At 38.9% G+C, this 144,179-nt stretch overlaps 2 protein-coding genes across 5 annotated transcripts in view; both read right to left on the minus strand.

Annotated features, from left to right (window-relative positions):
• Window positions 1-3,696: 3,696 nt before the first annotated feature.
• On the minus strand, window positions 3,697-84,156 carry LPIN1 (lipin 1). Of its 4 annotated transcripts, XM_056487792.1 has the most exons (22): window positions 84,126-84,156; window positions 83,914-84,028; window positions 64,101-64,157; window positions 44,168-44,368; window positions 42,779-42,874; window positions 41,204-41,541; window positions 40,725-40,844; window positions 34,589-34,718; window positions 32,556-32,859; window positions 31,003-31,096; window positions 29,509-29,696; window positions 28,557-28,650; window positions 26,083-26,152; window positions 23,233-23,325; window positions 21,811-21,884; window positions 19,672-19,816; window positions 16,851-16,999; window positions 15,147-15,233; window positions 12,181-12,333; window positions 10,233-10,347; window positions 8,066-8,169; window positions 3,697-7,236 (listed from the first exon to the last, which is right to left on the minus strand). In XM_056487792.1, exons 2-22 carry the CDS (start codon window positions 83,968-83,970, stop codon window positions 7,077-7,079), a joined length of 2,829 nt encoding a protein of 942 aa, XP_056343767.1. In that variant the 5' UTR covers window positions 83,971-84,028; window positions 84,126-84,156; the 3' UTR covers window positions 3,697-7,076. The 4 variants fall into 4 exon arrangements, with proteins under 4 accessions (XP_056343767.1, XP_056343766.1, XP_056343769.1 ...); XM_056487791.1 differs by having other exon boundaries at window positions 83,914-84,127; XM_056487794.1 differs by lacking the exons at window positions 64,101-64,157; window positions 83,914-84,028; window positions 84,126-84,156 and adding an exon at window positions 53,925-54,029.
• A 6,869-nt stretch (window positions 84,157-91,025) lies between these two features.
• Window positions 91,026-144,179, minus strand: part of GREB1 (growth regulating estrogen receptor binding 1) — a 54,701-nt gene continuing 1,547 nt past the window's right edge. The window contains exons 2-32 of the mRNA XM_056488632.1: window positions 141,329-141,454; window positions 140,437-140,613; window positions 133,636-133,818; window positions 133,209-133,352; window positions 131,807-131,932; window positions 129,804-129,926; window positions 128,730-128,867; window positions 128,369-128,554; window positions 127,433-127,783; window positions 126,630-126,758; window positions 124,954-125,079; window positions 124,324-124,521; window positions 124,053-124,233; window positions 122,310-122,502; window positions 121,587-121,723; window positions 120,127-120,466; window positions 118,369-118,484; window positions 117,466-117,665; window positions 115,623-115,712; window positions 113,879-114,459; window positions 106,887-106,989; window positions 106,015-106,173; window positions 104,170-104,312; window positions 103,258-103,419; window positions 101,270-101,474; window positions 100,280-100,454; window positions 99,122-99,340; window positions 96,737-96,872; window positions 96,002-96,202; window positions 94,353-94,491; window positions 91,026-92,699 (exon numbers count right to left, since the gene is read on the minus strand). Coding sequence (XP_056344607.1) covers window positions 92,536-92,699; window positions 94,353-94,491; window positions 96,002-96,202; window positions 96,737-96,872; window positions 99,122-99,340; window positions 100,280-100,454; window positions 101,270-101,474; window positions 103,258-103,419; window positions 104,170-104,312; window positions 106,015-106,173; window positions 106,887-106,989; window positions 113,879-114,459; window positions 115,623-115,712; window positions 117,466-117,665; window positions 118,369-118,484; window positions 120,127-120,466; window positions 121,587-121,723; window positions 122,310-122,502; window positions 124,053-124,233; window positions 124,324-124,521; window positions 124,954-125,079; window positions 126,630-126,758; window positions 127,433-127,783; window positions 128,369-128,554; window positions 128,730-128,867; window positions 129,804-129,926; window positions 131,807-131,932; window positions 133,209-133,352; window positions 133,636-133,818; window positions 140,437-140,613; window positions 141,329-141,454 — 5,651 coding nt within the window. The 3' untranslated portion in view covers window positions 91,026-92,535. The remainder of the gene's footprint in view (window positions 92,700-94,352; window positions 94,492-96,001; window positions 96,203-96,736; window positions 96,873-99,121; window positions 99,341-100,279; window positions 100,455-101,269; window positions 101,475-103,257; window positions 103,420-104,169; window positions 104,313-106,014; window positions 106,174-106,886; window positions 106,990-113,878; window positions 114,460-115,622; window positions 115,713-117,465; window positions 117,666-118,368; window positions 118,485-120,126; window positions 120,467-121,586; window positions 121,724-122,309; window positions 122,503-124,052; window positions 124,234-124,323; window positions 124,522-124,953; window positions 125,080-126,629; window positions 126,759-127,432; window positions 127,784-128,368; window positions 128,555-128,729; window positions 128,868-129,803; window positions 129,927-131,806; window positions 131,933-133,208; window positions 133,353-133,635; window positions 133,819-140,436; window positions 140,614-141,328; window positions 141,455-144,179) is intronic.

Below are 144,179 nucleotides of genomic sequence, written 5' to 3' on the forward strand. Positions count from 1 at the left end.
CCATTGAATTTCTGCTTTCCCAATGTACTTATTTGCTCTAGGTGTGGTTTTTTGTTCATACTTTATTTTCCACACTTCATCTCTAAGAAGCTCATGCTACCAAAGCTTTCAGATTTTTCTGGCCTTGTTGCAGAACTGCAGCTTCTCTAACGTTGATATTGCACAGGCTCCCAGCAGACAGAGGTGAAAGCAGTTCAGGACACAGAATGCCTCCTCAAGACTGAGCTGAGCTACAGATGAACTGAAGCACCTCCTCAAGCCATAGCAAGAGCTCAGCTCATCTCAAAGCCTCTGGAAAGAGAGGTCCCAGTATCTCATGGCCAGTCAGCTGGGACCTGCATGGGGAAAGGAGCCACTGCCAGACCCAAGCCCTGCACCTGGCTCTTCCCAGGCACGGCACAGACATGTCAGCAGAGTCAGGGCATGAGCCCCAGCCCTGCACACAGTTGCCTGTCCAGGCTCCAGTGGCCCGAGCCAGGGCACCCAGCACTCAGCAGCAAGCTCTGGGCACAGTGTGAGGGTCAGCAGAGGCCAGCAGTGCCCCTGTGTGCAGGCAGGCAGCTGGACTCGGGCCAAGAGAGTGGTTGGTGCAGGCGCCTGAAACAATCCCTGCCCTTCACTGGGCAGCAATTTATCTGCACAGCCACAGCCACGAGCTGGAAATATAAATAGTTGTATCTAGCAATGGGGAATGGAAACTGTCCTGGTCATTGGTTTTGATGTATTTATGGCTGTTTTTAACGTAAATGTAAGTTTTCAGTGCTAACGGTCCAAGCCTGCTGAGGAGTCTCTCCTTCCGCCACCATATTTTGGCAAAAGTCAAAAACAAGTTCACATCTCCTACCTCCTTGCCTCCAATATTCTGAAGGGATGAAAGGGATGGTGAATTGGATGGAAATCTGTAGCACTCGCTATTCAACACTTCAGATTGCAATCATAGCTGTGCATATCTGAGCAGCCATCCAGATGCTGATGGAGCTGGTCCTGTGTCAGTAAGATTAGAGAAAGCTCTCCACTGTTTAACTTTTGGATATTTATTGCCTATAAATTGAAGGGCCAACACATATTGAGATACCAGGGGAAATATCTTTTATTGCCTGTGCTAATAGTAATGTTCTAAGATAAAGCTGTTATTTTAAAACATGTCTTATTTTCACTTTTCACTAGTGTTTTTAACTGTCCTGAAAAGAAGGATGTTTATACAATTTTGCAAAGAAACATGAACTGTTCTACTCCATTTACATTTCTTTGTTCCAAAATGTATTCCTCTTGTTGAGATTCCAGCAGACAAGGAAAGCAGACACAGCGGTTACTTTCCAATGTGAAACTTAAAACCACAATCTCCTGCTCAGAAAACACAGAATGAGTCACAGGAAGGGGCCACTTGCTTGCAAAACTCATTAAAAGCAAGGCAAGGCAAAATGGATTTCCTGTATCAATAAATAGATTGCTGGCAGTAGGCAGAACACCTGACAGTGCTGGAGGCTAAAAACCGGTCCAAGGGTAACCATTAGTAAAGCGAGATCAATTCTTCAGCTCAGAAACTGTATCACCCTGATGCAGAGTTTTCTTGGAATTAGCTGGCTTAATCCAGCAAAGTGTTTAAGAATATGCATAAGTTTGATCTTAGGGAGGGATGAGTTAAACAGTTGCTAAACTAGGCTGAAAAATGATGATGTATGTATTTATTCACTGAGGCAAGCTGTAGTAAGAGGATGCATGCGTGGTACAACTGAGGTGCAGATATTACAGGTGAAAACTTTGCTTCCCAAGTTCATGAAATAATAATAATAAAGAGAAGCCCTAGTCCTTGCATAAGCTTAAAATTTAGCTGCAATTGCAACTTTGTTTTGCTGTTAGCAGTACTCCTTGGACACTTGAGCATAGAATTCTTTTTGTACAATGCTATTCTCTTCTGTCTGGCAAATGAAGCCAAAATGGCTTTCTGATATCTTCTGTGCAGTGCAGACACACGGGATGTTAGGCTGCACTGCTTAGGAGGCACAGGGCAGAGCTCAGTGCCTGGCCCAGCACCACCCAGGGTCAGCACAGAGGTAGGAACAAAAAGTGCTTTTTGGCCACTTGTTCTGTTTTTGTTCCCTTCCTCTAGTCACCCCTAGGAAAAAAAAAAAAAAAAAAAAAATATATATATATATATATATATATATAATTTTACCTTTATTTTTCTCCCTCATTTCCCAATGGCTGGAAAGGTCTTGATGAAGGTCTCTTCCCAAAGCATCCAACAGCTGTATTCCTCAGCACCAACTATCTCTTGGCTCCCATTTACAAGCAGCCCTTTGACTGCGTATTTTCAAAATTCTACTGAACACAATGAGTGTTTACTACAAGCACAAGAGTGAGACTACCTAAGGTCATGGCATTGTGAGTGTACTCTCTTCACTACCATATTTTGCTGGACTTCTACGAAAACAAAAAAAAAAAAAAAAAACAAACAAAACAAAACAAAACAAAAAAAAAAAAAAAGAAAAATCCACTAAGAACAACCTTCTGACTTCACCTTTTCATGCATTCATAAAAGAGCTGAAAGTTATACTACTTACAGTTTTAGGCACTAGCTCTTAACATCAACCATCTTCTATCGCTTGCAATGAACTATCCTGAGGTACCTGATGGGATGTCAACACATATTGAATTAAGGCTATCTATTTATAAGGATGAAAATGTAGTATTCAGGAAATACTCACTACCTTCCCCATGGCATCAAAAGACTCCCCTCCCAACAACTTTATGGTCTTATCTCCTAAGGAGATTCCTCCCTCAGACTGCTGTATCTCTAGTGTCAATGGGATATTGACAGGATATTCCAGGAGCAATGAGGGTGTCTTTATAAAAACTGGTTCACTGATGCAAATGCACCATTTCTCTGACTCGTAATTAAAAGGGCACCTTCATTTCAAAGTTTGTCTCCAGAGCTCCAGAGTAAATGTTTATACAAGGCAGAGACATACAGAAAATAGAGAAGAGTGCAGAAGCAGTGGCTGCAGGCTGCCCAAATACAGCTGCTCTTGTATTTTTAACAGAGAACTTGAGATGCTGCAGAGCCTTATCAGCCCCAAACATCTTTGTTGTCGTACCAGCACGCATGAGCCTGGCAGTATCACTACACTGCAGTGAGACTGCTCAGCAAACCTGCCAGTGGGAGCAAAAGGCAGCACTGTATTCTCAGGGACAGGAGGAAAAAGAGATATTGGCTTCTCCCCAGCAGGATGGCCTATGTCAAAGTAGACAAAAACAGGCTATCTGGTCTCACTGCCACAGATGACAACATCCCCATTCAAAACAGATGGACAGCTTTTGCTTATGTCACACTAGGAATTAGACAAAAGGAAGATTCAAAAGATTCTGGGGTGGGGTAGGATTTCTGACTGCTCCAATCTGCTCCAGTTCCCGTTTGGTTGCTCCTGGCTCCAAGGTGATGTTCCCATGCCCCAAAACAGCCAGAGCCCAGATCCTGGCCCCGTCTCCTTCAGTAAACTCTTTCAGTTTTAAAAGGCTCTGGGTAAACCACTGCAGCTGAACAGCCAAAATAATCTAAGTTACACTGCATAGCCCCAGTAAGAAACAGGCAGTGGAGACTGGAGATACAAAAGCCATGCTTTACAGGTTCAGCAGTTCTGCTAAAGCACTTTGCCATTATCAAAGAACACCAAAAAAAAAATAGAAAAGTCAGGAAAAAATTATTTTTGCCTTTATTACAATATATATTTCTACCCTTGTTGCATTCAGAAGATCAAAATGAAGTGTTAAAACTATTTTCATCACTGCAGTAGCACATACATATACAGAATAAACACTGTATATAAATAAGCTTTCAAATAATAACAAACCATATCTACAAATAAAAAATACCCAATACCACTTTCTCCTCCTTCCCCAAATTACAGCAATAACATTTTATCTTCAGTGTAACTGATGTCACAAGCACGACTCTCTTTCCCTCCCATGACACAGCTAGAGTGGTGTGGTCATCAGCACCAAGAAAATAAACATTAGTCACTCCTCACTGCTGCATATTCTGGTTTCTGTGTATTTTATTAATAGAATATACTGTGATTTAATGTGTCTGCATACTTATGTTACCATATTCTTTCTGTAACAAAAACCAGCACTACACCACAAGCAACATTGATTTTTCTCTTTCACAGAAAGAGTAGCAATTTTTTAAACCATACCTTTTTCTTCTATATGAATTAACAAAGCAGTTTAAATATTATGCTAAAATTATTCAGCTACCCAATCAAAATGTCTTATAATTTCTGGAAAAGTATGGTGATGCTTCTAGCAGGTCAATCCCTTGATTTTCATATAAGTGTCTTTTTTGTCAGTAAATTTGATAAAAGTTACAGCAACACATTCCTGACACCGTTCAGCTATACTTCAATTTCAGATACAAAGGGGGATGCAGCAAGTCAGAAGTGAAGTGCTGAACGTCACAGAATCACAGAAAAGTTGGTCAGAAGGGACCCCTGGAGGTGATGCAGTCCAACTTCAGCCTTGAAGCAGATGGTTTCCAACACTAGATCAAGTCAGCCATAACCCTGTTTAACCAAGTCTTGAAAAACCCTGGGACAGATTCTGCAGCACCTCAGGGTTACCTGTACCAGCACTGCACTGTGGCCACAATCTGACAGAATTAAAACAGTTCCTCATTCACACTATAATTTGTTTTTAAATACTAAAGGCAACAAACAACCCTGGATTGCCTATTTTTAGAATTATAAATAAATATATCACAGGTTTTAATTGTGGAGAGCTTTCAGGGACCATCTTTTTTGGTGGGAGTTCTGTGTGCAGTATCTTCGGAAAATAGATTTTAACTACTGTTAAGGATAAAAACCACAAAACTGACAGCATCTCACTGAAGAGAAGGGTTGGTTTTATTTTATATATTTTACATAATAAATGGCTTGAAATAGGCCTTTACCAAAACTGAATTTAAATAGGATGCAGCTAGTACATTCACCCATTTATTCAATCATTAATGACAAGTATTAATTAAAGGAAAGTGTGGCTATATTTAGAGATGCAACCATCTCAGTTTGGCAACCTGCAATCCCCACTGACTGTCTTTCAGGAAATCCACCTCATATTTCTAACATCTTTAAGTAAAAAGATATTCACATTTTCTTTAAACTTTCAAGAGAACATAATCAGCTCTGGGTTGTCAAACACTCATTTCTTTCTCTTTGTGTCTAATCCTGGTATGTCCAAGGTGGACATTTACCTTGTCTGAAGTAGCAACATTCATGTGAAAGGAAGACTTAAGGAGGGCTCTCCACTGCACACTGCAGCTGTGTAAAGCATTGCACTTGTTTTCATTACTATTGAAGGCACAGAGAAATCATAAATTGGCCCACTAATATCCCAGATAAAGTCTTCAGTAGTAAGACTTAGAAAACCCCTACTAGAGAGTTACCATCCTATCTACATTGCTATCACTCTTGACATGCAAAACCAGAACTTGTTACAGAACAAATGTGACACAGATCAGCCATTTCCAAATTTCTGGGTGATAACCAACCATAATCACATCTTAAAATTTCTTCTGGACCGCTCTGCCTTCCTGGTATTAAACTTTTAAGTGAAAACACTACAAAGCAGCTGCAAAACATGTACCATAGCCTCAGATCACAAGCTGGTAGAGACCACAGCTCGTGAACCACCAGTGCAGTCATACTGAAATACAATGTACATAGAAGCCCAAGATGGCATCTTCAGCATTCAGAAAGCAATTAGACTTTTCAGTATATTTCAAAAGGAAAAATTAAGTTTCTTTCCAAACTACAACACATTTGAAGTCATTTGGCATGTGGGCACTTGGAGTCCATATTTTAAGTACCACAATGTGTAAAGGCAGACCATTTGGAAAATGTCATCAACTGATCCACAGTATTGCTTTTTGTGCACACAGTTCAGTCTTAAGGCTGTCAAAAGCAATATCTACAGCTTGTGTCTGGATAAATAAGGAAAAAAAAAGAAAAAGGAGGAGATTTCATTACCTTAAAGGAGAGTAAATTGCACTAAAAGTATCCATTCTTTATGATACAAAACAAAGCAAAAAAACCCCCATATAGTAAAAACCTGAGATGCATCATTCACCAGCATCAAAATTCACATTTTAACCAAAATAATATTTCAAACAAAACTATTCCATTTTAATAAAATCCTTACTATTTTTGGCTCAGTAAAAAATCTTCAACCTCAGCACACTGTGTGTGGGAAAGATGTGTTTACTGAAAATCACCCACTTCAGTAAGGTGGGCATTATCCACAGTGGCCTGTATCTTCCACTTGCACAGTTATCTTCATCCAAAAAGCTACTCTTGAAGCATGATAGTCCTCAAACCCAGAGAGACTGGAAGAATCTGGCAATCCTATTTAATTTACTTTCTATTTAGATCACACATAATTTATTTCCTCAGAAATGTCCCATGTCAAAACAGGCTGGAATAAATCAAACACAGCTCAACTGGTTTTGACAGCTACAGTGATTTACATCTGCTGAGAATCTAGACCAGTAATTAACTCTTAAACAGCTGTTGGTCAAACAAGGGGAGAGGGGAAGAATCATCTGCTCCTTCAGAGAGAAGAATTTTGATATACAGATTGCAATCTCTATCTGTGTCACCAGATAATGTCAGGAATGGTGAGCACCTTCAGCTCCCTTACAGGCAAGGGGTTCTGACAGGATGGAAGATGGCTTCAGTGATGCAGAACAGACATGGAATCACTTTATAACCTTATGGCATATTTAACTGCCAACAGCACTGCACTTTTAATTGACCTTATATAATGGAAGTGCATGGCAAAATTTGAGAAGCTAGGAGAGGACCTAGAAAAGCAACTCCTATTCCAGGCAAGACTCCTCTTGCCTGGAAATCTCACTAGTTATGAAAAAGCATTCCTAAGTTTGCTCACAACGGAAGAATACAATGCTCTCAACTTCACAACTTCAGATTCCAACTGAACTGTCAACAGCAAAAGCCAAGTGGTGCCCTTCCAACACAAGCCAACCCATTCTTTGAGGTGAGACCAACGATTTGGAGGTGGGGTTAAGATGAGGCTGGGTGTACATCCTGAGTTTCAAACGGTGGCAGAGGTTCTCTCCAGTAGGTGAACTGGCTGTAGGTGTCAGAACAAGGGAAGTCTGAAGAATGACTTCTTTTCAGCAAAGGGAAAATGTGGTCTACCACTTCACAGAGTCTGACATAGCTGGAAAATAAAAAATTAAAATAATGCTGAACCATTTCAGATCATTTACATTAAACTCTTTTTAAGTCCCCAACCACTAAGGCATGACTACATTTACAAACGGACAAGGTGGACAAGTCACCCTCCTCAAAGGAATAAAACTAAATTTAATTTTGGTGCACAGCTTCCAGACAGGATAAAAAATTTATTCTAATGCGTTCATTGTAACAAATGACACTCACCTAGTGAGAAACATGCCATTTTACACCCAGATCACCTGCTAAAAATATTCAGGCACCACATTCTGCTTCTCCATTTCTGTCCAGCCTGGCTCAAGCAGCTCCCTGCTCAACTGATTATTCATATTTTATACACATATGGCTCCCCTTCAATTAAGGACACCAACATTTAACATCACTAAAGCCATTCCACTATTAGGGGTTGCCAGTGCCTAAGGAACTTGCTGGAAGCACTTGACCCTCTCTTCAGATTTTGTTTTCTGGCTCTTCTGGATAGGAGACCCAGAAAAAGGAAATTTTGAAAAGGCCAGGAAGAAGCAGATGGTGTCAGCAAATCTGTGAGTCTCATTTTTACGCAGACTAAATCATTCACTTCTAAATCTTTTACGATTAAAGTAGATGGACTATATTACACTAAATGCTAAAAAATTTCTTTTTGTAACTTTAACTGAAGGGAAGTGGAAAATCCGTATTTTATTCTAAATCTTTTTTGTTTTCTTTGAAGTATTCCAAGGATCTTTATTTACTAAAATTGAATGGATCTTTGGGCAACTTGAGTCATAAGTTAGCACAGCAAACTAATTTAATGTTAGGGATAGGAGATTACTTACGATGAGATGTTTGTCTTTGCATGCTCTTGTATAAGTTCTCCTTTGGGATTAACTGTAAATATCCTGTTTAAAGAAACCCCCACTTGTTTGTATGAATAAACATCCTAAAAAGAATATAAAAGAAAAAAAAAAAAATCATGATTCTGCCTTTGCAAAATCATGTGTAATCCTGCTGTAATATATTACACAAAAGAACATATTTACACAGAACTGGTACTAAATTTACCTACTTATTGTTTGCCTGAAATTCTCCATTATGTTACAAATGAAGTCAATCTATTGAAATGTTCATGAAACAGACAATTTGCTGCTAGGTAAGAAGTTTGCCACTTCAGTTTAAACTATAATCAAAATCATGTTCATCTTTTCAGCAACTTCCTTGACACAACAATAACATTCAGTAAAGAACTAATGACATTTGATGTAAGAGCATTAGAACCTTCATTTTTTTTTCAGAGAATATTTAATGTCATGTGTGCATTGTACCAAGTATGTTACAACAGAGGTTAAACAGAGTATGTTACAGAGGTTAAAATGCAACTGACACATAAAACATTTATTTAAGGAATTATTTTTTAAGGACAAGGTCACAAAATTCACAACAAATATGTCTATACAAAAGCCATCACTTAGCCTCTGTGTTCAGATTTGTGGCATATTCATATTCTGTCAGAGCAAAGGGAAAAGAAGGAAAGCAAGAAATAGATGTCAAAACAGCAGCAGTGAGCCCCAGTAGGTAATGAAGATACAATTATGGGAAGTACAGTTAGAAGTCAAAATTAAGAATGTCTTCTAAGAAATTCAGATTGTTAAGGAAAACAGTAAGTTTTGATCTGTTCTAAACAAAAGCTTGACAAAATCAAAGCTGAAAATATCTCCCAGAAGATCAGGGCAAAACCAATTTCCATTTTGCTACTATAAATTATGGTTTTAAAAGCCAAAATGGTGAAAAACTGGAATGCTAATGAAGCCACAAAGCTTAGTTTTATATTGATATTGTAAAGATTGTTCAAAAAAAAAAAATTAAGTAACTGCACAAAAGTGAAGAGCAGCCACTTCAAGAATTCAGCATCGTGGCAGTCCACGCACTGTCCACACCTGTAACATCCATGTGTACAGAAAATATTTCCTCTTTTTTTTTTTTTTTTGGAAAAAACAAACCAAACAAAAAAAAAAAAAACAAACCACACAAACAAAAACAAAACCAATCCAACCAGAACAGAAAAACAACAGAAAACCCAGATTAGAAGACTGAGAAAGCTGTGATCCTGAGCTATACAAAGCCCATGGCACATCCCACACCTGAAGCCTGCACTCTGACAGCAAGCATGGGAGTGAGCTACCAGTAATTACTTTAGAAAGAGTAACTTACTTTTTTACTTAAACTTTTATTGAATAAAATCATTATTTTAATGCATGTTTCCCTGAGGTTCAAAAAACTGAACTAGAGGTAGTTATTATCCATAATACAACATCACAGAAGTTTTAAAAATGTTATTTCATAATTGTATGTTTAAAGGTGCCTTGATAATGGAAACTAACCTGCCTGTAATATAACAATTCAATACAGCAATGGGACAGTGAGGACCTCTGTTACCTCTGACATAATGCTTTTAAAGCAGGAACAATCACATGATAGCTCATAAGACAGTTTCCTTTCCTACATGCATAACAGCATTCTTTGCCCCAGGGCAGGAGCAGGAGCCATCTACAGCCCAAACAGCCAGTCTTCCAATGGGTGACAGAGATCTGACTTTCTTTTCTATGTCCAATTTATCACTTTCCATACAGAGTAGAACCTTTTGACTTCAATGGGATATTCTGAGTGTACTTAAGAGTTTGAAATGTCAGTCTCACCAATATTAATCTGAAATATTTTCTGTCTGCCTTCAGGTATCTCACTGATATTGTATCTGTGGGGATTAAAATGAGATCATTGTTTCTACATAAGCTTAACTGCTAATTTATGCAGATATAACACAGTTACTTTGTTACCCTTCCATCTCTGAATCCTAGTCATGGAAGAGCCTTAATATTTTCTTTTGTACAGGGCCTAATAAAATGTTCCTATTTCTCATTTAAAGCTTCTAACTTCTAATAAATCAAACCATGAAATAACAGCAAGTTTCTGTTCTCTGCAACAGAAATAAATTCAGCTACTACTTACAGCAGGTCTGTTTCCAAAAGCAGCATAAAAGGGCTCTGTGTTAGGATAAAACAAATTTTTGATGTCTGTCAAACACTGAACTTTAAATTTTTCTGGCTTCTTTTCTATGACCTCCCTGAAACAATAAAAAAGGGAAGCTGAATAAGTACAACACATGAAATACATCAGAAACCATTTAATCTTCTTTATTCAACGTTTTCACCTAGTTAGATACTGCTGCATGGCATACACCCTTCTCCAATAAATCTTTTAGAAGTCAGATTGCACATGAAGACAAAACAGTATTCCCAAATTTACATAATGGGTACAGTAAATAAATAAATGAAACAAACTTCTATTGAAACCTACATTACCATGATAGCTACTGAGCAAGGCTAGTGGATTACAGGGAGTAGCTGCTAAATCAATCCTTAAGAGGCATAAACTCTTATCAAGTAAACTGCCTCCTGAGAACTGCAGAATGATTTATAGATTACATTAGCCCTCACTGTTTATGGTGCTGTTTTTCAAATTTTATTTTTAAAAGGATTGCAATCACCATATGTGCTAGAAGCACCTCAGCCTGTTAAGACAGAATTACACTCAGGTTCTCCACTACTGCTAATTAGCAAAAGTTAAGGAATAAACAAATCTTCTATTTCTTTTCAGCTGCTCCTTATAGAATAGAGAACTCATTAATGAACAGAGGAGTTATCTCATCTCTGGGCAAAAGCCCTTTCACAACAGCTTCTCTTGGCAAGAGGACTGAACAGGTGGCAGAGTCTGGAGTTCCCATAACATAGGAAGATGCCAGCATGACACAGAGCACTTAAGAAGCTCAGAATCCAAGTTCCTAGCACCAACACATATGTCAAGGAAGATGTGAATAGTACAGAAGCTTCATAGGAGTAAAGCAGCCCTTTGGAACAGCAGATCCATGTATAAATGAATGTCTAAGAATGTGCAAAAAAATGAATTAAACCACCTTTCCTCAGTCACATACACCTGATCTCAAACCTACAAGGATTAAATCTATGGATAAGACAGTGAAGTCCATACACACATATTGCCCATACACCTCAGCAGTTACAATAGTGTACACTGAAAGACAGGCATTCCTTAAGTCTAAACAAGATACCAAAAAGGGGTATAATTTTAAATGTATTTCTAGATACAAGGAGATTAAGATAACAGTAACTACCTTCCACTGCATTTATTACTTAATCAGTCTGAGAAGTGCACTGTAATACCTCCATGGTTTCTTATATTTAGAACATGACTGGTAAGACAGCCTGTAGCACGTCACTCAATCAGGAGAACATCTGAACAACCTTCCATTAAAAATTCTAATGAAATATACCCTGTCACAGCAGCTTTTAACAGCTTAAAATATTTTCAGTAATCACTTGACATGCTTCACTGAATTAGACAGAAGGTACAATATTCATAATCTGGGCTGTTATTATTCACTCACCACAGTTCAACACCTAGAAAAGATAACACTGTCCTCAAAGAATCCCACAGTGCACTCAGGAATATAAAAAGTTCATTTCATTTTCACACTAATTTCTTCAAAACCCACCAAGAAATAACCTTCCACAAAAATACACTCATGCCAACTGGAACATCTTACAGGTGAAGACAAGAGTGATTGCAATGAAAACATATACATTTCTCCCATACCCAAATATGAACATGGGATGTTAAATACATGAAGTCACCAAGCAGTAGCTACTGGTAAACAGTGAACACAGCTGTGCCTTAATATACATCTAAGATATAAACTAGGCAAAAAACAGATACTGTATTTTGGTCTAACAAAATTTCTTCTTAATTAAATTTTGCACCAATATGTAAAGAAAAAAAAAACAAAAAAGAAATTGTTTCAAGCACTCCCACTTAAAAAAACCTGTTAATTCAGCCTCCACCAACCTCAGTTTCCTTCTCTGTAAAAGCAAAATTGCATTACCTGTGAAGAGCTGAGAAGAGGCTGCTTGGACTCAGCAAAACTGGCCCTTGAGGCAGCACAGTTCCTCTTTCATTGACCCAGTGCAAGTATCCTCTGGTCATGCCTGCCATTCCAATAGCTCGTGCTGAGCAGTACAAAAATTTATATCCATTTCTGTGAGCAGATATAAAAGAAGAAACTACTGTAAAAATAAAGCAGGTGTTTAGATATTAATAATTTTGAGAGTTTACTTTTACATAAATCAAATCATGGCTGTTAAAAAGTCTTATGTTTAACCCAAACTTAACTTAAAAGGAGTAAAAGCATTTATGTCAGAAAACTGGATAATTAAAACCCATGTAGCCCTGCTGCATTTATTAATTACACCTAAGAGACCTCATTTATCTCTTCTCCTCTTTATGATTTATGATTACTTAAGTTTGCCTTTCCACCCCTGTGTGATGGAACCACTCTCCTCAGAATTAACTGAAAAGAGGAAAACACTTGGCATAAGGCACACAATGGTATATTGGCCTTTGTTGTATTAACAGTGTTGCATTCCTGCCTCTGCAAAAAAAGATGTGCAGCACTAACGTATTTCCTCAAGCTGGAAGAACTTGAGCTTCAAAACACAGGATGAGAAGTAATCTTTAACTTTTTACTGAAATTAAAGTTTTGGCATAAGTCACAGCTTACCTTTGATTCTGTTCATGATAGAACAGAATCCTCTCTGATATTAGGTCAACTTAATAGCAACTTACTTTTCAATTTCTATTAAAAATTACTTTTCAGAAAACAAATAAATACTGCATTCAGTGCACGCGTGGTCATTAGATCTAACTATTAAGCATTTATATGGTGTTCAGCTGTAATATCTAACCACAACATGATTAACTCTCTAATTTGAAAACCAACATGACTCAAATCTATTTTTCCCCCTATGTTTATGATCATCAAAGCCCTAACAACTGATAATGCTGGCAGGCACAGAAATAACAACTGCAATTAAAAAAATTAATTAACATTTTTTCCAAATGTAATACAGAGGTTATGCACAGAACTCAGCATGTGAATTCCCAATCTGTCCTGTCTTTTTGTGAGCACGTATGTCTAATGTGCAGACAAGTGTCTCTGGCATAATTTAGATTCCACCATCCATAATGTATAATTCATCATCCATGTAAAACAAAAAGCAATAAACTAACCTTAGCATAACTCTAGTAGACAGAACAAATCAGATTAACTAAGAAGAGAGTTGTGATCTGTACCAGAGACTCTTCAAACATTTATGGTAATTTAAATATATAAGAAAAGCTGACATTCTTGCAATAAAAGCAAACAACAATCACTAATCCTCCTTGTAAAAATTAAAATCAGATATTTCATCTGAACCCATTGAAACATCAATTCATTGTTCCTCATTTCCTTTATTTCTCTCAATGGGTAATTACAAAAATTTCTTTGATCTTTCTGTGTACACAATGGCTTGACTATATTGCAAAATGTATCCAGGGAAACAACAGTACACCTGTACTTTTGCAGTAGCTCACCTATAGGCATTCCCACACATCAACACACATGGTACAGTGTGGTCATGGTACACATGGTACACTGGTACAGTCTAATTGTTTCTCTCCTGTTCATATTCAGAGGAAATATCCCCATTGTTTTGGAATAAATTGCTTTAGGTCATATCTGGATATGATGTTAACAACATTAACTGACCTAAAGCATAGCTGATTCTATTTCCAAATACTATAGCTGATACTGTTTCCTCAAGAGCTAATGGGAAAAAATATTTTTTTTCTAAACATGGCTAGACTCCAGGTATATTGAGCTACTTTTTGAAGATGCTCATCTTTCTCCAAGAATTACAAAGGATGTAAAAGCCACAAGTAAACGTGATGAATCCAAGTCCTTTACCTGCTCCAGTGGCATGGAAGGTACTTATTACCGTGGACCAGCAGATATAAGTGCAAGTCAGTTACTGGGCTATAATGCAGCAGCTAAAGCACTGATATTGCCAGGTTAAAGCCTTTCTTTAGGCCCTTTGCAGCATGGTCCTTACTGACTTTCAATAACTTGAAACTGCATTTTAAGCAACTTTTACTTATCACCTGCTCTCAAAATTAATCAATGGTTTTAATAACCAATTAAAACTGATCGTTCCCAACCTTGAAATTTAACATTGGATTAGCAACACTCACATAAAGAAATAAAATAAATTATATAACCAGCAGATTATCATCAATGTTTTTGAAGCTCGTTATTCATATAAAAATAAAATAACAATAATATTAGCAGTGAGTATCCATAACTGGGGGATTTCTAGTCAAGACTAAGACATTGTGCTGTGCTTTAAGGATGAGGTTTATCTTGCTTGACTAGAAGACCAATGTTTAGGCAGCTCAAATCAAAGCTGTTTCATTGAACTCCCTTTCTAGTCACTGGAAAGAAAGGGAACTGCCCCAAACAGACTCATTCTGTATGCTTTAAGTTCCATCCATGCACAACTCCAGGTAATCAAATTTGGCAAGATGAATTCCAACTACAGTGACTACCTGGGCCAGAGTCTTTATGCATTTCACAGTCTCCTCAACAAGGAATGAAAGGAAGGCGTATTAGCATCTTATGAATTAATATTGCTGCAATTCCCAGCTTACAAGGAAGTTCCACTTGCTGCAATTGCATAAGGCATTCAAATTAATGCAGTCTTGGGAACTGTCTGTATCTGTTTGGGATGGTTGGAAGAGCAATCATCAGTCACAAATAGGGGGGCTTCTTCTTTTGTTATCACAAAGCAGGTTTTGCTCTGGATATCACGCAGGAGATGTTTACACTGTGTAAGCATCACTGAAGCGACAAGATACTGATGAAACTGTCACCCTTATAGGTTAAGAAAAGCCTAGAGAAATTTAAATTTTTACACACAAATGAATAAACACAAAGAAGCCACAGATGCATGAAGAGATTTACTTAATACTCACTGGCTCACTTTATGGTACAACTTTGCAATCCCTTGGTGTGTCCAGTCTTTGCCAAGAGTTGGCAAAATATGACCCAAAGTATCTGACCTGAATAAAGGAAAACAATATAACTGAACTGAAAAAAACAAACCGAATAACAGTCAAGTCTAATAGAAATCTCACTAACTTACTTGGGTAGCTGCAAATGAAAATAAGGTATTCTGTAAGGGACTGATTGTCATCAGAGAAGAATTAGTTTATTCCGCTTTTTTTGAGATAGACTGACGTGCTCATCCTTGGCCATGTTGTTTAAATCACTTCTGTGCTCCAATATGGGTAAGCTTGTGCCCCAAAAGGTGACACAGAAGTCACAGCACACAGGCCATCAACCAGACTTCTAGGAGGCCACCAGTGCTAAGCACAATTTTGAGGTTCACGATAAATGTTTTCTAAATAAACCAAGCCTACCCATAATGGAAGTTTATGGGAAATTGAAAGTATGAGGTAAGTCACATTCTAGCTTACTTCCAACTAACTTCCCCACATGAAGCCAGGAGTTGGTCAGGTATAAACTACTTTGAAATGTTTATTCTGGCTTCGATGTATTTCCTGCTTTAGATGAGAGAAAATTATTTACGCTACAGTAACAAATAGTGCAAATGAACATCTTGCTTGACTAAGCATTGCACAGATACACAGCAAGAAGTCCACACCTCGAGTAACTTGCATCTTAGAGGAAGAAACAGTGGGCAGTGGCTCAGGATGGAATTGCATTGGCATTGAAAAGTGAAGTGGTTCAGTAACTCTGGGGAGATCAATAGCAGAGAAAATAGATCCCACTCACTTTATTGAAGCTTAAGAAAGCAAAGTGGGGAGAGATGTTAATTTACATTGACACCAAATGAGAAGTTTGACATAGAATGGATAAATCACAAGAAAGAAGAGAGTTTCAGTTTAAATCAAGTGTTTAAATTTCCCTCAGACTGCTCTCGAAAATTATTTTTCCTTGTTCTTTTTCCTAATTAGGTATAGCTAAGTTTGATTTTGAAAGAAATTGATTTCAAAACAAATTAAACGTCTCACTTCAAAAGACAATGCTTCTGGTTTTATTTTGTGCTTTTCCCATTCCACATACAATTGTTTTCCTCAGTGTTAAATATACTAATAAATACAAACCAGCAAGTCAGTCAATCATTTTGGTCACTTCAAAATTATGAGTTTTATCCAAAGTGCTAATCTGAAACTTTCTGAGATTATAGTTCTGACATTGATTTTGGAATCTAGTCTTCTAAGTAATAATGCCTATCACCCCAGGAATGCCATTTAAAACAAAATTCACATGTTTCTTCTTTTTAATTACACCTTCATATTTCAATTACTACTTAATTCATAAGTGTGATACAACAAAAAGGTTAGGACTTTGCAGAAGGTCCTCCAAAACTGCTGTGAAGACTAACATGAAACACCAACAGGTGACAAATAATGGGCACATATGGCATGTGTCTTAAATTAAGAATTCAGCTGAAGATTGTTGTATTGCTTGAAATCCAAATTTAAAAATAAGTTAAAAAAACCCAAAAAAACAAAAACAAGAAACAAAACCTCCCAAGACACTGGTATAAGAAGATTCTGTTATTAACATTCCCTTTTAATTATGTTTTCCTTTAAACTAAAGGGGAAACCCTTGCATATGAAGGGTTCATGCTGTCACGTTCATGAACTCACCGTGTGATTGTTCCATCAATATCAGAAATAACAACTTTATCATCCCAATTCCATAGGTAAATGGTGCCTTCACAGCGGCAAGTGCCTTGATACTGGGTTGTAACACTAAAGGTCACATCATTGGGGCCATTCTTGAGCTTTAAGCTTTTCTGCAAGACATTATCACCAAGATGATCAGCAAAATGAGCATGGACACAGTGTAAAAGCTGCATATGATCATTGCCTTGGTGTATTTGGCCGGGAAAGCTGGAGTGGATTTCTCCTCCCATAAAGGCAAACCCATTTGTAGGATTGTTACTGCCTAAAGACCAGAGTGTACTTGAGTAATGCAGAAGGATAGGGAGACCAAATTTATGCCTCAGGGAGATTTAACCTTGGGGGAAAAATCATGTGTGGTGCAAGTTGTCTGCTGCAGGAAGCAAAGCAGCAGGAATTACATGAACTGAAGAATTAATTACATTACATGACGAAGAATGAAACTTGCAAGGAGCAAGGGGAATGTAATGATGAGCTGGGCCAGTGTCAGTGCCCAACAATCAGGTATGCTGCTTTCCTGTCCTGACCACCCATCCTGAGTGCAATAGAGCCCAAGTCATGGATCTGGAGGGGTGGAGGAAGCCCATGAAATGGGAAAGTAATATGTATTTATGAAAGGATGGGATAGTAGTTAATAGAATGTATGTTTGACATAGAGATGGTTTAAGAATGTAGATGAGTTGTATCTGTGGATAAGGAAGGATTTCAGTAATGAAAAATAAATACAATGGAACAATTAGAAGACTTTGTGGGAACTGAGTATGATACAAAAGGGGTGGAATTTGTATTAGGTCTGGCTGAGCTGGAGTTCGTTTCCCCACAGCAACCCTCACAGTGCTGTGCTTTGCACTGGCAGCTGGAAAGGTGCTGGTAACACCCCTGTGATTCGGGTACTGCTGAGCAGCACTGGCACAGCACCAGCACTGCCTTTCCAAAATTCCTCTCCCATCAAGGGGCTAGGGGTGGGCAGGATCCTGGTGGGGGACACAACCAGGCCAGATGATCCCAATTAAGCAAACGGGTATTCCATACCATACCACATCAGCCTAGATATAAAAGTTCAGGAAAGGAGGAGGAACAGGGTACTTGTTATTTTACAATGTCTGCCTTCTGGAGCTGAAGCCCTGCTTGCTGGGAAGTGGTGGAGCATCCCTCACTGGTTGGAAGTAGAGAATATACTTGTTTTTCTCTTTGCTTATCCATTTGCTTATGCTCTCTCCCCCATCCCACTGAGAAGGGGAGTGACAGCATGGCTTGGCTGGGCACCTGGCATTCAACCAGTCAACCCAATTTGGTCACACTGAATTTTATTGCTTTCAGTAGAGGTATTCTAAATAACAACAGCAGAAGCTTACCCTGTATGGTGTATATTAGACATTTACAGAACAAAATAAAACAAAGAAACAAAAAAAATTCTGTTTCACAATCAGGTAAATTTAAAAAAAAAATAATCCCCAAATGTTCACATAAACAGTAACAAATGATGGAATAGGAACCATCTATGAGCGTTCCCCATTCTGAAAGACAGATCTATATGCAGAGAGAAATGTGAGTAACAAAACATTCCATAAATTAAGATCTTTTCTAGGGGGATTTGCATTCTACAGTATTACATCTCATCTGTACAATAATCAACCTCTCACACCACATGAACTATTATCCTTCAGCCTACACTAACTATCCTTAACTCTCCCACTTTGCTGCTTTTCAATGTCTCCTGTGCCACTTAGTGACATGTGGGGCACCTGATTTGATTCTATTTGCGAATCTAGCTGTTCATTTTTCCAAGACCTGTAGGAATTTAATACTCTTAGTATATCTTTTCCTTCATTATCTTTCATTGCAACTTTTCAATTAGTTAAAAAGTGAAAAGGGGATGAGAATACAGAACTCAAGGGTAACTGATGAATCTCAGCATTTCATCAAGAAACCAATTTAAGAGCAGCTTTAACTTCAGCTAATTTCTGCAAGGTTTCTGAAACTGAAAAGTCCCATTTTATTTGTGTAACCCCTGCTTTCTCTTTGCAACAGAAAATAACCAACACATCTCATCTGTCTCTTGTGAAAAACTCTGCACTTCTTACAAATTATCCAGGCAGTGAGTGATGGGCTGTTAAATGCTGTACATCTTGTGTGGGTTTCCTTCAGAAAATTAATTATCTGTACCTAAAATGACAAGAATATTTCCCTATAGTAGCCCATTTTTCCAAATCAAATTGAAATATACAGAACACGAAACTGCAACAGTTTTGTCATCATTAGCCAAAACACCTCTATGACAGAAGAAGAGAATTGGCTTCAAAGAAATTAATAAACTCCAAAGAAATCAATAGCCTGGCCTCATTATAAATTCACAAGCAGCTCTTTCCGAAGTTACTAAGAGAAAACTGTATTTAGGCAAAATGTAACTATCTGCCTACAAATGAGAGAAAAAGAAAAGAGGAAGGAAAAAGAAGAGAGGCCTGTTAACATATACATGTTTCACATACTACAAAAAAGGATGTGGTTCAAATACACTTATTCAGGTGACAAATACACATGCTGGAATTTAATTTTGATATTTTTCTAAATGAGATCCCATCTCCAAATCCCAGCACTTGCTGCAAGAACCAACATTCATTTTTAATACAGAAAAGAGAAGGGCAAAGGCTTTTTTGAAAACTATAACGATTGAGAATTAAATGCAAGATATAAGAGCTAATTAAGCTTTGAAGACTGAATAACAGTAAAGGCTCATGTTGTATTAGAAATGACATTTCAGGACAAGGATGCAAAATTAACTCACAAGCTGGTCAGAAGTGAGTCGAAGTGATTTTTTGTAACTGATTCCAGACAATGATGAGAGATGACTGGAGCTGGTTTGTAATGACCCGAGGTTTTGTTTGGCAGCTCTAGGGTCTTCATCGCTTGAAGAAGATTCATCTTTTATTCTGGAACATTGCACACAGAAAATGATGTGATCATGTCAGTAAATGCATCTCAGTATCCATTAAAAATGCATTAACAGTGAGTCACCAAATAAGTCATTGATTCTCTGCTACCAAGTACTGTCTCACAGGAGGTCATTCATATAATGAGTTTTAATATATCAATGAAGCACCAAACTTTCATTCACACATTCTCCATTATTCAAACTTGGATTGTTACAGGCAGGTGAATGGCTATAACAACAGTTTATATTACTTAAATGTAATGAATATAAATGAATGTACTATATTAACAAATAAATCTCATATGACAAAAAAATAAAACCCATTAGATACCATAACTACAAAAAATATCCTCTGTTCTCAAAAGAAGAAAGAGGCACTTGTTATGCTGGTTTTCTCTGTTACTCTTCTCTCCTTCCCCAAAGAATTTAAAAATTAATTTAAAAAAAATGCAGGTTATGGAAGTTTTATTATACAAAGTAACTCTTCCTTTTCTTTCAATGAGCAACTTCAGGTAACTGGATTATTCTTTTCCAGGATTTGCAGGATTACCCTTTTCAGAATAAAATGATGGAAAGTCATAAAACCTGAGCTTCCTCACAGTATTCTGTTTAAATGGAATGATTAGTTTTGTACAGCCATTTTTTAGAAACTTATTAAGGACATTCTTTCTCAGAAAGAAAGTTTTCCTACAGTAAAAAAAAAATCTGTCACTGTAGGTTCAAGTTAAAATTCTTTCAGATTCCACATATCTAATCTTTAAAACAAGCAGTATTTAGCCTTTTATTTCAATCACACCTGGATGTTGTTTGATGTTAGGAAGTCTTGACCCAATATCAAGGTACTGCATGTCATGACTAGCAACATTTAAAAGTCTATCTATTCCTTTGTGACATATGATCTCAAAAGCTTTACTCAATATCCCACTTGTCACATTTTGCTTGTGAACAATAAATTTTTAATGAGAGATTTCTAAGGCCAGTTAAAATTTAAACAAAGAACACCCATTTCAGAATCTAGTCTGCCTGAACTCTTATTCCCACTTTAAAGCTTGTCTTTAAACAACCATGTAAGAAGCAGACCTGTATGTCACTTGTTATCCTTAAAAAGAAAATCAGCCTTTCCAATTTACTGTGGTTCTCAATCTCAGAGAAGCAACAGAGACAACAGCTAATCTCCTACAGAATGAAGAATCCTCCTTCCAGCACATTTGGGTGTGGGACTGCAACTACTGACCACCAAAAAGAATGAGAGCTTTTTGTTTCAGAAGGGTGACCCCAAACCTCACTTAATGAACATAAAGCGTATTTGAATCTGGTCCTTTTCAGCTGTAACTGCAGCCAGCACAAACAAGATGCCTTTACATTAAGATCCATATGCACAGAGAAGGGACAAGGTAGGAGATGTGTCCCTGGCTAACTCATCCCTCCAAAGCAAGCTAAAATTCATGTTACAGAACCCTCCAAGGTGAGATTCTGGCTATACAGCATGATTCGTTAGGAGCACAAGAAGAAAGAGACTTCTGCAATCCTGGAAAGAAGTAACAGAAAACCATGACTACTGACTGTGAAAAACACTCTGGAAAGTCCCTTAACTTTCCAAAATCTGCAGTAACCAAGTAATTTGTCAGGCCATAAATTCAAATAAATAAAAAATTTTAAGCAACTGGGATCCGACAACAGCTTGGGTTCATCTATGATACTCCCTTAAAAACTCTAGAGAAATGCATGTAGCTTTGGAGAACTGCTCCAATTACAGTTTGTTTTTCAAGGGGCTGGAATGTGCGTCCCAGAGCTGCCAGCCAAACCACAGAAATGCCAGAGTGCACTCCCAAGGTCTGCAGCCCTGCCATGGGTAAGGGCCTCCCATTTGCATTTATGTGGTGCAATGAGTAAGAAATTAAAAGTATTTCACTGACACAGTATTTCCTTGTTTGCTTTCATTTTTAAATGGTAACCCTTGCTTGTTTCAGCTACAGATAATTTTAGGTGTACCTGTTTGCCCTGCTCATCTGTGAAGAGTCTTCTGTAAGTCCACCCTCACTCATACCTTGCTCTGGCTTTGTTTCCTGTAAAAAAACAAGTATGAGTAGCTGTGCATCTCCTATTGAGCAGAAAGTAGATGTTTTTAGAAAAATATTTGAAAATCAAATTCTGTCTTGTACAGACTTGGTAAAAATCAACAGCATGTTTGTCCCCTTGGCTTGTAGGCAAAATAAAACCCTTAAAGAATAAAGGCAGTACAAAGAACTAAAAACTGCAATTATAAAACTCAGAAGAATAATTAATAATTTGAATAATTTGCAGGGAAGAAGTAGAGGAATACCAGGTTTAACATCTAGTACTGTTGAAGTTCTGGGATCAACTCCATAGCTACTCAGTTCATACACCTCAAATAGCTAGATTTCACCTGAGGAAGGAAAGTATGACTTGGGAGGAGGAAAAAAAATCCCCACAAATTGCCTTTCATAGAATCATTAAGATCTTTAATCCAGTAAAACTTTCTAAACTGCTTTTATCTTGAGTAGATGCTGAACACTACCGAAGTCAGTACACAAGATTTTTAATTAGTGAATAGTTCTGCTTTATATAGCTCCATTTAAAGTTGCCACAGCTCAAGAGATAACCAAATACTTCCAGAGAAAATCCTAAAAACTTCAAACAACTATAAAACTAAAATCTCATGATCTGAACCCCATACTCTTAGATCAGTAAAATGGTTGTTTCATGCAAGGTTAAAGAAGTGCTTGACTGAGACACAACCATAAAATTGTATTAGGAGTAATTTTTTCCCCTCAAGTACTAATGCTTCAGCAGTATAAATTAACATGAAGAGGTTTTACTAGACAGCAACATTTAATTTACAGCTTTGGTTTATTCAGTTTTCTAATGTTCACCCATGACTTTAAGATTGTTATCACAAATTTCTAATGCTCTGAAAAGAAACCTGAAGACTTTCAAACCAACATATATAGTCAGTTTGCCATCTTAGATTTTGCTGAGTTTTAGGAGTAGCTCACACTACTCACAAATATGTCTGCTTTTTGACCATCAAAAGAAAGATGCAGAAAGGAAGGTAATCTGCATGAAAATTTTCAATTACTGGCACTACTCTTGGATTCTAGGTTTCCAAACACAGATTTAACACATTGGATACTACTGCCTCAGATCTCTGTAATGAAAATAAATGCACAACCAAAACTCTTCAGGCAAATGTTTCAGGTAGGGTCTGACCCAAAGCTTTCTGAAGTCAAAACAAACCAGACTTCAGACCATGTTTAATGTGTATATCCTCAGTCAAACTGAGTACCAAGCTATCCTCTGAAGTAAAGCTCTGAGGGATGAATATGCAGATACCCAGCCCTCCCACTGCAGCCAGCAGGAAAATCTGCTTGCTTCTTAATAAACTCTGCTTACCTCTTTGATGGTGCTGTTCCTCCCTCGCCATGAAAACCACCATCTTCCACCTTTCTTGGGCATCTTGTCCCTCATGATAGATTCCACAGTTGCCTGTGATAAATGGATGGTAACATAAAAAAGACCCAAAATAAAGGACAACCTGACATACATAAATGAAAAAGTGCCAAACACACAATTTTAACTGATAATAAATATAATAAAAGTAAACATACTGTCTGTGGACCATAAATTCTACTAAAGCAAAATCTAATGGTATCCAGAGCTGCTCTGAAGTAACTTAAGCATGAATACTTATGGTATTTTTAAAAGGAAAATGAAAAACAAATCAAATCAAAGAAGAAAAAAAGCATAAAGAGATATTAGTATAATGTCTAGAATGGAGAACCTGCTGTTTCTAAGTTATTTAGTACAAATTATACATTAAAAAGAAAATAATCACTTCCTAAAGGAGGCATCATGCAACACAATAATAAATTGACATGCAAGAGTTATTTACAGTTTGCATTTAATCATCAGTTTAGAAAAAAATCAAAGAAGTTACTAGCTTTTATGAGCTTATGAATTATGAATTTATGAATTATAACACTGAATTTGACTGAAAATGTTAGAATTATTTCTTTTATAAACTTTTTCTACTTTTTACTGGTTCTACGTACTAGACACCAGTAGAAAAGCTTCTTTCAATATCCATAATGGCTGGAACTTTATGCCCTGTAATAGGGGGAGCTGAATTCTTTCACTAAGAGAGAAGCAACAGATAGAATGAGAAAATATTATGGTGTAAGTGGCCACAGGGTTTGGTACACCCTGGAACAGCTTGGCCACTGTATTTCTGAGCTGATAGCTTCCATTGCAAGTCAGGTCACCAAAAGAAAGCTGTGATACTGATTAATGATCTAAAAAAAAAAAAAAAATGAAGAACTCTTAGCAATTAAGATGGGGCTGTGTTCAGGTAATGTGTGGCACAATGGATCCCTTTTTCCATATGTTTTCTTCACTATATTATCTAAAGTATATGAGAAGAAAAAAGAAATGACAGGAATAAAGCTGAGATTCTCAGACAAAATAAGGAAAACAGGGAGCAGATGGAGCTGTGGAGAATAGAGAGCAACCATTGAGAACAACAGTTACAAGGAGATTCTCAAACAACTTCAAGCAAATGTCCTACAGACTTTTAGTGAGGAAATTCACATGCTTATTATTAGATGTGCATTTAAGTGTATTTTACATAACATCAGTGATTATTTTTTGTAAAAACTTCCATTTTCAAACATTTCATAAACTCTGCTTATTAATAAAGTATCTTAGTATTTCAATTCCTTAGTTTCATTACTACAGCAAATTAAAACTCTAAGGAAAAAGTAATGAAGAAAACTAGTAGGATGACAGGTAACATAAATGAGTCATTGTAGTTTCAGAGATAAAGCAAACCAAGTAAACCTTTCCAATCATACAGATTATTCCAACTATAAATACTGGCTTCTCCACTAAATTAAAACTGTACTCTCTAGAAAGTTATCAGCATTCAGAGTATAAATTAACCATTAAAAAATCCCAAGCACATTGAATTACACCCTCCTAGAAGATTTTTCTCAACTGATAACCTATATGAATAACGACCTAAGTATAAAGCTATTGAAAGAATTGCTATCTCTGTAACATTATGGGAAAATAATTTATAATATTTTTTTCTATTTTCCCATCCTAAGCAAAACCCAAGACATCTGGCTCAGGTTTTGAAGTGTTTTATTTAAAATGCAGTTACCTTACATTATTTTTATTGCCACTGAAGACCCAATAGGCACCTATCAAGGTCTGAATCACACTGTGTGAGCACCCAACAAATACAGAGAAGGATAACTATGCACGTTTTGTGGGCATTTGAATCCCATGGAATTAAACCCACCTTTGATGACTACTAGAACATGTGCATCAATGCACAAAACAGCTGATTCTGTGACATCTTTGAAATTCAAGCCATGTTTACCAGATACTTGGGATTTTTAGGCTTAATTTATTTCATATTGGGATGTACCATGCAGCTGCACATGACTGCATATAGAGGTAATGTGGCACTAAGAAACAAGCACTGGCAGAGAGTATTCTGGGCCTTTAAGAAATTTTTATTCCACGTTGATGGCAACAGAGATAGCATTTGAATTCACACAATCCCAAATATATGGGAAGTACTGCAAATGGCAGGAGGAAAGTTTAGGTTCAAAAATTTATTAAATCCATGTCTAACCAGGACACCAGAGTGATAGTGGTGATAGTACTTCTTTATATACATTTACAGTATTTCTGTCATGAGCACCTATATGGAACCAGATCATGTGGCACTGAACTAACTTCTTCAGCACATTTATATAAGACAATACACACAGTTGTCCCAGAGTCATAGAGCCATCTGGCACTACCTACCTGGGATATGAACAACCAACTGAGAAACAAAAAGCTGCAGGCCTTCTTCATCTAGTACTTAAAGCTTATTCACTGAGGTTATTTCTCAGTATTTAATAATATATGTATACATACAAGGGAAAGCAAACACCAAGTATTCAGCTACAGCAAACACTAACATGGGTCAATATAATTTATGTTTACAATCCCTATTAATGAAGTAAAAAAGAAGCTTTCCTACTTCAAAATAGCTGTAATAACTTTAGCCTAGCAAACAAACACTATTCACAGACCAAACTTAGTCCTTATCTAGGCCATAACATAAGACAGACTTATGTGGCTTTACTGATGTACAGACTCTCTTGTACAACAACCCATTTCACCTCCCTTAATCAGTGGCATCATTTCAGAAGTCCTCCTCTTACCAGCCTTCAAGCTCAATCTCACCTTTGGCAAAGGTTTCTGGAATGCCTGCATTGCCAGCAGCAGGGGACCAGCTGTTGTCCAGTTGTAGTACCTGGGCATGCAAGGGAGACAATTACAGCATTTTGTAATCCCAAAGTCCCAATTCACAATATACTTGGTATTCACCACCTGGCAGCTTAAAGCCATGAAGCACAGGTCAAACTCCTGCCTGCACTAGTAATAACAGACCATCTTATTCCACAGAATGCTCACAGGTATCTACCATATTTATTTTTCAGGGTATGCAAGGGAAGCTAGACCTTGAGCAGAAAGGGTATTTGTCACACATTACTCAAGTCATCACAGAATTACAGAATGATTGGGTTGGAAGGGACCTTAAAGATGATCTAATTCCAACTCACCTACCTTGGGCAGGGACACCTTCCACTAGATCAGGTTGCTCAGGGCCCCATCCAACCTGCCCTTAAGCACTTTCAGGGATGGCATATCCACCACTTCTCTGGACAACCTGTTTCAATAACTCACTATCTTTATAGCAACAAGGAACTCCTCCTAATGTCTAATCTAGACCTCTTTTTTTTTTTTTTTTTTAATCAAAAACTGTTCTGCTGTATTTTATCACTATTTCCATATAAAAAGTTGCTCTCCCTCTTTTTTTTAAGTCCCCTTTAAGTACTAAAAAGCTGCAATGAAGTCTCTCCAGAGACTTCTTTTTTCCAGGCTGAACCCCAACTCTCTCAGCCTGTCTTTATAAGAGAGGCACTCCAGCCCTTGGGTCACCTTTATATCCCTCCTCTGGACTCACTCCAACTCACTCCACAACACTCCAACTCCATGTCCTTCCTATGCTGGGGACCCCAGAGCTGGATGCAGCACTGCAGGTGGGGTCTCACCAGAAAAGAGCAGAGGGGCAGAATCAGCTCCCTCAATCTGCCCATGTTGCTTTGGATGCAGCCCAGGACATGTTTACCTTTCTGGGCTGCAAACACACACTCTTGGCTCACATTCAGATTTTCATTCACCAGAACCCCCAAGTCCTTCTCTACAGGGCTGCTCTCAATGAGTTCATCTCCCAGCCTGTACTCACATCTGGAATTGCCGCAAACCAGCTGCAGCCTCTTCCATTTTAACTTGAATTTAATAAGTTTATTGTGGGCCCTTTTCTTAAGTTTGTCCAGGTCCCTCTGGATAGTATCACTTCCTTCTGTTGATTCCACAGCACCACTCAGCTTTGTGTCACCTGCAAATGTGCTGAGGGTGCACTCAGTCCCACTGTCTGTGTCATTGACAAAGATATTGAAGAGCACCAGGCCCAAGACAGAGCCCTCAGGGACACCACTCATTACCAGCTTCCATCTGGACAGAGCTGTTGACCACAACTCTCCAGCTGCATCTATCCAGCTACAGTCCTTATTATAGTGCTCTTTATCACAGCATAAGCCACATTTTTACAAGATTTTTCACTGTTTCTCCATCAATGAATTACATAAAACTTAGGGGCTGTAGTCTGCAGGATGCCAAGCTCCTGCTATTATACACTGAACATGGCTCAACTCTTGTTGCAGACAGCAGGACAACTACATTGTCCAGGGAAGATGAAGCTCACACGACATAGGATCCTCACTAAGGTCTCCTCTCTTCCCATACATTCATTAGGCAGACAAATACTAGAATCAGATCAGAGAACAGTGTTGGAAGCAGTAAGTGACTCGCCTTAGACCACAGAAAGGGTCAGGTATGAGGCTGCTGCATACACAGTATGAACTATCACCTGGTACATCAAGCTTTGCATGAGCCATGTCTGTCTAGGGGTAGCCAAACCTCTCCAAGCACAGCACAAAGCCACGATACCTCCTCTAACACTGTATGTAAGATGCAAAGAACTCTCAATTTAAAGAACCCCCCAAAAAGCTGCATCTTGCTTAGACCACAGCACTGCCCTGTTGCCAGCAACATAAACATACAAAATAATATCTTAGCCTTGCAGAAGTGGAAGCCTCATATTCAGTGTGTGAAGTTTGAGAAGTCTTAAAAAGCAATACCTCTACAGAGGCATATTAGCAAAATATTCAGTATCTATAAAACAAATGCTTGGTACTGAATGACTGCAAGGAGACCAACATATCCCTGTAAATATTAATTGTTCAAACTGGCTCAGGGCAAGCCTTAGCAAGTTCACATAATATTTCATTTTTGCTCTGTAAATTGAATGTGAATACTATTAGCATTTAATAACAGCTTCTTGAAATTCAAACTGTGTCAGTTAGCTGTAACAGGTCATCTGAAACTGCTCTTCATTTTCAATTCAAAGGAGGAAAGGTAACTAGAAGGACCTGAATTCTCTAGGGAGTTGGCTCTTTCTGGATGAATCCAAGCTACAAACATTCAAAACCTGGTTTTTTGCTACAGTTATACTGATGCAATGCACTGAAGTGACAAAGAAGTGTCTTTGTTACAACAGTAATTTTTTTTTTTTTTTTCTGAAATATACTTACTTATTTCCAATCTTAACCACAAGGTTAGGGTCATCAATGATAGCAGGATTGTCCACAAATTGCTGATATGTTACTGCATGTTCTAAGAATTCTTCTGTGGGGAAAGAAGTTACATTTGTAAAGCATGCATTTATAAATGCCTGGGATGGGCCAACCTAAACCTCTCAGACATTGGTTTCACCTTCATTACGAGGATGCTGAGATTTAACTGCAATATGGAAGCAAGCTGTTCAGAGACTCAGTCTCAGAACATGAGGGTTTCTTTGTTTCTAAGTGCCTTTCCTTTCAAAACACAACCTAAAGTGAAAGCTCAGGGATGGAACTGTGAGGAAGGAAAATCTCCTTTTAGAAAAATTATGTAATTTACAAGTGATTCAGATGACAGTATGACTCAAATCACAGTATATTTGAAACATTTTAATAAGTAGCTTGTGAGCAGCAGTAGGCTCATATGATTTTATGATGCCATATTACTGCAGAAAGTGCAAGTCTTAACACATTTATTTTCACATTATGCCACTGGAAGTTTAAGGCACAAAGTATTGTGATTTACCTAAAAGTTACACAAGAAACTGGAGGTAGGGTATGAATCAGGTTAAATTTTTCAACTCCTTCTCCTCATATTCCCATTTATTGACCACCTTTTTCACTCCTGACTCCAACAGCTGTGAATTTCCTAGCTGTATACTGCACTAGGTGGCAAAAGTATCATTAACACTACTATCATACAAAACATAGCACTATCAGGAAGGAAAAATACCAATAAAATACTTCCAAAAATTTTCATATACAGCAGATTTTTCAAATGTGTTAAAAATCATGAGGAGCTCCAAGAAGTTTATCATTCCACAGCTAGTATTTATCCTGTCAGCCCAGTGCTGAGCACAGCCACAGGAGGGCTCTGCAGCCTCAGGCTGCCAGCACGTGCCTGCCGTTCTCAGCCATGCCGTACCTTTGGTTATCTCTTTGTTGTCAGTGAGGCCTCCGCAGAGGGAAATGGCGATGGAGGGCAGGTCCCGAGCTCCATCCGAGGTGCTCTCAGCCCCGCTGTCCACGCCCGAGCTGCCGAGGGACTGCGGGGAGTGGCTGGCTGGCCGCGGCCCCGCGTCCGCCGCGCTCCTGCTCGGGGCGTTATCCCCACTGCAAAGGAAAGCCAGGAATTCAGTGCTCATTCCCAAACTCGCTCCCTTTAACAAGCACTGCGTATACCTGACACATGCTTAGGAAAAAAAAAAAACCTTCGTTTAAATTTTACAGCAAAACAAAACAAAGTAATATAGGCCTCATGTGCCCTCCAATACTAGATTGCTTCTACTTATTTGGTTAAACTAGGCATTTACAATTTTAGCTTCACTTATTTATAAGAGCTAGGAAAATAAGACAATAAACTGTATAATCTTAGTAGACAAAATAATGGCACAATAAGCAAAGTTTATACTATTCCCACACAGGAACATGAACAAGCATATACGTTTATTATTTAATTCCTATTAACTATATAAACTGATAACTAAACCTAAATAAATAATGTGTATGTTTGTGTATTTATGTGTCATGTAATATATAAAGAAAACACTCTACATGTAAACTACTAGGATTAAAATTTTCAGAAACAATAAATCATTATACCCACTTAAAATCTGATGAGATCATTATTACAAAGTGCAAGCTTATCAAACTCTTCTTTCCACTCCAGATTTATATAAATGCATTTGAGAAAGAAATTTTCAATCCAACCTTTTCCCCATATAACTAATCCTTTTCAGTTTTATTGAAATGCTAATATTACAGTAGCTAAGTTTAAGCAAGCAAAAACATAAAGTACACAAGCTACTTTAGTTGTTGCTCAGTGACTTTCATCAAATGACTAGAGTATATGTAGAAAGAGAACTGTAAGTGTTGCAAGAGGCTCCAATAAAGATCAGAACAAGTTGGAAATTGTATGTTCAGGGTGCGGTATTTTCATATGTAACTCTGTCATGCATCTTCCAAAATTATTTTCTCACATTTGTATTTATAAGTGAATCAACCACAGTAAAACAACATTAGAGCAATAATTTTCTGCTAATACTGTTAACAGTAAGATATGTTCTTTTTGGTAATAAGTCAGGACATGCAGATAAACATATCCCAAGGCAAACTGCTCTCTCAGGACATGTAACACCCACAAACATCAGTATTTATTACATAACCATCCACAATCAATATATGATGCTTAATTGACCAAAACAGAAAACCAGCTGCAAGCACTTTTCTCAGGCCCAAATGCAGCACCTTCCAAAAGTTCTAATATTCCTCTCTACAAAATTTCACTTTCCTTCTGCCTTCATCTCTGCTTGAACCCTGAAAAAGATGTCTTATCCAGTTGGCAGTGAAGAGCTTGATCTAAATATGGAAGGTGAAAAGAGTTCATCAAAAAGTAAAAATATAAGAAAAGGACTTTTACTTTTTGGGGAAATAAAGTGCAGCAACTTCTGGATCCATGTCAGTGAGGTCATCTAAATAAACACCATCAGCACCAAGATGCCGGCTCCGTTTGTCTGTAAGGGACAGAACAAATAAGCCTATTAATTAGTATTTTCTGAGTAACAATCCAGACACATTGTTACTGTTCAGCTACACATTTTAGAATTGAGAAACCAGAAAGTTTTAATAGTTTGTGAACTGTATTTGTACAAAATGATACTGCCAAAAATTTCAAAACAAGTAGTTTATATACATGAGTTAACAAAATGGGATAGCAGAGAACTAGTTTTGAGACATGCCAAAGACTCCCTATCCCAGACAAAACCACTGTGAATCAGAAGTCAGTGGCTACCAGAGGAAAGCAGCAAAAAGAAAATCTTCTAAGTATCTGCACAGGCCTATTATCACAGTATGGCAGTCAGAACACTTAATCTTTGAGAACTAATCTTCCATCCCTCCTTGAAAAAGGGAAATAACATAGTCACTAACACACTATAACTGGCTCTTTATGGAGACAACCCACTTTTAAGCACATACAGGTGATGTGCTGTGTGTGCACATGCCCACTGCAGGGGAAAGCACACCCCTTCTACGCCTGTCACTAGGACCAACACAGAGCCACCACTGCCCTGTTGCTGCCAGTACACCTAGATAAGGGACCACTGTAAGGCCAAAACCTAATTTGGAATTCATTCTCAAACCCACAACTTCTCACTATCCCAATTTCCAACACTAAGCATCACAAAAGCAATCAGAAAATCTATACAAGGACTGAATAGTAAGCAGAGAAATACGTCATTTTTTGTTTTCCAAGACAGTGGAATGCATGGGGAAGAGGCCAAGAAACTTGTATGTTTACTGATTAAAAAGCAGCTGCACAAACTAGGCTTATACAGAGCTTACATAATTATGGACTAATCAGTGGTCTAAAACAGAACATTTGTAAGCAAATAAATTTTATGTGAAGACTACAACACTTGTTCACTGGTTATAAAATACCATGGAAATAGAGCCCAGAAATTAGGATAGAAAAGCAGATGAAGTTATATTTCACATATTCAGGACAGGACATGTACCACACAGAACTGAAAAGTGTGTACAACAAAAGCAACTTATTTTATGGCGAATCTGTTCATTGTGTAAAAGACATACTAGACATACAACTTTGCACTAGAGCAGAGAGTTTCCACAATTATCAGCAACACATCACTCGGGTGAAATAGCAGACCTATGGTCAGTTTATAAATAAAAGTGAAATCTCTGAATCTGTCAAATGCAGCAAGTTTTGTAGTCTTGCTTATATGCATGGAGCTGCCAAAAACTTCAGAGCAAGAAGAATCTTCTAATACATATCTCATGTGAACAGCTTGACACACAAGTCAGGTTTTGAAGGCTCATTCCAAAGCTTATTCTTTTCCTGATCTGAAAGTGCCTTCAGGGCACGAATTAATTTATATGGCATTAAAATTCTTTATCACCATGAAATCTGAAGATAAAATCATGCATATAAAAGTGCAGGATCAACAGCTTTACCTTTCTTTCTGGAAGGGGAATCCATCTTGCCAGTTGGTTGGGCTGAGCAAGCTGCAGCTTGCTTTATTTCTTCATTTGCAGGCAATGGAGGTTCAGCTGCTCCTGGCAGCTCTGTCTCTGGCTTATTTGTCTCAGCTGGTAAGGGCTCACTTTCATCAGCAGTTGCTGCTTGTCCAAGGGTAGGTAGAGGAGACTCTGTGTTAAACTCCTCTACAGGAGAACTTTGGATGACCCTGAAGTGAGTGCTTTCAGAAGGATTTACATCTGCCATGCTGGGTTCCTTTGCTTTGAGTAGAGAACTGGCCTGTGAAAAAAATTAAACAGATTACTACAAAGAAAAGCTCTTAAAAAATACAACAGCCAGAGTTTAACTTGTTCTGCTCACTCCAATGAGATCAGACTGTCAAGATGTCAACTCCTCTCTCCCTGTGAAAATCCTGACTTTCTCTCAGGAGCCAAACCTGACAAACAAAAGAAGACGGTGCAGATTGCAGTCCTTGCACAATCAAGATGGTCTCAGGCAGCATAACACTGTCTAATCATCAGATTTAGAATTTAAATCATTTTATAGGAACAATTCCAGATCTCCTCTGAGTGTGGGACAGGAAGTGTTCTTACCAGAATAGAGCTAAACTACTGCAGCAGCTGCATAGCTGCTGTAACCTTTATGTCATAGCAAACAAACAACTCTTACATGAAGTTCAACACTAGTCAAAATATGACTCCCAGGTCAGGTATGGCAAGATCACAATAGCTTGGCTAAGGACATAGAGAGAAAAGCTTCTGGGAGTAAGATTTGCAATACACCCCAGGGTGTGTGACTGGGATAAAAAAGATATGCCCAAATTTCCTAGCAGGAAACCCTCCATTCTAGACTGCAAATGCCAATTTGTAACTCCTGCATGACCTGTGCACTTAAATCAGTTCTCTTTGAGCAGAAAATAGCTCCCAAATATCTTGTAATACACAGAGGGAGAAGAATAGCACAGAGATGATGAGACAGCTCACCACTGGCATATTAAAGAAGAGGCCAGAGTTCCTCTAAAGAAATTAAGAATTCTGGATTCCCACCTCTCCTTTTTTCACTAATTACGAACAGTGAATTAATTACAACAAATTACAATAGTGCCATTACATGTCTGGTGCCATCACCAGAACACAGAAGTCTTTCTGAGCAGGATGCCCATCCCCCTGGCCTGCAAAGCAGCAATCTTTCCTCTTTTATACTGTGTGTGAGCCCATGTCTCCTGCAGTTCTTTCTGCAGAGAAGCCAGCCTTCAGCAGGAGGTGCCAAACTCTGCCCTATCCCAGCCCCCATAGCTGCAGTATTCCACTGAAACCTGACTCCTACTCATGCCCTGGTGCAGGTGTAAGCCCTAATGCTTCCCTTTCCTGTGTGAATGCTGAGACCCCACAGGAGCTATCACAAGGAGCCAGCCAGCACCTGACCAGCCTGCAGTGTGGGCAGCTGCCCACAGCTCCTGTGCAGCACTGGAAACAACACTGCTGGCTGCAGATCCCACACCTAACCGGGACAAATGACTCCAGGAGGAGATGGGCACCAAGCCAGCCCTATCAGCCAAAAGAACAGCACGTCTGCACATCCACAGACACAGAACTGCAGGTGTCTCTGGATGCTTTTGTACTGAAGCAGCCCATTTTCATTTCTGAGAATCAAACCGCTAATACCAAGCACCTAATTTCCATTTAAGATAATGTATGAATTTCAGTGATTTACCAAAGGATGCTGGGTTTGATTTTTCCTGGTTTTTAAGCTTTTAACTTTTACAAGACTGGGTCTCAGGTACTTCTTCATTTTCTACTGTGTATCATCATTATTGAGAATATCCATGCTAAAAGGTACTTTCCTATTCCTCCTATGGAGTTAGATTTGATTCTCTTACATAAAATACTGTAATTTTATGTAAAATCAGGATCCATTTCCTCTTCAAAAGTCTGCAGTAGACCAAGCACATGTGCCCTAATAAAGCACAAGAGATGCTAGCAGGAATTAAAGAACTTATGTTGGATACCTTTGCAGCCTGGGGTAGCTCCCCCCATGCCCAGTGCATGTGGGGATTATCCTTCAGTCCACTTCTGTCTGTAGGTTTACTGACTAATTCTGAGTCACTTTGAGGAGTAGGAGGACGTGAATCTGATGCGCTAAAGAAAAACACAAAAAAAATGTTACAAAAGTAACCACAACAAACCTAGCCCTTCCCAAACTGATGTCCATCAATACAAGGAATTGAAGACTGAAATAATCAAGAGTCAACTGAAAGTATGAAAGCATAGAAAAATAGTTTAAAAAGTTCAGGATCCTCTTACACTGGCATTCAGAGGTCTCATCCCTTTTTCAGTAAGTGCTGTCAGAGAAGTAGTATTTGAGAAGCTGAAAGAGATAGAAGAACACTGGACTTGAACATTTTAGGAGGATTTTTGTTTTTCTGCTTGGAGAAAAGAATGGGGGTGGTACTAGGAGCAGCAGATGAACAGATGTTAGTATTGTTATAGTGCATGCAAAGTGCAGAAATCACTCACATCAACACTTTATCTTGACTAAGCAACACTTTAATCTAAGAAATCCAGTTGACTCCTTTCTAACTTGTTCTGTTCAACCATTAGATGGATGTTTATAAAGAAACAGCAGGAGAGCTACATAAAGTATTTGAGCCCTTTTAGTTGAAACATATTTAGCTGTTTGTTTTGATAATTACTTCATAATAAATATTTATAAATTAATTTGTAAATTATCATCTTAGAGCATATTTTTAATGTGGTGAAGTCAAGAATGTGATGTCAAGTCAGTCATTAACAAATAAGGAATCACTAATTTCAATGACAGAAGGAAAAATTTAGATTATCTGCTCTGCTTTTCTGCAGAACACAGGTAATAGAATTTCCCCCAGAACCTCCTGAACAAAGATTGCAGTTTTTTATCTGAGCTGCCAACATGTCTTGATACACTCATCCAATCCTGATTTAAATACTAAAAGCAACAAAAGAATCCACAACATTCCTAAATCAAAGGTCCAAACTGAGTTACTTCCATTCTCAAAAACAAAGGGCTTTCATCTCATGAACTGCCTAATGCAACAGCCAAGCGCAGGGTGAGTTAAGGCAACAGGGTGGGCAGAGAATGGACTGAGAGCAGCCCTAGGAAGAATTACTTGAGGATGTTTGTGGAAAAAAGCTGAGAAGATGGTGAAGAACTGGCACAGGTTGCCCAGAGAAGTTGTGAACTTCCCATCCCTGAAGAACAGACTGAATGGGGCTCTGAACAATCCAGCCTAGTGGAAGAGATCCCTGCCCATAGCAGGAGGGTTTCAACAAGAGAATCTTACAGGTCCCTTCCAACCTAAATCATGCTGTGATTCTACAGCTCTATGAAAGAACCGAACTTGTTTGGATATTCAGTTTATTCAGAAAAATATAAAGGAGAAATCAAACATGAAGAATTTATATAAAGGTAGAATTACAGAATGGTTTGGCTGGAAGGAATCATCTAGTCCAACCACCCTGCCATGAGACTCAAAGTCCCATAGGTCACTCAAAGTCCCATAGAGCCTGGCCTTGAACACTCCTAGGGATGGGGTATCCACAAATTTTCATGGCAACCTATTCCAATGCCTCAACACCTCCACAGTGAAGAATTTCTTGCCAGAAGTCCAAGCTTCAGTTCAAAGCCATTGCTCCTTGTCCTGTCACTTACATGCCCCTGTGAAAAGTCCCTCTCCCTTTTAGCTAATGGAAAGTGTTGTAAAGTTTCCCCTTTTCAATGTTCTGTAGAGCCAGCTCATAGGGAATCCACTGATCACAGCAAAATAATTACTTCACATTCACATCTGAAATAACAGCAACCTAATCATCTCCATTATTCACTGTTTTGATCTAAGCAGTAAAATACACTTTGAACATGCACAGATACTAGGACATTTTAGCTACAGATATTTATGTTACCTAATTAAATTAAATTTATAAGCCATCTTCTTAAGGCCTGAGAATTTCAAATTTTTTATCAGTCCTTAGGGTATAACCTATAATTTGACAGATGAAGCAATCAATACAGTGCAATTTTAAAAGTATTTTCAAGCTCTAAGGATTCAAGAAAGGCCTGGTGGGTTTTTCATCAACTTCTAAATCTTACACTGAAAAGTCTGTAGGATTTGCAGTATGTTACATACTTAGAGGCCATTGAAACCTTGGAAATCAGCAGTTTGAGCATTTCAGAAAATCTCAGTAGGCAATAATGCTGCTACTGCTGCTTTAAGCCTAAAATATCTAGACTTAAGGAAGCCTTGTCACTTCATGTCTTACTTATCCTGTGCACTACAGACATTTTAACCTCCAAGATATCTATTGTTTACTCAGAAAAATCTTCAACTTGTCTTTGCTCAGCCCAAGTTCACTTACTCAGACACCCTGAGAGAACAGAGGTATTGCTTCACTTGGGTAGAACCTCTGCATTTTGCAGTAAGAAAACATATTTGGGGTGGAGGGCAACCTGGAGTTCTCCATAATTTTCCCTGAAAATACAGGTCCCTTGTACACACAGCTGAGTGGAGAAGAGCCTGAGCTGTTACTCAGCACCAGGATTTATATTCTGAGACACACAATGAAAGTACCAGAAACATGGCACTCACATATGTGTGTATGCTAAAGCAGGCAGAGCTCTGCTCTGCGAAGGTTCTTGCTGCAACTGCTGCCCAATGATCTGGGTTTGCCTTGGGCTGAGCTGTGTCTTACAGTTCCTGTGTCCTCAAGTTATGCACTGACTCAGCCCAGCTGAAATTCCCTTGCCTTGCACAGATTGCTGAGACACTGCAGATCAAACCAGAGCCACCCATCCTGTCAACACTAGACAAGAAGGAAGGGAAACTTCAGGTATTTAGATTGGCATCTCTGACTCACATCCCACAGATGCTGAATATTTGTGTCACAGTCCTGTGTATTCCTTAACAGCTATGATTGCACTTAATCCAATCTAATGACAAAGAACAAGGAACTTGGCCTGTGGTTGGCAGCTCTGCAATAACAGACCACAATGACCTTTGCAGTGTTTTCCACTGAAAGCAAAGAGATCCCTGAAAAAGCAGCAATGGGACCCAAGAAAAAGTCCTGTCTTGTGTGACGAAAAATATGGGAGGATGTTTTGTAAGGACAGTGCTGAAGGCAATCTTCCCCAATGAATTACAGCTGTACTGATTAACAAGGAGTGAAAAGAGCTGTGCCTGCTCAAGGAGGATGGGGGTTATAAGAGATTGGGTTAGCTGGTTGAGAAGTAGATAGAGTCTGCTGGCTGTGAGGGGGAAGGAACGTGTGGTCATGCATGGGCCAGACAAGTTAAGATGCTATGTGAGGGACAGACAGGGTTAGGTGGCTGGGTAAAGGATGGGTTGGGATTAGCCAGTCATGAAAAAGGAAACCTTCTGAGAGAAGAAGGAAAGGAGTCAGTGCTGTGTACAGTTGCCTGAGAGAAGGCATGAAAAGCTTTTAATAAAGGACTGATGATGGTACTAGTTGTGTCTGTCTTGATAATTGCAACAGAAAAATACCTGGAATAAAAATGTTCAGAAGGAAAGAGGCCTACCTCATGCACATGTCATAGCAATGACTGAGAGCTTCTGAACCTCCTCTTAGGTGGCAATAATAGCATTCCTTATTTCCCACAGAGGGGAAAAAAAATTGCTGAAAGACCCACTGAGCATTTCTTATCTTAATGGCTGCAAACACAGAGCCTCATGCAGACAAGTTGCTGCAGCACTTTGAATGTCTACCAAGCCTGTAAGACAGGTGAACTCCAGAGCCAAGTTCATGGAGCCACCTAGGACACATCACTGCTCCATCCCAACCTGTGCTCCTGCCCTTCTTTGCCATGAGAACATGCTGAAAGTAAGTTTTGAATATCCCAGGACCTTACTTTGAGTTGGTGCCACAACATGGTTAGGTTAAAGAGGGCAGACCTAGAAGCTGGGAAAATCTCAAGATTATCAGTCTTGACATGGCTTTAGGCACCTAGTATGGCAACTATGTTGATATAAGCTATGAGTAATATAGCCTGATGTATTTTTCAAAGCTTTCCCAGATTAATGGAGACTTGTAGACGTTGTATTCTACTACATTAATGTTTTTAATGCTGCTGTGACCTCTCTCCATTGACTTGATAGAGTGAAAGAGCTTGACTGCAGAATCTTGAGACTTCTTGAATTTAAGATAACACAAAGTGTCTGTATACACTTTTAACTATGGAAAAGAGGAATCCTACACTATTGTGAAGGCTTAGTCTGTCTCCTGAACCTTAACCAAGATGTGTTATCTACTGTGTCATCTTTACTCTGCAAGGTTTTCCCCTTGCTGCAATCCAACATACAGAAAGTCTTTCCCCCCACCTCCCCAAACCATGAAACAAAGGAGAGCAGTCTTCTTTTAGCACTGGGCTCCTCCCATTACAAGATCTGCATCTTTTATTGCTCAACCTGTGGTTTTTGTTTTGCTTTTATTTTAGCAATCTATGCACAAGCAAACAACTCAGGAAAACCATGGGCTAAAAATGTCATTAAAATATATACTGATTGTAAAAAGCTATGTGGAAATGTCAGTCTTCAGAGGAATTAATTCACTAGCTAAGTTCTTCCTTTTTGGGGTTTTCATCATCTTAATGAACTTGATTTTTAACCCAGGCTTTCATTGGCATGATTTTATATCAGCCATCCTATTTTAATGGATGATTGATCAAGGTAACTTACCTCTACTCAATGCACACAAAGAAGCAAGCAGAGAAAGTGGTTTCCAATGTCACTTTCAAAGTGTCTGTGTTAGTAATAAGTACGCTTATAAATTCAACAGCAGTTAACACAGTCTTAATGTGTTAAAGGTGTATTAAAGTGTTAAAAGGATTAAAAAGCAGTCCATAAAAGAGGGAGGACAACTGTTCTACCTGTCTGGAAGAGAAAAGTGAGAAGATTGTTGAGGACAAGAGTTAGACAGGCCTCCATCTGCTGACACAGTGAGGAGAGTGGTTTGCCCTGTGCAATCTATAGCCTTACTGGGCAGCAGAGCATGTTGGGAGAAAGAAAGACAGGGTGTCATTATGTTCACAAGTTCTGATTAACATAAACTCTTTGTGCATTAGTTATACAAATGCTGAATTTACATTGAGAGTTTTCAAAATCCAGGATACTGCAATCAAGAAACAAACAGAATACACAGTTCCAAAAGCCATTGGAAGGGCAGGGTATTGACAAATGTTATCAGCAGCCTGGTGAAGTCAATCACATTAAGCTATACAGCCACTGGAGAACATTTCTTCCAGAATGCAATTCAAAACAGTTCAATTTCACCATGGCCCTGAAATAATCTCCTCACTCCCTTCCTCTGCCCCTCAACTACAGAGGCAGAATATTGAGATTAGAGTTCTTAGAACAAGGTCTGGTGACTATTGCTGCACTCCAGCAGTCTGCATGGGGGACATGAAGCACACGAGTGTGGGGCACACACACAGACTAACTGGCATTACACTGAAATGCATTTAGCAAAAAATTGTCCCTTTTTGACAGACACAAAAAGGGAGGTCCAAACAGCTCTGTTTTCACATGAAAGGTACACACATGCACACAGCTCTGCTCTCACATGAAAGGTACACACATGCACACAAGTACACATACAGGAAAAAGTCCTGTATGTGTTATTTTCACACAGTAAATATATTTATATTAAAAGCAACATGAACAGCTCTTATTTGTTTAAAAAAATCTTGTTTGTATATATTAACTCCTATCTGGGAAATTCTTAAAAGGATTACATTTAAAGTACTGAAGACTTATAAGCCTACATTCACCAAAGCCCTTACAGGGTGTGTGCATCAGGCAAATATTCAGATTTTACAAAACATTCATCTTCTCTACAGTATTTATATGCAAACACTGACATTAACAGCAGAATTTATGAACCTGCATTTGTATGTATGCACTTGCTGCATCAAAGATGAAGCCAAACTGATGCTGTGGTACATTATCTTATTGCAAATATAAAAGCATTTATCTTAATGATCAATGACCATGTTTGATATCAAAACCTTCATTAAGATTTCACATAGTACTTGCATAGAAGACACTGATGGAACAATTAAAATTAGGGTATTATCTAGAACTGTATTATCAGAAAAAGTACCTTTGAAGAGGTGACCATTCTCCATCTGAATGAGGATAAGGTGCAGACTGAGAAAGCACAGAAACTGCAGGAGCCTTTATGTCAGGTACATCATCAACAAACACATCTGGAACAGGGATCCTAAATAGAGGGAAAGAAGTGACATTTAAAAAAACCTACTTGCTTGCTGAATTTCCATATACCTCAGCTAACAAACCCTATCACAGAGAAGAATTAGTATAACCTGAACTAAAAGGAGATAAAGAAATGATATCTGATTCAAACCATCTAGTTCACACCACCACAGAGAATTCTTATGTTTTAATGTCATTTTCATTACTTTAAGTACTAACATTCCCAATAGCCTTCTAGCCTAAAGCTTTATTTTTAAAGTAACACCTACATCAGCCATATATTCTGACTTAGAAATTGCTGCTAGAAGGCATGGACTGGAACATTAACCTAGGTTTTCACTACATATCTCAATCCCACTATGATACCTTGAATTGTCCAACGGCTCTTTTTCTTCCTCTGAGCTAATCTCTATGGGAAACATGTCTTCATCTTCTGATGTGTCTCCATGTGTGTCTTCTCTTTTCAAGCTGTCTATTTTATGAGTTGACTTCCTCCTCTTCTTCCTCCTTTTTTTCACAGAGCTACAGACTGGAGATGTTTCATTAGAAGGCTGGGATCCATGGGCTTGGGGTGGGACTTGTGAGGATGCACTGGGATCCAGGTTTCGTATCCTGTCTATGGAATTCCTCTTCAGCTGGGATTCCATTAAGGCAGTCCCCTCAGACAGAATGGGAGATGTGGAGAGATGATAAGGAATTACCTCCTGAAAAAGAAAAAATTTAAACCATAAAACATGTTACCTCTTTCACCAGTCATAAAACTGGTTTTAAGACCTATGCACAAAATCTAAGTTACCAAAATCTAAGTATTTACTCCTCAGAAAAATAATAAGGATTAGACATCTGGATGCTCATTATGTTCCTATGGCATATGGAAATTTTTCCATAGCTGCATCTCCTTAGACAAACGAGGGACAATATTCTTAATACAGCATTCTGTGAGCATCTAATATTGGCCAGCTTGCACTGTAAGTCCACCTCATATACGATACAGAGCAGAAACAAAATCTCAGTTTAGAACCTGAACATTTTGTAAAGTACAATTCCTCTTCACAACACATGATGACAGATAGTAATCAGGTCAATGGTTTATAATTAGGTCACACAAACACTCTACTATTCAGTCATATATATACATCTCTAGACATTCATGGAATTACTTCCAGCAGTTTTCAGCCACCAAATAACTATTACCACACAAAAATTTTAAAAATAAAGGTACAGAGATGCACATTCAGAAAGCTTTCACCTGAAACTAGTAATATCATACTCAACACACACCTATTCTACTCTGGACAGTGACAAAAATTATTTGGGATATCTGAAGAGAAATGCCTGCAAAAATTTTCTTACATTACGTGTGGACTACTCAAAGTTACTGTGACTATAATTTATTTGGACCAGTATTTAATCACAGCTCAACAGAAGACATTCTCATTTAAACACAGCACCACATGAATAATAGTTGTGAGATCATGTTTATGAGGAGCACCAGAATTAATGTGTCCACAGATGTTTATGGAGCATGTGCACTTTTACTGGAAGTCTCGTGCATATGTTCAAATTAAAGATTTCTACAAAAAACATTAACCTCTTGCACACAACCTTGAAGCATGTGAACTTTGTAGTTGCCATTTCTGTTCACACACTGGTATGCACATGATTTATTTTTCATTTATGTAGTTATCCTCAGCTTTTTCAAACCTCAGTAATTAAAAAAAACCAACATAGTAACAGCAAGCATTAAATTTCCATAACAGAAAATTGTCCAGAAATTTTCAAAGCTATAAAATAAAAGTATATTTTTCAACAAGATTCCTAAACTCAAAACTGATTCAGAAAAGCAGGCATTTGATTTTAATTATTAATTAAATTTAAATTAAATAAATTAAATTAAAATTAAATAAAATTAATTAAATTAGAAGTAGTTTATAGTCTTACCTGATCATTATCCATCTCCTGCACAAAAAAGGCCTCCCCATTGTCTCCTAGTTTCATGTGCAAATCTACAGCCTCTCCATTGATTTCTATGTCAACCTGGAAGAAAATAAATATATTCTCATATGGAAAGAAAGTCCTGCTGCTGACATTGGACAAATGCTTCTCAGGAAAGCATTATAATGGAAACCTTATAATAAACTAAGAAATAGTGACCTACTCTGTTTCTTTCAGTATCCCTTCACAAAGCAATTGATTCACAATTGCAAAAATGTTTTTCTAACTTGTTCAGCTCATTGATAACCTTCTCCTCTACTCAGGAAGGTTTATAGACATCACATAAAGTTTTGAATCTTTTAAAATGTCATTCTGAATGCTTCACTTGCCAAACAAATCTATTTGCTCTTTTAATTCATAGCCTATTTTTAAATTGCGCTAGAATTCTTCCAAATGCAAATTCTTAATGTTGTCTTTGAATTCGTTAGAGACTTCTCTTTACACTATGAGAAGCACAAATGAGAAAAATAATTTTACATTCAACTCCTGTGTCTGTTCCTTCCACATACTTATCATATCACTGCATAGTCCTAACTATTTCCATTTCTTCTCAGCAGGATCTCCCTCTCTTTGACTATAACCATGCTTGCCACCAACTCCATTTTTACTTTAAATTTTTTGGAGACTTGCACAAATCTACATTTATGTTATATTTCAAGACACAATACACCACTGGCACAGTAACATTTTTTAACTTTTACCAATTCTAAATATTGGAATTTCCTTCTGATCAAAGTAAGAATTGAACAATGTCCATGCTGACTTTAGGATCTTCCTGCTGAGAATTCTAGCTACTTTAGAACCTAGACTATATGGAATTACAAATTACTTCCTAAAATAATCTGTCACACTGGTGACTTCACATGTTATACACTGCCAGGTTGCTCAGCCTAGTTACATTTATTTCAAGGTTCTCAATGTTTTTTCTAGCTTCAATTAACCTCAAGGTTATATTATCTGAAAATATTACTTCACTAATATCTCCATTTTTGGAACTATCATTGAACATGTCAAAGAAAGAGGTTTTAATAGTCACTAATGAAATTTAGTATAGATTCAAATTAGGACATTCGAAATTTTGCTTTATTGAACACAAATGTTACAAATTTCATGGCTAGTTTTGTTTTTTATTACAGTCAATATCTTACATATTATGCTGTGAACTGCAAGAGTCAGTAACAACCATTTTAACTGAAGCTTGTATTAATTCAGGCTCTTTTTATAAAGAGTATCTATAGAAAACCTCAACTAGCAGACCAAAGAACATTCAGTAACTTCCATGCTGTTATGGTTAACTCACAGACAGGACATATAAAAATTGTCACATTTTCTTACCACTTTCTCCCTGGAACGCAGAACTCCCATTTTCCCGAAGCGAACGTGGAAAGGGGAACACTGTAGATTTCCATCTGGCTGACGTACAACAATGATATCTATACATCCTGACAGTGTGGCTGGGTTTAGACCCTTATAGAGCTCCTTCACAGTTACAAACACTTGCCCTGCTAGCTGTCCTACGTAATTCATGGTTTGGACCTGAAAGACAAAAGGAGAAACAAATTGGATCTTGATCCCTGCTTTGTATTTTAGAGACATTTGAGAGATGGAGAATCCTGCAGTTGGGGTATTCTCCTGTTTCACAAATTAAAAATTTTGCACAAAATCATGATTTTTCATCAAATTTATTTGCAGCATGTTTGTAGAGAGCTATTAAAAGACAAAAGGGACCTCATAAGTCAGAAAATTGCAACAACTTCCAAAAGGTCATTACAATCAGTTGCATTCAAAACCACGGTCAGACTTTGAGACTCTGAAGCTCATAAATGTCTCCAATTAACTCTGAAGAGAAAAACATTACTTCCAGAAAACACCTCTTCCTATCATTTATTGTGCCCTCAACACAAGAAATACTTTTCTCATGTATTTCCACTTATTTCCAGGCTTTTGAGGGCAGGGCAAGTGAATAGTTTTAAGCATATCTAATTTTACACTACACTAAAGACAAAGACTATTTTCCCATCTTACAGTGATTTCTCCCATTAAAAGACTATCATAATGCATTCAGACAATAAATATGCATTAAGGATGGACAAGCAACCTTCAACCCATTCAAACATTGTTTTCTAATGCAACTTTGCTGTTCTTGTTACAGCCTTTTCAAACAGTATCTGCAGTTTTATTAAAAATTACAGTTATGTTGATGGTTGATTTGCTTTATTTCCCCTGCTCTTGCATTTATTTAGTATTTAACATTTAGCTTGCTGCTCCCACATTATTAATACCTGCCCTGTTTAATATATTTCACAACATATTTAGTCCCCCAGAAATTACTAACATGCATATGTAGACATGCTTAAAATATAAGAAAGCTTTTCAATGGCTTTCAAAATATAAGTGAATTTAAGCAGATACCTTCCTGAACACCATAGGTTTAAAAGATTTCTAGTGTATATTGGTTTCAGTGGTTTCATCAAAGTCCTGGTGCACGCAGGATAGAGCATAAGACTCACAAGTTCTTTGCTAGGCTGTACTACATCACTGGACACCAATAAAAGAGACAGTGGCAGGGTAGGCAATGCTGAAAATCCCATTGATGGTGATGAGAACAGAACTGAGCTCAGAGCCTGAGACAGTCAATGCACAGCAGCAGCAGCTGCTACAATAGAGACTCTTTCAGCTGTGTTCTTTCATAAACAACAAAAATATATATGAGACAGTGTAAAACGGCTCCAATTTTTAAGTGTGATTTACAGTTATAAACAAAAGACTATTTAAAGAATACCATGAAAGCACTAGAGTAAAAAAATCTGAAAGTAAGGAAATGCTGTAATTAAGGCAGTTTTTTTCCATGCACTGCTGTTCTAATTAACTAATGTTCACCTATGTTTGTTTTTTTCAAAAGTCCCTCCACATTGTGTGGACTGAGGCTTTGCCTTCTCTGTTTCTGTTGCAATACATGGGTCAGGACACAAACTGTGCTCTGAAGGAAGAATTATTTATAGTAGTCATCATTACATTGTCCCTGAAAAACAATCACGGTTTCCCCATCTGACAACTGGGGAGCAGAACCACAAAAAGATTAAGACTAAAACTCTAACTTTAAAAAAATTCTGTCTGATTTTCAAAGTATTCAGTGTTCAAGATGCTGTCATGGTTTAACCCCAGCCAGCAGTAAAGCACTGCACAGTCACTTGCCCACAGCCAATTCCCCATCCTAGCAGGATGGGTGAGGGAATCAGAAAAGTGAAAGTGATAAACTTCATGGGCTGAAATACAGTTCAATGAGACAGAAAGGGGAGAAAGTAATAATAACTACAACAGTAAATTATAATAATACAAATAAAATAATTTCAACATACAAAACAAGTGGTGCCCAATGCAATTGTTCACCACCCACCTACTAATTCCCAGCTATTCCACACGCAGCAGCCCATGGCCAGTTTCTCCCCCAGTTTATATTCTGGGGGTCTACAGTATGGAATATCACTTTGGTCATTTGGGATCAACTGCCCTGGCTGTTTGTCCTCACAACCTCTTATGCTCCTTCAGCCCTGTCACTGGCAGGGCATAAGCCACCAAAAAAATCCTTGACATAATGTAAGCACTGCTCAGGAACACCTAAACCAGCAGTGTGTTACCATTATTCTCATCTTAAATCCCAAACACAGCACTATACCAGCTATTAGGAAGAAACCTCTACCTCAGCCAAAACCAGGCCAGATGTTAACAAATGGAAGAATAATCCCTAAATAGTGTTTGGAGAAGCCTTTCTGCATAGCCCTCAATTCAGGCATCCAGAAAGTGCGACCCACTGAAAAACCAACACACAAAAACTTCACAGCAATTATATTCTTTTCTCCAGCACTGAACTGGTATCAGCACTTCTGGGCTCCTGTTACACACTAGAAACATCCCCTTCCTGAATGCAAATCTAGTGGCAAGCTGTTTCATAGGGAACAGCACTTGAAACTCATACCACACCCTACACTGTGTCACGAACAACAGGTTGGAACAGACCTCTAAAGGTCACCTGGTTCAAACATCTGCCCAAGGCTGCCCACCACCTTGGTCCTGCAGAGTTCTCAGTGTCCTCAGGATGGAGATTTCTCAGCCTTCCTGCTCTCCTGATCCTATCTATCCCTGACCTCAGAGATGAAATTTTCTTCACAATACCTGAGTTTCCCTTGTTGCAGCTTGTGCCACTGCCTCTTGTCCCACCACTGTGCACTTCTATTATCCCAGCTGTTTCCTCTACACCCCCCAAAAAGTAACTGAGTATTCTGAAGAACAAATAAAACTCATTTTCTTGGCCCCAGCTTTTAAGTCATAAGGTCTTGGCTCCCTAATTATCTTCGGGGCCACCATCTAAACTCTTAAAAAAGCTGGCATGACACAGGAACAAATCTAAGTTCAGAAGTCAGCCTCCAGGGCGGCAGATACAAGCAAGCTTTTAAAATTACCCTTTTGCTGTGGAAAAATACTTCAGTTTTTACTGGGGTTTTTTCCAGCCTAAAGCACAAAAACAAACAATTTCTTATTAAGCTAAATTAAATGCAATGGCATCTACAGTTAGGGTCAAAATTACACAGTATAGTTCACCCCAGTTAATGCTTGGTCTGCTGAAATAACAGAATTTCTAGGTGCAAAACAGCCGTGACTTCCTTGGTGGAGAAGGAGCTGCTGGGACAGTACATAAACCCCACTGTTTGGGAGAGTTCTGGACAGACAACCCAAATATGAGGACTCACACATACTCTTTACAAGTTACACCAGCTGGGCTCCTAAAATCCTAAATAGAGAATTTTGCAACTATTCTTGCTCACAACAAATCTTAGCTATTCTGCCTGCCCTGTCTTTGGACACTAAGATTATTTTCACACCCACAAATTTAAAAAGTTGGACACCATCCTCAAGCTCTGAGGCCAAACAGCTCAGCACAGCTTTATTTCATACAGTGGAAATCTCTTATCCCTTAAAAAGTGCCTTAAAAACTGTGAGCTGGTGATGGACACTCCTCTCAAGCTGGGCTGAACCTGGTACCTGCAACAAAGTCATTGTGGAATTAAAAGACAGACTGAGAGACTGATCATATAAATTCCACTTCCCTAAGAAACTAACAAAAATGGGCTTGTTTTTCAAATGTAGGCAACAAAAAATACTGTAGTTAAAATGGGGAAGAGTTCAGAAATTAGACTCTGATGTTTGTAGGCCCTCTATCCTACCTTTTATACATGCCAACCAAAGCTGAGATTGTCTGGAGTCTGAGGTTTGTTAAGTTTGTACTCTGAACCTAAAGTTGGTCCATGCCATGTCAGCACTCCAGGAAACCAACACTCCACAAACCCCAGAGGGACTGGATGTGGTTTTGGAGCAATACTTCACTCTGGCCACTCCAAGAAGTCTTTCACTTACTGACAGGCAGCAGCAACTTCAGCAGTAAACATCAGTTTACATCATGGGTAAAACCCCCAGGGCCTGCCTGTTCATTATACTCAGTTTAGTAAAACTCTTGTTCTCACACCATGCTGGTGGACACAGCACAGAATATTTTTTCGTGCTGGGAAAATTCAGAATCCTTTGATTAAGCTTGCAAGTGAGAACAGTCTGTACACTGCTTCTGTCAGGATTCTCAAATGGTTTGAGTTCTGTTCTTTGCCAGAAGACACTTCTCAGCTCTAGATTTTGCATGTATTATAAAATTAAAGGTATTGTCTAGGATTTACATTTTTAATGTAAATCTAATTAGCATCACCTTCCAGAAAGCCTAGAAAATTTCCAACTCTTTTGTTTGTTAAAGACAGCAGCCATTTTTTTAAATTAATCATCATGTGGAAAAATAAGTCAAAAAATAAATAGTTAGGTGATACCCCTTATTACTTAACTGATTTATTCATTTAGCAAACATTGACCTAACAAAATTAGTTCTTTAAAGTCCCACCCTTCTGGATGCCACAGTAAGATCAAACACACTGTCATCTAGATAATCCACTTCTTTCATACAGGTGCACCAGACTATGTCCTAATTCCACTGGAAAAACCAGTAATTGTACCCCTTGTGGCACAGTTTCAGTTGTTTGTTTTAATGGGGATTTTTTTACAGCTCAGCTCTTTCCCTTACCATTTCATCTTTCTTTATTGCATTTTTCAAAATAAAATACTGAAAATCATAGGAACCAAGGGCCTTTTTTCCTGCCTGTTGTTTCATCAGGTGCCACAACATTAATGAATAATAGATTAGATATCCACACATATTGAAATTACTAAGGGATGCAAGTGCTATTCAACATGCTTTAAAAACAGGTGACTTAGGTGGCTGTAAGGGTAATTAAAAAGTGAAACACATTTCCTCTGAAAGATTTGAAATTTCCAGTGCAGAACATTTTGTAAACAGGACAAACATTTGCTGGGATTGGTTTAAGAACAGGCAACTGCAACCTTTGGGAAAGACATTGCATTTACAAGGCACTAAGCCAACCCATGTCCCACCACAGACCTGACCATGACAGCCTGGACATCTCTACTGAATCTATTTAAATTTCAAAGTCTGCTTCTTTTAGGCACAGGCCAATAAGCACTCTCCCAACAATTCCAAGGCACAGCTAAGGAGATCTAAGATGGACTGGGCACTACTCCCATGGCCAGTTTGGATGGAGCCACCTTCTTTTAAAGCTTTATAGAGCTTTATAGAATAGATGGTGCTGGCTGGTCTGGTCACCAAGAATGAGCTTTGGCAACATTTAGGTGTCTTTCAGCCCCTTTTCTAAGGCTCTATGGATATGATTGTGCACTGGCTTTTTAGGCCAGGAAAGGAAGATTTGCAGCAATGCTAAACATAACACAAACAAAAAAAAACTAACAAAAAAAACCCCACAAAAATGCAGACACATATTTCAGTTACACTTTTAATACCTGATATGATGATGAGACCCTGGTCCATAGCTAAAGTGATGGGCATAAGCACAAAACAAATCAACTTTCCTCCTAAGAACATCCATATAAGTTGTGAAATGGTGAAGATAAAAATTGATGGGCCAGTGTTCAGTTAAAATGCATCACTGCTGCTCTGCTGCTGACACTGAAATTGTGACAATTTTACAAACCTGGTCCACCTGGTCCCTTGACCTGCCCTTGGTTTCTGTTTTGAAGATGTAAAGCTTGAGAGAGACCAGACTGTATTTGGGAATCAGACTGTGGCCCCTTCAAGAAAATTATTCTTCATTTACAAAAAAATAATAAGTAAATTATAATACTTCAAAGTCAGTGCTTATTAACACTCTTTTACTGCATATCAAATATGCTTTTTCTTGACTCTCAAACAATTCAGTTTTGTCTGCAGAGCTGAACACTTAATCCCTCTACTGCAACTAATGGAATTTTACTATTGACATATTCTTTACCATGAAAACAGTTTCAGAGGTTATGTTCTAAAAAAAGAATAATGAGAAAAAGGTAGGGGAGATAAGAAAGTATTTCAGATTAAGATTCTCTAGATTAATATTTTCAAAATTAAGCTTAACCCTTCATGTCTGTGCGACAACCATAGTAATGTTGACTTCTTAATTATAAAAGCTCTTAATAACTATCATTCTATTATTTTTAAACATGTACTTTTGTTTATTAGTAAGCTGTCAACACACTGTAAAAGTCACTAAAGCTGTTTTGATCATCTCATTCAAATCCCTTAGTATTTTAAACCATATCAGGTAGGAAACTGAAAATCATTAAGAACTCTCAAAAGCCTTTTTCTTAATTATTTGTGAGTTCCTACATCAATCCAACCTAAAGTCACTGCCATTAATTCCCACCCTACCTTTCTGAGAAAATGTCCAGGCAGAACGCCAAAGTTGTGCATTTTTCAGAGCAAAATCAGAGCCTGGATTGACTTTCTCTAGAGGAGCCCTGAAGACATTGCACAGGACTTTGGGAGACTTCAGTTTAGAGCTCTACTTTCCCACAAGATCCCTACACAATTTTGGGCAAGTCACTGAGGCTTTTGTCTCAGAGGGTGTTAACTCCCACTGGTTTCAAGTAGGGTCTACCACTGTGGCTATATCCCAACTGCAGCAGGCCAAGCTCACCCAAGAGAGACATAGACAAGCACTCTCCATGCATATTCTTCTTTCCTGGCAAAGGAAACCTGTACACATGACCTGAAAGGGAGCCATAAGCAGCCATGACCCCAATTTGGACAAGCTGCTGAGAGAGAACTCCAGAGCACTCTGCTGAGCAGTGTTACTTTGTTTGTGCTGTAAATAGGAGGGCAAACTCTGTCCAAGTCTGATTATACTCACATTTGTTCCAGACTTCCCCATAGTCACAGCTGCATGGAACAGACCACATTCCTGCAGGTGATCTGGCAGTAAGTCTGGTCAGTTGGGAGACAGGTGCAGTTCACTTGTATGTCCCACATCAGAAAGCAAAATTCAGCCTGTGGCTGGCTCTACACCAGAGTAAGAGCATTGTGCTTCCTGCCAGTCAAACCTCCACAAATATTTCAGGCTTGGGATTATTCTGGGCTTAATTCTATTAGGAACTATTTGACTTCTATTCCAAGTTACCCAAGGCCAGTGCCAAAAATTGTGGCTTCTTACAACAGTCAGAGAGTCAAATGGATCAAATATCAAACTCATCTTCCAAGCTCCCATCCCTCTAAGAGCCTAGCCACCCACTCACACTCACTCACAGTCATGGACTCTGAATATGAGATGACTATTCCTCTAGTTCTGACATTGCACTATATTTCAAATAGTTAAAACTTTACTGGGTGCAATACTTCATGAATTCCCTGCAAAGGACAGAATATTTTCTTGGGAACAGCTAAAATCAAAATTTCAAACTGAAGAGTCAAAACTTGCCTGCAATGAATCCCTGTGTTCAAATAAAGGGAGAACTGACCCATAGCCCCACAATCAGGGTATCAAACTGGTACCCAAGAGTCCAGGAGAATTATTTCAAGGCCAACTAAAGGGTACAACCACAGCCCCCTTACCAACCTCCCAACTGCACATTCCCCTGTCTCTAAAATCTTGCCCTTGTGTCAGCACTGAAAAGTAACACCACTAAAGACAGAAAAAATAATTTCCAGCTAAATCAATGGGATGACCAGACTCACCACATACCCACACAATTGCTACTACCAAAGAAAAAGAGAAACCAAGAGTCAGCAGAGGGGCACAGTACAAGAGACACCTCTACTGAAATTCCAGGCAGTCCTGAAATCACATCTCAAGACTCATCTACTCCTTCCCCAGAGATTTCTTGGGAGACCTTCCACATTTCCCTTGGTCTTGTTGTACCTTAATTTCCCAACTGTACAGTGTTTCCCTCCTCATGGAGACACTTTGAGGGAATGTACAGAAGGAGTGAGACCCCTTTGGACTGACCCTGCATAATGGAGTTCAAATTTTACAACAAATTGAAAAGTACAAACTGATGCCTGAAACCAAGAACTTTTACAGTAGCTGAAGAATTTGTGGTAACTCATGTACTGTGCTGCCCTGTGTTACTGTTCTGATGTCAGTGAGGGAACATAAATCAGAGTGGAAAAACAGCAGCAGCTCCACTCTATACAGACACCTCACATGACTTGGCATGCTTTCTCTCAGCAGGATTGAAAAACAAATTTGTTCATTGGATTCTATATTTTCTGCATTTTTAGAGTTTAAAGTAAGCCTTTACAGTATTTCAACTGGTTTTGATGACTGTTCTGTATGTTCATATGTTCACAGATAAACAAATCTGTACATCTGCACATGGTCAGGTATGGAAAAGGGTCAAAGACTAAAACTTGCCCAATTCCTTTACAAACAGGCACCACTGCAGGTATTATCAGGTAGTCTATATCTTCATCAGTGACCTGGAGCTATAAGAAAAGCAGAAAGTATCTAAAACCACTGGAAGTATTTCCATGGCTTTATGCCTAAAATCATAACATTTATGTTGAGCATTTTCCATCTGATTTCCTTCACTGTCTCCCCATTTTTTCTCCAGTTCTCTTCATGGAAGCAGGCCCATTTTACTGTAATAGGAGTTCACCTGTCTAACTTCTAACCATGCACTGATGACAACAAAATCTTATGTATGTACACTAAGCATTTACCAGTGTTTGCTTCCTGAGACAGCAGAGGGAGGGACACAGATAAAGCTATCCAGAAAATAAACCATTTCAAAACACCCTCCAGACTGGGAGCCAAAAGATTCATCAAGGCTTATGACTTTTCCTGTGAAAAGAAAAATGATCTGCAACATCAAAGCTGGGATATTACCTCTACGCAATTCCTCTGTATGACAAATATAACAACATTCCACTGTTTTGTCTCCTCCCCACAAGACACATTTGCTTTTAGTTTTGCTTCTTGAAGGTAGAGAAGATATTCAAATCAACAGAAGAGTAATTAAGTGGTGAGAGGGGTAACACAAATGAAATACAAAATATCTGAAAGTTTAGTTTCCTGCGTAGCCATTGCACTGCTGCTAGCCAGGCCATGTCATTAAATCCCTCTGTCCTGTTATTGCTGTCATTATTCAGGCTCAGGGAAAGTATTAGTGAAGCAGGGGCATAATGCAGCGATTTGCATCAGCAGCTGCCCGGCAAAGGGAAGCAAAATTCCTAAAGCCGAAGGGGAAGCAGCAGCAGCAGCACATAGAGGGGCACTGGCCACCACCAGCTCACACAGCTCGGCGGGGACGGACCCCAAGGCGACATCCCCACGCAGGGTGCCTCCCTCTGAAGGGACACCTGGAAAGCATCACATCTGCGCTCTAATCCCGTGCACAAAGCAGCGTCCAGCCACGATGCGCCCAGCAATCCGAGCCAGCTGTCACTGCCCAGAGCCAGGCGGCTCCGCAAGGAAAGGCGGGCAGGGATGCGGGCAGGGGGTGCGGGCAGGGATGCGGGCAGGGATGCGGGCAGGGATGCGGGCAGGGATGCGGGCAGGGAGGCGGACAGCCGTCCGAAGCACAGCCAGGATGCCCAGGCCGGACAGACCCGCTGCCTCCAGCGGCTCCTGGCTTTGCCTTCCCTACCCGCGGGCAGCCGGAGGAGCAAGGGCCTCCCGCCTCCCGCAGCGGCCGCCAGAGCCCCGGCACCCACCTCCGCCGCGGGCCGGCTCCCGCAGCTCCGCTCGCCGCCGCCCGTGTGCCGCCGCGGCCGCGGGGACGCTGCGGGGCCGCTGGGCCGGCCGGCGGTGCCGCCCCGGAGGAGGGCCGGAGGAGGGCCCGGAGCAGCGGCGCGGCCCGGGGAGGGCACAGCGCGGCCCGGGGAAGGCGCGGCGGGGCGGGGGCACAGCGCGGCCCGGCTGCCCTGCCCCGCCCTCCGCCGGGCCCGGAGCTGCCGCAGCCGCCGCGGGCCGGGGCGGGGCCGCGGCTGTGGCGCGGTGTGTGGGGTGATCCGGCGGCCGCTCCGGTTCCTGGCTGGGAAAAACGGAGCGGGGAAAAGAGAGCCGCTCAGCCCAGGCTGAGCAAAGACAGGTCCGTGATAGGCATCGCTTGGGCTGCTAGAGCCCAGCATTCATCGCCGTCAGAAACACGTCTTTCAGCATCAGACTCTTTATCGCTTTAAATAAATGCGATGCGATAAAAAGCGGTTTCCACTGATAGTGGTTTCCTTGTGTGTAAAGCGTAGTGTAACCTCACTTTGCGCTGAGCGCCTTCCACAGCTGAAAAGGGAAGTGGATGTCCGTGTTAAATCCAACTGGTGAAGGAATCTCCCGGGCCTTTCTGGAGTCTTGTTTACAGAGCTCAGGAGAGGGTGGTGCTATGTGCAAAACAAATGAACAGGAAATAATAACACGGGGGAAAAAAGATGACAAAGATTATACACAAAAATAAATAAAATAAAAAGGGATCAAAGGTCATTATTGAAGCACTCTGCTAGTTTTAGGCCTGAAAATAAGTTTTGAGAGCTGGATTTCCTGCATCTTCGTGTTGTAGTCTCCAAAATGTACATGCAGCTGAAGCCTGGAAAGAGTATCTTGTTGAGTAACTAGAATGACTAGCGCTTAAGCCTTCCATTTCTGTTAAATTTCTGGTTCCACTCCAAAACAATCTTAGTGGAATCTTCTCTAGGTCATCACCCGATTGTAATCCTTCAAATTGTTTTTCTGTGACACGTCTTCCTCCAGTAGCTGTCTTAGTTCTCTCTCCATGTTGGCCAGTCTTTGTACAGCTCACAGCTAAGGCAGAGGCACTGAGCAATAGCACCTGGAGCAAACTCACAGACTCTGATCCCTACCTCTTGTTCTCTTCTCCATTCCTGGCTACACAGCTACACTAATGAGTACACTTCAGTTTTAGGACAGAGAAGTCAGTGGAGACAGGTTGTGCCCGGGCATGACAAACAAGGGTGTACAGTTAGTCCCAAAGAGAAAGCAATACACAACTGCAGTTTCATTTCCCAGGCATTTCAATCTAATCTCTTGCTAGTGGGCAGTCAGTAGGCAGTGAGAAATGTTGGTAAATAATCCCATGCCTGTTGATACAAGAAGCTTTATCTGTGTTGTCTGTGGATCCTACCAGTGCTCTGCCCACTGCATTTGTGTGGAATACAATCCCATATTGTGTTCCCTCTGAGGGAGTGGTAACCTCCAGCCATCACCATCCATGTTAGGTGGGAGGACTGCTCTAACATATTGGTCCTCTATGGTCTTCCACCGCTATGCTGAAGTCAAAACATGATCATAATAACATACTGAATCAAAAACACTGTCTTTCCACAGTCTCAGCAGCACACACCCTTTCATGCTTCTTTCAGAAATCCAGAAGCTAGGTTCTCATTTTTAGAAGTACTTTATTGTGTTTAGCTATTTATCATGTCCAGCCATCTGCTGCTTGACGTAAAATAGCCCACAGAATAATGCTCTACATTTTAAATTACTCCATGTGCAAGGTCATGTTTTCTCTTCCTACAGAGCAGAGTAAGTACACCCACGATACACACGAGATGCTGTGGGAAGTGCCAAAAGCTTGCACAATGACAGTGAGCTTCCCTTAACAACTGGGCCCCATTTTTCTGTGCTTTTCCACTCTATTCTATTTCATGGTGTGACCAGTGTGCAGGGTGGTGTTCCTCAGGTTACTTCCCTGGAACAACCTTTGCCAGCTCCTTCTGAAATCCTTACCTTTGCTGCACTTCAGCTCGTAACTGTTCTCAGTTAGTTCTGTCTAGAGAACCAAGCACTAGCACATGACCAGTACTTTGATATTGTCCAAGCCTTAGCGTGGTCATGGCTGCAGATTTGACTCAGCCCAATGCAGAGTTTGGAGGATAGTATGGTCAGGAATGGTTGCTAAAAATAATCTGGAGTTACCCACAGACTAGCTGGCAGAGGAAGTATGGCCCTAGCAAGAGGAAACTCCCTTACAGTGTCGTTTCCAAAACACGCTCAGGAACGATGAAGTTCTGAAGTATTATTGTTTTCTTCCTGAAAGGTTTCTCCTTTGACAGGTTTCTTACCAGAGTCATTGTCTTAGTCAACAGATGTTTGTTTACCAAGGTTTGATCTAGTCCACAAAATTTTGAAGGACCTGCTCATGGAAGTTTTTCTTTCCATTCCTTTGATGGCCAATTTACATTAATTCATTATTGCCTAATTCTGATTCTTGTTTCAAAGACCTTATAAGTTATGTATTCACTTTGTGTTTGTACAGTTCTAGCACAGTGGAGTTCTAGCCTATGATCTGGGAATCATAGTTGCTATGAAAATACACTTGAGAAGAAATTTGAGTTGTGTGATCTTTTGTAAATTAATAAATCTGGGTTTAAAATGAGTTGACAAGCACAGAAGAGTTTAATAAAATCCAAGAACAGATTCCTGGAAAAAATTATGTAAGTCCATGCAAGGGGGGAAAAAAAGTCTTCAATTCTATCTTAGGACAATAGATTTTCCTAGCAAAGATGTTGACAGTGAGAAAAATAACCATTCAAACCATTGTGCATTAGCAGTAATGTCTGGCTTTTCCCCCTCTAAAACTGGGATTGATGTTCAGGCACACAGGACCTGAGTTATGAATGGCTGCAGTTGTTAATGCCTGCCGAATGTGCAGTTAAAATTATTCAGTAAATAGAAAATATGAGCTTTTAGCTTTTAATTTATAATTAACTCCTAAGCAAAGATAACTCTGGAACCGTGCTGACATCTTTTATACAAGTAATAAACTCAGATAGCTCACACAGTGTAAATTAAGAGTTGATCTAGTTTTATTCCAGTGTACATCAAAAAGCAGTTTGACTGACTCTGTAATTACCTGATTAAACATCCCACCACCCTAACAAATTAATTTCTCTCCTAACATAAGTGGATATTTCTATACAGTATCTATAGCTGCGTCTGATAATCTACTGAATTATCTGTCTGGTTCACTTTTTTCCCTTTTCTTTTTCTCTTCCGTTTTCCTTCAAGTACAACACTCTAGCACTTCATTTTGTCCTTCATTTGAAGGCACAGTAGTAGCATGTAAATACTGTCACTTCTAAGTGCTTGATTGGAGACCATTTTTTAAAAGTATATGTAGATGTTATTTAGTTGCAGAGATTTCTAAAACATTCCCTCCCCCCCCACCTTTGACTTTAACTTCTTGCCAGTTTTGACTGTGCTGCTGCTTTTGATTTGTATTTGTTCCCCTGAGATCCTTGCAGATTGACAGCTTTAGCTTTGGGATTGTGCTTTCTGTATAATCACAGTTCCTGAGTATTGTGATCATCTGCTGACAGTTGCACGTGCCAGCCAATACACTTCTGACATAATTTCTTATCTTTGTTCTTTGACCTCTGTATTAAGAGGTGAGATGATGACATCATCCTCAGGAGGACTGTGATGTCATCAGAAGTAGTATAAAATTTTGGTCAACAATGAGGCATGGCAGTGACCAGTGAAAAGCAAAACTGAGAGGATTATTTTGTCAAATGATCAAATGTGGGATTGCAATTTTCCAGGAACTGTGGCAGCTGGAATTAGAGGCAGGGCAGGAAGCATTGATCATGTCCCAAAATGTTCATCTGTGATGATAACATCTCTCATGCTGTCACTGTGTTCATTGCATAACCAAACTTGATTTTGAACCAAGTATTTTCGGACTTGGTTTTGTGACAGATACACCCTTTCCTCCCTCTCAATGAAAAGAAGAGGAAAAGGGGATGTTTAACAATGAACCACTAGAGAAGTCTTTTTTTGCTTCCCAGAATATAACAAGTGTTGATGATGAAGGTCCTCAGAAGGACTTTTCTTTTTCCTCTAGATCCACATCCAACCATGCAAACCCCATGAGAACCTCAATGCTTCCTCTATATCCTAGCAGCTCTTTCCCCAGTCAAAAGTCATTTCTCTGCTACAAAATACTTGGCTACTGAGAAACAGAGATTTCTATTGGCTCCTATGATCTGAATATCATCAAAGTAGAAGAGTGTAGGAGTATTTAAATGAGGAACAAGAGAGGTTAAATATATTAACCCTGCTGGAGATATGCTTGTACCAGTCCAATCTCATCAGAAAGCAATTTAGCTCCAAATCTGTAAATAGCCACAGCTGAGCTCTCTAAATATAATCTTAAAAAGCTTAAAAAAGCTTGAGCCCCAATAAAGCAAAGCAATCGCGATGTGAGATTAAAGATAGAACAGTGAAATCATCAATGTTTTCTTTCTTCAGCCAAGACTACGATTTCTGCATATGCCTGTTCAAACACAGACCTGTATCCTGCTCAGGTAAAATACATACTGGTGTCTAAGTGCACACATATAAGAAATGAGAGATCATACTGTCATGGACAGAAATGCTTTCCAGCCCAAAATGTAGCTTTTCATCAGTCCAATACATCTGTGCATGACCAGCAAAGCTTCTGGCCAGAATACTGTTTTCAAAGCACAGCAAATCAAAATTATTTGTTCAGAACAAAATAGTTCAGAACAAAACATGCTTTGAGAACTTCAAACAAAGCTGGTCTGTTTCCCAGGGTATAATCTTTTCTCCACAGTACCTGCAATGCTTGGAAACTAAAATGGCAATCTTGATTCCAAAGATGAAAAAGGTATCTGGAAACCAACTCCTGTTGAGAAGTTTGTTGCTTTTCTCTCAGCCTCACGTCTGAAATTTCCAGATCAGAGTGTCTGCCAGTGTCAAATTATCCCTTGCTTGGGGATTTTAAAACTGAACATCTTGATTAGTACATTGTGTTGTTTCCACCTTCCAGGCAAACTGTAGGTAGCAAAGATGTAACAGCTGCATTTATGGTAATAAGACAATTAACAGACATTGTGTGTAAAGCTTTTTCTTCTGGTGGGCTAAGAATTAAGTGTTAATATAGGTCTGCTTGAAGTTCATTCTATATTTCCACAAAGAGAGTGAAGTATCTAAAATGTGTTTTATAATACAAGTAGCATTATTTGGTGCTTCTCTCTGTGACAGAAAAATTCTTCGCTTCTGTACAGACCAGGGTAGAGGGGGGGCTGTGCTGTGTGTGAATGTAGGGGCACTGTCCCTGGCTTGGCATTAAAAGAAGCAGATTTGCTTGGCTTTGAAGTGAGATCATTCTGTACTCTCACAGGTACAGTAATTAGTTCTGGCTGTCATATAAACTGAATGAAAAGGGTTTTAATCTCCTCTTGAGAAAGAGGCAGATTATGAGCAGCCTGTCAGGAGGAGAGGCAGACTCTGGTTGTTGTCTCCCTCTCCAGTGAACTGATGGGGGAGGCTTCTGCAGGTACTGCTCAAAAGTTCTCATCTTCATCCCTTCCTCCAAAGTAAAGAAAGGTTTCTTACTTTTGCTGAAAAAAAAAAGTGAGATAATGCAACCCCTTACTACTTAGTGTTTTCCTCTCTCACTAATGCTCAATTTTCTTGAATATTTGAAGTGACAGAACATAACCAGGTTAGAGCAGGGATTTTTTTGGCAACTATGTGTAACATTTAAAAAGGTGCTTTTCCCAATTCAGCCTCTGCATCAGGTGTGGGTTCTGTGCCCTCACCTGAAGGACTCCTGCTTTCCCTCCTCAGGGCTTTCTGTAACAGCAAGGCACAAGGGAGCTCTGGCCCCCTAAGATCTTTCCACACTATCCTGTCATTCCTTCTTCTGTGCCAAACTTGAACACACCTTAATCTGACAGCACGGATTTCAGATCTCTCTGATCTTTAACCTCAGGGCTCTGTACCAGGTGATTCAGGGGGAGAGGTGAGACACTGGATTGGGATAATCTGTCTGAGAAGTGTTTTCCTTTTAATTCCATTATTGAGGATTTTAGTGATTACAGTTTAAGCCACGGACCGTGCTTGTTTTGAATTAAAAGTACAATTATCCATTGAATTCTTTCGGTAAATTTTTATCAGGCAAAATTTGAGCTTAATGGAACAATGACAATGTTTAAAAACATATTTTGCTTAAGCAAATAAACTTTAGTCTTGGTTGCTGTAAAAGCTGACCATCTTATTGTTGTCTGCTCTTTTATTCTTAATAATATGTTTTTATAGATAAAGTTAATAATCAAAATTGTGTGAAAATCCTAGGAACAAGCTGAGGCACAGAATTAAATCCTGCACATCACAAGACAATAAATTCTCTTTAATTATTTGCATCAAGCCTGGGCAATTAATCAGTAAATACTGCATTCTTTCTTTTATCTAAGCAGTTCATTCTCCTGATTTAGACTGGGAACTTGTATAAAACTCTAACTTTAACTGTGTTAAAGCGGGAATATTGTCATTTATTTCTGTTTTGTAGCTGCTGTAAGGACATGCATACCTATGTGATATTATCTGAGAAATTAAGTTTTATGATTTCTACAACTTTAATAGGTGTAATTGAGTTTGCAAAATCATGAAAATTATATTTTATGTCAGTTTCATGTTCAAATTTCTATGAGTTGCAGAAGTGTACCAGGTAATTCAGTAAATCCTTCCCTCAAAATACTCTGTGTCAAAATGAGTGTAGTCTCTCCAGAAGTGTTATAGCACTAAAATCCCTGAACATAGTAATGAATGTTATTTTAGGACTATAATTAAACAACATTTCATCTCCATCAGTCTAAAAATAATTCTTTGGAAAACTAAATTTAGATTTGACAAAGGGTGTATTAACCAATGGAGGAACTGTAGTCTGTGATTTGAAAGAAAGCTTTCTTTTTCTGATTTCTGCCATTGTGTTGAAAGCTGAACAAAAATTAAAATTTTACTCTAATGAAAACTTCAGTATAAAAGAGTCTTGAAGTCAAATGCACAACAGTTTTTGCAAGAGAAACACACCTGTCTTAAATGGGGGTTTATTATGTGTGATGTGTTTCAATGGCTCTCAGGAGGCAATGATCCATCAGAAGGAAATGTAATTCAATGTTGAACTGAGAAAGTTGAAACTATTTTTGTTAGTCCAGTATTAAGATACTATAAATAAATGTATTATCAACCCTGCCTGCTCCTCATGTAGCTCTTTACATAAATGGGTCAATTCTGTCTCCATGTATTCAATTTTACCAGCACTTGTGCACACATGCAAGAATTGTTTAAAAACATTATGTTTTGGAGTTGTTTTGAGAATATATGTGCATTCAAGAATTAACACACTGTGTAAATAATTTATCCTTGTTCCATAAATACAGCAGAAGTGTGTGTTAAAACAAGCACTTTGTGTAAATCTATGGAAATAATATACTTCATTGAAATTAAGGAAATCCATTTCATTAGGTCCAGCACATCCTGGAACAGAAAGCCTTTGTCCTGGCCTGTATGCTTTTCATATTCCATTATGCAAATGTGAGAATTCATCAGGTACTTTGCCTCATTCCTGCTACCCTCATTCCAATATGTACTTCAGACATATCTACATACCATACACAGTCTCTCAAAGCCAGCAGCTTCTGCCCACAAAAACAACATCAGCTTGTTTTACTATTACTCACACGTCAGCCACATTGTGTTGGTTGTATCCTGCACAAAGAGAATTCCTGTCCCAGTGAGTTTAGAGTCTGAAAGTATCAGACCTAGTGCTCAGTTAACACAGAGCAATATAATCCTTTCAAGCCAGTGAATTTATATTACACAAGCAAAGGGTTTGCTCATTGTTTCAAACAGGTAAAGATTTTTTTTTAAAAAAAGCAAGAGTAGGAGCAGGAAAGCAGTGTTTTGTATCAAGCTCTGCCATAGTACAAGAAGAACAAAGGACTGGTCAGAAAACAAAGCAAATAATCCTATTTAATAGAATAAAAAACAAAATCATACCCACAGGTAGTTCAGAGTCATGTCAAGGTACATGTCTGCTTCTGATCTGAACTCTTCAGACATCGTTTTACCCATTCCAATCCCCACACTGCAATTTGGGCACTAACAAAAAGGCCTCCCTGTGTAGTCATCCCAGTGATATCAGATGTCACTCCCCTGCAGCCCTAGATAACAGCCCAGTTCATTCACCCTGCATGTTTTCCATGTTGCTTGTGTAGGGCTGGGATCATGCTTATTGCTTATCTACCTTGTCCATGTCAGATGTTATTTGTTCTGTGTAATTTTGCTTCCTGCAGCAGATTCAGCCTGATACGTTTTTCTCACTTTCTGTTTCATACTGCTAACTTCTCTCTGCAGATATTGGCACAGCTTAGTGCAAACATATCTTTTATTTGCACAATCTCTTAAGATTTTTTTTTTTATCACTAGTGGTTAGCTGGTTTCCCACAATCTTCTTTCTGTAGAGTAGATTTTAAATTTAGCACATCCACATTATAAAATTCTTCTTTATATATTTCTGTACTAGCTTATGAGAAATTTAAGACAAAAGCTATAGTACTGATACATTTTTAAAAATTAAAAATTTTGTCCAAATAACCATAAACTGAACTTGCTTAAAGTATAATCTTACTGCAAGTATGTGTTATCCTCCATTCTTTCAAAGTTACATCACAGGTTCACATGGCATGTTTTGGTGACCCAGCAGATGTTCTTGTAAATTCCAGAATCTCGCCTGCATGCAGATCTAAATGTTCCCAAAGTTTGGTATGAAAAGATCACATCTGTAGCTTCACATGTGTTTAATTTTCACATTTTATGCTGTCCATTGCTAATTGGAGTTCCTTCCCTGTTTATTTTACTGGCATTTTGAATTCCCATGTAGTTTTCTGTCTGCAGAGCACAGCTACTGAGTGGCCTGTCCAAACCCAACCACTGCCAACAGCAACTAAGCCCATCCTCATTTCAGACTGCCTGTTTGGCTTATCTTAGCTGTCCAGTTTGCCTGACATTGCTAATATCGAGCTCACCATGAAGGCTGGATCCTCAATTTGTTGGAGCTGACACACCTTCCTACATGTGCCAGACCCAAGAGGCTCTGCCAGCCAGCTCCTACACAAACCAGCTACAGGCAAGTCTCCACAGGCTCCTGGATCAGGAAGGCTCCTCTGGAAGCCATAGACAATATCCTACACTGCACTGTGTGGGTTGTCTGGAACCCCCAGAGTGGGATTTACATGAGATAGCAGTGTAGCTATGCTAACATCACACTCCACCCAGGCTGATATATCTGTGAATCCTACACAGAGCTGGACCGTGGCTCCAGCAGCTCAGCTAAGCGGGTGTGATTGCACAGCTCTGCTTGCTGCTGGGTGGAAATGCCTGGACTTACCATGATTTCAGTCAAGTCAGCCTCTAAATACTCTGCCCCACCATCACTGTAAGAGTAGGTCACTCTGAGGAATGTCCCAAGTCACTTAGACAAGCATCAGGCTGTTCCCTGATCTGCCTCTTTTGCCTCCTCTGCCCATCATTCTGCAGTGGCAGCTCTATAACTGGTGTGGGAAGTGCTGTTCTCCCTCTATTACTCCTTCTCCTGAGTGGTTCTGCTGTCAATCCATGGCTGTGTCCCAAGACCACCACCTCACACATGTTCTCTGCTTTCCAGTAGAGCAGCAGCAGAGATGTCTGGGCATGTTTTTCCTGGCTTGGGACCTGTCCTGCAGTTTCACATTTGCCACAGGTTTGCTCACTTTGCTTGTTGCTCAGGTCATGTGACAAATTTCCAAATTTTTATGTTGTTTTCATCCTTATCCTGCTAGTACTGGCCATGTATGAGGGCCAACAGTTTCACAGAACCCCTCAGCCTTTCACAGGAATAATGTCACATTACAGTGGTGACATACAGTGACACAGTGTCCAAAGAGTGACACTTGGACACTCTGCGCTGGGTACCACGAAATGGGCAAGAATTAACCACTCCTCATCCTGCTTTACCAAAGACCACTGGGCTTCAAGCTGGGCCTGCTCTAAGGCACTGGAGTTAAAAAGCAAATGAACAATGAAATTCCTACATTTAGATTGCGTGTCCAGACATTTCGAATCCAACCAGGATCTTTCATCAACGGAATCTGAAAGAAACAAAACATAGTGAAAAATAATGTAGTTATTTAACCATACAGAGAAATTAATATATACAGGCCTCAATTATGGTCCTTGAAACCAGCTTCAATGAATAGCTCTCCTAAGATTCCTTTGTAAACCACATGGCCTTTGTGTCATCCTCACTTTTTATTTGGACTGAGAAATGTTCTCAATTCTCTCTCTCCACCACCTCAGTTTTCAGGGGTTTTGCAGAAGGATTCAGTTCTCTGCTAGTAGGATTTGTATCATCAGTTGGAGAGAACTTGGAAGCCAAAAAATTCTGTGGGCTCTGAAGAAGCATAGACCACAACAGTCTCTGTTTGTTCTTTTGCAAGATGAGGATGCCAAAGATCTTTTCATATGGCATCATCCCTAGATGTGTTCATGGTACAGGAAGATCTCTAGTACCCAGTAGGACAGGAAAAGCAGTTCTGTAGAACAAGAACACACTTCAGCCTCTTTGAAGCAGCCTGGTGCTCAGGGTCTGCATAGCAGAGAAATGAATATATTCTGTGAGTAATTCCTCTGCAGAAAGGCAGCACAGGAGCCTCAGCAGAGTGACTGTACTTCCAGAGACAGAGCCCACAGCTGAGGTGACAATTACTGGGACAACATCTTCATCAACTCCCAGAAGTAGGAGTGAATGGTGATTTCATTTTTAAAGAAGCCACAGTTGCATGACATATTGACATTAATATCCACTAAGTAGGGTAAGCTTTCAGTGTTGCTGGAGATGAAGGGACACATAAATAAAAGGAAAAGTTATTGAAGAGAAGTTCTGAACTGCATTTTATAATACTTATTCCATAGTGAAATTTCATACTGAAAGGACTAACTCTGTAGGATCAGTAAAGATGACGATGATGTTATGAACAAATAATTTGAAATATTTCCTTTTCTTGCCTAGAAAAGTTATCACCAGATTTGCTGGTGGTATGCTCTCAAATCATCCATATTCACTCATAATCAAATATCAACATTTTTCAAACACAAATGCTCACCAGGAAAAAGGAAAAAACATACTGCTCTCTATCATTCTTAAGTTATGTGACACCCAAAATACTCTGTGGAATTCTACTGAGCAAATAGAAAAGGCATGAAATTTTTTTTCTGAACTTTCTTCCATTTGAACAAAGACCATGAAACCACTACAAATAGGCAGCAATCAGAAATAGGAAAACAAGCACTACAGAAATAAATTCACCTAGTTCTGGTAGGTCCAGTTCTTAAGGGTTCCATTACTGTTAATTACACTGGTAATTACACTGGCACACTCTGGTACATGTATAATTAGAATATCATTTCATGTGGGGGATGTGACAAGTAAGTTTGAGGTGGCACAATCAGAGGAAGACAGAGAGGTCTGGCACATAGACCTTCTCTGTTCATGACAATATCTTGCACTTGGGACATTCCACTAAGGATTGCACCATAGTATTCAGAGTTTACCAAGTCTCTCAAAACATTAGGGACCAGAAGATACTATAAATTCCATTTATCAAATTAAGAAGTTGAAATACACCGTGATTAAATTGCTTATTCTGCATTATAAAGGAATTCTAGCATCTGAATTAGGAATAGACCTCTTTACACATGGCCCATTGTTTTAACAAGTGGTCTATCTTTTCTGTTCTCAGAGGCAGAATAGAAATACTGGCACTGCTACACCAACAATTAAATGATCAGAAATACTCTTGCAGACTAAATTAATAATTGAAGTACAGATACATGTTGTATGCAAATGTTGAATTCAATATAATTGCATTTTCCTGCTGCTTGTGCCTGGTTGAGTTTAAGAGGTATCATAAAGTGGTTTGGGTTGGAAAGAACCTGAAAGACCATCTGGTTCCAACCCCCCTGCTAGGGCAGGAACACCTTTAATGAAACCAGTGTGCTCAAAGCTCCATCCAGCCTGGCCTTGAACACATCCAGGGATGAAGCACCCGCAGCTTCTCTGGCCAGCCTGTTCCAGTGCCTCACCATCCCCACAGTAAAGGATTTCTTCCTAATATCTAATCTAAGCCTACCTTCTTTCAGTCAAAAGATGTTCACCCTTGTCCTACAAGCCCTCATAAAAAGTCCTTCTCCAGCTCTCTTGTTGCCCCTTTTGGTACTGGAAGGTGCCATGAGGTCTCCCCAGAGCCTTCTCCAAGCTGAACAACTCAAATTCTCTTAGCCTGTCAGCCCTCTGATCACCTTTGTGGCTTCCTGTGCATTTGCTTCAGCAGTTCCACATCTTTCCTGTGCTGAAGGCCAGGGCTGGATGCAGCTCTGCATGTGAGGTCTCACCAGAGCAGAGCACAGGGACAGAATCATCTCCCTGCTGCCCACGCTGCTTTGGATGCAGCCCAGGGCACAGCTGGCTTTCAGGGCTGCAAGCACACATTCTTTCTTTTTCTTTCTATTTTAAAAACAACAAAAATTCTATGATAAAAAAAATAAATCTCAGAAACATCGTAATAGGAACGGCCACAGGAACACAGTACATTTCATTAGCAGAAAAGTCAACAGTGTGTTGCAACAGAGTTGGTAATTTTACAAAAGTGCTGCTGCCTGTGCATTCAGTTCCTCTGAAAACAGTGATCAGAGACAGTCCTGTAAAACATTCTTTGTGTACTGGTGCAACAACCACGCGACTCTCCAGGATCCCTGCCAACATTTTGAAAGTACAAGTACAGTTAATGTTGCAGTTAAGTATTTGATCTTTTGAGTTGTCTAATCTCTGTTCCTGCTCACATTTGAAAAACAACCCTAAGGAGCTTTCATTCAGACTTCCAATTAATGGAAAAATTTAGTATTTAATGAATTATATTTTGTCAATTTTTTTTTTTGAGTGGCTGCTGTAAATCAACTGTCTGCCTTTCCTATTTAGTAGGCTTGGAAACACAAACTGACGTGAAGCAAAAATTATTTTAAAGCAGCCAAAATGCATTAAATCTTTCTTTTTAGCTGTGCTAGCCTCAGCAGGCACCCTGCTGACCTTAGAGAACAAGCTAATGTGGGGAAAAGATGACCTTGCACTTAAGCTAGTGAAATAGGACACAAGTGCTATTCCTGGACAAGACAATCAGAGTCAAGGCGCAGGCGGAGGCACTGGGACACTCTGGCCTGTGCCCTGATGCTGGAAAAGCAGCACTTGGCACAGTGCTGCCACAGCCAGCTGGCAGCTCCCAGCTTGGGAGTGAGCACAGAGCATTCCCAACAGGCTCTCAAGGAGGCCAGCTGGTTCTGGGTGCTGGTGGAGCTCCATAGCAGGAGGTGACTGGATCACAGCAGGCAGCATCAAAGCCAGAGAATGGACACTGTCACTGTTTAGTTACTACCACCAGTGTAGCAAAGAGATCCAGATCTTCTCTGGAGCTACCTGAGCTTTTCTCCTTCCAGGAGTGTGGGCATATCACAAGCATTATTGCACAGTTCTCCTGACGTCTCTAAAATAAATAATATACTCCTAAACTGCCTGGGGAAATTCAATAATATTTACAAGAAAACCTAAATTCATGGTGCAAAGCAAAATTTGCCCTTTGGCCCTTAAAGAGAGTCTGTTAGCATTAAGCCAAACTGTACTTTTACCAATTTAACATGAAGTGTTTAAGAATTAAGATACTTGTTTTAGCTGAAAGAAGGTGAAGTAAAACAGAACAGGGATAACAGATATGGGCTGATACCTGCAGGAGAACAGATTAGTCTATATTTCATACTCTCACTTAGAGGGAAAAACATATAAAAATCCTGCAAGCAAAAAATATTAGTAGTAACTGCAATCCATGCCCCCTTAGGAGAGATATGGAAATGCAGTGAGCATGGAATGAAACAGGAAATATTTAGGCATTAGGAAAGCTTTATAATAATAGGAGCACCCAAGCTCTGGTATGGCATGCCGGAAGAGGCTGAGAGCTTTCAGAGCTGAACACACATTTGACAGAAATGTTTTAATTATAGTTGAATTTGCCTCTAGGCATAGAGATGGACCAGATAATCTCTGAGTCTCTTCCAGCCTTATATTCTGTTAGTCTGTGATAAAGTGACATTGCAGAATGAGAGTTCATTTTCAGGAGTTCTTTCCTAACAAGGAAATCTCACAGGGAAAAAAATCAGGAACTGGTGATGAAAACCCTGTTACATGAAATGCTTTGAATTAAAAAAAAAAAAAAAAAATGCAGAAATAAGTTATAGGGAAGTACAGCAGAGTAACCAAGGGATGGGCAGGGTGATCTAAGCAGCTCTTCTGTCTCAAACTTCTGACTCAGTCTCACAATATCACCTGACTGGTGTTTAGCTCATCACACTGATGCAACAGGTGTTGTAAACAAAGTTATTCATTTGTGACTTACTCAAGTGATTTAAATCAGGTTCCTACAGTAATCATGCTCTAAATGCAGTTAAGTACACACTGAGTGCTTCATTTCTGCCAATACCAGATAGAAACATCCCATTACTTCCCTTAAAGAGCATCTGATGCCCAGAGTGAGTTATAATTTCCCTGTAGTGTGGGTGCCTAGTGCAAAGCAGCTGGTCTGTTCTTTCACAGAGAGCCAGAGCCTTTTGTGAGAAGATGCTATCTCCACTACAGAGTAATTTTAAGACACAAAGAGGAAGGAGGGCCACTTTCTTTCAAGGTAAGATGACAATCCAATTGCCACATGACCATACCTTAATAAGTGACCTAAAGTAAGAAAACCATTTCCTAGCTTCTCAAATAAGTCAGGTTTGACTGACAACTTTACTTTTCCTGTAGAGGTTGTAACTAGTCAGATAAAGCTTGGGACATCAGCAAATAATGTGGAAAAGAAAATGTAACTACCAAGAGTTCTGTCAGAAACTTCAGTAATGAGTTCCTAGTTAAATGGCTTGATGTTCTAATGCTCCAAACAAAAAAAACCTTATCTGTATTTATCTTCTATAAGAAGGCTACCAAAATAAAGCCACTGGTCTGTAGGAGGCAACATGGGAGCTGCTGCCCATGGAGATGACCACAGAACAGTTCAAGTACTTTGCAACATGGAAGCCAGAGTCAAGTTTTCTCATATGAAGCACAACAAGAAACTGGATCTGTTTTATCACCTCACTCAAACCTGGCCCACAGTCAAAGGAGTCATTATGCTCAAGCATTCTGGTAGCTCCAGGGTCCCAAGGCATCGCATGGAGACAGGGGAACAGGTGTAGGGTGGGAAGATCACAGCAGTTTAGCGTCCTCTTGATTGCCCAGCCATCACAGCCTCTGTTTTTCTGGGTGCCAGGGCAGCTCTTGCGGCATGAGCAGTGTTTTCCCTGCCCCTTCCTTGCTGAAAACATGGATACCTGCATTGTCATCATAGAATGGCTCGGGTTGGAAGGGACCTTAACGACCATCTAGTTCTAGCCCTCCACCACCATGGGGAGGGATGCCACACACTACACCAGGTAGCTCAGATTCCCATCCAACCTGGCCTTGTATGCTTCCAAGGATAGAGCATACACAGCTTCTCTGGGAACCTGTGCCAGTGCCTCGCTCCTCACAATGCAGATTTTTTTCCTAAAATATAAAATACATCTCTCCACTTTTAGTTTAAAATTGTTCCTCCTTATCTGATCACTGCCTGCTCATGGAAAAAGTTGTTCTCCCTCTTTTCTTATAGTCCCTTTCAATACTGGAAATCTGAGGTTTCCTCAGAATGTCCTACAGGTTGAACAATCTCAACTCTCAGCCTGTCTTCATAGGAGAGGTGTTCCAGGATTTTTGTGTCCCTCCTCAAGACTTGCTCCATGTCTTTCCTGCACTGAGGACCCCAGATCTGGGTGCAGCACTGCAGACAGGGTCTCACCTGTGCTCCTTTCCTGGAGCCCAGGATACATTTGGCTTTCTGGGCTAAGGGTGCACTTTGCCAGCTCCTTCCCAGCTCTTCATCCACCAGGACCCCCAGGTCCTCCTCTGCAGGGCTGCTCTCAATGAGTTCATCTCCCACTGTACTGTGTCAAGTTCCTAAATGATTTTGAAGTTCAGATGTAAGCTGAATGCTTTGTAATAATCCAGCCTATAAATTAAAAAAAAAAAAAATTAAAAAAGAGAGAATATTCATGGCATTTCTGTCCTGGTGCTTCTGCAAACTGCCGCAGGGTTCAGGCATGGTGGTTTGCTCACCACACTTTCAAGTGAGTTTGAAATAAAGAAAAAATTAAGGACTGAAGGTAGTACACTATGAAGCTGCTCATTTAGCCAGAAACCTCCCTGAGAACACCCCAGGACTGGGTTAACACAGGAGATTGGTCTTTGAAATACACCCTGAAAGAGCCTCATACCAGGTCTGTCTTCCTGCTGAGCTCCTCCCTTTTCTTAACCTCACCCTTGCCACTGCAGAGAGAATTATCAGCTGTTTATCTGACATCTTGCAACACGTGCTGATAAGGGCTGTTTAGTCATCTCCCACAGCCGTTCTGCAGGGTGGAGCGTGCTTGGCTGCCTCCACCATTGGCAGAGCTGGTGGCCCCACCACTGCACAGCACTTGCTTTGTCAGATGTTTTAGTGGCTGCAGTTAACACTGCACCTGGGAATGTTTCTCTTAGGAACCACCCCAGGTTACCAAAAGGTGCTTCATGAGGTGATGTATCCACATCACCTGATGTTCACCCCACCCTCCCTCATGGCATCAGCCTTTGCAGACCCTGAGCAACTTCTCCATCAGCCCTGGACATGGCAGCTGCTACCCACAGCTTTCCCCAGCCATGGGGGAGGACAGTACATGTCCTTCAGCAGAGAAGGTGGAAATGGCTGCTCCTTCTCACAGCTAGGGGCAGAAAGCTGGTGGGTAGTCAAGCTTCACTGCTGCAGTTTTGCCACTGCCCATGGCCTTGTGAGGCTTTGGGTCATCCAGACCCTCATTGTTAAGTACAAGGCAAAGAAGCTCAGAGCTAGATCTGGTCAAATGTAGGATCTGCAACCACAAGGAATCTGTGCATTTTGGGTTTTCATGATACAGAGCAAATAAAACTGATCTGGCCCACTGATGTCCATTCTGAGACACAAGATATGAGCTCAGAGGACTATAAACTGAGGACTCTCCAAAGAGAAAGATGAGGGCACTGTCAATAAGTTCTTGATTTAGTTCAGAGGGATTCTGGTCAAACAGGTACAGCAGCAGAGCAGAACTGGCAGCAGGCTTGTTTAAACACTTGAGAAACTGGGTTTGTGCCACACAACATCCCCAGGTTCCCCAGCACCCAGCAGTACACAGAGCAAAGCTGCTACTGCTGCTGTGCTGCTCCTGCTCTGCAAATAATACTGGGCACAGACTGTGTATTTGTTTGCTAGCAAACTTTGCCATGGGTCATGTGCAGGCACCTTGTACAAATACCTCATAGAAACCTGTGGGGGGCCTTCAGAAAGGGGCATTTGCCTCATCCCATTTGTTTTCTGTGCAAACTCAGGCATGAATTTCAGGAGTGGGGATAGGATTGGGAAGATGACAGCATAAAATGGGTGCTGTACATTGACAAGCTGCACAAGTCCTTTGTCTATTTGCCTATGGCAGCTGCCTCTGTAAAGGCATAAATGTCATGGCAATTGGGAGGTGAGGACCACATCTGGGGCTGCCCTCTAAAACCTAGCTGGGCTTTTTATTCTCTCTATTTACTTTGTTTGCTTCTAGACTTACTCAGAGGTCTCCTTTATGGGTGTCATAGTTATTTTAGGCTGCTAGTGTTGCTTCCCATCCCCCTATATATTGATTTGTGGAAAGCCTCCCATCAGAATACAGTTTATTCAAAGAATATTAAATTTTGCCACAGAGGGAAGTTCCATCAAGGTAGTACTGATATGTAAATACTTGCAGGTAAGTCACTGTCCAGAGTCATCAAGGGTGCCAACAGTAATGGGTACAACAGGTTTTAATGTATGGCTTCAAGACAGGCTTGATAGAGCCATAACAAGCCTCCATTAAAATGTGAGAGAATTAAAATATACATGGGGTTTTTTCCACTTTGTCCATCTAGGGAAAAAAAACCAAAACAGGTGGGCTTGTTATTCTTTGAAACCCTTCTTTCATTCAAATCTTAAAAGCCTCAGATGCACATTCCTAACAGCAGAAAAACTTGTATTATGTGTAGTTTTTATAGGGGATTTTTAAGGGATTTGCTATCCACAGCTTTTTAGGAAGTAACTTTATGTCATTTTGTGGAACACAGGTATGTTTGTAACCTGAAGAGACCTTGTGTCCCAAGATATAACAATCCTGTGTGTGAGGGGTAGGTCAGGAAGTTTGGAAACTTCCATTGTGGCTGGCACAACTGCAGGCTGTCCGTGCTCTGCTGGACAACTCAGCTAACCTCAGTCTGCTTATGGTTTTTTAATATAAAATAGAGAAACATTATCAACCCAGGCTACTGTTATGAAAGCAAATTTCTCAATTTTCATAGTTTCTGACTTCATTGGGTCAGTACACAGGGCTCACATGTAGTAAGGACTGCATGCCTGCAAAAATAAACACATGTTCATAAATAGACTTTGGAAGCAGCTCCTTACTGGCTCTTGTCCAGAAAGGCAGAAAATAAGGAGGAGGGGAGTGTGCCTCTTCATTGCAAGTGATTTGTTTTTCTCCCTAATGCTACACACTGTTCAGGACTATTTCTAGGAAGAAGGCAGTCATAAAATCCAATCAATATATGCTGAAACATTGCTGGCTAGAAGAAAAACAGTATGTGCAGAACAAGAACAAGTATTTGAATAAAGTTCTTGGAAAGAAGCATCTCAGAATGCAGTGGGCCAGGAACATTTTTTCTGTGGTGTACATTTAGTATTTGTTCACACAGAAAGTTTGAAAAGTATTTAGAAATGTTTTTTTAAATGTTAATAATCCCCTGGGCTTTAATTGATACTAAAATGACTGCATTGGCTTTGAAATTCTTTCACAATGTCACACTTTTAGAAGTTTTCTGCCTCTCCTCCTACGTTTTCAGTATTTTGGCTAAACAAGGCTCAGTGGCCTGGCAGCCATTAGTCTTCTTTGTTAAATGTACTATAGTTTTTCTCCAGGCAGGGCAATGCTATGGGTGAAGATTTACAGATCCCTGGCTGTAGAGAGTGAAATTTGTTCTGTGAGAAGTTAACACCTCCTGATACTCCAGACTGGCACAATTAATTTTTGAACTAACTTCACAGATTAAGCAAAAAGAAAAATGGTGGCAAGAAATAATCTGTTCACTGTAGCAGGTTCCTGCTGTCCTTGTTTTCACTTCATTATGCCATGCCCATAATGTAATTTTTCCTATGTGAAGGGATTCCTGCAGAGGATAAGCACATAGGTCCAGCTGTTATTATTTCACTTGAGGAGCCAGCCTCAAGGCAAAGGTAAAGTAATTTTCAGAGCCTTTTTCACCCAGGCCACAGTCTTCATTATGTGGCATCAGTTGAATAGAGAGACATCCTTTCTCTGGGCTGGGTTGTTAGTGCCTGTGTTAGTGAGGTAGCACTGGATTTGGAATCCCCATGATATCCAATCTAAAGACATTTAATGTAAGAATGCTGCTGTACTCAGCCCAGATGTTCCTGTCTGGTGCATCAAGGTGAGAGAATAGTTCCCCTTAACTTCAAGGCCACCTTTTTTAAGTGGGATTAGATCCTGGGGCCGCACCTTTCACTTTAAATATTCATGAAAAGATGGTTATGCCTGGATTCCCTTTCTAATCCACAGAGAGTGTTGCACTGTTAGACCATGATCCATTTAAGCTTCCTTAGCATGGCATGACATACAGTGTTTAAATACAAACCTTTTTCTCTAAATGTACCTCTGACCTGTCTTGGAAAGATCATTTTCATAACTGCCTTCTATTCTTTTCCCATTCAATTTTCCATCCTTTTCCCCCACAGGTTAGATTTGCTTTTGTATCTCATCTAGAGCATACTGCTTCCATAAAGTCAGCTTCTCTTCAGCAAAAATCTCATAGTCAATGGGAAAGTGAAAACAAGTGCAAATACACACTGAAAATCAGTTTAAAAGAACTTCCTTTGTTGCAGCACTAAATTATCCCAGAGTTTATAAAGAAATTATCCTCAAGTTTATAATGAAGAAGAAGATGCACTAAGACTCACATTCTATACTGCTCTTTGTTGGCCTTCAACAGTGCTTTGAAGCTTTAATTGAGACTCACTTTGTCACACACTGTACAGGGACAAAATGAAAAGGTTGTCACAGGATGCCTCTTTTGTGAAATCCTCATTAATTGAAGTGAAGTTTTCCCAAATCTTAGAATTCAAAAGTCTGGGCAGTCACTCACTCTCTGCTACTTGCCACCAACTTTATTAATATAATAAGGAAAAAGTGATCATTGATTAGGCAGCCTAGGATGAGCTGAAGGGTTTGTTTGACATGTATGGCAGGGTCAGGAACATGCTGCACAGCTACACAAGGCCAGCAAGTAGTCAGGAGGCATGTCTGCTCCAGCCTGGCTTCAGGAATGATTGTCTGAAGGTTTACAAAGCAGAAAACAAACTACTGGTGCTGCCAAGCAATTATGACCACTGCTCAATAGCTGTGAACTAAGACAAGCCAGTTTAAGTGAGGAGCTGCCTCTCCCCTGTGCAAATGTTGCACAGATTCCTAGTGAGCAGCATCTTCCCAAACCTTAGAGGAAGCCTAAGTGAGCTCACACTTCCTTCTGTAGGGAGTGCAGATAGAAACAATTCCAAGGACTGAGTTACTCCCAACAGGATTGTTGCCTTTGGGGTGTAGACATAAATCCTTCCATGGATTCAAACAAAACCTCTCCTTTCATTGAAATGAGGTAACAAACCTGCAGCATCCTATTTTGTTCCTTTTTTTTCTCCAGCATGGGTGGAAATCAAATCCACGGGAAAACAGGAGGTGGGAGCCCCAGGGAACCTGTGGGAATTGCTGAAGTGGCTGAGATTGAGCTTTCTGCCCCAGATGCCATGTGAGGAAGGGCTAGATGCTGATGCCTCTGGTGTTTGGCAGCCCTCCTCAGTGGAGGGCAAAGGCTCCTTCCAGCTCCTGCCAAAATCTAAGGAAAAGCATTGTTCTGGAAGCAGCCCAGCTCTTGCCTACAGCTTACTGGGTGCTGTGTGGAAGGGAAACCTTTTCCCCATGTGTCAGCCAGTGTCCCCATGCCCCTGGATCTGTTGACCCTCACCCTCCAACCCTCCTTCACTCTCACCATTAACCCCATCTCTTCCATCTTCCCTTTCTGCCAAGCCTGGATCCACCCCCACAGGCTGTTCTGCTTACTTGTCCTTTCCTGCTTACAGGCTACAAGTGAAGTGTCCAGCCCAAGCAAAAGCCAAATATCTGGATCCTGCAGTAAGCACTGGGTTAATTCTCAGTCCAGAACATTTTCATCCATTGCAGGAACTTCCTTCACCTACCCAGCTGCCCAGAGCTGCCAAGAAAACTGAGGAAACTTGACCATTGGCACTCCTGCTGCAAGTCCTGCCACCCCTCAGGCACAGGCTGCCTGCAGGAAATTAGACACCTGCTTTGGTCTTCTTGCAGTCATGAAGTGTTGGTATAGTATGTCTGCCAAACCACTATTAATAAACCACCTTTTTGTCTGTGATAGATAGAGTTATGCCAAGATAAAATGCCATTCCTTCTACCATCCATCTTCTTTTTGTTTCACAGGTCCTGGCAGAGCTCTCTTTTCTGTACTATTTCCTGAGCTACTGGCATTTGTGCAGCACTTGCCAAGGAAGGAAGAAGATAAAACTAGTGAATTAGTCAAATAACTAAGAGTTAAAGGAAACTACTTGTTCTCAGTTGTAACATAAGGGCCTCACTATCCACAACCTGCTATCCTAATGGAGGGAAGAGAGAAAGTGTATTAATTTTGAGGAAAACATGAACTTTCTGGCATGGGTTATATACACAGATGTTGCTGTGGTCTGTGCCTATCTTCATGGGCTTGTCCTTTACACATCTTATGCAGCTGCTGGAGGGAAGCAGGAGAGGGGTTTGATAAAAAATAGGGTTAACATCTTCTTTCAGTTAAATTCCTTTCACTGAGCATTACTTTTCACATAGAATGGTAAAAAATATTATGTTTGTACTCAGTTTATTAACTGCATTACCCTGCTCACACACAGTACAGCCTGATGGATGTCACAATATATTGCAAAAGGTGTTATTAACATAATCCCCTTTCAACAGATGGAGCAGCTGAGAAAGTTGCAGAGGGTTATTGAAACCCATCCAGCAGTGTGAGGGAAAATAGTTTTGTCATCCTGTCCCAGGCCAGCACTGCACTCACCAGGGCAAGAGCCACAGCTCATTTCCCTGTCTTAGCTGAGAGTCAAGTCTTGCTTGACTTATATTCAAATTTGGCCTCTATTGCACAGACAATATTAAATTTCCAGGAGAAGGGATTTAGCAGCACCAAACTTTTTTTATCAAAGGTCATATCTGTAACTGCTTTAAGTTAGCTCACTTGCAATGATTTGCATTTCCACTGACCTTACAAAAGCACCAGGACTCATTCAGTGAATCCAATTTAGCTTAGGAAATAAGGATGAAGGGCATTTAAATACCCTTTGGGAAAACTCTGCTTCAGGTTTAATCTGGTTTTTTGGGTTTTTAAATATGGATAAAACAGATTAAGGAAACTGTTGTTTTGCAAAAGAGAATTCAATTTTTTTTAAAAAATTATTTAATTATTAAAGAGTATATTTCCATTGAATTTCCAAAGTGTCCATCTGAAGGAATGCTGCCCCTCAGATTCTTTTGATTCATAAAAACCTCTAAGCAAAACTGGCAGAGTGGAAGGCCTCAGAAATTTATAATGACAGAAAATTCTTGAACTCCAGGGATTTCTCAGAGATATTTACTGAGGTGGAAATTCTGTAAATCCTTGGTTTATACCTCTCCCCAATTCTTCTCCACCTTAAAATATCCATGAAATAATGAGTCAATGAGATCCTAAAGTACTTAGAAAAAGATAAGGTAATCCATCATAATTTCCAGATTTTAAAGGAAAATTAATGATTTTATTAGCAAAGCTATACTGAAATCCTAGTTGCTTGTGTAAGTAAAAATTACCCTTGAGATGTTTGATGATATATTGTTTGCTTTTAAAAGGTCACCTCCATCCTGTGGGAGATTGCAATATGGATGGTGTTAGAATCAAAGCTGTACAACCTGCAGAGGGTGAGCAGAGAGAATAGCCCAGCACAGTGCAGGAAAAAACACCCCTAAGATAAAAAAAATTAAAAGTGGATAAATTAAAAGCTTTCAAACTGGTTAGCAGATAAAATATCTCAATATAAGGATACATCCATATTAACTGACCTTTTTTTAAAGGGTACATCCAGTTTAATTGGTTTTACTCGCTACAAGCTGTTAAATATCATATGACCTCATTTCTAAGAAGGGGAAGATAAATATCAAGTGTCAGCCAAAAATAATATGTGGGACCACTGGAGGGCACTTTTGATTTAAAAATCCCTCACTTTAAAAGCAGCAATACAACTTCTGCAAAAACAGGAGGGAACAGAACTGGGGCTTGCCACTTGTTCATGAAAATTCATTGGAAAATATTTATTTTATTTTAAGATACTTTGTAGCCCAGGAGGGTTTGAGGATATTGTGGCAAATAATCTTTATGAAACAGCTATTCTCACTAATTTTTTTTTTTTATTACAGATTTTTGCAATGTGACTGGAACACATAATATTAATGAATCAATTAATTGAAACAACAACTATAGATTGAGTTAGAATGAAAAAGACTGTATTTTTTGTCTGTGTTGCTATGCAGACACATTGCTAGCTCTGCATTTAAAAGAAGAATATGCTAAAACTATTCACCTGATCCATGGATCAAATATCTGCCAGATATCTTGGTTCAAAGGCTCCAAGTTCCAGAAGGAAAGGCTCCAAGTTTACTGAAGAAGTGAAGAAGGAGCAAAGAAAGAGCAATTCTCTATGTACTGGATTCATTTCTAGACTAATCCTGCAAACTTATTCCTCTCAGTAGTCTTCATTAGAGGATTGATACAGTTCACTTCAGAGGGAGAGTGGGCCTAAATAATAAATAAATAAATAAATAAATAAATAAATAAATAAATAAATAAATAAGCTTTATTAAACTAGCTGCCAGTGTTCAGTCTGTCCTTTTGCAGTTTTTTTTTCCTTGTTGACTTAGTCCTTCATTAAAGTGGGCTGCTTCCTGACCTTCCTGCTTGGGACCAGCCATGCTATTCCTTGTTCCCCATCTCTGTTGGGCAAAGTGCAGTTTGTTCATCCATTATTGCAGAGCAGTTCTCTGCAAAGCTACTAAACAACATTACTACAAGATCAGACCAAGGCTTTTCTGAAATTCAGAAGACAGAAGGGGAAAAAAGGAAAAGAAGGCAAGAAAAAAAATGAAAAACACATAAATGCCTCCAACAGGTATTTTCTTCTTGGCTTTTCTGAATGGAGGATGAAGAATTTATTGTGAGCAGGCATGTCTCCATTGCCTGTAATATATAATCTTCTGTGTTTGAGTGAATGATTGCCTTTTCATACTGTGGTCTGTGGCTTTGATGATGAACTTCCTGGGAGACTGTAAAGATAAAAATCACAGCTTGGTACTTGTTGAAGGTGTAAAGAACTGCAACTTCTAAATAGTTCTACTGAGGGATAAACAGCCTTTTGCCTCCTGCCCCTGAGCACCATGGCAGCATCATGGGAAGCTGAACCTGAACTAAACTCACACTGAAGCCCACAGAATTCATCCCTACAGGACTAAACACAGAGAAACTCTGCAAAGCTGAGTGAAGTCTCTCCTTTTCTGTCAGCTTTGTAGAAAAACCATCCCAGTACAGCACCAGCAGGCAGCAGCACAGATGTAAAGAATTCAGGGATGATGCTGAAGTTACAGCAGAAACTACCAGCTCTATTTGGAGCAATACAGATCGTAGATTAAAGGGGAAACAGATTCAGGGACTTCTTTTTCTCTCTGCTTTAGTATATATGATATTGTACTGGTAAATTCTCATAAAATTAGTGGCTGATTTTCCCATAAGTGTGGCAGCTACTACCAAAAGAGAAAAAATTGCTTGTGTGGATGGTCTTGGGGTGACTTCCATTCCTCACTTCAGGAACTGCAATGCCAGGTGGCATTTACCTCAGTTCTAATACACAGTGCATCTGAACTGGGGGCATGGGGCAGTGTGAGGCAGTGTGCCCTGACAGGATAGCCATGCTTTGAGTAAAACACATCCTTCTCTTCTCATTGCTCCCTTGCTCCACAGGCAAGCACAGCTTTGCTTTCTGTGTCACTCCCATGCCTGTTTCTAGCCTTCAGCATTTGCAGCTCATTTGCAATTTCTAAATGATTTCTAACTCTGTAAAAGCAATGAGATCCCCAAGCTCACTTGGTCTCATTTCCTTAACATATTCCCCACCTCAAATATGTAATTTCAAGCAAAGTGGAAGACAGTTCTGTATTTTCTGAACCATTTTGCCATGCAGGCTTTTCAATGATCTCCCCAGCTTGTGTGCATTAAAAACAGAGGGGCACACTCTGAGGTGGCAGCACGATGGTCCCTTCTTGTGCACGCCCTGTTATGGCACCCATGGCCTCATGGCTCCCTGGTGATGAAATGCTCAGTGGGAAATGCTCAGATGATGACAGCCCCACCCCTGTCTGCTCATTGTTTTAGAGCTCTTTGGGAAGATGCAGTGAAGTGTCAGACTTAAGCTAAAAGCTTTTCAGGAAGCTTTTTCTTACCTCCCAGAGGCAGGGGACTTTAAACTGAAAAGAGTTTTAACCTTTGCCATGACTGGTAACAGCTTGATAAATTTTTAAATGCAGATATTTAAAAGCCAGTAGCAGGAAACAAATATGTATCACTGCTTTCAAAAAATCTCAGGTTTTTAGACAGCTCTGGTTCTTTGAGGTGTGTTTGTGCTTTCTGTTCTATTTGGATTGGGTTTTTCTTATCTGCTCCACTTTTCAGAGTGTTTTCCACTTGCAGCCTAGACCTCAGTAGGCTTTGCCTAGCTGCTCAGTTGGAGCTGCTGCAGCTCAGCCTTGGGCTGACCAGTCCCTGGACTGTGCCCTTGGCCAGGTGCAAACTCACTCCAGGTATGAGCTGAGAGTTGTCATTGACCACTTCAAAAAGAGTAGGAAAGTCAGAAACAGAGGGGTTGACACTCTGCTTGCATTTATGGCAGCATATGATCCAAAAGTGTTACTAAAGCATTACTCATCATGCAAATTGGGGTTATGGTGCCGAGGCAGTGGAGGTGGCAGGAGCTGGGCTGAAGCAGCTGACAGCCCCCATGGCCCTCAGCCTTTCAGCCCCGTGCTCCAAGCTGAACTTTCAGGTCTATATTAAGACAGGGCAGGCTCTCTGAGACATGATCTCCAGATACAGAGTGATCACTGACCTCCTGCAACCTGCCCTAAATAAAATGCAAAAGGACTTGGCCTGCAGTCATCTCCCAAAGAGTGAACCACAGGGAAGGGTCTGGGCTCAGCTTACTGTTTGTTTTTCAGTGGGAAGGCAGCACACGTGCTTGATGCTGGAGATCTGCAGTGAATACCACTGAGACTTATTTACCCTTGCAAAAATACATCCTCCACTCTCTGAAGGGTCAGCCCTCCAAAATGGGAGCAAGGAGCTGAGTGGGCAGCACTGGCTGCTGCTGCCAGCCTGCCTGGCATGGCAGGGGAACCTGTGTGGGGGAAGGATGCTCCTGCCCCTCACAAGTGTGGAGTCTGCTCAGGAGACAGCTGCAAAAAGCCACCAAAATCAAAGGAGGAGAGCTGAGCCCGTGGGCCTGTGCTTAGGGCAATATTTGATCCCAGAGTGGCACAGATCAGCTGCAGGTCAGGGAGAGGGGAGGAACCAGGCCCCACAGAGCTCCTTCCAAAGGTGGGTGGGATGGAGCAGTCCCAGAGGCCAGAGCAGTGCCCTGTCCTGGCAGCCCTGCTGTCAAAGCAGCTGTGGCTGTCCTTGCTGCAGGGCAGGACCACAGCCCCTGGGCAATGGGCTCTGCCTCTGCTTTTTGGGGCTGGTGGGGAGCAGCCTCTGGCCCTCCCTGCTGTTTCTGACTCACCCAGGACAGCTGTTCAGTGAGACAAACATACAGTTCTGTTCTCAGATCTCCACAGAAATTGGTGCCACTTAAATTGCTACTCTCACAGGAATCTGGTAAATCCAGGAGTGCCTGCAGCCCCAGAGAAACGACAGTGCTTTGTCATGAGCTGTGCTTTGGTCTGGGACTGGGAAGAGAATGCTGGAAGTTTGTCCTGAGGAGGCAGCCAGTCCCTGTGGCACGGCAGCACCAGCTGCAGCAGCAGAACACACAGCTGCAGGGAGGTGCTGCACTTCTGGGAGGCTTCTCCCAAAGCATCTCAAACACAACACGAGATTCAGGTTAAATGAACCTAAAAATTATATGTGTAGGAGGGAAATGTGGGTTACCATTTTTGACTGTTTAATTTGAGTACCCAGTGCAAGTGGCTCAGGGAGTATTTTTACAAATGCTCCTTGTGGTACAGGTGAAAGTTGTAGAAATTCTTCTGAACATGAAGGTCTTGAGCAGAGATCTTAGAGCACAGCTACCTAATAATTTGAAACACTAGCAAATAAAACCTAAATTTTGCCTAGGGCAGTATTGGAAATTTGTATTTGATGCAGGAATTTACATAGTTCTCCTTGATATCTGCTATGTTTTGTCAGGCCCAGTGTTGACCACCATCTTCACATGTTATATCAGCTTCTCTCAGTGATGTTTAATTTATTTGTTATTTTTTCTTTATTCCTCCTCTGGAAAGGACATCAGTGTACAATCTTATTCATAACCCTAGGAAATGTCTATATGACATCATATTTGTTTGGTCCTCTTACAACATCAATATAAATCAGAGGAAGTTTGAAGTCTAAATGCTTACAAAAACAAATTTTTGCTTCTGGAAGCATATAAGTTTTTAATCATGTGCTGCATTTCAAAGCCTGGAGCTCATATGTTTTTATTTGCATACCTAGGGAATCGTTTTATTGAGGAGCTCTCTGTGATGAGCTTTTAATATTCTCAAATATATGTATTCTGTCATCCTCTCCAAAGACCAAAATTTTCTCTGTACTCTACAACACAGTGATGGGCAGAACCACTTCAGTAAATCTATAGAGGTAAGTGGTTCTTCTTTTGATGTCCTCAACAGAAGCCCAGAGTCAGCAGCTCCTAAAGGCCAATAGCAACAGTTTCAAATGATATTTAGCACATCTATTTCTATGAGAAATCTGATTTTCTTTATATGCTGAATAACACTGTTTATTTTACTTACTATGAAACACATTCACTGCAAAACAGATTGTTCAAAGGAGCAGAGGGATCCATGACTTTCCTTGGCAATTTAAGAGATTTATATGTGAAGGAAATTTCTAGAAGGAAACTAAAGCTAAAGTGCACATCATACAAATGCAATAGTTAAAATGTTGTGTAGAATATCTTAATTTTTAATAAAGGTGAAAGCCAGGCATTCAATGACATTTGAAGTTTAAAGAAAAAAATAAAATCCCTGACTTCTTTATTCCTTTTCAGTTTGGTTTATATTGAACACAGTCTTGATGTTGCTTAGTGCTCCAGCCATCAGTCCCATCTCTCCCCACCCAGCCTCCATTCTGCTCAGCCTGTAGGGAATTTTCAGTGGAAATATAAAGTTGCCACCTATGTTAAATTTAGAAATCAACACCTATAAACTATCTTCCTATCTGTCAAAAACAGACATCTACCAACACACAAATACCAGGAAGACTGTGTCCTGATAGTGAGAACAACTGGTGCTCATTTTCACCCTCCCTGCATGCTCCTCCAAATATGAGACTATTTTAAATCCATGTTCCTATCATTAGCTAAACCAATTTATTCTGTGCATACCTTCAAAAAGCAAGTCTCAGGTAATCCCTTGGGTACCTGCAGGACGTATCAGTTCTTGATATACCACACACTTTCATGCCTGACCACATTTAGAAACCATTTCCAATATTATCATTCCCTGAAAAATCCTAGATGTGTGTGTCTATATGAAACCATAAATGTTAATTTCAAAGCATGTAATTGTTTTTTAACCACTTCAATATTTCTTTAAAAGTAATTGAAAGCCTTAGTTACAACCCATCCTGCCTTTTCCTGAAACTTAGCAAATTGCCAGGTGATTCAGTAGAGCTGTTCCTATTTCTACCCAAACTCCCTTCAGTGGGAATTCATCCTCTATCTTTCTGCCAGAGCCCTGTACTGACCCACATCGTTTCCAGCAGCATTAGGCATCAGCCCAGACCTTAAAACACAGAATCACAGCCACTCTTAGGGGGACATCAGTGCAGATTGTATTTCATTAAGGCAGCTTCAGTCTTACTGAGGAAAAATGCATTTCACTGGCTCTTTTTTTAATTCAGACCTCCAGAGCAAACATTAACACTGTTCTTTACATCCTGTTCCCTCCATTATACCTAAAAGCTACCTTTCAACAGTATAGCTTTGCACAGCCAGACAGCAAAGCAGTCAGTACAGAATCAGTCAGGTTTCCTTGTAGAACCTGACATACACAGGAGAAGCAAAAGAAGATTTTCACCATTCAGTTCTTATTTTAAAAGTCCACAGGCTGAACTAGAAGAGACAACCAAACCATCCATGAAACACAGATTTCAACAGGAGGCTAAAAATGCAGCTGGATACTCAGTACTATCGAGGGTCACACAGCACAGCTGGTTACTTTTTTCTGAAGCTTTAAGTGTTATTTATGCCACCTTAGGGCACAGTCTCTTACCCAAGACCAAGGGGAGCCAATGGGGGTCTCTGGATGATCTTCCTCCTCAGACGACATCCTGAGCTGGTAGTTCTTCCCTGTTCTTCACATACACCACTAAAGCCACTGTTGGTTTCTGCCATAGACAAAAGAGCTGCTTTCAGGTTTTAGCTGTAGACAACAAAGCTGCAGAGAATATAATTTCGCAGTGATCATGCTCTTGCTAATTTTACCTGCCGAAGTTCTTGGAAGCACAGTCAGAGCAAGAAACCTGAGCTCAGTAAACCAGAGCACACTTTCCTTGCAACTGACTCCTCAAGTGCTCTAGTTCAGTCAAAAGGTTCAGTGAAAACTTAGAGCCTGAAAAACACAAATTCACTTCCAGATGGTATCCTAACTTTCATATAAGATTTTATGGTCAGACAGTTTACTGAGTTATAAATTCCAGGAACAGAATACAAGGAATTTTTACTGCCATCATTTTATTACTATCATTAATCATATTTTGTATGAATTTTAATAGTTTATTTTTTTCAAGGCAGGTTCTTAATACCAAAATCTAATTCTGCCTTTCTGCACAGCACCACAACTCCACAACTCCACAATTGTAACTGTATGAGTGAGAAGGCAGCACAGCTTTCCTGTTCTTCTGCACAATAATGTTTGAAAGAGGATCACTTTCATTTCTATTTGTTCCTTTTAGTCATCTGTTTGTGCCTAGCTTTGTACCAGTATGTAGAATCCACACAGATCCATACAGATCACACACTATTTATTTATCAGATAAACTTGTCCTGAATCTTTTGAGAGTTCTGGCTCTCTCTGAGGGGACAGCTGGGTCCAACATCTTGAAATCACTTCTGGCAGCTGGCAGAAATGGCAGCCTTGCCACCAAGATACAGCCTGAGGTTTTGTGTTCAAACTGGCCACTAACTCACAGCTATGAGACACTTTCACGACTGTGGCTTGAATTTTGTTATTTATAATCTCTCTGCTTATAAGGCATCCAGCTGCAGTAGCTGGTGAAATAAAGTTGCTATCAAAAGCCCTGAACCCTTCTGTTACATGTCTGGCTTTGGGCAAAGGCATCTAAATCTTTCCACTGTTATGTAATGAAATGGATTATTTATAGCACCCCACTGCAGGAGAGTCCTAGCATTAACTATGAGCTGATAACAGTTATCAAATAAGCAAATATGCCCAGCTATGCTTCATATTTAACCCTAGGCTATATGCAAATTCAGTGAGTAGGAAAATAATCAATGGGAAAACTCTGGAAATAAGGCATAGGGTAGAGAAACAGCCTGTTGCCAGCGTGTGGTCTCTCACCACTGTGAGTGTCACCAGGTAGGCAGCATCCAAAGCTAGAGAGGACTGGAAAGTGACAGCCCTCTGTGACAGCTGGCAGCCCACCAGGCATTGTCAGCTGGAGGATTAGGGTGTCACAGCCCATGGCTGGACACTGTGTTGTTTTCAACAGCAACCTCAGCATCAGCTGTGCTTGCCTCTGTCACCCTCCTTATCCCAAAATACAACATGCAAGACCGTTTTACGTCTGAAATATTTTCCTAAAACAATTTATTTTGAGGTTTCAAAAAGAGCTGTGGTATTCTAGCTGAGAGTTAAATTCATTGCTGTGTGGAGTTGCCTTTAAGCTTTGGGAGTATTGGGAATGAGTGTTATTCCTGTGTATCAACCAAAACTAACCCAGCTGCCAAACTGCTCTGAATGCCTGGCATGGCAAAGTGCCAGTTTGTATCACAGGACAAGCAGTAGATGGAGGCAGCCCAGTCTCAGCTCACCTCAGTTACTCACTGGGCTCCCTCAGCACCCCTCTGGCACTGTCACACAGCCTCCTGCAGCTGGCTCTGACCTGCTCCTGCTCCTGAAACCTGCACCTCTGGCCCTCTGCAGCCAGTCCCTGATGGACTGACTCTCCACCTGATGGGTGTCTCAGGATCACAGGACACTGATGTGAAAGGCATCTCATCATCAGAAAAAATGATGCTTACTTGAACTCTTTCACACTTCACATTAGAAACCCTGAATCTGAAGTGGCCCAATAGCCAAGTCTCCCTCAAATTGTAGAGGAACCCTTCCAAGAGAAAATAGCACAGCACTTAAGTTACCAAGATGCTCAAGTTACTTGTTTCTGTTGTACACCAAATGTTAAGACAGTAAGCACAGAAACCCATTTATTAGCTATCTGACAAATCACATTTGCTTTCTGGAACAATTTTGGGGAAGGAAATTCAATACAATTCCTCTCATTATAGATAAACAGGGAAATGCCACGCCTAAAGAATTTCAATGGCATTCCTGCCACTGCTGAAAGGTCTATTCACCAAATTTAAAAAATAGGAACCACTGTTTGTTGGAGTAATTTTCCACTGTTCCACCCTTTTCTTCTGATAAATTTTTTTTCAAGCTGTGATGGGTAAATATAACAATCTGTCAGAAAAAGCATTTAAATCATTGTAATATGCTGCATAATATTTATTTATCAAATTCTTCAAGAAGTGGGCATGTATTTTTCCCAGCACACTGTATGTCTGAAAGTATTTTCTGCATTTTCTGAACCATCTGATTTCAGGAACTTTCTACTTTCACCAGGAAGCACTAACAAATGTGGGCATTTCTCCAGGGCAGCATAGATGTATCCAGTGGCTGCTGTTCCTAAATCAGTGCATCTGGTATCCCTGGCCAAGGGTGACCATCACCAAACACTTCTGATCAATATCCCCATAAATGCAATAATACCTAGATGTAGGTATAATTTTCATAAATTATGACTGTTTCCCCAGGTTCTCATCCCCACTGCTGCCTCCCCATCCCACCTCCTTGCTGTCACACCCACACAGCCTGGCCACAGTTTCTTTGCCTCCTTCCCAGTGTTCCCCAACCACCTCAGCAGCTGCTCTTCCCTCACTCCCTTCCCATTTTTGCACTCTCAGGATTTCACAACTTTGTTGCTACTTCCCCAGTTGGTGTTTTCAACCAAAGACAAATGTGGAATAGTAGCTGACACAAAACTCACAGAAAATCTTCTCAGACTCACAGTTCATGTAGTTTCACATCAGATTTTAGATTCCTTCTCAGCCCATAGCCTCTGTGACATTCTCTAGCAACAAATTTCACTGGATAATTATGCACTATATACAGATGTTTTGATGTCAGTTTTAAACAGTGTCCTGTGATTTCACTACATGACACAGGTTAAAGAGGAGCCAGTTGCTTTTTTTAAACAGCATTTGCAAGTGCTGTATCATGAGAAGGAAAACAATTTGTAATCACTCCAGAATATTTAAATATAGAATATTAGCTCATGGTAGCCTCTACGTGAACTTTATTTTGCTGAACTGATAACTGTTATCTTATTTTAAATAGAACAATTTTTCAACTCAAAGATTAATTTAGGATATTTTTAATATACTCACAATTCTACTGGAACAGCATCAGTCTCTTAAAGTAGTTGATTTTCACATTACAGTAGTTTCCATGGACAAATCTTATGGAGCTGCTCTCTATTTTCTTTCTGTAGAGGTTTTTGTCTCATAAATACCTATGGAAATTTATAGCACTATGCATATTAAGAAAGCTATATTGAAAAAGCAAAAAGAAAATCTACCTAGCAGGAATGCTGAGTCATAGCTCTTCTGTTTTGTATCTCCTGCAGGAGTAAAGTTCAAGAATTCAAATTCAGACCAAACATGATTGTACTGGGGGACTGAAGAAGGGTACAGAGGGTGCCAGCCTGCCCCACCATGGGTGCCAACTTGTCTGGGAGAGAACTTTGAGATTTTGGCTGATAAATAAACAGCATTTACAAGAATAATTTAAGGTCTAGGGGAGAGAAATCACACCAACATAAAAGAAAAGGTTCCCTGTGTTTGCAAAAGCCCATAATGAATGTGTATCTTATGGTGCAGAATCAACCCTGTGGTTATTGCAATAACCTCTCAGCCAGTATCTGCTCTCCAAGCTGTTGATTGTTCTGATAGGTAAAATGAGTAAAAACCCACTTTCCTGTCAGTCCTGTTGTCTCTGAATATAAAGAATACTGTTTAATTACTGTTAATGGTGCCAGCCTTCATTTTGCACAGCACAACAACGCACACTGTAATACTCTGTTGTATGTTCAGTGTTTAAATGCATAATCAGCACATTGGTCATGTAACAAGTGTGGAGAAATTTCCTTCTGTTTATATTCCTATGTCAATCTAAATAAAAAATTTCAGTTTTCTTGAGGATTTTAACCAAAAACACATTTATGTATGAAGCTGCTTTATGGGGTCTTTCTTAAATTTGTGGCAGTTGATTCCCAATGCCTTTTTCTCACAACACAGGAGTCTCACTGTTATATCTGATACCCCATCACTTCCTAGCCAAATAATATGTCAGCAGTGGACAATGTCAGCATTTGGACTATTGCCTCAAAACTGCCAGAGTTGTGTCCTCCACAGTCATCAACAGTTATTTTGGGAGCTGTCAAAACAAGACTGGAAATGTTATAAAAGCATTTGCAAACTACCAGAACCACTAAGTATTTATTCAGGTTTAGACTGGAGCAAGGATAAGGGACAGAAGAGAGTCACAGGCAGAGGATGCATGGGGCTAGTTTTACTTTTCACTGAAGAGCTATATCCTTAAGGAAGCAGGAAAAGGGGGAAAATATAGGTTGTTGGGTTTTTTTCACACCAGTATATCAACAATATCTCAGTGGTAGCTGTTGGATTATTAAGACTGGTTGCTGAGGGGGTGATGTGGGAGAGGAGGACTGTGGTGGAGGGTGGAAAGGCAGCTGGGTGTGGTGTGTGTGATGTGGTGAGAGGCTGTGCCATGGGCAGTGTGCAGGGCTCTGCTCTCTGAGCAAGCCATGCATGGCAGAGGGATAAAAAGAGAGGTTGGGCTTTATCATAAATGCAATGCTTTAGCACCCTGAGAAACAGCTCTGGCACAGTCAGTCCTGGCACAGGCACCGTGGTTGTGGCTGGGGGATGGAGCCAGGAAGGAGAGATGTCTCACAGTCCTCACTCACCCTCACAGCCCGTGGCAGAAGGCTGGGTCCTGTTGAGCTGGGTGCTCATGAATTCCAACTTTTGTGGAAATCCAGATTCTCTCCAGATTCTCTGCACACAGACCTGCCCAGGGTCCTCGTGCCCCTGCAAACACTTCCTACTGCAGCCAGGAGCTCTACTTACCCCCCAACTCCTTCCAGGCTGCTGGATCCATTCACAGCCCCCTTTTCACTGGCTCTTCAATTTCTGCCCTGTAGAGCTGTCCCTTGACACATCCTTGGGTTTGTTGTACCTCTTTCTTTTTGTGTGAGTGACACCTTTCACCACAGAGTGTCACAGATACAGCCTTTGAAAAGCAACCCCCTCACAAGCAATATTTAGCAACTGCTTTTAGATGCAGAGTGGGAGCTGAGATCTGTACATTCCCCATCACCACAACAGGAGGCACTTGCTAGGGAGGGATGAAATCTCTTACATCCTCTAGTGATTAGATACCAGAATTAGTGCTTAAGTGCTTGTGAAGAGCTCTTTATTTGAGAAAAAAGGATGATGAAGGAAAATAATGTCACCTTTCCAATAACCTTCTCTATATTTGGACTCTGTCTTTTGCAGAAGCTGAATCATAAACTACTTTCCTCTCTGACAGGCAATTCAGAACCTGCTAATAATACTGTCACAGGTGATAATAGTGGAAGACTAAATCAGAAAGCATGGAAGGTGTTAGGGAAGGCAGCAGAGGCTATAAAAAGTTTGTTTGCTATCACATTATCAAGTGAATCCCCAGGATGCAGAGTTCTGCTTTCTTGCCACATCCAAAACCAGGAAGGAAATACTTAAAAGATTTGTGAGCATGATGGGCATGGGCAAGTTTTCTCACAAAGGTCACTGGGACTGAAAGCCAATGATTCCTTCTTACAAAAGAAGGACAAGAGAAGTGTGGAGCTGGGACCTGGGTCCCCAGCCCTACACATGCACCTTTGGTAAAGAACTATAGCACTGAGGGTTGCAGCACTGGATGCCAGTCCCACCCAAACAGATTTGCTTTAATTTATCATTATTGTTTACCTGTATTACTTTATCAGATAAAAAGAGTAATCCAGTAGGACACAAAACCTACATTGCCCTCTCCATGAAAGCTTGCACTTTAGAGGGGCTTACTTGTTAACTAGGTCAGGGATGAAGAAACTTTTGGATGGAGCTCTTGAGGCTGTCTCTCTCTGAGTCATCCACCATCATTTTTTGGCCTCCTGTGACCAAAATGCAGTGTTTTCCTACCATGTGGGTGCATGGATTATCCCACAGGATGACAGGAAGTACCTGCATTTTTGTCAGAGTAATAAGCATTCTCCTGCTTATTACAGGATGTGCTCTCCAAGACAATGGGTGGTTAATACAACTTTCATCACATAAAGCTGCTCATAAGTATAGTCCATGATGGAGAATGATTGCACTTGGTCACACAATAGACACAGGTCTGCTGAGGCCAGGCCCTGGGGCTCCTATCCTGGATCCAGTGTGTAGGTAACTCATGGAGAAAAAGGTCAACATGAAAAAACACTCAGGAGTATGATGGCTTCAGGTGACTATTAGCTGTATTTTGTCAAAATTTTGGAAACTTTGTGGCAAAAGAGAATGTTAAGAAAGGATGTGATTTATTTTTATTTTTATTTTTATTTTTATTTTTATTTTTATTTTTATTTTTATTTTTATTTTTATTTTTATTATTATTATTTTGTACTTTAGGCCTTTTTTGGTTTCTTGCTGAAAATGATAAAGTATATCTCAGACCTAAAACACAGAAAAAAGTTAATGGACACTTAGTATAAGTTGTTTAAATATTTGGTTACAGGAAAGGAAATTTCATCTCACTGTCTTTCAATCTGAGTTCTTGCAAAAATGTTCTTACCTTTGAGGCAGTGTTATGTTGTAGGCAATTAAGCAGTACTGTATTTGCTCTTGATCAGTCCAGGTCATTCTTTAATTATATTAAATTCCTTCAGCCAGTGCTTTTCCTTTGGTTTTTTTTCACTACAAAAGTGTGTGTACTCATTGGTCCAGTACATCACCAAGACAGATGTTCATGCAGCATGAACTTTATTTATAAAGCATGGATTAGACATAAATGTCACAATTCCTTAAAAAAAAGTTTAAATTAACTAATCAACTGGTGAAAACTGAACATAATAATATTTACATAGGACAATGCTCACCTTCCTTCACAAAACTTAAAGTGAATTCTCACTCTGAAACACAGACAATGAAATATAGAAGCACACTGATAGCTAGCAGTTTCCTTGTAGATAGCAATCCACGTCTCTTACAGAATTCACAGCTTACAGAACTTACATTTTTCTCTGCAAATTAACCTAAATTAGCTCTTTGGCATAGTCATACTGATGGTTGCATTTCAAGGCAATATTTCATCTGTATAATGTTAATGATCCCCCTTGGTGTATCCAGCAAGAAAAGCCTGCCCAAATATTAGATATCCTCTGACAATGTCTATACTCATCCTTCCTACACCTTGACTGAGTGACAATAACACTGATTCTATAAAGACAAACAGGAAGCTTGCAACTTAGACAGCATTTCCAAGCACCAAGACAGAGACAGTGACCACTGATTTAACATTTAGAGCATACAAAATATCACAATGCCCGGTGCTGTTCTAGAACATGTTTTTAGATTTTCACCTGAATTTCTCAGTAATGTGATCTCCATTTTCTCACTCCTTTGAAGCACCTTGGCAAGAAAATATCCCCAGAAAGTGTATTGGGAGTGTTTTAGAACCATCTCATCTGCTTTCCTGAGTGCACTTGCCTTAGCTTGAAGTCTACAGCCATTCTACAGCCAGGTTTAGTCACAAAACATCACTTTTGTAGAAATAAATCGCTTGCAGGTCAGTCCTACCATTTGATCTCTTCAGTTATTCAAGTTAATATCAGTTTCAGGTTTAAATGTTCAGATCTCATTCCACCATCTACCTTGTTAACTCTCTTCCTTATGCTAATAAAACCAGACATATAATTAGGATTCTACTCCAACAGTCCTGCATGGTAAAACTATCCAGTGTGGCACTGATTCCAAAAATTAAAGCTTCAACTGAGTTCCTACTATTAAAGAAATATACTTTACAAATCTTCATATAAAAAGCCTACCTGGATCAATCAGAAGCAGTATACAACAGAACTGTACCAACTCCTGTTGCCCTATACCAACTGTTTGATAAATAAGACTTGTAAACCAGAATCTGCTCCTACATTTACATTTTCTGTTTCTGGAATGTGCAAAAAGTTTCCAAACCCTTTTCTTTATGAACTTGCATGTGGTCTTCTTTGTCAGAGAAGTGCACTCATTGACCTCTCTTCTGATATGAAATGCTTTCTCCCATGTAAGTCTCTGTGTCTCTATCAAGAATTAGGGATGACATCCTTCAGAACATTAAATTAGAAAAGTCACTTCAATGTTTGCAAATATGATCTTAAACTGTCTGATTAGATATCATTCTAATAAACAAAGAAAACAGCCCTGTTTCTGTTCAGAAAGCAGAGCCCCTCAAAAGTAATTTCATGAGATGGTGGCAGTTAAGTGTCTTGTGTCAGTCAGGAAATGTGTCTGTTCTCAGTTAAATATGTCTCCCAGTCAGGAAGAAGAGTGGCCTGTCCTCTTTGGCATTGGCAGTCTGGAACTCGTCCCGCAGACGGAACTGCCACTCGTCCTCCAGCTCCAAGCGGACAACGGTCTGGCGGAGAGAATTGCGGTCCTGGCAGATCACACACAGCGTGGCACCTGAGCAAACAGTTCAAAAGAAACTCACCTGAGTATCCCCTTTGTTCTCACATCACCTGCCTCCCACCACCCTTTGGCATGCAGAACTTCACTCCTTTCACATCAGGAGTTACAAACCGGCTTGGGAGAAAATTAAGCCTCTCAGGTAGGACTTGGGGAGAGCTGTGCTTAGCTACCTGTTTGTTAGGATCTTCTTGTGTCACTTGAGGTACCTCAAAATCATCTAGTGAAACAGGACTAGCAGCACTTTCCATAATCCTTAGGGTAGGAAAGGTAAAACTGGCAGGTTTAGTCATGATGGGTCCTCACAGCAAACCCCATAAATCCTATATCCATTCCTGCTGTAGCCCTTCAGATCATTTGTTGTGTGAAACCCTCACTCAGCAAAACCCACACAGCAATCACTGTGATGGATGACTAAGCTCTTTGCTTGCCCAGTAATGGTCTAAGCATGTCTTTAAAACTAATCACAAATTTTAGTGGGTTTTGGATTGGTAAATTCACGTGCTGACAAGAAAGAATCTGTGAATACAGACACAAGCAAACCCAGAATGCCAAAGTAAAAAAATCATACTTCAGTAACCAGTGCCAACTGTCCTGTATGGCATGCTGATAATTAACTTGCATTCATGGCTTCCTGGCTTCTGAGAAACATCCTCCTTTAAGGGAAAATAATTACCTCACCAGCATTCAGTGATCTAAATGAGATATGGTGAGGTAAGTGGTAATGCCCAAAACAAAAGAATTCTGTGAGTATAATGAAAAGGAACAAGACAGACAATCATATGGCATGTAATTCATGTGATGGGTTAGAAAATCAAGTGGACTGCCAGGGGAGGTGGAGAAATCCCAAAGCAAGTACACTTTGTGCTACATGATAAAAAATAATGACTGGTTTATGCAAAATGAGACTGACAGGTAGCCTCTGTTTTAGCTGCAGCAAAGAACACAGTTCTTAACAGTTTATAACAACCCTGCCAGTTTCAAGAGGCATTAAGCACTGTGCTCTTCTCCCAGTGACAGCTATAGCTGAGTGAAACAAATCCCCAGAGCAACAAATGCCTAAGACAGCAGCAGAAGGATCCAAAAGAAGTTTGCTGTGTGACTGTCTGCAACACAAGTGAAAGTTAGTTGTCTCCACTCCATCATAAGGTTTACATGGAGAAACTGGCTATTAGGAATGTTTTAAATGAGCCAGTTTCTAGTTCTAAAAATAGAAAATAGATTTTGGTAGAGGCTTGTCAATCAAGCCTACTCAAAACCCACTTTCTATTGAAATTTAGAAAATCTTCAAGAACAGTAGGCAAGTGCTTTGTGTATAAATCTTCAATACTCAGTTTTCAAACAGAGTAAGGAGTAGTGCACATACTCTAGGCGTGATGATATGGATACACATTCCTTCTCACTTTGAAATCTGCAGAACTTATAGCACTGCTATATACCAGTTTACTACAGTGCAGACCCAGCATGATCAAGTATCAAAGTTGGGTGGGACATACAAAGAAAAATATGGATATATTATATATGCATATACATATATATATGGATATCTATTAAATAAATAAAATAGATTTAAACCACAGATAAAATATTTTCCCACATTCTCAGAGACCATGTCACCTAATTCTTTATAATAAAATTATTGCAGCTCACCTTTAAGAAAATGAAACTTCTTCAAAAAGCTAGCTACAACAAAGGAGTCACAGAGGTACAGCAGGAGACCACTGAATGTCAAACCAGAGGAGCTGATATTCAGAGAATGAGGCCGAGAACTCACATAGCAAACTGCAATCTGATTAGGAGAAGGTGGAAAAAAATTAACATATTTCAAGCTTCCATATGAAGCTTCCAGTATTTGCACCTGATTCAAATTAGATTTGCTTTTCAACTCCAAATATTGTGAGCTTTATAGTTCCTTCCAAAACATCATGCTACTTATTAAAAATATACATAAAGCACAATTCATAACTATGTTTTGTTACTACTCATTATTATTATCATAAGGCTTAGATGTGATAGTTTGAAAGCTGCAGTAACAATAGCTCCCCACCATAATGCTGTGACCTGCTCAGCACATTTTATTTATATGTGAGTAAATACAGTAACTCTACAGTCAGACATGAAAAAGACTCTTAGAAATTCCAGATTTCATTTACATTATGATAGGATTACTCAAGTCAGTCGAGTTGTGCTTATACATGAATTTATGAGGTTTCCTCTTGCCTAGTTTGTTTTTATGGCTACTCCCTACTACTGAAATCCACTAGGAATGGGAATATTTACAGCACTCTTTCAGGATTTATAAATTCAGATTAAGGGAATCTTCCATGCAATACTTTGTTCCAAAAGTTCCACTGTACTGCTTAGCATACATAGATACACATCTGGCATGGATCGGCATGACTGAGTGGAGGAAGGCTGAACCACAGCAACTAAAACTCTGTACCAGTATGTCCATTCTGTATTCCTTCAATCCTATTGTATCATATTCCAGCTCAGGCAGCAATTCCAGGATGAAATTGAAATAATTTCATTTGCTGAATGGCTTAGAGCTGAAAGGATGCAATGGATGAAGACAGTAACAGTACAATGCCCTCCCACAGAGCTTGTTTTTCCAAATATGGTGGGAAAAAAGCCTAAGAACTCAAATATTCTGGAAGCAGCATAGATGGGAAGGTTTTTACAGAGCTCTTTGGAAGAGAAGTTCAGTAAACCCAGAAAGGATGAATTTCATTTAGTATTCAGTGAAGAGATAAAAGCAGTCCCTCTGTCCTGAACCACATCACCCTAGTATCAAATTTCTATTTACACATTTGAGTTGAAATACAACCTTGGCTTTAAACCCAAGCTCATCAGAGAGAGAGAACAGCTCCTGAAAGCTAATGTCAGCTTCTGCCATTCCAGCTGGCTGTCTAGTATTTGATTCTCTGCCCCAGCTTATCAGTCTGAAGTGAACTAAATTATCTGTATATTTGAAGTGTTTCCTAAGGGTTATCTAGTATTTGTAAAACCCTCTTGTGGAAGAAATTTTCTGCAAGAAGAGCTGAATTATAGCAGATTGAGAAAACACTTCACAGACTATATTAGTATTTAGGACAATTCTGGGATTTCTCTCCATGTGCTTTAGTTGAAGCCTCCAACAATAACTCTATGGGACTAAGAATTGTATTCTAACATTATAGGGAAGTATAATTCTTCTCATTCTTCCAAGGCTGTGTAACCATTATTAAGGAATACATCAACTAACCCATCCAAAACAGAGCCCATTTCTAGAGCTGCTTGGAGATAGTTTTGTTCAGTACCTGTGGTCCTAAGTTAAGGTAGCAGTCCACAGATAGCACTGGATGGCTGTAATTCTTCAGTGAGAGAGGGAAGAAGCGATGGCTGTGATACTGGAGGTACTTTTCAAGGAGCAACTGAGCAGGTGCTGCCAAGAAGGTGTGCTTGCTGTCAGGAGCACAAATGTACTGAGCAGGGGAGATTGAAACTGAAGTGTCAGACACCTGTAAGGAAAAAATATTTCTCATACAGATCAATCTTAATCAATCCAGTTGTACTTGTGTGAATTCTGGTTTGTATAAAATATATCTCTACCCTACAAATGTAAGTTTTAAGAAGAAAAGTTATTCAGCCAAAAATATCTGCTATCAAAACAGTTTCAGTTTCATAAAATTATATTTATGTTTATAGTCTTTGAGGTTTCTTCTTTGAACTCAAAGTACTCTTATTGATAAAGTCACATAAAGATGAGGAATTTTATAGCTGATAAAGTCCACAGAGTGAATGGCTACTTGGATTGCAAAGAGACACTTAATGCGTTTTCTGAAGTTTTAAAGAAAAACTATTAAGGACATTGGTATTTATGACAAGAATATTGTGGATTTCAGAAATAAATAACTAAAAAAAGCCCCATGTGGCTGACATACTCCATTAGTGGCAACAGATGATGCACCAAAATACCTCAGTTCTCCAGGTTAGAAAAGACAAAAAAGGAAAGCAGAATTTTAACAGCAGTGCAACAGAGGCTCAGTTCCCACCTTAGACTTTATGTGGAAGGATCGTTGTCCACCTACTGCAATTTGCTTTTTCATGACATTGAAGTGGTTGAAACGACAGATGAGAAGGCCAGCACTGTGAACACGCAGGTTGAAATCAACATCATCACAAGTAAATCTGAAAAGAAAAAAATAATAGCAGGTCAGGAGAATGTTTCTCATCACACACTGACAAATACAAGCACTCAGAGCCTTTGATCAGCACTACAGAAAGGACAGGTATCAAACATACTGATTCTCCAGCATTGCCTATCATTCAGGGGCTTCAGCTTTCTAAAAATAAACTAGGCTAGAATCAGTTTGAGAAGACCAGAATGAGGGAGGAAAGCACTAAGAGGGGGGAAAGAATCAAAAGCATAAAGTGAAAAGGCAGTAAATTGCTAAGGAAAATATTCAGGACTGAAAACATTTTCTTTGCCTTTAACTACAATAATGGAATCATAAGAAATTGCTACATACATTACTACCCCAAGTATGGTCAAGGAAATTAAATCCTTTGACTTCCAAGGAAATGGATGAGGCCCTACATTTGATTTATCAAATGCACAGGAGTATCTGACTACTCATTTTCCCATCAGAATATGAATATCTAGCAATTTTTTCCATGTTCCTCTACAGAACTAATGTAATTCTATTTTAAAAATGAAAACTATTTGAAGGCAGGGAGTCTTTATACAAGAGAACTGCTGAGACAAAGAAAAAGATTAAGCAGAGTGAGGCCAAACATCCTTGAGCTAAATTTGACCCATATAAAAAATATGATGGAACAGAATAAAAGGCAAACTCCTAAAGCTGACTAAATTCAAATACTCTGATCTCTGGAAAATCCAGACTCAGTTCTCCATTTTGAATGTATTTATGATGAAAGAAAGAGGATGATGTTCAGAACCATTGGATTGACATCCAGGGATTGAATGTAAGCGAACTGAGCAATTAGTACAACAGTCAACATCAGTGAGAAACATTCAATTCAATTCTAGGTTTTTAAAGTTTTGTCTTTGATCTCTGTAGCAATATCTACATGGTTATTTGATATCCCTGACTGTCTCTGTCTCTGTGCTTAAAAATGTACCTTTTTCCTTGCCCAGGCTTGGAATGCCATACAATGCTTCACACTCAGCAGTACCCACACAGGATTACCATGAGCCTCATATGGTTCAAAGACAGAGGCAGGAAATGGGTGGTGTGATGTGGCATTCCTGACATTTTAACATTGTTGTTTGTACTCATATAATTTTGCTTTATTGTCATTGCCTCCGTTTGCTCTTCATACAAAATGCTTCTTAAGGTAATACACTTAGACAGTCTGGGAGCACAGTTCTCTACTAGGAGATGCACAGGGGCAAACTTGTGCTTTTAAGATGTCAGGCTGGTGAAAATAGAAATACCTGTCATCTGCTTATTCACAGAATAATGAAAGCAGAATGCTTCCTTGCAGTTATAAGTAATCTTGGGCTTCAAAAGATTTCTTCCTGAGTTAGCAGAGTTCTTCTGGAAAGCACAGTGGCTGATGTTCAATTACCTAAATGTAGCTGTGTAGAGCCATTTTACCTACCTGGGCTATTCCACCTGGCTTACAGAAAAACACACATTTCATTTCATACCTGCCAGCCTATATGGATGACAAGACAGCCATATGGATGTCTTCTATATTCTAATGTGCTGAAAGACCAGCTTTGGATAAGTGAATCCCACCTCCAGTGATATATATATACACTTCATTCTGTTGTAATAAATGCATGTCCCTCAGAAACTGGGCAAAACTCACAGTTTATTTCACACAGATCAGTGACATTCTGTGAGAGTATGAACCTAGTAGTGAATACAGTTCTGTTAACTGTGGTAATGCTGTGCATGACAAAGTGCCACAATAAATGAAAAAGTGGAATTTCTGAGACAGCTGAATGTAAGAAACAACCACCAATGTGAATGAGACTTATTTATTCTTTATGTGGTATGTTGCAGTGTTGTGATACTCAGGGTAAAAAGCCTATATACATATATATATATCAGAATGAGATTTGGCTATGCACCATTCATCCATACATCCATGTTTCCTTTGGAAGGGAGAGCAGTTAGGCAGACAAGAAGGGAAGTACAGCATTTACCAAAGGCCATTTGGAGTAGACCAATACTGCAGAGTACACTGCTGACTGTGTCTATCCTGTCACTTAGCTATCACTGTTTTAATTGTTATAGAAATTAATGTCTTTTTCCAACTTCTGGCAGCCTGGGAAGAATTTGAATCACCAGTAAGGAAACAAAATCTGTCTGCATGCCATTCACAACCTACCTAAAAAAACAACAGCTTTTGTAAAACTTTTTTGGTTTATCACCTCTTCTGAAAAGTGCTCCTGATTCACTTACCTGTTCTGATTGTACTGTACATTCTGAGTCAGATCCACATTCAGCATAATGAAGTCATGCACATGGCAGCAGGAGAATGGTTCCTTGATCTCAGCACTGTTTGTTTTACTGGACCATTTCCTCATCCCAATTAGGGCATAATGAGTGACATTGGGAGTTGCTTCAATATGTTGCAGAATTTGCTTCAGGGAAACATTCCTTTCAGTCCATGTATAGTCACTACAATAATTATGAAAATGTGTTAATTTTAAAATATATAGAGAACATTCAGAATCTCTATCAGTTGAAGAGCAATTCTTAACAATGGGAAGTTTGTATGACTTTCAGGTAGATAACTTCAGTGTTGTCTTACTTTATTGTATTTTTTTGTCTCTCATTCTAGTTAAAATTAACTGGTGCTTAGGTGATGGGGACCAGCATGACAGATCTGAAACTTAGTCTAGATCTCTCAAAATATTAACTCAGATATATAAACTTTTAAAGTTATCTAGATAATATTCCAATGAATCTTGGAAGGTTGCTGACTTGTGCCATAACTTAAGCAAAAAGTATTAAGATCCTTCTAGCCCACCCCTAGAGTCCCTAAATCTCAGTTTTCATTGATTTTCATTCTCTGAAAATTTGCTGTAAATTCTGCATAGCCTATTCATTAAATAGATAAAAATATCTAGCACAAACAATATTCTAAAGTGATAGGGAAAAAAAAAACCAAATAAACAAACTAGTTCAGGGATTTGGGGAACTCATACAGGAGACACACAGACTGGGACTGACAAAAGAGACAAAGGAAATCAGTTGCAATGATTTAGCTGTCATTTAGCTTCCCTAGAAAAATCTGGTGAAAAAATGGACACGTGAGTGTCCATGTTGTCCAGTTACCAGGGAGTGTTTACAGAGTCAGAAATCTGCAGTCCAAGTAACTCTAGCTTGAACAGCGACGGCTGCAGGGCACATAAATCCTCAGGGGACAGAAATAAAAAACAGGCACTACACTATGTCCTATGCAAAGACAGATACCTAGGAAAGTACTCTCCTTGGGTAAATATAATTCTCTGCTTGTACAGGGTTGAAGTTGTAGTGTAGCAAACATAATTTCAAAATTAATGTAGAGAAAGGTTAAAAGAGATCAGATGAAAAACCATATATTGCAATATTTACCTTTTCCTGTCTCCTGAACAATCGACTTCTACTGCATTCCACATAACACAGGAGTCATCTGAAATGACAATGAAAGGCCAAATATCCTGGGGTTTTATCCCCAGCTCTTCCTGCCGATTCCGTTCAAGCTCCAGGTTATGATAAGATAACTCTTTTATCAGGAAGTGTGCAGCACCTGAAACCATGGGCATAAACCACCAGATTAAAAATAGAAACTGTTTGCTTTTAACTCAGAAGCCTTTTGAAGTGAATATTTCTTCAGACAAATGTATAAATCACTCTGAAGATTTTAACACTCCACCACCCCCAGAGTCAACTTAAGTTACTTGCCAAGCAAGTAACTCAAAGAACCACCTAGGGAAGGATGAAAAATGAGGCCTGACTTCTGTGGTAAATATTTGCTAGTGTCTTAAGGATTTAGTGACTACTTCTTTTAACCTGACAATATTTGTGTCTGTTAGCATGTCTTAGTGCAAAGAGTTAGAGATGTTGACTGAACAGCTGAATGACATCAGAAACTGTCCTTGATGATCTACTTTGAATGTTTGTAACTACTGCTCTAAATAAGTTGTTCCAGCAGCACAAGCAAAGAGTTCAATATTTCACAGATGTTATATTAGCAGAACCTACCTAAGGGATGTACCCAACCAGAGCACCACTGCCCATGCAAATAGTACACAACTTATTTCTACAAGGAAACAGAGTCAGCAACTCCATCTGAGTTTTAACACACTAAGACTGCCCTCAGCTTCTTTCAAAGACAATGGAAGAGTTAAGTATTTCTAGGGTGCAATTCATCGAGCTTGTTTTAGGTGTCCTGGATTAAGAGAAGTGTATCTTCAGCTGTGACACAGTCTTCAGAGGGAATCCAGATCACCAGATCAGACATCCCAGCTGCAAGGTGCATGTCTACATCTTACTGTTGAATAATAACATCCCAAGAACCCAAGTTATGTGTCCATATTTTTTAGAAATTTTTGTTACACTTACCAACTCCTGCACTGTTGAAAATGCTTGGAAGAACAAGCATTATGTGGTTGGGCCAATATTTCTTATATATGGCCATTTCATACTCCTTGACAACTAAAACATGCAAATGACTGGCTCCATCCATTGCATGATATAAATTGAATAGTCCATGTTCATGACGACCAGTGGTGGGAGTAAAAGTGGGGCTTTTTATGTAATCTTCACTCTGTAGGTAAAAAGAAGTGTGAGCTTCTGTATTAATCCAGACAGAAAAAGGAGAAATAGATTCTTCAGGAGAATAAATCAGATCCACTAACACTAGACAAACTGACACATTTTAAATGTCCTTGATTAGAAAATAAATTTCATAAAAATTTGAAAAAAGAAGACTCTATCATTTAGCTTATTTGACTGATGAGTGTGGTGGAATGGACAGGACTGCTAGCCTGGACCTGCTAAGTGCAGAGGGACCTTGAGGCTACATCTGGAAGAGGATTTAGGTCCATATGATATAGGACAGTAAGAAACACCTTACTCCAAAACTACAGTACAACTCTTCTGCCTGGAGCAAGGGAATAGAAAAAGAAGCAAAGGGAGAATAGTCCTTAAATGTCAAAACCTCAAACCAGCAAGAAAAGAGTCCACAAGGACCCAGTGCACAGTTCCAACAATGTAGCCAAGCACAAGTTTACTGGGTGAGGGTGAGCAGGAGATGTCATTCTTACACTGCTGTTGTGTTGCTGTCTAGGTTCTTCTATTTGAAACTTGAACTGGAGGGTGATATTGATTTATTACTGTTTATTGGAAGCAGCTCATTTTCTCCAGGAAAGAACTACTACTGCTTACTGGTGTTCCACAAATTCTTCAGTACTGCAAGCAGCGTGAACTGAGCAAGGCACAGCTTCACCCAAGACATGGGTATCAGGAATCTCTGCAAAGGTCAGTATCTCTGCACTGCTGTGGCCTCACCTCAAATATTCTCTGCAGTTTTGAGCACCACAACATAAGAAAGATATTGGACTATTAGACAGTGTCCAAAGGAGGGCAACAAAGGTGGGGAAGGGCCCTGAGGGGAAGCATGTGAGGAGTGGCTGAGGTCACTTGGTCTGTTCAGCCTGGAAGAGACTGAGGGGAGACCTCACTGCAGCTACAGCTCCATTGGGAGGGGAAGAGGAGGGGCAGGCACTGATCTCTGCTCTGGGGGACATTCTGAGGGAATGCCCTGAAGCTGTGTCAGGGCAGGCTTAGGTTGGGTATTAGGAAAGGGTTTTTCTCCCAGAGGATATTTGGGCACTGAACAGGCTCCCCAGGGCAGTGGTCACAGCACCAGCCTGACAGAGCTCAAGAAGTGTTTGGACAGTGCTCTCAGGCACAGGGTGTGACTCTTGGGGATGGAGCTGTGCAGAGCCAGCAGTTGGACTCAGTGATCCTTCTGGGTCCCTTTGAACTCAACTTATTCTGTGATTCTTTGGTCAGAGTTTGCAGAGCCTGTCAAATAGATGACCTTACAAAGTTTTTTCTACAAGCATAATGATTCTTTATACAGTCTTGAAACCATGACAAAGATTTTTTGAAAGCTTTGTTTTTATATGAAAGTATCTGACCGTTCATGCAGAATAAAACAGGATATTCCACTGCTTTTCTCTACAGAAGAAAATGCTTCCTCTTACTAATACTATGATAAATGAAATAATATCTTTGAGTTTCCTTGCAGAAACTAGTCTCACTTTAACACCTTAAACTCATAACCAAAGACCTTTTGTCACAGACAAAACTGCTTATACCAAAGGCTCAACCTTTACTATGAGCAAAAGATAGAGCTCATTGGTGTCTCAACAATTTTTTTTTTCACATATCCCTTTCAGGGAGAAAATACAAGCTTAGCATAAGGACATCTTCTTTGTCTCTTGACAGTACGAATAATAGTATAGAGAATACTAATTCAACAAATTTTGAATTTGGTGATGTCTCCCATATATGGCCATAAATATGTAAAAATATCAATCTACCTTATCTGTGACTAGTGGTAGCCTCATACTTTCCAACTGTCTTCCTGGATGGCTAAAGACAAAATGATGCTCCTTTGATTTTGGAATGATAAAATGCAGCTGTATCTCTTCTCCCAGCATAGAATAGGAAAAGGCAAATGCATGCAGAGTGGACTCATAAATCTAAGAATGGGAAAAATATGGTAATAACAGTTAAAAACCCACAGATTCTCAGTCTAATTTATATATGTTTACAACATTGCTAAACAGATTACAATCACTTACTGTACGGCATTAGATTGAACGTCTTTATCCATAAATATTAAACAATATTCCCTAGGCTAGAGCTGACTAAAAAAAATACACATTAAAGTAGAAAACCATTTTGAAACCATTCTTTCAGCTTTGTCTTGCAGATGGTACCAATACTTACAGTTTCCTTCTAGCTTTCAGAAATACTGGCACATAAAAACCAGTATTTGCATTGCTGACACCTTCTCCCTCACATTATAATAGGCAAGAAATAAGAGGATTACTCTGAGTAAAAGCAAGTTGTGTACCACACACAGACTACTCTGTGCTGGACTACTCCTGTATCAGAAGTAGCACCTGTTGCAATTACTCAGGTACAAACTTTTCCACTTAGCAAAGCCCAGTGGAAAGCTTACTGGGAAAGTAGTTTTAACTGGCAGTACACATGCAGATCACAGCACTGAATAAACTACTATAAATGACACAAGGATCAGTCCTCTGATCTCCCCAAACTGCAGCCTGGTCAAGACAGGAAAACTTCAAGAAATAACAAATAAATCAGCTGCATGTCTACACATGTACAACTTCTAAGCCAATTAAAATACAGTAAATGCACAAACTGTGTTTGGGTTGTGTGTGCTTCAGCTTCTGACCTGCAGAATAACACCTGGGAATCTTTACCTGGTACCTGGGATTGAAACCCATGTACTGATGACACTGTTCACAGTGGTGGTAGGTGTTATATGCTGCATACTTGGACAATCTCATCCTAGTTGTTTGACGGCACGTGTACATATCTTCCTGTCTCCTGCTCATTGATCTGTCTATTATGAAAAGAAACAAATTAAATGTAACATATATTCAAGGCTAGAATGCATTCTCTTGTGACAGACTGTTTCTGTCACTGAAATCAGCTTCTAAGAAAAAAAGGAGATATAAAACACAGACAAAACAAACTATTAATTCATTCTGAGCACACTATGTTTTATAAATTGCTATGTACAGCAAATAGAACTACAAGGAATTAGCTACAAATTCATTATTATGATAATTCAGTACAGAATTCACATAAGGCTGAGATGTAAGCAATACCTGATCATTAAAAATTTCATTGTTGCTATTATTGCTAAAATGCTTCCAAAAGCAAATAAATAGTGAAAAAGAGCCTTATGACATTTGCCATTCTGTGACAGACATCACAGTAGATTATGTGAAATGAATTTGGCAATTTAGTGATGTTGTTCTGTAGTGTATATCCATATTTTTCAAAGGATCCCCTTTGTGACAGACTGAGGGAAGATTAGGTATATTTTCTGCTGAAAAAGACTTTGTTACTTAATCTTCCACTCAGATTTTCAGTATCAGATCAGGTTGCTCAAAGCTGTTTCTTGTCATGTTAAGTTTCAAAAATCACCAAGAGTGGAGTTTTCATGATGTCTCTGGGCAACCTGCTCTGTGGTTTGACCACTTTTTGTTCTGCAATTATTTTTCATACAATGTAACTGTAATTTCCTATATTGCAACTTGTGTCTGTTGTCTCTTCTTATGATGTGTATCTACAATAGTTTGTGTCTCTAAATTCCCATTAGGAAGTTGAAGACAGCATTCAGATGCACCTGCAAGACTTCCCCAGATGAAACAAACCAAATTCACTCCAATTTTCTTCAAATCTTGGTGGCTGCTCACTGGACTCACTTCTCTGTGTCAACATCTTTCTCATTCTAGCTTTGGGAAGTCACAAATTTGACAGAATACCTAGAAGTGGCCTTAGAGTTGCCATCACAGAAGAATAACCACTTCTCTTGACCTGTTGCTAGATTATTAGTAAGCCATTAACCCAGTGGAGAACTGGTGACACACATTCAAATTATTGTTGACCAGGACCATCAAGTCATCTTTATCAGAACTGCTGTCAGCAGAGCTGGCCCCAAACTTGTACAGCTGAATAAAGTTATTCTATCCCAGTGTGAGGGGCACGTTTGGTGAACTGTTCAACTGTTCCTGAGGTTCCACTTCTCCAGCCTGCCAAGGTCTTTCTGAATGGCAGTGCATCCTCTCTGCCATCCAGTCCCATGGGCTTGTGTATGCCCAGCTGGCTGATTCAGAGGAAAATTCACACATTGATACTCCAGGATGCTAGATCTGGACATACTCATCTCATGCTTTCCAAACTTAATCTAAACCCTAAAAAAATAAACCTAATCACACTTTTAAGTACATAACTAACTTTACCCATGTTAACCACTTAATTTCTATAGAGCAGGACAATGCTACTTTATAAAACCATTCAAATACACTAAATTATTGTGGAATTAGAGCATTTTAATGAAAGATTATTCCATAAGCCACGTATAAGGGTCATACTCTGGTACTTCATCTGGAAAACTTGAAATCTTTTTTTTTTACTTTTACTTAATCAAATGCAATTCTGATATTTTAACTCTGCTTAAAATTTTAATGGGATTCTCACATTAAAAGCAAATAAATGCATATATGTGTACCAATCTAGATTTTTAGAATTCTAACCTTCACTGTTTGTAGTCTGAAGCTTTGAACAAATGAGACTTGCATCTTCATATTTTGGATCATGGATAGTGTAGTCAAAAGGTATCTTCTTAAATGTCTCCAAATCTGGCCACATATCTCCAGGCTGATGGTAGTATCGATCAGTTTCTTCTTTTATGTCTATGATATTTTTGAAAAATAAGAATTCAACATTTTTAAAATATATATTGCTATATATGGTTTTGCTGTACCTATTATTCTTGCTTAATTTTTTTCTTTCATTAGTCTGATGACACAGTATCAATATTCAGAGGTAAACATTTGCACAAATGCATCTCAATGCAACTCTACCTTTTAAAAATTATCTTCATGTCCTGTCTGAACTACAGAAACACATCCAAAAACACAGAGGAGTAATACACTGTAAATAAAGCAAGTTTTGACTAAAATTAGCTACTAGCAGAAATTTTCTTGTTCCTCATGGTATAAATCTGCCAAAACTTTGATGATTCCTTTTATATACTTTACCACAAAACTTCATTCCAATTCTACACTGAAAACCAATGGCTGGATATCAGTTAATATACATAAATGCTGTTGATCCCTTTCCATAAAAAACAGAGGTATGTTCTTTGCTTACAGAAAAGATGACTATGTTCTAAATGATGAATGAAATAATAAAATATTCTTAAGTATCAGTTGAAGATGACAGAAAATTTTTCTTAGAGTATTTATATATGTAAAGCAATTACAAAGGTGAACAGGATAGAATAGGCATAGAACATATGCCATACAGACATATGTTTCATACATGAAACATACAGACAACTATGTTTGAATTTAGCATAACAATTTTCTATTATCTCCAGAATATTTTTGTATCAGGAACTTACTAAGGTTGATTTCTTCCTCATCATAAACATCCACTTCTGTCAGTCTAATCAGCATTCGGGACAAAATACTGAGGAACTGCAGATAGGCACCTGTTTTCCCTATCTGTAAACACATAAATTAGAAAAGAAAATAAAAATAAACTTTTGCTTTTCACCATGTTAATTTTCTACGTATCTGGAAATTGTAGCTGTGGTGAAACTGAATATTAATATTCCTTGGCATAAATGAAAAGCTGAATGTTCAACAGTTTTATTCTTTCTATGCAGGAGTCTAGCTGGAAAACACATTTTATATCACAGGTCTAATTAAAGGTCCACAGACAAGAATTTTCTCTCCTGATGTTATAGGTTCTACACAGGCAATGAACATTTAAAAATCCATACAAGCTCATAAAATGTACAAAACCCCCTCAAATGACAAGATAACTAAAGAATTATCCCAACCCTTTCATTTCCGTATGATTTACCAGTACACTGCCTGAGGAGTAAAAGTGGCAAGGCATTCCTGGGAGAGCTCATGCTGGCCACTTCCACTCCTGAAGGACATGGTATGTGCCATAATGTCCTCCTCCACCTCTCAATCTGAAAATACTTATTTCACTTCCAATCTTCTAAAATTATCTTTTAAAAGTCCATTTTTAAATTATCTTAAGAATATAACTTTCTCTTTATTTTTTTACCCCATCAACACAAAACATAAATTTTCCCTTCACTACATCAAGAGTATTGTTGGAAGGTATAAGCAACAGCCAGACATTTACTCAATATTCTGTCTTTCACATGTAGTTTGCTGATGAGAACTCCAAGCAAATAAGGCCATGTCTAAGCAGGCAGCTTTTAAAACCATGACTGTGTGTGTATGTGGGCTGTACAGGGGAGGTTAACACATAGGTCAATTACAACACTTTTAACAGCAACTGTCTGATTTTAAAAAGTGGCATCAGATTTTGGATTAGGTCTATATTACTGCTAAATTGAAAACCCAGCTTCACTTCCATTACTGCTAGGACATGTCAGAAGCACAGGAATTGCTAAACTGAGTATTAAAGTTACTGTTTTACTATGACAAGAAAAAAATTTCATTTTCTCTCAACACTTGAGGAAGGGAGGCTTTAAATTTGAAGCAAGAGATCAGACATTTGTATTGGTCAAAGCTCATTATCTGTTGTTTTTCATATCAGACTGTAGTTTTAACAATTGCTTGCAAAGGGTGGATAAGGGTCTCATTATCCCTTTTGAGAATCAAATGTCAGCATACAACTCTCTGTCATCCTGGAATAACACAGAAAAAAAAGTGACTTTGAACAGAGGAAATGACACCATGGACTATAGTCAGCCCATGGACCACATGTTTCTGACTCACAATTTTGTTTTTTATGTAAAATCCATTGAAACTAATGAGAATTTTTCCCCTGACCTTGGAACAAGGTTCTAAACTTCGCTGCAATGGCTACTGATTGAGGAGCTAAAACAAAACCATTTACTTTCCTACATCTGAAGCAAACAAAGAAAATATTTGCATTTGTTTTCCTCACATCTGAGATTACCTTTTTATTCTCTTATGAACACGTTCTTTTAAAGTGCCTCTGATCATCTTTTAATTAAACACAGATTAAATTATTAGCCTGACAGATTAACAGTTTCCTAATTTCAAACAAGAGATCATTTATCAAAAGTACACCTGTCCCCTTGATATTAGATATCTATAAAAAAATTAATTCTTAATCTGTTTGAAGTATATACTTAGACTTGTCAACAGAACAATATGCTGAAAACCTTACTTTTTCTTTTTTATATGAACTGAAATTTTATAGCATCAAACTCATGTATTTATCTTTCCTTGGGGGTCCAGTCTTTACCAATGGCTTTTCACAATGTGTGTGAGGCTACTGCTGCATGGAGCTGAGATGAAAAGCATCAATCACCAGGCTCAAATGTACACAAAGCTGTAGGGTCATGAGTCAAAAATGCTGGAAACCACAGGATGACAAGTGCCACACCACTAAACTGTAATGCATGCACTCAGGCTATTGCATGCATCAGACCTTACCCAACCTCATTATCTGTCACTAAAAAAAGTTTCCAATTCATTACTGTGAGTTTATGAACTGCTGTACATGAGCAATGCTGTATGTAAAAGGCTGTTGGGAACTTTGAGGAATATCCTCATTAGAATGTTTCCCTGCCAGGACAGAGATTGGTCTGAGTACATGCAGCATTCATATTTGGACTCCATTCACTAGCACATTTGCCTGCATTTGTTGCTCAAGAAATGAACTGGTGAAAGAGAGCTCACCTTTTTCAGGTCATTTTGAGAAGAAGATCTTCAAAAAGAAAATAAGAAATGAAAAACTTCTTATTTACAATCAGCATTTACTCCAGATGGGAAGAATCTTGAATAAATGAACTTGCAGCATACTCAGATAGCTAAATGCACTGTTAAAATTAATTTTACTGTTTTCTATGTGTACCATCTTTAGGAAAAATGGAATAGCACAGAGACTCTTTCTTTGCTTGAAAATACTGAATAGCTATCAAAAACCACAACTTCCACATCTCTCCAAAGAGCCCCTGCCCCATCTGTCACTACCCCTTTTTCCAAGAGTCTGTGCACTGTGAGTAGCTACAAAGAGATCCTGCAAGCAGGATATGCACACCTTTGAAGAACAAAGCCCTGCATCTGCCCATCCTCTCTCTCCTAACTGCAACAAATATGAGATCTGAAAAGAAATTGAAGTGGATACATGATTGGTCTGCAGCTTTATATGGCTTTAGGGAAGTCAAACACAATGCTGTGCTGATCCTAACTAGTGACTCTGGGCTAAGCATGATATATTAACAATGACAATAACTGGTAAGGAAGTACTCTGAGCAAGGTGGTTTTCCCCATATCCTGTCTTTGCTCTGGATATCCAAGTTGCAAACAGATTAAAAGACTGAAGGAACTTATAACTCGGCTGCATTTTTACAATTTCTGAAACAACATGTACATGAGAGGGGCCACTATGACAAACAGCTCCACTTTCCAGAAAAAAGGTTCCTCAAAAATGTGGCAGTGCTCAGTGCTTTGTAAGATAAGGCACTTGGGCAATATTTCCCAATAATAGAAGTATTACTCTAATTTGTTCCTGTCTGCTTGACTTTAGAACACAGAAGTCTGAAGAATCAGACTTGGAAGAAGAAAATCCCAGAAGACTAGGAAGTTAAAATCTCAAATCTTGTGAAAACTGATGATAACTAAGGAATACAAGATTTAGGGGTTTTGTTTCTATTTTCATCCTTAGTGCCAGAGAAGATTTGACCCATAAAATACTAAGAATGTGCTTACTTGCTGCTTCTTCATTCATGAAGAGTGTAGCAAGAGGAAGAAAACCTGACCTATGTATGAAGGTCTTGTATCAAAGACATATACTATCAAAGAGGAGGGGAAAGCTCTCCAAAGATTTTGACTGAGCTCTGCTTGCCATAGATATCAAGGATAAGGTACAAACCAACTAAGAATCTGAGAGAAAGCATTCCAGTCAAATAAACTGCATGAGTACCTCCATGCATTCATGGAATGATATCCAAAAGTGCTGTTGCAGAAGGTGTAACTAATGAGCTTCCTTTTCTAACTTATTCCAGATGCCAAACACCAGGACCACTAGAAGTACTTTATTATTCTTATATGTTGGTATAAAGTATTATCTGATTTCAGGCCTCACATTTGGAGAAATATGGCAAAAGGGGAAATAATTCCATAAGGCTTTTCTATTCTAATTTCCAGGTAAGACAGTTCTTCACATACCATGACAGTGGTTTTCAAACTGTGGCCTGTGAATCAATGATGATTTGCAGAAAACATGCTGATGATCCACAGACAGTTGGTCAAATGTTGATGCCTCTTCTCCGTGTTTCCACATGCTACATTTTTCTAAAACACAGCTAATAATAGATATATTAAATATTTCCCTAATATTTTTCTTACATAAGCTGAATGGTACATACACCCATTGTAATGTGATTTTAATAAAAGTAGAGTAATAGTATGGGCAGCAGTTTCCTTCTTCAGGAAGTGTCTTAAGACATGCTTGCTTCATTCCCTGGATGTGGTGCCACAGGACTGAGCTGTGCCCACCAGCAGCTTCCACGCTTCAGGAAAATGCTAGTTTGAAATTTTGCAATCCAGTTAAAAACCTAACAAAGGAAACCTTGCTTTGCAGTTTGTGGAACTTTAAGATGAATGTTCTGAAGAAAAATTACTTGAGGGAATTTTGGATTCCATACAGGCATTTGCATGGGTGCACCAGGGAATTGATGCCGAGCCATAGATGGCTCATGTATGTGATCACATTAAATTATATTCACTAACTAGTGGCTTCACTTTGATGATGTCAGCTAATTTATAGACAAATTATTCCATACCTATCCAGTTTCTTCTTCATTTCCCTATTGTAAAAATAAGGCATTTATTGCCTTCTAATTTACATAACTGTCCTTGTAAAAATGCATCAAGTCTTCCAGAAAAATATTTTGACCAGCACCTAGTAAAATATCCATGAGACAAGGGTGAGCATATTTTGTTACTAATTTCCCTGACAGTGAAGATTGTAATTTTGATTCTCTAACATGCCTAGTTTTCTTGCTCTGTTGATTTAGTATTTTTCATTTTAACCAGAGAGTTGCTTTCTGATTTAAATTTTAGTAAAGGAATTAGTGCTTAATAAAGAGAACAAGTAATTATTAATTTTTGGGAAGATAATATTCTGGAAGTCCTATACTTCGACTGAGATCTTACCAACATTTAGATATGAGCTGTCTAATAATTGTTTTCATTTCTGCCTCTATATCTTGATGCAGTATTAAGTCCATGTGAAATGTTAATATCAAAAATAATGCATAAAACCTACTTCAAGAAGGAAAATTATTTCTTCTCAAAAGAGAAAGGTACTTCTGATTTATGCATATTTTATTGCTACTATTCCCTTCAAGAAACACTGCATTGTTACACCTTAAATTAATCCATGAACTTTTAAAAGTGTTTGGTATACAGGAGATTTTAGTACTTTGGGATGATAAAATAGTCAAGGTAGAAAAGTTTCTGGGGTTTTCCATGAAATATAAATAAATTAAGAGATTTCCAAGGAATAATAAATAGAAAATTGCATTAAATTAATATATAATCCTACACTTTTATACTTAGGAAGAAGACATGATACTCCTAATTCCATGTGCATGATTTTGTTCTGTGTGAAACAGGTATATTCTTCAGAAAGAACTGAGGAATATAAAATGAATAAACATATAAAAAGCATCCTTTAGGAACTAATCCAACTGTAGGACATGAAGCAACACTAGGAAATAACCTGCATGGTGAAGACAGCTGAAAAAGAGATGGAGTTTCAAGTGAAAGAATTGTTACCAAGGCTAAAATTCACTGCTGTACAAAGGGTCAACAGGAGTCCTATTCCAAACTTGGAAAAAAACCAGAGAGATTTGATAGTGAAAAGTGGGCTGACAAATAAACAAGCTGCCTGTTTGATCATAGTTGATTAAATTGCAAATATCAAGTGTGTGAAGCACCAAAACCTTCTCACCCTGTGTTATATGCTCTCTGAATGACTGTTCTGAGAACCACAACTGATATTTGGCACCCAAAAGCAAATTAATAACAAAGAAATAATTTCTTATTGGTTAATCTGAATGTTGAGAATTGCTTTCAGAATTGCATCTTTATGGGGTTTGATGTGAATGCAATATAAAATTCTAAGAGAAGTTAGAGCCTGTCATTTTGTTACAGGCTGTCATTTTGGGTGTTTTTTTTGGATGAAAATGAACATCTCTCTCCAGATTGTACTCATTTTAATGCTCCAGCTGAGTATGAAATTCAGTTTCTTGATCACATAACACCTCAATATTTGGCAAACACAAACTATTTAGATCAAAGGAACGGACAGTGAAAAACTGATAATATTTTCTGGAATCCTTTGTGAATCAGAGTGACATCTATGGGAATTCCCAATACATAAAGCTCATTGATGCTCTTTCTACTCTCCTGCACCATACATTTAGGTATACAGTAGAAAACAGTAATTTAACAAACAGCAATATGCAGTTTATTTTTGCCGTGGGTGGGCACAGAAGAGTGGATCATGTGGCAAGCTAATTCAGCAACTATCTTTGGATTAATTCTTTAGGTTGATGCCACAGTAACTGGAAACATCTTTGTCTTGGTTTGCATTTACCCTGCTTGACTTCTGAGGTTCACAGGAAATATATTTGCACTCAGCAGGCACAATGCCTCTTCCTATCTTGTTGCTTCATACTTCAGTAGAACATGAGGCACCATACTACCTTTAGCCTGTAAGGTGTGCACTTAACCAGGAGATACCTTGCTCAGAGATAAGTGCTAAACATTCCTAGAGAATTTACACGAGAATTAACTTCTTAGAACTAGACTCATTTCCATATATATTTTCAAAGTAATGTAAAAACTCCTGGGTCAGCTACTCATCTTTTAAATATGGCTCTGATACTTTGAACTGGCCTTCTTGCATGTATTATTTACAAGAGGTTCTATTTCTGTCTGCTGTGCAAAGGAAACAAAATAATTTAATTACAAACTCCCAGCTGCTTTCACATTGATCATAAGAAAGTGGCTTTGTTAAGATCTTTGATCTTTATTTAAAATGTAAATGCATATTCAACTTTAACAAACTGAAATTACACATGAAATCCATCTCTTGAGCAAATTGTCTTTAAAACATTTTAATGGTGAGAGACTGAAAAGGTGAATATTGCTGCAGCTTCTCTGTATTGGAACTCAGGCTAACAGTAAAGAAAGGAAGATATTTTTTATTAGAAGGGATTAGGAAATAAAATACAAGTCATTAACTGTCTACAAAAAGCCCACTCCTTCAAGTATGAATAATAATAACGAAATATTTTTTTCTGAGATTATGATAAAATAAAACAAAATAAATCAATGATAATACCTTGTACTTTCTACACACCTGTGGTGGCCCACTCAGCAGCAGCCTCCTTGGGTGAAAGGTGTCCATTCTGCCCTCGTTTCTGTTGTTGTAGTCCATGTGGATTGGCTTGGGAACCGTCCACTGGCGGTAGTACAGCGACTGCTCCGTGCACGTCATCATCTTACTCATTAGAGGACGAAATGAACTTGCCCACATAACAGAATGGTAAGGCAAGAGGGAAGAGGATTTGGGAAGTCCACTGCTGTCTGTAGAAGTAATAATGTCATAAACCAGCTTGGGCAGGAAAACTATGGGAGGCTGTTTTGATGCTTTGGTCATGGAGCATTGAGACGTCTGTAGGATGAAGGAGTTATGAGTAGGTGCAGAGGAGGAAGAAGAGGAGGAGAAAGGTGAGGAGGATGATGAGGTGATGGAGACTTGGGCACTTTTTACATTTTGTTTCATATCCAGCTGTTCAGTTACTGGTGGCAAGTGTTTGCTGATTGTTGTCTGTGCCCCCTTGTCTACTTTCTGCTTCTGCCTTTCATAGTTATTTGTAATTTCTTCAGTGCTGTTACTTAGGGCTTGGGGAGGAGATGACTCTGTGCAGAATGCTGTAACTAAAACAAATTTGTATATCAACACAGTGCAATTCTCTCTGTTAGTCAATGCCACAGTTAAACAAAACACAACAAATAATCCTCTTGATACATTGTCCAGCAAACATTGCAATCTTGTTTCTCTTCTTGCTTTGACCTTCCTGTACAGAAAGCCATAATGGGACTAGTTTGGAGTATTCATTAAAATGCAGAAAGTGACTTTTAAATTCCTGAAGTGCATAGGAAAGATGCCAGTGATTGCCCTGTCCTCTATTTCCCTCATACATTCTTTGTTTAAGGTGCTCAGAGGATACTTTAATCACTCAAGACAAATACAAAATTACTGAAACCACTGTTTAAATGAATGGAAGAAAATAAGAATTTCCAGGCTATTACCCCACCATACTACAGAAATGTCTACTCAGACTGACATCTAAAAACAGTCCTCTGAGTCAGCTCTGCTGACACCCATACATCTATGTCACTGCAGCACTCAGGGTGATCTAATAAAATCTGGCAGCCCTCAAGCCCCTGATGCTACATAATGCATTAGTGCATTCATACAGCTTTGGGTCAGCCCAGAGAACATACTGAACTCATGAATGTTGGCTGGGAATATGTGGTGTAATTGCAGATTTTCTGAAAGCTGTATATTTTTACCCTATATATTTTAACTATTAAGATTTCTTGAAAGAAACAATATGTTAAATGGTTATGAGTATCTTTAATGCTTATCTTTGAATATCTTATAGTTAGCTATCCTCTCTCTATTAATCTAAAGTAGTCAGTAAAAGCCATTAGCAAACACTAAAGTGTCATCAGCACTGTGAATGGTTGCAAGTAACACTGTGGTGACATCCCTCAAAATTCCAGTATCCAGGGGCACAGAAAAAAAAAAAAAAAGGAAGATTTCTTTAACCACAGAAGAACTGAGGGCACAGAGCCATGGGCAGGCCACATGGAAGGACCTAGTTTGAGCACACCATGATGTGATAATTTTAAGCAAGAAAAGATCCTATTTCCTATATTTCAGAAGTCTAACCTGTATATTTTTAGTCATCTTAATTGATCCCATTAAAATAGGCCTTATCAAAATCTTAGTGATCTATGCCTTTTATTATTTATCTGGAAAGCTAAGGTTTCTTTTATGCCTTAAATAAACAGAGATGATCTTATGGTCTTACTGGAAGCTTTTGAAGAGAGAGATGAAGATGCAGAGTCATGGGAACATGATCTTTCTCTTTTCATAGGACTTCTCTTTTCTGAAGTAGAACCTGTTTCATGAATGATCGTAAGGGAAAACAAAATCAAAATATAATTTAGGTAAGCCTGTGAGTCACAGCTATATTGTCAAAGTAAGGAAAAGTACACAAGGGTTTGTGTGGGGTTTGTCCTCATCCTGACACCATTCCCAGTATGGAGAGTATCTGTTCCCACTGCAGAATATTGGATCAGCCTATGGTCTAGTTTACCTATGCTGAGCTGCAAGAGCTTCACGAAAACCAGTGCTGCAGCCAGGAGCTGGTAATGTCTGGGCCTGTCTCAACCATAATTTCTCTTCCAACCCATGTCTTATATTCTCCACTAATCCAGTGTCAGGGAAAGCAGCAGGCAACAAGCTCTATTTTGTCAGTATGTTATGAAATTACCTTCTACCCTGCACAGCTTTATGAACAGATTATATCTCAGCTTTTGGTGATGAAAATTCTCAGTTGGGTGGTCATCCAGGCCATTCACTTGAGATTCCTAGCTCAAGCTTCTAAGTTAAAATGCTTGTGTCTGTACAGTTTTAACATGGTAAACTGAGACATAAGCACTGCCATCAGAAAACAGACTGCAAGCCTATCTCATATGTCCTGAATTGGACTCTGGGTGGTCATACCACACTTCATGAACTAGGAGAGCAGCCTTAGACAACATAGGAGCCCATTTGACTCAGATCACATACAATCTCAGCATACTTCAACTTAATGGACAGAACTACTCATCACAAGAAGTACTCATCATCTCTGAAGCAGGCATCTACTGAACAGTTGGAGTATGACCTCAGGTATTTCATTCCTCTATGAAGAGTACATACTGGATTAAAGAAAGTATTTTTGTTCAGCTTGTTCTGCTATCATTTTCAGTGAGTAAGAACTTGCTATGTGAAGTTGTAATTGGCTTTCTTCCTCCTCACAGTATTGAAAAGGAAATGAAGGCAAGTTGCTTGAGATTTAAATACTTTACAGGGATAAAAATCTTTTGTTTTTCACAGGCACAACAGACAGTAAAGTGTAAAGAACTAATAAAAAACTGATTATGCCCATCAGTTATAACTCAAAAAACCCCAAAAAGCAATTGTTCCTGGGTAAATGATTGCTGTTTTTGTACATATTTGTATGCTATCAATTGGTTTGAAATTATGAATTCACCAATTCTACACTGTCCCTTTGAAATCATGGGCATTTTCAAGAAGAACTCAGAAGTTTCTGTGTTGAGATATATTTTCTATCCATACTGTTTAACACCTTACAAACTAGGGACTATTCAGCAGTTTCCTTGAAAGGAATCTTTATCACTGACATCATTGTAAGCACAGGTTTGATCAGTCAGAAACAGTTTAGTTTGAGCTGCCACTGCACTGAGGGTAGGGATTGGGTCACTGCTGCTGCTTCTCAGACAGCAAATCCACCCTTCCCTGCTGGGGAGGGAGAGTGCAGAGAGTCCTCTGAACAGTGAGTGTCACTTGGTGTTCCTGCTCGAGCTCCACTTGGTGGCTTTCAGAACATACAGGGCAAAGGAGGAACACAGGAGGGAGCCAGAAAACAGAGAGATAACAGATACAGCAGTAGAACTGCAAGAAGTTAAAATGCATCAGCAGCAGGAGGGTGAGAAAAGAGAGGTTTTCAATGAGATGAAACAAAACTAAGGAGCAGAGCTCACTCAGTAAGACTAAAGTGAGAAACCCTCACCCATACATTTCTGCTTTTGCTAATAATTTTCAATCATTTTACAGCTTCTTTTATTACCAGCAATAAACAATACCTTCAGTCACTATTTCTTCATCTTCGTTGTCAGTACTGCTTAGTTTCTCTGGGTCACTTTCTAACACATCATTCACAACTGCTTTCTCTGTGTGAATTTCTGAGCTCACAAAGTATGCTGCCAAACCAAGTTCTTGCTCCAGGGTTGTCCGTACCAAAGAAGATGAATTTATTAAACGTAGGTCACAGTACCTCAGTGATCTGGAGAGAAACATGAGGAGCTAGTATGAAAATTCACTGTAATATACTTCCTTATCTCTTTGAGAAACAAAGCCAAAGGGGAATTTTTTCACCATTTGCTTCAACAAGGGATTAGATTGGACACAGTGTGCTTAATAAGTTTACCACTGTGGTGCATACACTTTTCTTTCTCTTAACCCAGTTACACAGCTCAATTTATTGCACTGAACATTAGCACCAGCATAAGAAAAAGAATAGTCATTTGGATTCTAAACCTAACACACACAGAACAGGATTCAATTGAACATACAAATTATTTAGTGCCCTAGGGCATCCTGTCTGACTTCTAGCTGCCATTCCAGAAGGCACTGATCTCTCCTCACAGCCTGGAGCACACATACCAGCATCATGCAGATTTCTCAGTTACCCTAAAAAAACTAAACAGCTATACTTCTTTTTTTTAAACATACACATTCTCCCTTCTAAACTGGGATAGCTCTCATAATAGTTTTAGAGCTATTTACATCTTGCTATAAACACAGGTTTATTATCAGTAATATGAAATTGGTATTTATGATATAAAAACTGCCCTAAAAATGGTAAAGAAATACCTCAACACTGAAGTCTGTTTTCCTCTCACACAAGTAATCAGACAGTTAATCTTTAGCTATTTGATAAGTAATGGATAAAACACTGCCACTGAGAAAAGAGTGGATCTTCTTACCGTGGCAAAGACTCCCCTTGTGGATCCATCCCACTAAATATCAATATGCAAGGCAAACCTTCCAATTCCAAATAGGTCTGTGGCCTCCAATCCACATCCTCAATTTTCTGCCAGATCTGTACAAAGTAGAGAAACCCTGTTGGACATATCTATATTTTGGACTTACCTATAAATATATAATAGCATATATATATTTATATATTTATATATAAATATATTTATATATTTATATATTTATATATTTATATATAAATATATTTATATATAAATATATAAATATATAAATATATTTATATATATATTTGACATACATCTATATAAAATAAAAAAAGACAGAAATGCATACTTTATCATCCATTATAATAATTCACCTGTATAGAGGAAAAGAAGCCACACAACAGAGCCAAATTCAACACAGATAGATCTTACAGTTTCTAGAGCATTTCAGGCAGCAATCTGCCTGCTGTTAGCCAGGACAGTATGTTCCAGCCTGAAAAGCCTCCCATAGACAGCACTGAGATCAGGGCATATGGCAAATATGGCACAGTGGAGAGTAAAGCTGAGCAGGAGTTTTGAGGGAGAGAAGAGAATACAGAGGCTTCTTGAGGCAGATAAAATATGGGTGTCTGAGTCCAAGGAAGAAAATAAGCTAGAAATTAGACTTTTTCACCTTAGAGGAACAGGAGAAAGTTGGAAGTGTTCAACACATACCACTGTCCCTATTTACAATCCTCTGGAGTCTCCCACTCTCCCCTAAAGCTATTGGTTTTCCTGGTAACTTTATGAGAAATCTGACAAGTCCATATATTGTTTGACTGTTCAGCACCAGGCCATATTGCTTTACTCTCCAGTCAGTCCTTATCTACAGATAAGGAATATCTGTGGTATGATCAACAGTACAACAACTTGGCCTCTGACCTCTCTGACATATACAGACATGTTCCCCTCTATACACATCAGAGAACATAATCAGGATGTGATTCAGAACTAATGCTGATTTTTCAGAGTAAGTGATGCCTAATTAATGGCAGAATGAGCTCAGCATTGGGCTCTGGATCTCAAATGACTTCATCTAACATGAATAAACAGAATAAACAGTATACCATGTATATATATTACAACATTTTAGAATGGAAATATATTTTTGCTTTGGTGATCAGAAGATGGTAATTTTTTGAAGAGCAAAGGAGGCTTTTTTAAACAGATGACCCATTATTCTGATTTAAAGGATATAAATTACTCCATAAACCAAAACATGATTAAGAAAGTATAAAATCCCAAGCTGCAAGCACTAGGGTGCTCTAAGATCCATAACCACCATCACTGATCAGGCAAATTGGTCTTCTTGCCCTCTGCTGTTGACAAGAATAATTTAATTATCATCTAGTCGCTACTTAAAATCTTCTTTCTGCACTGTGATGTTTTTGTGAGTAAATTCAGCTAAAACTGAACAGTTTATCTGGCTTTTTAATGTATTTCTCATAGTTCCTTTAGATAAAAGCATTTCAACTGCTTCTGAGGGTTGCTACTGGAAGTCAAGGGCTAACCATATTAGTCAATACTTCACTGAGCGTTAACCACAGGCAGGACAGGAAAGGTGTCACAGACAGTATGTGTAAAAGGTAAAAACCATGCTCCTCATGGAACTTTTTACTTTAAGACTTCACACTCCAACTCATGACTATAACTGTCACCAGTAAAATTTCCCCACCTAACCATCTAATGAAGTTTCCCAGCACATGCCATTCTGCAATTTACCTTTAGTTGTTCCACAAAGTGCTTCCCGATTGTGATTCCAGAATTAGGATTCCCCAAGATTATTTCAAAGTTATCTTCAAGGGCTAGTCTTTCCCTTACACTATATAGACGTTCATAGGCCACTGCAGCCAGTGGGACACATGGAATTCTCAACACTACCATGAGGCCATGGCCACTAGGACATTGTCTTGAAGAGTTTATTAGATTTTGGGTGATTTCCAGAGTCTCAACTGAGGTGTAATTCTTCATCTGAGAAAGACCACACACTGCCATCATAGCTGCAGAGTAGTGTTGGATGAGGACAAAAGTCCGTATCACTGCACTGTGTAATCTGGGGAACCTGAAATAAATGGTGAATTAAAGAGTATTAAAGGATGAAGTGAAAAAGCTATTTTTCACAAAATATAGTAAACTCAGGATTTTCTTCTGTAAATAATCCTTCATATCTACTATACAACAGAATCTCATCAATTGCAGTTCTACAGTATTTACAAGGCATCATTTCACAATCAGAATTGATGTTGTCTCTTCATTTTTCTTCACAAAGATTTACTAAGCAAGTAGTCCAGTAAGGTTACATCACTTTAGTTTATCCATACCTTACTGCTGTTACAAAATTTATCACAGAATATTAGCTGAGGCACTCAGTAATATAATCAATCAAAATTACATTCTCTTATCAATAAGAAGACTATTCTTCATTGCATGCCATTCTTAAGGGGCAGAGATGGATTGAGTGTTTCTCTTGTTTTCCTACTGAAGCCCTGAACCAACTTACTCTTGTGTTCAAGAGGACTGCATATGTAGGCAGCAACCTGTGAACACTCCAACTTCCCAAGGCCAGCTACACCCTGTCTTCAGTTTATGGGAAGGCAATCCATAGATATCCAATAGCTTCCTGTGTTCTGATTTTCACAGAAATTAAAACCAGGTGTACAGTAAAAAGAGTGCTTGCTATGGCCTGCTTAGAAAAGTGATTATGGCTTGTTCTGAAGTTTTTATTTCTGATTTATGTGTTCCTACCACAGCAATATATGTAACTTCTCTTTTTGTTCCAAGTGCAGTATACAAAAAAAAATCAGAACCAGCCAGGGTCAGCAAGTGATAATATTAGACAAAAGTAATAACACATTTCAAATTATGTGATGATACAATGTTAGATTATTATAATATAAGGTAATTACAAGTCACAACAAGAGCACACTGAAAATTGGGCTAAGCAGTGTGCATGCTCTTAGTAAGAGACAGCCTCAACTGATGACATTGCAGGCCCAGTATATACTAAATAGATAGGAGAAAATAAGAGCAGGTGAAATGCCTTGCATATGTAAATAATGTGTAAGACAGTGAGAAGCAAAAAAAAAAAAAAAAAAGCAACATAAAAAGGCTTCTAGCTAATAACTGGAGGCCCTAAATTGACTTGCTAAGTTTCCCCTGTTAAACAAAGGAGGGTCCCATACCTCTTTCCCAAAGCCATGACCATGGCTTCAAAGGAGCTGTCATACCGAAGCAGTGGAATACTATGTCCAGAGAGGGTGGACTCAATGAATTCTGACAGTCCAAAGTATTTCTTGTTCTCATGGTATAAATCGACACCCTAAAGCAAATCAAGCAATAAAAATATAAGGGTAAAGTCTATCAATAATTAATTTATGAGTGATTAACCATTGGTGTATTGATATACTTACAATCACATTCTTTAATAAACATGCATCTACTCAGACAAATTAAAACAAGAAGAGAAAGAAATAAAAGTAGTTATTTTGAGAGAATGAAAATTTGACCCAATTTTTCCCAATTTCTTTTCCTCTCCCCACATATCCATATACACAGACAGATCAGCTATATGGAATAAATATGCACACATATGAAAAAAATCCATGTATGTACATATATTTATGCAGTAATCCACTAGAGACAAAACTGAAGATGATTTCTATGTATGTAGTTCAAAAATTTTTAGCAGAGCTACTAAGGTTATGGAAAATATACAAGGAATAAATAAAAAAAAAGCTAGAAAGGATAAGAAAAGGAAAAATGAACTTGCCACAGACTGAGCAAGATGTCGTTCAAACTTCATTCCTGTTTACAAAAATCATGGGGACTCCACAGTTTTATCAAGTACATAAATGGAAAATAACTCATGAAAAGCTCAGAAAAGCAGCTCAAAGCATGCATCTTACATTGCTGTATGAAGAAGGCCAGTGGATCTCATTGTAAGGGCTGATATGAGTATGCTGTGTCTGCAGTGCATAGGGGAAGGAAGTCACATGGAGGGTCACAATATTTGGTGCCTCTTTCACCTCCCTGCAGTTCAGCAGTCTATCAACGAGCCCTGTCGACAGCTCTGTTTGAGGATAAAGACTATGCATAGCACTGCAAAAAAAGAAACCCAAAACTCTCCAAAGTGATCAGCAAAAGGGAATATTTGTATCCGTGGAATAGCTTAAACCTGGGTGTGAAATCTAAGTTAAGGGAAATTAGGATTCTTCTTTTACCCTGAAATTGTTGCACAGAAAGACGGGAAAAGAAAATGCAAATTATTTCACTGCAAATAAAAATTTTTGTGAGTCTGATAAGTTCTCTAGCTAGCAAATTACCAATCCCTTGCAGCTACCAGAATATGAGAGATAAAGTAGGAAAGGAAGTTGATGTGGCAGTTACCAATAGACTCATAGTCCTGCAGTAACTTTGGTCAGATGGGTAGTCCTGCCCTTAACAAAAGATAATTCTAACTACAAAAATCAAGACAGGAAACTACAGATGGTAAGTCAGTATGATAGAAAAAGACAGAAAAAGCAAAAAATAGTTATTCTTAGAGCAAATCATAGTATCACTGAATATTGACAATCAATTCCTTGCTCCTGTGCAAAATTTTATTCCAAATTCATGGTATTTAATTTCTCTCTATCTTTATTAGATAGAAAACAGAGTTAAGTGCAACAGTGAAATACAAAAGTTAAGCAGCAACATAGGTACTTCCCTACCACTCAAGGATGTTATATTAATAAATGCCTCAAAGGCTGGGACAGCTGAAAAGTCCATGTAAGTTCCTAAGACAGGGGAGCTGAACAAGAAACCCTCAGACTCAGTTTAATTGAAAGTCATCATTGTTAGCCAGTGTAAAAGACAAGACCTCACTTCATCCACAAGCAAGATTCCACATTTTGTTGTTTGAGAAACACTACCATGATCCCAAAATGGGAATATGTCAGTGTTTCTGGAATTCAGAATGTTTTCCAACTTCCCCAAGAGCTCAGAACCAGACAGCAGAAGCAGCCCCACTTCTCAGCAGGCAGAATCTATGGAAATCTATTGAGAATCTATGGAAACAGAGCTCCACGAGGGAAGCAATCAATGAGTTACACAAGTGAGCTGATGAGGAACTTGGTAAACACTGGACAGGAACTCCTCTCTTTCCCTCAGAACTCTACCTGGCAACACTACGAATCCACAGAAGTTTCAACTCTTACAAATCAGTGATTTTGGATAGAAAAGAACTGGAAAATTTCCAGTCAGTTAAAAAAATAGGCAGCAGTGTTGGCTCACTAGTTGTCTATCACTGGGTCGGGGTTTTGCAAATTTTACAACCCAGAGTACAATAACAGAGGATGAGGAGCTCTGTGTACTTTCACAGGAAGCTTCCCTCTGAACAAAGGACAAACAGCCAAAAAAACAATAGCTGTAGCTGAAAGTAGATAAGAATGGGGAGCAAAAAAAAGCTGATATATTCCACTGAGGCACAATATAACAACTGTAAGAATAAGTCATAAAGGACCTTAAACCATGTTTATTCAATGCATGGGGAGGCAGAGTTAGCAGAAAGATGCAAACAAAGATGAAGGAAGGGATAAATCTGAAAACTAATCCTGAGAGATAATGCAGGTAATAATAATTTCACTAAAAACAAGTTACAGTTTTCTTACCTCATTAGATCCCAGTGTGCGTGATCATGGATTAGGACAAACAGTGTGTGTGGATTCTGCATAGAGTTTTGCAAAAAGACTTTGAATTTTATTTGGGCTTCTGCATCTAGTTTCATAACATACTGTTCCACTCTCTGCTTTGTAAGATGTTCCTTTTCTAATCCAAGTTCTAACAATATGCCTAAAAGAATGGAACAAGTGTCAGTATTTCTGGATATGAATACATGTAAGAATGTTGTGTAAATCTAAAATAAAGCTAATTAATGAGCACCTGAGTGCCAGAGATGAAACAAAGTCTGCTGATAAGTCACTTCGGAGGGTGGAACACAGATCAAGAAATCAATTTTCTCGAAGGATCCCAAATCGAGATTTTGAGTGCTGGAGTCAGCAATTGAGCAAATATGGGACAGCAATTTCTGAGCCACTGCTAGCTGGAATGGACGAATCTGGTGTCCTTCAATCTCATAACCTGGAAAAAGGCAAAATTCTGTTTATGCCCAAAATCTGATCTAAGGCAAAATGTTAAGAATCTGGCAAAGAATGACTCTTTAAGGTGTTTTGCTTATTTACAGGAGTTCATTTATGAAAACCCATACAGAAGATGTAAAGAAATCTTTCTGTATTTGGACTTTTTGGTCCTGTAAGTGTCTGAGACCTGAAACTGAATTTGAACAATAGTGTATTACTACCACAGAAGAGCAACTTACAGCTTCTAACACCGTAATACCCAGTGGAATGGAGCAGAATATCCATCAGTGTAAATCTGAATATTCCAATACATGAGTTGCTGTTTGCCTCAGGACCTTTGCATTCTGGGCTCTGCCCAGAGGGATCTAACTGTGCGCCCAGAATTTGGTGTCCAGTGCCCTACTCTGTTACCTCTTTAAAACATCCTCCTTACTTGTACACACAGCTGTTCCAGCTCCATTCACTGCTGTTGGTTTATTCACTGAAGCAGAAAGTGATGAAGAGATGTGTCCTTGGTTTTCTTGATAAAATTTCTCCAGCAAAAGATCAATGTCACCCTCTGTCAAATTGAAGGGATAGTGGAATAAACATCCATGTTAATAAGAGCTGCATTTCATATTGATTATGTCTTGGAGATCTTAAAAACTTTACATATATTTGCTAGCCCTTGGCTTATTGGCTGTTTTATACAGGAACCATTTTGTTATTTTCTATTTCATCTGTTTTTACAGAGTATCACTAGTAAAATGAAAACCAGCCAGAGAATGATAAACCATCTCTGCAGACCAGCTAGGACATTTATGGAATATGGTAGAAAAATAACCTCAAAGCCCTAATGCAAACCAGCAACAACAAAGACATGAAACTGGCTTAGTTTATGTTCAGACCATGGATCCACATTGTTCACTAACAAGCATTACATGAAAGTTGAGAAAAATCTGATAAACATTTTTAAAGCTCCAACATTTTTGAGACATAGAAAGAAAAATAATTTCTGATACAGCCAAAAGAAAAAACATGAGTTTTGTAGCTATACACAATGCTGAAGTAAGCAAGGTATATTTTATTGAAGTATTGCATATCTGCAAACATACACATTTCTACAGAGCAGGGGCACTACTTACAGATGACAGCTATGCAGAGAGTACAATAAGCCTGACTCATGCATTAGTATTTTCTCAGCAGTTGAAAAGATGTTTGAGCATGTCTGCAGTGAGCTCTAAAAGGCAGGGCCTGTACTGTGAAGAGCTGTCCAGTGAATATAGGTAGCAACTATTTTTAGGATGCTCATTTATTTGTTCTGCTCAAGTAATAGCAACAGCAGAAAACTCTGTGATTCTCTGTGACTCTCTATGGTTCCCTTTGATTCTAAGAACCATACTTTGAAGATACTAAGATAAATAATACATAACTACAAGAAGATTTAAGGAAAATTATATTCCCTTAAGCGACCACTCAAAATATCATGACACATTCAGAAGGGTTCTCGTGACCTATTTACCAACATGATGTAAATGGCAAAGAAGACTGTAACACCTCATTAACACTGACAAATATGCTGCATTTGCCCTAGTTATGAGATATAGTTTAACTTTCCATATGGCTTGATCTATCCCCAGATAATCCTGCCTGTTGTAATTCTCAGAACACTCACTTAAGAAATTATCCAGTAACCCTGTCTCTCTGCAATTTTCCTCTCTGTCCCAGGCATCACAATCAAGTTCAAAGTATGGTAAATTGAAGGGGCAAGTACCTTTCATAAAATAGCTCTGATCTATTCTGTTCTAAATGCTTAAGGGAGAAGAATTTATACATTCATATGCATATGGACTTACATAATATAAGGATGGATTTGCATACCTAAGAATAATATGGTCAGTTATTTGCTGGCCTATTTTTATGAAACCAATGGATTTTAGAAACTGACGCTTTTAGATGGAATTTCAATTCAACTGTTCTTTCACATCTTTGTCCTGCAATTTTCATGCATTTCTAAAAATGTCTTGCTATGGAAGGAAATGAGGAAATGAGGAAGGAAATGAGCACAGGTATTTTCTGAGACTTAAAAGTTTCAGAGATGTGGAAACGTCTTTACAATTTGTTACGTACCTGGGCAGAGTGTGCTAAAGAAGGACCCCAGAGTTTCCACCTTCCCTGTGACCAGCTGATAGTTAACTTCTTTTTGGTAGTCTGAAGGGCTAAGCATGCTCTCAGACAGAACTCTTGCCTGATACTTTCCTAAAAGACAAAAAAAAAAAAAAAATTAAACACTTCAAATTAAAGTTAAGTATGTTCTAAATCATAATAAAAATACAACTAAATGAATACCACACACACAAAAATTGCAGAGATGGGTCTTTCACATTTCCAATACATATATGCACCAGACACGTAAAATAGATTCATGTTTTACAATTCTCTGTATTTCATTCCCAGTTTGGAAAGTATTTGTTGACACAGGATATAAAAAGAACATATAATACTGAAAGGAATTGCCAATTATCTTACAATCACAATGAATCTTTGAATGGCCATTCAGATACTTTATTTAATTGGGAGCAGTTTGTTGAAGGAATGACATTGAAAGATCATCTTTTAGAAGCTAAGGAAAGGTTCTCTGCAGTAAAATCCCAGTTGCACAGAGCAGCAGAGCTTTATGCACTATGTGTGCTGTAACTCACTATTTTTTCTCTGTGTCCTTGTTGGTTGAGATGCTTTGGTGAGAAAATGGGCAATGCAGGCAGAAGGTTTGCTGGGGAGGGACCCAACTGTGCAGTGCCAGCCTGCGTTCCTCAAAGCCCACTACTGGTTGGTCAAAGCTCTGCTTTGTGAGGCAGCTTGCTCCTCCAACCAAACCCCTCACAGCACTGGATTACTCTGGTTTGCAAGGAGACACATCCTTGGGATATTACCTGTTATCACAATGCAGGAATCAATGGCTCGGTTTCTACTGGCGCATATGATCACCACGTAGTTTGTCTTCATTAATTTTCCTTCAATGAGCAGCTTGAACATCTCTGAAAGCCCTTCAGCCAGGGAGTAGCTGCACTCGATGATGTGAACACTGTCATTACAGGAGCTGGCTGCCAGCCCTGCCAGCCAGGGCAGCTGGGCTGAAGTCACGGGGGTGATGTGGCTGGGCACCTGGGGGAAGGGCTGGGGCACAGCCTGCTGGTACTGGCGGATCTCTGACAGGTGGGACTCGCGCCAGGACCGCATGAATATCTGCTCCAGATCCTCAATCAAAGGCACCTGGTCTGCAGCTAAAAAAACAAAATAAGAGGGAAATATTGTGAAACAATTAAACAAAACTGTTGAGTTAAAAACTTAAAAACTGTTGAGTTACAAACTTAAAAACTGTTGAGTTACAAACTTTTACTTTTTTAAACCATGCTTTCTGCATGCATGACTCTGTTGCCTTTAGCAGATGTGAAACAAGTTTTTCATTTTGAAATGCCTTTGTGATACCCTGGTAAAGCTGCCCTAATTTGAACCTGAGGACCAGTAATTAGAAATATTTAAGAGGTTGAGTGCTGCCTGTCTCAGCATAGTACTACTTCTAAACCACAGACTGTCTGCAAGAACAGTGAATTACAGCTCTTTTCCTTTAATTTTCATTGCTGAGGTCCCAGATGATAGCAGAAAATAAATTTGGTATGCCTATAATTCAATCTGTCTGGCCTTCAAGACATAGTTACTTGATTTTGTTCCATAACCATGAATGAAATAGTTTCATATCACACTATCAAAGATTCATATTTAGTACTGTCCTGCCCTAATATTCCCCTTCTCACTGGCTTGCATGTAATATATTCAATGTCATCTATCTGGATGTAGAACAATCTTACCTAGTTGAACAAGGTAGTAGACAGTCAGTAACAGCTGCATTTCCTCAGAAATAGGCTGTATTGTGGATGCACCATACTGTTCATATGCTCTGGATAAAGACTGTGAATTTCTGTAACAGGTGTACAACAAAGGACTCACTATCACATCATTAATGTTCCCACAAAGATATGGGAAGTTTCCATGACCTACAAAATAAATGTATGCACACATCACATTAATTTCATCATTTTTCATATGTGCATTAAACAAGTTTGAGAGTCAGCCTCTTAAATGGATAGTGTTAGCTGTGTTTAGGGGTGGGATATATCTTTACGTCTCATGCAAAAAAAAGAGGCCTTGCTATGGGGTTGGGGAGTTTACCTTTAAAAATAACTGGTTTTGCTTTACAGATTTTCAGCAAGTTGTCAGGAACTGAGACTGGTTCTCCTGAGCCCACCATTGGAGAGGAGGCTGGTCCCACCAAAGCAGAATGTGGTAAAGATGGCAGGCTTCCTCCATCTAAGACACATTATTACTGGAGTTAGGTCTGGCAATTTTTTTCTCAAAGAGAAGTTATTCAGCAACCTCTCATACCCACATTTGTTATCAGCACTACCTGCTTTTTATGGCTCCATCAAACAGCTCGTTACCTGTTACAACAACCCACACTATCATGCTAAAGTGTCTTGGAGGGCTAATTATGCCACAGCAACATTGGACATCCCACATGCACATAAAGATTTTGAAATGTTTATAAACAGTTCCAGGTATGAATGCATAAACAGAGAACTTATGTGATATCATGTGGTTACATGAGAGGATTTGATTTGTGAGTTCTGTGTGATATATTTAGCTACACTCGTTCTAAACAGTTTTTATTGCTATAAGAAGAAAGAAAAAAATAAGATTCAGTGTTTGCTGAGGCATAACTACTTTATGGTAACTTTAATGTAAAAAATAGTACATTAAAATAAATAATTTGTTTAATAGTATATTAAAGTACAGTAAATAGTGCAGTAATTTTCATAGTACATTAAAAGAAATAGAAGAAGTTTCCCCCATTTTGGGGAAACTGGATTTATTTCACTGCATGTCACTCTTGCCTGTATCTAGACCACAAAATCTAAATGCCAAGAATATTCTGACAAATAATTGAAACAATGGATGGCGCTGTTATTATGGACCTGAGTTATGATACTAATTTTAATATTCCAAAGGTGTTTTGGTGTCTAAAAATGGACCCAGGTGTCTGTTGGGATTTGTAAATGACTTGGTGACTGGAACTTAAGGAGAGTTAGCCTCAGAGCCTCAAAAAGAAATCAATGGAAATAAAGCATCTAGGTGAGCACAGAGAAATGTCTCCTATGAATCTGCATGTCTCTTTAAAATAATGCCTTTTTCCCCCCATTATTTTCTGAATAATGAAACAAAATCATTACTTTGGGTATAGCTTACCATTTTTAATTCTGTTTGGAGCCTGTGGATTGAGCTGCAAGTTCCAAGTTTCCGTGGATGATGGAGATTCTGGTGACCAACCTTTATGGCGCTTTTTTGGAGGCCCTGAATTTGTTAATGTGCCTGAATGGTTCAGAGAAATATTAGAATAAAATATATATAGGATTGCACATGGTAATTCAATATGTTTTGATAGACTGAATGTATTCAACGAGCATGGTTGTAGAAAAGGTCAAGTCTATGAATATAATAATTTTGTGTGGTTTGTTTTACTTTGTTGTGTCCTGCTTAAATTTCTTGGAAATTTCTGTGACAGAGAACTTTTAATTATACAGATTTTCCTTATCTTATACCAATGCTTTCTCTCTAGTATGAAAAATACAGTATAAGTACAGTAAGACACATACTAAGAATCCTTAAAAGCATTAATATTTTGAAGTGAAGACTGTGGGCATTTTCCTCCTTTTATTTCCGAACACATGACACAATGTTACGTGTAACTTATTGAAAAATAATATTCTCAAGGGTTTCAGAGTAATACTAATAAACATCTGAGTTCTTTTCAACAATTTCCCCATTTACAGTATTTTTGCCACTTCTTGCTGATTCCCTATTTGGTTTTGTTATTCCATATTAACTCCTGTCAAACTACTTCTACACCTTCTTCCTAAAGATGTATAGCTTCAATTTTTTTTTTCTGTAAAAGCAACTTTCTCTAGCAGATCCTAATGATTAGTTTCTTTAATTTTCTTTCATCATTTTCTTGAGTCTCCTTGTGCCCTCCTGCAGTCCTAGAAAGATAAGCTTCCACCAACATCAAGTATTTCTAATTATTGAGAGTCAATGGTCCTCCAGGAATTGCTCAGAAACTTGCAGGATGGAGTTATTTCTGCTTCTGGACATGACTACACAGAGGTCCTAAAACTGCTTCACCCTGCCAAGGCTGTATCTCCTGGTGGAATAGATAGTCCCACATAAAATGTGAGGCAACATAAGAATTTCACATAAGAAGTGTAGGTTTAATTTTGAAAAAATTATTAAAATTAAAGATGAACCTGAGACCTTCAGATCTAGAAGGAGATTGTTCTCTTGCAGACCCTCACACACGGATTTCCAATGACTTTGTCCCTTACACTTTACCACGAGAGGGCAGCCTTTGGCCATCTGTGCTGCTCATCCCTTCTCTTGGCTTCCTGGCACGGTGCTGGGATAAAGTCACAAGATACTTAGACCAGTACAAAGGATTTTTTATTTGACAATGTTGTGCTCTTCCCTGCAGATATGTTGATATGTGAAATTAATCCTTCTGAAATGAATTAGCAATAATGTGCTGCTGCATGGAAAAAAGAGATTAAGAGCCTGAATGGGCAGAGAGAAGAATTTGTGATGCCAGCAGGGAAACTTGGGAAGACTTATCCTAAAATAGAGCTACAGTTTGTTTCTTGCCATCGTGAAAACTAATTTTCTTCCTTAAACAAGCCATTGACATAGTTTGTGACAGAAAACAATTAACAAAAATCATGATAATAATGCTACAGTGAGGACATTGTCTTGAATTTGGAGACAGTTGCCAAAGTCTAGCTCTTGATCCCAAGGTGAACTGCAACAGTTCAATAGGAACTGCAATAGGAATCACCCTATGATTGATTACTGATAAATATTTCTTAATTCCCTTCACAAAATCTGTTGGAGAAATAAATGCAAACTGACACATTCTTTAAGAATCTAGGTTCAGAATCTGGTCCATGTCTCTATTAAATTAATGAACTATAAATAAAAATCCAGTTAATATTATGAACTATAACAAAACTGTGTCTGAAAACATACAAAGACTTTTTTTTCCTGGATATTAATATGGAAAACAGTATTGTGGTCAGAAAGGACTTGGAAGGGAATGGTAATTTCTATTCTTTCAGGAAATTACAATCATGATATAATTTGTTCTATGCTTCTGTTATACACATAGAGTTTAGAGTTATTGAACAACAAATCCATACAAATACCTAACACTGAAGGTCTTGTCAGAGCAGGCAGGTTATTTTTCATCAATTGCTGTTTAGGTGATTCCTTGCCATTATAAACTGCTGAGCTGAATGCAGCTGTTGAAGGGATGTGATCTACGGCTGCAGCTGACAAGAAAAAAAAATATTTACATTAAACATTTCTAGGTCAAGATCCTCAGCTGATATAACAAACCAATCATTTCATCATTTACTTTAATACAGCCATTGGCATCTGCCCAAGAGTGAATACAGTGCTGAATGAAACAATCCACTTTGGACCTCCTACTCCCAATTAAGTGCCTGGGCAAAATCTGATTCTTCAATTAAATGCATATGTCAGAAGCTGCAGCTTCTTTGTATGACCCTGGCTCTTACATAAAGTTTACTCAAGAGCCAGGCAAAAGAGAGATGTTTAAAATTTAGTAAGTCTCCATCTCAATCTTTCTAAGATTTTTTAACCATGCTGCATTTTAAAAAAAAAAGTGTTCTCAAGTCTAACATGCTTGTAATTAATGTAGCTTTTTTGTAACATCTGAAGACAAAAAAAAAAAAAAAAAAAAAAAGGTAATCTGTTATCATAAAGAAATTGATGATTTGTTCTGGAAGGGCACCAGCATTCCAGATCATGAGTATTTAACAGGCTTCTATCTCACACAGAGAATAGAATATAACCACCACATATGTGCTTCAGCTCTCCTGTGTAAAACCCAGGAAAAACCCATAATAGTCACAAGACACTGTAGTGCTGTTTTCATTATGAAGAAGCTCAGAGACATCACTCTAGCCTCTACAATCTATCACCTTTCATTTATGTCAAGTTAATGGAAAAGTAAAGGTCTCAGAAATAATTTTTAATACAAAGAAAGTTACAGATCCTGCCCATTAGTTTGTTTTTTAATATTAAAGTCACTTTTCTTAGCAGAAGAAAAAATTCACAAACTTCTAAGCTGATGCCCATATGATGTCTGTTTTGAAAAGGATCCTGGTCATAACATAAAATAGACTGGATCAGACAAAAAAAACCTAAAATTACGCTGGATCCTGTAACAGTTGTCATCCGTGACCAGACAAGTGACAGCTGGAAAAACACTTGAGAAATAAGGGCTTTTTAAAATGTTTTGGTTTGGTTCAACTTGTGAGCAAGCTGAAGAATACCTATTTACTGTGTACTAAACTTTTATACATAAACCTGATGTGAATAAATGGACAGGGAGAAGCCTTCAAAGTGTAATTGCTTTCTTTGTTTGTAATAGATCTCTAATTCTATTCAACTTGTTTTATTGGGCAATGTGCTTGCTTGTTTGTTTGCCTTTGCTTTCACACAAGTACACCCAAATACACAAGCACAGAAGAGTGCAGTGGAAGTGTTTTAACCCCAGTGTGTTTTCTTTCCAAGAGGTACCTGTTTGCTGAGTCCCAGCTGGAGCACTGGGATTTGCAGGTGGGGGAGGCTCGCTGGAAGTGCTTCCTGAGAGGCCTGAACTTTCTGGCAATTGGAACAAGGTGCTTGAGCAGGTACTGGTTGAAGATTGCCGGCCTCTGAAATCTTAATCAAAAAAAAAAGCAAAAAAGAACCTTCTTTATCTTTCTGGTAATTTCACACATGAATTGCTTAGAGGCTACACTTGGAATAAAGGAAGCTATGTCTTCAGACATGCCAGGCTCATATTAGGTCAGACAATGGCTTTTACAGCTGCTCTAGCAGTCACCTGGCTCTACAGAGCCTTTCAAATGATCTCTCCTAGGCTTTGCACAGACGCCAGCCCCCGTGATAGCTAAGCTTGGATGATGAAAACCAGAGCTCAAGCAAGACAGCTTCATTATCTTACCTGCCCCTTTCCAGCAGATTACAGATCCTTTGGTCAGAGCTCCCTGTGCATTCCTGACCAGATAATACTTTAAGTGTTTCTGTTTCTTGGGCTGAGTGGTCAGTTTAAGATTAATGTGATTTGAGAATTCTGTAAAGTAGCAGAAGCCCTTCTTGCCACAGCCAACACAATTGCCAGAGAAGCCTGATAAAATAAACAATACACATAATCCAGTGAGATAGGTGGGTCACTATTAATAACATTCAAACATGACTCTTTCCAGAGGAAAGGCTGTATTTATGTTTTGGGTTTTTGGTTGGTTTTTTTCACAGAGTGAAATTTTTATTAACATTTTCCTCAACAAAAAGTATTTGCACTTTGTTCAGCAAGTATTGCACTTCAGATAACAGACTGCAAAAACATAGCCTCATGTCTACGAAACAAATAAAACAGGCCATATTTTTCATTTTCTCTCATAGAAAAAGGTCACAATTCCTATTTATTACCTGCCTATGAAGTTTCTGACTGAAGAGCACCGAGTCAATTGCTTAACCCCAGCCCTATTCAATACCACAGCATGTACATGCTTCACTTCTCTTTCAGTTTTCATTGACATATCATTCAATTTCACTGAATTTCACTTCACTCAATTCAATGAAAAATGCAATTAAGCCTCAAGAAATGAAGCATATTTAACCAACTATATTTAAATAGATCTAAACGTATTTAAATACCAAGTTCCTGCTACAGATGCTATTTTAGAGAGGAAAAAATACTAAAGCATTCTTGGGCTATTAATTTAAAATAGCTTTGTCAAATTACAGCTGGACTGTGTCAGCACTTCACAGCAGCTGAAACTATTTATGATTACAGGAACAAAGTGTCTGCAACTTTATAGACACAACAGAGACATAGTTCTTCCCCTGTAAAGCTTTTTGTACTCAGACTTGATGGGGCATTTCCAGGGATGCTGCCATTTCCTCTCATTCTGAGATACACAGCTTGAGCCTCAACAAGGGCCTCATGGTGCATCATAAATAAAGGGCAACTGCTCACACAGCTGCCTTAAGATTCTGCATTTATTTGTCCATCTTACAAAGCATTTCTAAAGACATTTTCATCTTCCATCAGACTAATGCAAATATTTTTTATTATTATTATTATTATTATTATTATTATTATTATTATTATTATTATCATCCTATACGGAGCAATTAAAATCTTGCCCATGGAAATTTTTTCCTCTGTTTTCTACACATGACCTGAAGTATGATCTTTGCTTTCATTTTAATCATATGTAAGACATATTTTTATGTCTAATAAAAGGAATTGAAAAGGGTCTATTCACTGAATGGTAAAAACAAAGGAAATGTATTACACATAAAGTGGACAATACCATTGAAAAGAAAAAAACTGAATGAAGGATCAATAACATGGTAAAGGAAATTTTGGCCATTTATGAAATGATTTATTTCAATCACATATCTCAAACAAATTAAATTTACAAAGTAAAGGTCAACACTTTTTTCTTCCTGTAAAGTACAAGCACTGAAGCATAATGCTCTGTAAACACCTGTTGCTTGGTTTTCAACCAGAGCACTTCCATTAGTTTTCAAAAGGTTCAGAAGAATTTATTAAAAACTAAAGTTGATGTGGAGATTGGTCTGGTATCCATGGGAACAAGTGGCTAACAACCATTGAAAGCTGCCTATTATCCCTCTGATCCTAGTCAGTAGGATGATAAAAGTCATTGTGACTCATAAAATCACGACAAGTCATGACTCTGCAGAATCCTCTGTGTTATATCAGTCAGCACAAAAGCATCTGTCTAACATCACAGAGCCTTGAGTAGCTGCAATAAAAGCAACAACAAAAGGAAACAAAATTAGAACGGATGTGGCAAAAGCTGTGGAGTTTGCATGCATTTTATGCCGATTAAGAAATCATCAAAAATGCTTCTGCTAGTAAATGAAAACTTCCCACATATTTGGCAGCACACAGAGCATCACAGCAGCAGCACTGCAATTTTTGCCTGGTTACCACTTACAAGACCAGACATATTTTCAAATTTACTCTTTGTTTTTTTACAAAAGTACACTTTAGGTTTTATGACTCTGCTGAGTGTCTTGACAAAGCAACTCAACAAAGCCAAATGTTGAGGTATTTGTTCAATTCAAGGTGGACAGTAGACACAAAATCATGTCATTTGGACTTCAGATTTTCAGATCAGTTTTGTAAATTACATCTGTCCAAGCCAGATGTAGCAATATCTTTTACCTGAAAAAAAACGTTTCCCCTAATCATCTACTCTTAACTCTGCATCATATACTAGAAAATTAGTTTACACTCTATGTAGCACAGAGGTAAGGCCTAGTAAGGATTAAACAGATCTAAATAGTCCATTTGTTTTGAAAAGCTCTTGGAGGACATTTTATAAGCTGTTTTTTTTTTTTTAATTTTCCTTTAAGTCAAATTATCATCTTTTACCTTAAGTTGCTCCAGCCCCTCTGAGTCTCACTCAGTCCTTTCTTGCAAGCTCCTGCCTTTTCCATCCCATTCCCTCTGACACTCTTTGGTGACAGCCATTGCTTCATTAATGCAGCTCAGCCCTGACACCACAGATAGAACACAGCATGCTCTTATAGTTCCAGTGCAATAAAATGTTCAGTCATTCCTCATTGCAAAGCTCTGCCACTCCTGCTCAGAGCATTTTGTGTGGCAGATTGAGTAACACTGAGAACCCAAACATTTCATCATCCTCCTCTGAATGCCCTGCTCATGCCATGGCCCAAGGCAGCAGCTGACAGAGGGGACAGCTTGTTTCATAAACAAGCTGCATTAAATATTCTTCCATACATTATGGAGAGGACAAAGGTCAGGGGAGTTGGGGCAGCCATAAGGTGACTCAATATATCTATGTCATGGGATTGATTTCACAAGAGAATTAGAAATCAATGCCTGGAGTTTAGGGGCTAAAAGCCTTTCACCTTTCGGTCACTGGTTCACACCAAGCTCAGCTCAGTTGTGACTAAAGGCTGCTCCCCTCTGAAGTTTGTTTAATCAGAAGGTGTTTGATTGTATCTGTGATTTATCAAATGCATTTGCTTGGATTTGCTCACATCACATTGATCAATTGTCCATAATTTAAAAAGCTCTTCCACAGCAGCGACCTTGCAGTCTGAAGAAGGACCTTGGACCAAAGGGTTATGAAACCTGACCTACCTTCTCACTGATAAAATGGTTCCTTGGGATCTACAGTGAGCTTGTGGTAGGGATAAAGAGAAGAGTTCAGAATGGAAGGACATCCATTTGGTATTTCATAATCAAATCTTTCATAAAGTGGCAGAAAATTTTCTTATTGTTTCTCTTTTAAATGAGTAACAGGCTTTTAATTAACATTAATATTTTGGTGGAAAGTTTGCAGCTTGCTCAAACAAGGAATGATTATACTTTCAACTTTTGACCACAAGTATTTCTTCTTTTCATTTCTACTCACAGAAAAAGACACACAAACACTGACAATGCTCCATGATTTTCCCACCTACTCAGTACCATTTTGTTTGAAGACTGAAGTCCTAAGTTTAAGAAATAAATAAAATCAATATGGTCAAGCTGGAGAGCTCCATTGTATGGAAACTGAGCACTGTTGCAAAACCCCTATAGATCATTGCATATTTATTAGAAACAGTCACAGTATCTTATACTACAATGTTTTCATCTTACATACAGCTTACAATGCAAGCAAACTAATCTTTTCCTCTGTCACTCTGACCTCAGAGACCCATGGGGAAAAAAAAGGATTTCTTGTTCCCTGCTAGGAAAGTAGGCAGCTGTTTGGTCTTTTGGAGAATGATGGTTGAATAGCTGCTTTGTTTATCATGAGAGACTCCCCCGAAGAGTGAGAATTAAAAAAAAAAACAAAAATAAGAAGAGAAAAAAAAAACCTTTGGGAGTGATACATGTTTGCTGCTTTAATTAGGAAACAATAAATATCTCACTATCACTCATCATTTCCTCCATCTAAGCATTCCTTTAGACTGCATAAAACTCAAGAAACACTTCCTAAAGGCAAAAACTTGAATCTGTTTTGCAAAGCAGTTAAACCTGTGATCTAACATGATTAACAGAATCATATGAGGAACATGCCTAGAGACAGAAAACATTTTCCTTGTCAAAAATATAGTCTTTTCCAGAAACTGTTGATGTTTTCTTCCTATGGAATAATAAATCAAATTTAAAAACTAAAAAACAAAACAACCTCCAACAGAAATGACTTTCAAACCACAAGCACATCTGCTTTGATGGCAGGAAAACTTCTTAGCACTATCAGTAAAATGGCACATGCTCTAGAGAAATAGCAACAGCCCCAAATGGGAACAAGATCATAAGTCAAAATCCGGCCCTAAAACTACTGAGATATTTCCTGGTTATTTTATGGTCTTTTTGTGCAATCCTCAGGCAGCTTCACACACATATGCAGCAGATCATAAGAAACCAGGAAACTATTGGGTGACTCGTTGGTGTCTTCTCTCTTTAAATAAACTCTTTTGAAAAAAGTCAACAGTACTAAGTAACAGCAGCCTTACAAAAATACAGTATATTAAGAGGAAAAAGCATGAAGTTAGGCAAAAAAAACCAGTGATGCTGAAGGGTTAGACGTCCTGTGTCTGTATCACCAACAAGCCTTACTAAAAATGTGGGATATACTCTGACTCATGACAGATAATTTAAATTCAAAATTAATCCAATTCAATTTCCCTCTAAATTACAAAGGCTTGAAGGGACCACTTTCCATCCTGTTTCAAAAGGCCAACATGTTTGACAGAGTATTGCCTAAACTAAGGCAATAAAATAAGGCTTTTGTGCTATCTTGCAAAGGAAGACACTAAATAGTTTCCTTTTTTCTTATGACATATTTTTGATTTAAATCTACTGCCAGACAGAGATCACTGTGCTACATTAATTGAATATTTAGAGCAATGATGGTTCTGGTTTTTATCCCACTATGTGTCTGAAACCATAAGGCTACTCACGTCTGCTTCTAATTTTATTTCCCATTTGACTTGCACTATGAAAACCTGAATCAAACAATTATTTCTATCCACAGTATGATCTATTGTACAAATAGTATACTATCCTCATGTTAGTATGATTTATTAAATTATGTATTATGATACTTTTTTTTCATTAGATTAGGGACCAGAAACATTATTTTATCTCCACTTCCACCTTTATCTCCACCTGAAGATAGAGACTTCAGATCTTAAAATACATAAGTTCTTTTATATTTGAGCTTGTTGTAGAATACATAAAATTCATACTACAGAGTTAGTAGAATTCTCTGCAAAAGAACATGGTTCACTGGGGTTTAAGTGTGTAACAACAGTCAAAAAATAAGCATTTAAATGGTTTCAGGAAACTAAAATGTATTAAATAAGCAAACTGAGGACATAAACCCCTCCCAATAACGTTCCTGTTGCCTTTTTCTGTTCTTGTTTAGCACGCAATTAACAAATACACTACTTCCTCTCTGCTAACAGCCTAAGGAGCTTAAGTTGTTAATAGTGCTAACACTGAATGACTTGAGTGGTACAACATTCCTGTCTTTATCTTTAAAATGACAACACGTGGGTGATTTACAAGCCTCCTAATTCTTTTACAATCACTGGTCAAATGCACTGTGACCAATCCAACGCTACAAGATCACATAGGAAAAGAAATTACTGTACATAGAGTCACATTATGCACCTTCACACTCCACTGTCAACCCAAATGCCTTGAAGAGCTGCTCAAACTGAGATGACAATTGAGTTCATGTCATATTCCTCAGTGTTTGTGAAAAAAACTCTTAAAATTCTTGGGAAATGTTTCCCTTCTGCTATTCAAAGCTCAGACTGGTGCACAAATACATGATTAATCATAATTTTTTTGTTAACTATGAAAATAATATATACAAACCTGAGAGTGTCTGCAAAATGAGTTCTCTCTCCAATTATGCACCACCTTTCCCAATATAAAAATATTCAATTTTAATAACATTAATATTCATTTAATTAATTCACATTATTGGAGATCTTCCCTATTTGCTTGATTTGGATGAAGTTAATGAAGTTAATCAGAAAGACTACAATAAAAATAGATAGAAGGGCCTATTTTTATGTCAGAAGTTAAACTTTTATGTAGAGTACATACAATAAATTGAAGCATCCTCCTAAGAGTATTTTTCAAACACACAAGATGAATTGATTACACATATAGAAAAAAATTCAACTTATAATCACTCATATTTATTTATATTGTGATAAGAGCAAAAAGTCATAGGTTAGGATCCAAATCCTAGGCTATTGTTCAAACACAGTGGAGAATATGATCCCTATCTCAAATAGGTAAATTGACAGGTAATTTTTTGTAGTCTAAACTATCATTAAACTGTTTACATGTATATAAGAGCCTGAAATTTCCACTTCACAGGCCTACAGTCTGTATACATCTGTATTTGGAAAGCTAAAACAGACACAGGCAGCAGTTCAACCAGTCCAGTTACCAGATGTGCAGTTCCAGCAACCAGGACGTGCACCAGTCAAATAATGACTTTAGCCTTGGACTCATGGACAGAAGGTGATGAACCACCTCTAATGAAGTGGATCACTCTGTATCTTCCCAAAGCAAACACAGCCAGCTCTGGCTTGTTATCTTCTTGTGCATGACCTGTGAGCATTACTGTAGATGGAGACTAGAAATAAGATCTGCTGAACTCAAAAAGTAATTAGCTATTATTAATTGAAGCCACAAAAGAATCCACTTACTGCAGTCAGAACTTACCCAACAGGGCATTGCGCCCGTTGTCATCTGGCAGGAACCTTTTATCCACAGCACACACTAACAGGTGATCAGGTAAATTTGGTGACTTTGCACCAACAAGTAAAAATCCAGATGGCACCTCAATATGTTCATTAGAAATTGAAACCAGTCTCAAATCTTTACCAGCCTGGCAGAAACCTAGAAAAAATCAATTCAACTTAAAATAAGTTCACAAAATGTTTTTGTTTCCTGCTCACAATTGTCTTCATTAAAGGACTTCCTATATTTTTAATGAAAAACAAAGTCTTACCCTCTAAGATCAAGGGCATACTAAAAGATAATTTTCTTCCTTGCATTTTGCTCAGCCATAAACAAAAATTTGAAAATGTACAATGAAGTTTCTCTTGGTGGTAGTTTGTAACTTACATTTTTATGGATTACTATCATAACTTAGGTCAGACATTCAAAAAGGGAGAAAATAGTTCTCAAAATCTGGTGAATTTTACCAGCTTTTCTTGGATTTTCAAATATTTTTTACAGCTTCATAGAGTAAGATACACTTTAAACAGAAAAGAGTGGTGATAAAGCAGTAAGAGTTATCACATTCATTTTAGCAAATGCCATGCCTGCAAGCTCAACATTTTAAAGGCTATGTTCCCTAAGAGAATAGAAGTTCTGTCTTTGTGCCAGGCATTCCAACACAAATGCTTATCTGACACTGAACAAAGACCCTGTCAACTAGAGGAGCAACTGAGAGCAATCCAGCTTTATCCGGCAGGTAATGAACACTGACATTTTTAGGATTTCTCTATCATACAGATTATCTCATTCTGACAAATTATAGGGGAAATAGCCCAAATTCTACCCTTTTCAGTAGGGCAAATACTTCTGACAGCACGATTTGTACTCTTACCATCAGTAGTGCAACATCCTTCTGGGGGAGGCTTCATCTGGTAGGAAACAGGAGGACTACTTGATTCTGAGCCTTCTTCTTCATCCTCTTCCTCGTCTTCTTCCTCATTATCTGCTCTGCTGCCTGCTGCAAATTATCATAGCATAAGTGACTTGGACAACTGAAAATATTGGCAACAACCTAGTGAGTGAACAGGGTGACCTAGTTACAGAAAGTATTACAGCAAACTGGATTGTCTCCTCTTGACAATGAATTTACTGTTGCCAACTCCTGATAGTTGTTGTTCCTTAAACCTCCAACTTCCAGTCATGCTTTTGATAGGACAGCTTTCACCAAGAAAATAAGGATGTTAGTTTCTGTCCAAAAGAATTTCAAAAGTATGACTCAACTGTACCTGAGAAAGTCCAAAAGAACAAAGATAAAGAAGCCTCAACTTATTAATTTTTAAAATCACATTATTTTAAGAAAAGTCCACAATTTTTAGGGGACTAGCTTCTAATGTTTGAATTCTTGTTGATCAAAACAGTGTAACTGTATCCTTTGCTTACAATATTAACTGTCAAGAAAACCCAAAGCATTACTTGTTGCCACTTTAGAATGTCCTGGCTACAGTCCAAGTACAGAATTTGTTAATTAGGTATTGAACATGTCCTTGGTTTTGTACAGGACACTGAAAAAACAGTTCCTGCTTAAACTAGTTTCACCACAGATCATGCCATGACAACACCTAATTCTCAGCCCGTCTGTCTCCTACCAGGATCCAGAGCTCCAAGTAATGCACTGACACTGCACAGTGTCAAGGAAAGATGGTTCACAGCAGCCTCTGCTTGGACTGTGCTAGTCCAAGAAGAACTATGGAGGCAGTACTGGATACTGGAGAGGAATACAAGATGTAAGCTTCAATTTTTGGAATGTGTTAGGTGTGCTTAGAGGGCTTTATTCCTGATTGTTTCACCTCTTCAACTAGAGACTGACTCTTTCCTTCTCTCCATCCAAAGGACAATGGTTTCTTCATTCATGATGCAACAGCTCCAGCAAAATATACTGGCCAATGGCTTCATCCCTTCTTATGGCTCAGATACACTCAAATGGGACAAATGTGGCAAGCAGAGGAGAGTAAATAACTGGTGAATGGGGAAAACACTTCTACAGACTTCTAGGACTGAGGAATATTTTACATACAAGACAGACAGTCCAGAAGTACTAAGTGAACCCAGTGGGGTTTATGTCTTAGTCTTGTAGGCTTCTAGGTGTCTGTAGGGACACACCTGCAGCAAACACAAGCAAACACAGCAAACACTGGCAAAATTGAAGGGCTGCAGATACTTGAGGACCAGCAGGAAGCTGTATTTGGGAAAGGAAAAGAGTAGTTAGGCACTGACGTTACTCTATTGATCCAGGTTTTAGATTTGAAACAGAAAAAAAGTGAAGCAGTGCAGTCATCCTTCAAAGTCCAGTCTCAACTGGATATACTCTCTTTGCTTCAATTGACTTTAGATCAGGGGCTCAGAATTCCATAGGATATCATCAAGGATTTCTCTTTTCTTTCCTATGACCCTCCTCAGAATATCCTTTTATTTTATTGACAAATTATTGTACAATCAGTTAGACAACAACTATAGGAGAAATGAGAACTAGGGAGGAGAAAGTAAGTCTGGAGTCTGAATATTTATCTGTCAAGGTCAATAAGATTTACAGTCCAATCTAGAAGATGATTTGAAGGGCATGTTTACTTTTGAGCTCTGAACATTAGGCTCCAGTCCCAGTGCACACGACTAAGAACAGAACACCAAACACAAGTATTTTAAAAGCATGATCTAAAGACAAAAATGCTGCAGTTGAATGAAGGGAAAAGTGAAACTTTTCATCTATGCTATTTAAGTAAAATTATGTAATATGACATAACCTTGACTAACATACACACGCAACGCAAAAGGGCTGAGTCTATCTCTCCTCCCCTTCCCCTTGCTCCTAGATAAGAAATTCCTTCCTTCCTTCCTTCCTTCCTTCCTTCCTTCCTTCCTTCCTTCCTTCCTTCCTTCCCTTCCCTTCCCTTCCCTTCCCTTCCCTTCCCTTCCCTTCCCTTCCCTTCCCTTCCCTTCCCTTCCCTTCCCTTCCCTTCCCTTCCCTTCCCTTCCCTTCCCTTCCCTTCCCTTCCCTTCCCTTCCCTTCCCTTCCCTTCCCTTCCCTTCCCTTCCCTTCCCTTCCCTTCCCTTCCCTTCCCTTCCCTGACACTTAATGGAGCCTTTGCTGAGCCATCCCAGCTTCATAACCAGCAAAAAATCTAACTAAGGAAAAGTGACAAGTTTTCTTTTTTTCTTTTTGCTGGGTTTATGTATTAGATTTGCACAGAGGATGATCCAAATGATGGCAAAATTCATGATAAGGGAGAAAATGAGAATATATGAATAAACGAAGTGAACAGAACAGGATGTGTTTTATTTCTCTTTTGGACAGAGGTAAACTGTGAGGTTAGTTCAACCATAACAGAAGAAAGAAAGAAACAGATCTGATAGAAGAAAGAAACGGAAAATGGAAGTGGAGACTAAGAAATAAGAGAGCTACAGCATGTTCAGTTCAAAAGGGGAAAGAGTAAAAAAGAAAGTACTCAAGCATGAGCTGCTGCCACTGTAAAGGGTTTCATTAGCAATGCACAAGACCCTAAGGATTTTTCTCTGATTCAGGTGCCTCCTGGCCCTCAGAGCACAGGGATTCATGTAGCCAGAAGTGGAAGATTCAATTTCTGACAAGGCTGCAGTACATAAGAGCAGCTTGAAGACCTCTTCCACCTGAGGAACAACCTAGGAGGCACTCTATTACAGGTCCCTTCAGAGTTCCCCTTGTCTGAAAC

This window comes from Oenanthe melanoleuca, chromosome 3, assembly GCF_029582105.1.
Source record: "Oenanthe melanoleuca isolate GR-GAL-2019-014 chromosome 3, OMel1.0, whole genome shotgun sequence".
Classification (NCBI taxonomy): Eukaryota; Metazoa; Chordata; class Aves; order Passeriformes; family Muscicapidae; genus Oenanthe; species Oenanthe melanoleuca.

Coding starts and splice junctions, on each gene's coding strand:
- LPIN1 (XM_056487792.1), bottom strand. CDS start 83,970: ATGTCGTCTGAGGAGGAAGATCATCCAGAGACCCCCATTGGCTCCCCT. Junction 42,875..44,167: donor TGCGTTCCAGGGAGAAAGTG/GTAAGAAAATGT, acceptor ATTTTCTTCCAG/GTTGACATAGAAATCAATGG. Junction 28,651..29,508: donor CAACAAAGAGATAACCAAAG/GTACGGCATGGC, acceptor CTTTCCCCACAG/AAGAATTCTTAGAACATGCA.